The following is a 107060-nucleotide window of genomic DNA, read 5'->3' on the forward strand; positions in this document are numbered from 1 at the left end:
CATTCACACCAGCTAGGCGAGGTTTGTGTCTTCATCCCTGTTTTTCAGATGGAGAACCTGGGACTCTGAGATTAGTGACTTGCCTGGGGCCACACAGGACTCTGTGTCAAGCTGGTCTGGTTTCAGAGCTTTGCCCAACCCACCTGGCCCTCTTCCTGGAGGCTGCGGATGGACCATCCGGCTCCCACATCCAGACTGCTTCCAGAAAGGTTACAAGCACACTAAAAACAGACCATATCCAGTGGCTCTTTAACCCTCCGCTGTTCTAGGTAGAGACCCGGCTCCAAAAACACACGAACACTCCTGGGAGTGCTAGAAAACTTCTGAAGCCTGAGATCAGAGGTGAAGAGCCTGGTTGCAGGAGGGGCTGGGAAAGGCCATGTGAGGCTCGGACTAACACGGGAGGAGAGCCACACTGTCAGGGGCCTGTGTCCTGGCAGAGAGCTCCTCCCCACTGGTCCCCTGGGGCTGACCCGAGGCCCCTCCTTGACCACGGGAGATCCCCTGGTGGGCCTCCGGAGCAGGGAGCAGGTGGTCTGAGCAGGGTTGAGTGGCCCTCAAGATGCCTCCTGGGAGCCCCCACTTGGGGTCACCACATTGTCAGGCAAACAGTGGCCATTTGATTAGCTGCCTGATCATCTTCAGCTCGCCTTCTCTGCCCGTCTGGAAGTCTGCGGAAACCCAAATTGGAGATGAGGTGTCCTGCTCTAGACAACAGGAAGACATACTGCTTAGCCCCAGAAAAAAGAAGTGCCCCTTGTAATCAACTGTGCTGAGGATTCTGGGATCTGACAGGCACCTGTCCCCTGCTCTGTCCACCCCAGAGGGGCCGGAGGCTGGGGGCTGGAGTACGTGGATACTGGAGTCCGACCAGCATTCTCCACTTCTCCTCTTGTTTACTCTGAGCAGGTTCTTCAATCTCTCTGAGCCTCATCTGTAGAGTGAGCATAATAATAATAACACATACCCCCTTGGGTGGACAATTCAGTTAAAGCACTTAGTACAGTTCCTGGCTCGTTGGAGACACTCAAGTCGTTGTTAATAATTTATACAATAATTAATAATAATATAAAATGCCGTTGCCATTATCAATCTAATGGACCCACAAGCAAAACTCAGCCTAGACCCCCAAAGGCTCAGCCCACTCTTTTGTCAGAAACAGAAGCACCTGAGGCAGTGAGGAGCCCCCAAGCCCCCCAAATCCCTCCAAGATGAAACTTTGGGAGATACTGCCCCAAATCCAGTCCTGGGCTCAGTTAGCACCCTGTTTGCACTTACTGTGGCTTCTGGAGCCCAGGGGCAGGGCAGGCAGGTTGCAGAGGGGTCTGAGAACATCTTAGAGCCCCTAGTCACCGGTATCATTGGGATGGGAACCGTGGCCTCCCCAAGGACCCACCCCCCACCACAAAGGCAGCAGCTGTCCTAAAACAGTCATAAAGACAGCAGTGTCAATCTAAACCAATCCTTCTGCAAACATTTCCAGACCATTGGCCCCTGAGTCAGCCAATGCCCAGTCCGCCTCTCCCAGGGCAGCAGCTGAGCCAACCCCTCTTGGCAGCCGTTTCTGCTTGGAGAGAACTCGGGGCGCTCTCATCAGAGCCTTGGTTGACATGGGTAGGGTCAGAGGGCAGGGCTAACCTCAGAAGCTTGAGGCCAAGTGCCAGCCTCAGGAAGACAGACAGACAAGGACAGCGTGGGCAGAGGCAGAAGGAAGGACATCCCGGAAGGGACTTGCTCAGCAGTCCAAGTTATCCAGGAGATGTGGCTCACAGAGCCTCCATCAGGAACGAGGAAGACTGTCCCCGAGCTGGGAAAGCTACATGCAGGGGCAGCGGAAGGCCCTGGAGCGGGGAGAGTGGATGGGACCCGGGCAGGCATTCTGGCCTCGGAGGCTGAGCTACAGGCCTTCCCTCAGACCACACCTCCTCCTCCCTTTCCAGGCCCCTTCTCTGTCGATCCAGGCCCGTCCCAAGCCTCTGTGTCCCCCTCCACTCAAAAATACATGGAGCCACGCTCCAGGCTTGACAGGTATGTCCCCTGAAAGCTCTGATGGCCACGCTCCAGGCTTGACAGGTATGCCCCTTAAAGCTCTGATGTTGGCCTGCCCCCACCAGCTGCTTCAGCATCTGGACGGCTCACTGGTCCCGTCTGTGAGAGCTAGACAGCAGGTGGACCAGGGTGGGGGCACAGTGACAGCCTGCCGGGCCACGGCCGCCACAGACGGCTCGTCCCTCCTCCTCCAGGCCCCAGCCTCCAGGGGCACGCCTGCCCACGACAGGAGCAGAGAGGGGGAGACGCGTCACTCACCAAGTGAGCACCTAGAATCTCAGAGCCGGCAGGGACCCTGGCCATCTTTAGCCCCTTCAGGTGATCGATGAGGCTCAGGAAGACAACGCACTCAGCCTAGAACATTCAGTAAAACTAGTTGGAGGGCCCAGACTGCCTGCAAAGACCCAGACTCTTAGTCTAGTGGGCTTTTCATGACAACACACTGAGGGCTGGTTGAAAGTGTGAAAAGTGGCTCAAGGTCTACTATATAATTTTAAAATATTTTGCCAATCAATGATATATGAGGTGATCCATTTGCATAAAATAATACTAATAACCCATGTAATTATTTACATGAAATTAATAAACCCGGAGGCATGTAATTTAAATCTGCTAAGGTACATTCACTATCTATTTTAAAATTTCCTCTAATGTTCGGTTATCTTGACCAAGAGCCCACCTTACTCTCATAAACAGGGGAAACAATAAAGACGATCAGAGGCAGCCCTCCACCCCACTCGGCCCGCACCTCGTTTCTAATTTGCAGCCCTTCCTCTAAGGGCTGCATGGAGTTTGCTGCCATGGGTCTCAGGGCTTGAGGACTAAGCCACTCTTTCGTGCTTCCTCAGCGCACCCTCTCCAGCCCTTCAGCTCGGCGCTGGGCAGGGAGGGCGGGGGCAGAGGCCAGGCGGCGCAGGAGCTGAGCCGCCCGAGCCTCACGGAAGACGCGCCCGGCCCTTAAACACGGGAAGCAAATGAGGTGAAGCTGGGCGGCTGGAGAAGGGAGGGGCCGGGGCGCGTCTCCAGGCTGAGACCGAGCCAGCCAGTGAGCGGCGCCGACAAGAGGGAGGAGCACATCTCGGTGCAGAGATGCTGCAGTGAACCGGCGGCACACACGCGCACACACACGCACACGCGCACACGCGCGCCCTCGCCCGCCGCTGCACCAGGACGGCAGCGAGCGCTGGGGCTGAGGGAGCGGAGCGGAGGAGGGCGGCCCGGGGCCGGCAGACCGGCTGGCTCGGCTCCCCGGCGTGAGCGGCGTCCCCCTTCCCCCGCCAACACCCTCCTTACATCCCAGGTAGGTGCCAGCCGCTTTTGTCTCCTCCAGCCCAGGGGCTTCCCGGGGCACCGCTGTGGGCAGGGGCTGGGCGCTCAGTTCCTTTGCGGGGGGCAGGGCACAGAGGCAGAGCAGAAACCCCAGCCGGCTGGCAGGGGCCCGTCTGACTTCTCACCCCAGCCCCCCAGGGGCAGCCGGGACCGAGACCCCCTCCGCCCTGTCAACATAGGTGGCACCCCGCAGGGCCCTGGCAGGCCAGGCCTGGCCGGGAAGCTGAACCCCAAGAGTGTGTCCAGGAGCTCAAGCCACAGGCTGGCAGCAGTGACTGCCCCCAGAGTGGGCAGAGGCCACAGCCCTGCCCTGTGCCCCTGGCCCAGGGCTTGACTGTCTGTGAGTGAGGCCAGGCCCCCGTGCCCCAGCCTGCCGTGTCCCTGGATGGGAGCGAACCTGACTGGCCGGATGCGGCCTGCCCGTGCAGGGTGACCTCTTTATGAAGTCCTGCTTCTGTTAGACAGAGGGGGAGGCTGCGGGAGGTAAAGGGAGACTGGAGCACAAGTTTAGGCAAAGGCCCGTCCAGGGGCCCGGACTTAGGGAGGAGAACCTGGGTCAAGTCACATCCCTTCCGCCCTGCCCACCCTCCCCGTCTCCTCGGGGGCCCCCCATCCTCGCCGGTGGCAGTGAAGGAGGCACAGAAGTTTGACTTTCCCGCGGGGGAGGGGATGGGCCGGAAGGGGGAGGGGTGCCACCTCCGGGGTCTTGAAAGAGAAGGCAGTCCTGTCCCGCCATGGGGTTCCCCAAGCCAGAGGAGGGGGGCGCAGCCATCACCTCCTCCAGGAGGGGTCCCCACGTCTGGGGCGCGAGGAAGGAGGGGTAAGCTGAGACAGCGCCTGTGTGGAAGGAGAGCGTTCGCACGGGGACAAAGCCACAGACCGGTGGGGGCTGAGCCTGAGTCCTGGGGGAAAAGCTGTCAGTCAAGGTTGTTTAGAGGTTCTGGAGCTGGGAGTGCCCATGGCCCCTGCCCCGGAGAACCTGGACTTGCTCCCCCCCGGGTTTCCTGCTCCTAACTTCCCCCTGCTTTACATCCAGCCCGCAGCGGGTCAGACTCCTCTCACCCTTGCCTTCCGGCCTGACCCCCAAAGCCCCAGCCTCCTTCCCCAGCCCAGCTGGCATCCTGTCCTTCTGCCCGAAGGGAGGCGGGAGGAGGAAGACCCCGTGTTAGCCAGGGTGTCGCTGGTCTCATCAAATTCCCGGCGGCCGTCTGGGACTCCTCTCCCAGCCTCCACGTCCCTGCTTCCCAGGGGCCCTCAGAGAGACCCGATGGGACCGAGGGCAGCGAGGGTGGGCCGGAGGTGGGGCGGAGACGTGCCCGACCCTGGCCTTGGGAGCAGGGAGGTCCACGCCCCACCCGGGGCCCACCATCTAACCCTCTCCAGCCAGGCTGCAGGTCCCCTCGAGGACGGCTTTCACCCAAGGTCAGAGTTCTCTCTCCTTCCCCATGAGATCTACCAGGAGCCCCCAGCCATCAGGAGGGGGTTGAGGTGAGACAGACATGGAGGGGCCGCTGCGCCCACGGCAGCAAAGTCCCCGACGCCCCCTCTCCTTCTGGGCCCCCCCTGAGCGGCAGGGGACGCAGAAGCACACTGCCTGAGCAGAGGGGCCTCGCTTATTCCCCTCTTACTCCCCACCCAGTGTCTACACCCCCAAGCTCTCTCTGCAGGCTCCCTGCCGGTCAAATGCACCCCACACCGTCCCCCCCACCCAGGATTTCACTCCTTATGCAACTCCGCTCCAGCACCTTCTCTGCCAGCAGTTGTTTAAATAGACACGTGTGGGAAGGGCCTCTGAGGCAGTGCGCTCAGCAGGATGGTCTCTGACTGCTGACCAGACTCGCTCCTCAGGAGCAGTACTAAGAAAGAGGTGCCCCCAAAGTGTCCATCAGGGAAGCTGCACCCTTTGAGAAGGCACAGTGCCCACGACCCCCAGAGATGTCCTCAGCCAAATGTTTGTGAGAAAGCTTATCTCAGAAACCTAAGGTCAGAACCACAGGGTTGGATTCACAGGGAAAAAAAGAACTAGAGCAACAGATATGCCAATGAAGCAAGAGGGACTGAAGCTAGACTGCAGGAGCGACTTCCTCACCAGGATGATGAGCCATGAGGAGTTGGGGCAGCCTTCTTTCCCATGACTGTGTGAGGGGCGGGGACGTGGGGTCCGGGCCAAGCTGAGAGGCACTCTTGCCTGGAGTAGAAATTGGGCTGGATGACCCTGTAAATTTCTCCCAGTCTCAGGTCATCCTGCAATAAATACAGGCGGGAGTGACTCAGGAATCCATGGGCAGACAGGCATCCTTTTCTCTCCCTCTTCCATGCTGGCCACCTCTCACCCTTCTCGACCTCTCCAGCCTAGACCAAACCCCCTGGGGTTTTGCTAACTTGGAATATTCATGGAAGTTTTTGTGGGTTCCATGCCCTGATGGTAACCATCCTGGAGTGAAGAAGTCCTTCCATGGGTTTAATGAGTTCTCTTGCTATAAACTGAGCCCACGTTTCCTTGTTTACCCAAAGAGGGTGCAAACCACAGCTAAGGTGTGTGATGGTCTCACCCAAAACCGAGCACACTCCATCGCAGGACATGGGCCGACCCAAGGGCACCTCCGCTTCTTTATCTGATGACTCCCACCCCACACTCAGGGCACCCCACCTGGATGAAACCTGCTGGTCTCCTCCAGCCTGCATCCTCTCCATGTCTGCCCGCCTCTTAGACCAAAGGCTTCTCCACCCTGGGTCTGGCGGAAGGGTGGCCCTCGTGCAGCATAGCCCCACAGGTGTGATTAACCGGGGCCCTGGAGTGGACACTAGCCGAAGGGGAGGAGCAAGTTCAAACCCAGCCCGGCCAGGTTTGGTTCTGAACCAGCCTGTCCAGAAACGGGGAAATCTCTCAGCAGATCCTCTCAGAGAAGAGGGGACATGCAAAATTGCTCCACTGATTTATTCCTGATTTGGATCTTCCAAACCAAGTTGGAACAATTGCTCCCACTCCTGATGTCGCAGAAAGGGGCCCTCCTCCAAAGCCCTCTCCTCTTCTGCCCCCAGACCCCACGCTTAGCAGGCAGGCAGGCAGGAACCCTGGAGTCTGGGCGCTGCATGCCCCACCTCCAGGTCCCCTCAGAAGCCCGCAGAGCTTGCCCCTTCTGTCCACTCCCCACTTTGCAGGGTCTCTTCAGTGGAGAGGGTGGGCACGGGAGGGAAAGACTCCAGGCCTCAGATCAAGGGCCGACTCCCCCAGACCAGGGCCCAACGCTTAAGCAGATCCGCAAGCCTGGGAGTCTCAGCTCTCCCCAAAGGGCACGGTTGTGCCAGGGCAGGGCCTCAGGGCACCAGCTGCAAATACAAAGAGCCTGCAGAGACCAGTAGGGCCCAGGAGGGAGGGAGCACCGGGAGCAGGCCAGGGCAGGACCGCGGCCAGGCTGCCCTGTCCCCAAGCAGTCCCTGTTCCCATGGGGACTGAGGGGTTTCCCCTCCCACCCAACACACCCGGGGACCTGCTCCAGCTCAGGACACCAGCCGCCCACCACCGAGGCCTCTCAGGCACAGTCCTCTTCCTGCCAGCTCCCACCCCACCGGGCACGCAGCCCCACGAGGCCACTGCAGACCCCATCCTCCCAGGGGCATGGAGATGGTGTAGACCTTTCTGGAAGATGGTGGTCACATCCCAGGACCCTTTCATAGGCAATTCCTTTCGTAGCCAGAGTCCCCCTCCCATCTTAGACTCCACAGGCAGGAGGTGGGGCGGCTGATGAGAAGTACCTGCTCGGGGAAGCCCATGTGTGTGTCCGAGCCAGGTGCCCTCCTGCACGCACAGAGTCTGGGTGTGACCGTGTGCCCCTGTGTCCTCGTCTGCAACAGCATGCCTGTGGGGTGCTTGCTGAGGCCCCCCACACCCGCAGGGGTGAAGGGGGAAGGCACCCGTCCAGGGAGATGGGGAGGGGGGAGTCTATCAGTGTTCCCGATACATGTGAGTGTGGCCCAGATGTTGTGACCGTGTGGAAGCCAGGCTCACAGCCAGGCGCGGTGTCTGTGGGCACACTTGTGTGTCCCTCGGTGTGCTGGTGCCCGCGCTTGAGACTGGTGAGGGTTCTCAGTGACAAGCTCTGATGTTTCTCAAGCACTTACTATGGGCCAGGAATGCTGCTGACCTCACAGGAGTCCCGGGAGGTGGGTACATCCCCATTCTGCAGACAGAGACTGAGGCTCAGAGTTCAGTAACATACAGTAACTGGGGTTATATCGGTTGGTTATCCTAAGGTTACACTGGCTAGTAAGCATGAGACCTGTCAACACCAGACCCCCCCGCCACCGCCTTTAAGCAGTGTGCCGGGTGCGGGGAACCCAGGGTGCCCCTGTAATCCCTAGTGGCTTATAAGAAGTCACTGAGTCTCTGCCCTCAACTGGGCTCCTAACTCCTTCTTTTCCTACCCCCATTCATCCCAAACCTGCTCAGATCTCCGTTGTCAGGGGAAAGGAGAGACAGATTCCAGGGCTGGGAACTCAGTACCCTAGGGGAAGCACTTGGTGGAGGGCATCTTTCATCTGCTGATTGGCCCTGAGCAGGGGTCCTCAGCCCGCAGACCCTGGGAGAGTCCAGCTCCCAGCCTCCCAATCCCCAGTGGTCTTCCAGATCCTTTGTCCCCCAGGCCCAGCAACTCAGCCAGCTCCCCTGAACCTCGAGCAGCTATAAACTCCTACGTTCTCTCAGGACGGGTCCCAAATAGTGGCAGCCTGTGCCCGCCTGTGCCAGCCTGTGCCTGCCCACCCCCGTGCCAGGGCAGCTGCCTGGGGCCAGCTCTGGGCCTGGCATAGCTCCACTCCAGCCCGAGCTCCATCCTGGGTGTTCTAGAGTGTGTCACAGGGCTGGTGTGGGAGATGACTGACCCTTGAGGCTTTCGAGCACATCCTCCGGTTGCATTCAGCTGGGCAGGGGCTCTGCAAGTGTGGTGGTGTTGTTCCTGCCCACCCCTCACGCTTAGCACAGTGCCTGGCACACAGTCTTAAATATACAGTGGGGACGGACGCAGGACAAGGCTGCATGCCAGTGCCTCCTATCTCTGACCCAGGCTCTGTAGGGGGAGCGGGCGGAGGGAGGGTGTGTGTGTGGCGGCGGGGGGGGGGGGGTGTTCACACAAGGCCTTGGCTCAGTGCACATCTGGTTGAGTTGACCAGTCGCCAGTGATCCCAGAGGACAACCCTAGACACGCCCGGTCCCAGCCCTTCCACACCCACGTCTCCTCTGGGACCACAGGTCTCAGTCCCCAGGGATGCCCAGGGTGCTTGAACCTAGAGGTGACAGATTGAAGCCCAGATTAAATTGAAGGATGAGTAGAAGGATCGTGTTATTCATGATGTGTGATAATCACTTACAGTAAGAGAGATAACCAGGGCTTCCCTGGTGGCTCAGCGGTAAAGAATCCGCCTGCCAGTGCAAGAGATGCAGGTTCAATCCCTGGGTGAGGAAGATCTCCTGGAGAAGGAAATGGCAACCCACTCCAGTATTCTTGGAAAGTCCCATGGACAGAGGAGTTTGGCGGGCTATAGTCCTTGGGGTCTCAAAGAGTCAGACATGACTTAGCAACTGAAAGAACAGCAAGCAAAAGAGATGGCAGATACTTCTGACCACTGTCATGTGGAGGGGAATGATCCAGGGTGCAGATCACAGAGAAGCAAGGCAGGGCTGGGTCCTCACACCGTGTGCTGGGCGGAGACGTAAGACACACACACTCACACACACGCGGAGGCATATACACAAAGAACAGATACTCCCCCCATACACAGACACACAGATACATGCATACACACAGAGACAGAAGACCAGACCACACACATACACAGGGACATACGGAACACACAGATGCACACAGACATCACATGCATGCATACACACGCACACCCACCCACTCTCTCCAGCACTGCTGGTGGGCACAGCAGCCCCCTGCCCAAGTCTGCAGACCGGCCTCCGGTCCCTGTCCATCCATCTCTGCGCCGCTCGGGCAGCTCAGGATAAGGGAACGTCTCCCCGAGCCTGCACCCTCCCCCTTGTGAGCTCTCAGGACTGGCAGACGGAGGGCAGGCGGCGAACGATGACTGAGCACCTTCTCTGGGCCAGACTCCGGATGGGGCACACTGCCAAAGAGACGTTTTCAAACCGTTCGGAACCGCGGGTCTCTTTGTGTAGAGGGAACCTGGGAGGAAAGTCCAGTGGATACAGCAAATGTAAGGGAGCTGCTCTGGCTGAAGTGGGAAGGGGTCTGCTGCCCCGTCCTCTCTCCGTGCCCCCGCCCCCACCGTCAGCCAAGGCAAGTCCAAACAGCCCGAGGACTGCGCCTGCGGGACGCTCCATACCTCACTGACCACTCCCAACCGCTCTGGGAAGGAAGTGCTATGGTCTCCACTTGGCAGATGAGGACACTGAGGTCCACCAGGGAGGAAGACTCGGCCAAGCTCACAACACTGTTAGGAGACGAAGCCAAGGTCACCGACTCCTGTCCGTGATTCCAAAGCCTGAGGTGGTTTCCAGTGCCCACTGGCTCCCTGTCATGAGAACAGCTTCCTGCATTTGTGACGCTCCAGGGTCCTGCTTCTAGATTCTTCCATGACTGAGCACCCTGCTGACCCTAGCAACCTGAGAGCCTGTGTGAGACTGTGTGTGTGTGAGGTAGTGTGTGTGAGAATAGGAGGGTGCGTGTGTGTCTGTCTGCCCTGGGGTAACTCTTAAGCAGGACTGAAGCCTGGTCAGCCCACTGTGTGAGTGTGAGTGTGAGCGTCTGACACGACAGCTGTTCTCAGGCAGGTGAGCCTGTTCTGCACCAAGGGCCCTGGGGGAGTGTCCGACCCGCTGGAAGCGCCGAAACCTTGGGTCGAGGTCTGGAGCGGAAAGGGACAAGGATGGGGAGGGGCAAGCGGTGAGGTGGGTCTGGGCCTACCTGACGTGGGGAGAGGCACGATGCTGGAGTTGGGGCAGGGGAGGGGGTGCACCAGTGTAAACCCACCCCCCACAGAACACCCAGCTCCTCAGCCCACATCGTCCCTGAGCCCTGCGGCCGCTTCTGCCCCCAACCTTCCCAGCTGCTGGGAGGCTGCTGGGGAGGCAGGAAAAGGGTGGTGCTGGCCCATGCTGAGGCTGAAAGAGGTTTGGGAGCCCCTTCTTTGCGGGGAGTGGAGCCCACAGTGAGGCAGAGAGACCCTGAGCTTGCCTGGTCTGCAGGTCCTGCACGGGCCCCAGGCCTCCACTGCCCACCCCGATCCAAGCCAGCATTCCCAGGCCCTCGGTCACCCTGCACTCAGGGGCACTGCTGTCTCAGAGCTGGAGGACACACCAGAGCACCCGCTTTCCACAGGAGGACGCTGAAGCACAGCACGTGGGTTTTGGAGCAAGCTAGCAGCGGAGTCCCCAGCCAGGCTGTCTCCCTCAACCTTTGACCCTCGCCTTCTGCTCTTAGCTTCCTGCAAAGCAGGTGGCGGGGCTGAGAGGTGGGACCTGCAGCCGTGAGACCTCTCCCTGCAGCCTGGGGGCCCCGCAACCCAGGCTCACTCTGACCACCGGAAGGAGGCCCCTGAGACACCACACTCCCCCAAACTGCACGTTTGCCTGGAGACGGGAGTAGGCGGCCCCGCTCCTGCTCCAGGTTGAGGCCCCCGCCTCTCAGACTGAGGGAAAGAGGCTCTGATTGCTATTGGTGTCCCCAGGGAGCACGTTTTCCAGGTCTTCAGGATTTAACCAAGTCTCTGTTCATCCCGACTTCCCTGGGTAGCTCGGGCGGTAAGAATCTGCCTGTAAGGCAGGAGAACCATGTTCGATCCCTGGGTTAATCGAACCTGGTTGTATTGATACCAGGTTGTATCCCTGGATCGATCCATCTCTGGGTCATGAGGATACCCTGGAGAAGGGCAACTCGTCTTGGCAGGCAGGAAGTTTGTCTAGGAGCTGCGTTATCTCTTGCCCAGAGGCCTGTCGGGACCGCTAGTCCATCTGGTTGGGAGCCTTGCTAAGGGGGCCACAGTTATGGCTCCATCATGCACTGCACATAAGGGCGAGAGGGGAGGGATGAACCGGTGAAACTCCTCCCCACTGCTAGAAAATAAGGCTGGTTCCTGGAGACTAGAGGCAGCTCACAGAGGCCCTCATTACCCTCCAACCCAGCCACTTGGGGAGCGGGACCGGGGAGAGTGGGCCTGAGAAGATGGAGCTGGTTCCCCACACCCGGGCTCAGGCCCCGGCCCCTCCAGCCCTCCAGGAGAGCTGTTCCTGGTGAACAGGCATCGCCTTCTTGCCTCCCGATTAGTCACTGCCTTCACTTCCCGAGCAGCACCACCCAGCGGGCGGCAGGAGGAGGGGAGGGGGCCCGGGGCAGGGCCAGACCCTCAGGGGGCCAGCAGGAGGCACTCAGCCCGGGAAGAGCTGCTGGGCAATAGCCAGGCTCTTCCCCGGGGCCCTGGGGAGGGTGGGAGCGACTCCAGCCTCTTCTCGGGCTGATTGCAGAAGCGTTGCCGGCTGGTGTGCTGCTCAGCTCCGAGGCCTCCCCATCCCTCTGTCCCCCCAGGTCCCTCTCAGCCTCCAGCCGGATGCTCCCTGTGCTGGGCTGAGGCTCGTCTCCGCTGCCCACCCCAACCTGGAGCGCCCACCATGGGGACGCCCCTCGGGAGGAAAGCACACCTGCTGATGCTGGTAGCTGTGGCCCTAGTCTCCACGCCAGGTAAGAGGGCTTGTCCGGGCTCCGGAGGCAGCAGCGATGTGTCGGGATGTTAGGGATGACTAGAGAGAGAACTGGCTCTGCACTGCTGTAGCACTTCAGCGTGAGGCCATTTCCTTGAGGAATTTTCGCGTCTGTGGATTTTACTTTTCCTGAGATTAGGAGGAGAGGGGACGAGTCTTTGTCTCATTGTAGATGAAAGAAACATGATCCAGAGAGGGTGAGTGGCTTGCCCTGGGTCACACAGCAAGACTACGGCACAGCCAGAGCTCCACATTAGTGCAGGGTTGTAGCCCTTAAGGCTGCAAGATGAAATTAAAAATTAGCTGCTTAACTGTCCTAGCCACACTTCAAGGCCTCATGGTCGTATTGGACGGCACAGATTATAGAATATTTCCATCCTCACATAATGCTCTGTTGGATAGGACCGCTCTAGCGTCCCCTGACCACAAAACTCTGGGAGGGAGGGCTCCTCAGGGCAATGCTGAGCCCTGGCAAATGGACCAAATGTGGAACAGGGTCTGCGCAGAGATGAGGCAGAGCAGAGGGTGCCCAGGAAGCAGGCAGGAGAGGCCCAAGGCAAGGTTCTCGAGCCGGGGATCCCAGGTGGCGGGGCAGGCAGAAGGGGAAGGGGTGGGGCGGAGCAAGCCGTAGGCTCCGAGGCCGGGGTGGCAGAGCCAGAGCGTCTCCAGCAGCCTCTGCCACTCAAGTGCCTGCTGGGACCGCTGCTCGGTCTCTCCTCCCTGACCCCCAGCCTAGACCCACAGACATGTCCTTTCCCTTTAAAGATCGCCACGGGAGAAAGCGTGCCCATCGTCTGATGTCCTTCTGGAGCCCTAACCGCTTCGGACTCCACCTCCCCGCCCCGCGGTCCCCTGCAGGGCTGCACACCTTAAATTCCTCGTCTGGGCAGGGAGGGACCCCACTGGTATACTGTCAGATGTCCTCATTATGTTCTGACCGCCTCCCAGCCCTGCACCCAGGTCAGTGAGGCTGCTAGGAAGTAAGAGAGCCTCCCAGGTGCCCAGCCCAGGCCTAGCTCCTGGTGCCGGGGCTCCCAGGCCTGGAGGTGCTGCTGGGCTAGGTAGCCCAGGCTTCAGGGAGCAGGAGACATCTAGCTCAGAGAAAGCAGAGGAGGGGTGCCTGGGCTCCTCCACATTCCAGACCCTCAGGGGCAGCTCAGTCCTGGGCAAACAGCGTGGGCAGCCTCCGGAGTCCTTAGACCCTGAGAGGCAGGAAGGCCCGGGGAGGTGGGACCTGGTCGGCCCCCTGGCGGAGCGGCAGAGGGAAGAGTGGAGTGTCCCACAGCTGTTCGTCCCGGAAGGGGCCTCGGCTCTTAGCTGTCTCTGTGCACCCACCGTGGGGACACAGTGTTGGACTCCTGCACCCCAGTGCAAAGCCGCGCGGTGCGGCTTCCCCTGCACGCTCCCAGCTCCCTCTCTGCTTCCTCCGCGAGGCCCCGAAGCCTGTGCATTGAGGAGCAGGGTTGTCAGGACAGGGAATCAGGAGAGAATCAGAGAGGTTGTCAAACAAGGAGAGCATGGAGGAGGCGGATTTGCCCGGGAGTCTGTGTGTGTGTGTGTATGTGTGTGTGTGTGTGTGCATGCGGACGTGGGTGGATGTGTGTGGAGCCTCATAGGGAGGCATGGGGTGAGTGAGTGTGTGCCTGTGGATGTTTGGGAGGGTGGAGATGTGAGTGGGTTATTGCATGGAGGACATACTGCATTTGAGGGGATGACAAATGTGTATAGAAGTCCTTACACACGGTGCAGTGGCTCGCAACTCTAACTGCCCTTCAGAACGCCCATGCAGCCCCTTTAAAATCTAGATTCTTTGGCCTCCCTCCTAGAGATGCTGATTCAGTACCTTCAGGATGGATCAGCACCTCTGACTCTGCTGTTGGGAAACAGGTCAAGGATCCTGAGCCCTGTGGCTGAGGACGTGGCTCTGGGGGAGGCTGGCCAGGGGCCACACCCCAGATCTGCTCCTTCTCGCTGTGTGATTTGGGGCCAGTTTTTTAACCTCTAAGTCTCAGTTTTCAGATTAGCCAAACAATAAAATGGGGGTACCTATCTTGTAAAGAGGTTACAAAAAAGAAATGTGGAGCATGATATTTGATAAAGAGTAAGCCCTCAAGAGATAGCATCTATTTTGTGATTATTAATGCCTGGATATTATGAACGCCCATTTTGTATATGTATACACATATACAAGTATATGTGGACATTTGTAGCCGTCTGTGCGTGGAAACTGATGTATATATAAACGTATATATCTGACTCCTGGAGTAGCTTAGAGAGTCATGTATGTATATAGTGGATGTCTGTGTACACGTGAGGAAGTGAGCGTACATGACAGGTGTGGAAAGTGTGCATGTGTGGATGTTGCGGTGAGGGTGTGTATATGGCCTAGTGCAGGGGGTCAAGCTTGGGATCAAGTGCAGAAGGAAGCCAGTCTTGAAGCATCAGCGTGCCCCGGGCCCACTCAGCCACCCACCCTCACCGTGCAGACAGACTTCCTGGAAGCTGCGATTATGCAGGGCTGTTCCCAGCAGCCTGGCTGCCTCCCCCGCCCCTCTGCACAGTCCCAGCTGGGGCAGGGGTGCCTCCCCTCCACCACCATCATTAACTCGGGATTAAGCTGGGCCATCTCTGAGGCCCGGGGCAGCCATGAGGGAGAGAGACGGCTGGGGGTGGGGGGAGGCAGGGTGCCGTTTCAGGAAGCCCTGCCTCCCCCTCTATTCTGAGAGCTGCTTAGCAGCTGCCATCATTCCCGGGGGTCTGGAACCGGGCCTCAGCTGTGGCACGGGGTCCACCCCCGCCCCTGGACTAAGGCTGACAGCTGGATGAACCAGGAGAGTAGGCGCTAATTAGTTAATGGGGACCCCACCCCACGACCCTCCAAGGAGGCTAAAATCAGCTTCACTGAGGGACAGGAGCCAACTAGGGGTGGCCTGGCTCCTGCCTGACACCACAAAGGCAAGGCATGCCCGGCCACCCGGTCAGCACATCGAGGCGGGTGTGGGACCCTGCCCTTTGCCTCGCATCCCCCCACAGGGAGCCCGGACCCGCGCCTGGAAGAGCAAGGCATCTGCTCTGGGAGGGGCCAGGCAGAGAAACGCCCTTTGCATGCGGGATGCCCATCCGCTCAGCAAACCCAGGAACCCAAGGTCCAGACCTGTGTGTGCCCCAGGCTTGCCCTGTGACGATGGGCAAGCCGATCCCCTTTCTGGGCCTCTCTTTCTTGAATTGTCACACGGAAATTTTATAAAAATGCCCCAAAGCCACCTGTACAGCATCACCCGCCCCTGAGCCTTCCTTCCCCTAGTCCGCGCCCCGCGCCTCACTTGGGTCCAGGAGCAGGCACTGAGTGCCCAGCCTGTGCCGGGCTGGCCCTGCTGTGGGCCTCGGGAGGGGCGTTCATCTTTCCATTTCCCAGGTGAGGAAGCTGAGGCCGAGGGCCCTGTGACAGCCCACAGAGGCCCGAGCCCCAGCACATTCCCTGGGGACGCACCCCAGAAGGAGCACAGGCCCAGGGCCACGCGTCCTCTCCCTGCTGCTTGGCCTGTGGCTTCCAGGCGTCTCTCCAGGCCCCTCTCACACCCCACAGGCCAGCTCTCCCGTGAGTCCTCCAGCCACTTCCACTCCAAGGGTCCCTGCACGTGAACCTCAACCCCTTTCGCGGTCCTTGCCTCCTTGCACTGTCAGCTTTCTGCCTTCCTTCCTGGACCTCAGGCTCCGTGTGATGGAAGGAGTCACCGTGCTACTTAGTCCCTAGCCCAGCGCTAAGTATACCCCAGGTACTCAGTACCTGCGAGGGAAGGGTGATTGACTGAACTTGACGAGATGGAGTCTGCCTTGTGGTTTAGTCATTAAGTCATGTCCAACTCTTTGCAACTGCATGGACTGCAGCATGCCAGGCTTCCCTGTCCTCACCATCTCCTGGAGTTTGCTCAAACTCACGTCCATTGAGTTGGTGATGCCATCTCACCATCTCAATCTCTACTGCCTCCTTCTCTTGCCTTCAATCTTTCCCAGCATCAGGCTCTTTCCCAAAAAGTTGGCTCTTTGCATCAGATGGTCAAGTATTGGAGCTTCCAATGAATATTCAAGGTTGATTTCCTTTAGGATAAACTGGTTTGATCTTGCTGTCCAAAGGATTCTCAAGAGCCTTCTCCAGCTTCACAGTTTGAAAGCATCAATTCTTCGGCACTCAGCCATCTTTACGGTCCAACTCTCACATCCATACATGACTACTGGAAAAACCATAGCTTTGACTACATGGACCTTTGTCAGCAAAGTGACGTCTCTGCTTTTTAATACACTGTCTAGGTTTGTCATGACTTGTCTTCCAAGGAGCAAGCATCTTTTAATTTCATGGCTGCAGTCCCTGTCTGCAGTGATTTTGGAGCCCAAGAAAATAAAGTCTGTCACTGTTTCCATTGTTTCCCCATCTATTTGCCATGAAGCAATGGGACCGGATGCCATGATCTTAGTTTTTTGAAAGTTGAGGTTTTTTTTTAATTTAAATTTATTTATTTTAATTAGAGGCTAATTACTTTACAGTATTGTATTGGTTTTGCCATACATCAACATGAATCCGCCACGGGTGTACACGTATTCCCACATGAGTTTTAAGCCAGCTTTTTCACTCTCCTCTTTCACTCTCATCAAGAGGCTCTTTAGTTTCTCTTCACTTTCTGCCATGAGGGTGGTATCACCTGAATATCTGAAGTTGATATTTATTTCTCCTGCCAATCTTTATCCCAGCTTGTGATTCATCTGGTGTTTTGTATGATGTATTCTGCATATAAGTTAAATAAGCAGGGTGACAATATACAGCCTTGACGTTCCTTTCCCAATTTTGAACCAGTCCATTGTTCCATGTCCTGTTCTAACTGTTGCTTCTTGACCTGCATACAAGTTTCTCAGGAGACAGGAAAGGTGGTCTGATATTCCCATCTCTTTAAGAATTTTCCAGTTTATTGTGATTCACACAGTCAAAGGCTTTCTCATAGTCAATGAGGCAGATGTTTTTGGAATTCTCTTGCTTTTTCTATGATCCAACAGATGTTGGCATTTTGATCTCTGGTTCCTCTGCCTTTTCTAAATCCAGCTTTTACATCTGGAAGTTCTCAGTTCACGTACTGTTGAAACCTAGCTTGAAGAATTTTGAGCATTACTTTGCTAGCATATGAAATGAGTGCAATTGTATAGTAAGCTGAACATTCTTTGGCACTGTCTTTCTTTGGGATGTGAATGAAAAGTGACCTTTTCCAGTCTTGTGGCCACTGCTGAGTTTTCCAAATTTGCGGTCTGCCTAACCTATTGAAATTGAAATTTTAATTAATTATAATTAAATAAAATTAAAAATGTGGTTACTCAGCTGCACCAGCCGTATTTCAGGGGCACAGTGGCCAGTGCCTACTGTACTGGACAGTTCAAAAAATGGAACCTTCCCATCACTGCAGAAAGTTCTATCGGAGACCAGGCTCCAGCTGGCCCCGAGGCCCTGAGACCTTTGGTGATGTCCCCCACCTGCAGCTTGGAGCTCGGCTTGGGGATCCCCAGCTACCTTTGGGCCTGTCTTTGAAGAGCAGCCCCTTGGCCTGCTATTCCCAGAGGAGTCCACAGAGGAGAAGGTGACGCTGGCATGCCGCGCGCGGGCCAGCCCTCCGGCCACCTATAGGTGAGGCCCCGCAGTGGTGCCGGGAGGCCCTGGGTGCCGGCAGGCTGTCCTCACATCAGCCCCCCCACCCCCACTGCAGGTGGAAGATGAACGGCACTGAGATGAAGCTGGAGCCAGGCTCCCGCCAGCAGCTGGTTGGAGGCAACCTGGTCATCATGAATCCCAGCAAGGCCCAGGATGCTGGCGTCTACCAGTGCCTGGCCTCCAACCCCGTGGGCACTGTCGTCAGCAGAGAGGCTGTCCTCCGCTTCGGCTGTGAGCCCCACGGGGGGCTGAGATGCTGGAGGGGTGGCAAAGAGGGTGCTGGGAGGTGTCCAGAAAGGGCGAGTGACTCCTGCCCCACTGAGGCTGACGGGGCAGGGCCCACAGGCTTGAAGGCCAGCACCTGAGGGCCTGGTTTCCACCTCCAGTTCTGCAGGAATTCTCCAAGGAGGAGCGAGACCCAGTGAAGACCCACGAAGGCTGGGGGGTGATGCTGCCCTGTAACCCGCCCGCCCACTACCCAGGTGAGCCAGGCCCCGGGCGATGCGGGAGGGTACAGGAGGCGTCTGCCCACTCACAGAAGAGGGAGGAGTAAGCGGTGGTGAGGGGCCCTGGAGTGCTGATCCCTGGGTCCCCAGCTCCAGATGACTCTGTGCCCCCAGCACCCCAGACTGGGAGTGTCCCCCGACCACTGCAGGCTGTCTCCCCAGCAGACCGCACTCCCTGAGAGTGGGGCTAAAGACGCGACTTCCCTCTGGGTCTCCCCCCAGCCCCAGTTCCGGGCCCCGTGGCTCTCAGGACCAGGTCTACAGGCCCCCAGCACACAGTGGGGTCCCAGCAGAGCTGCTCCATTGACCAGCGGCCCAGGTCCCTCACATGCCCCCTTCACAGGCTTATCCTACCGCTGGCTCCTCAATGAGTTCCCCAACTTTATCCCGACGGACGGGCGGCACTTCGTGTCCCAGACCACAGGGAACCTGTACATCGCCCGGACCAACGCCTCAGACCTGGGCAACTACTCCTGCCTGGCCACCAGCCACATGGACTTCTCCACCAAGAGCGTCTTCAGCAAGTTTGCTCAGCTCAACCTGGCCGCAGAAGGTCAGGGTCGGTGCGCAGGGCCGGGGGGAGGGGGCTGAAGGCTCAAGGTCGGTGGGAATGCAGATTTTCCATCTAAAGCTGTAAAGAGCAGCTCAGAGGGCACAGGGTCCGGGCCTGGACCCCAGGGCCCTCCTGCGGCCCAGCCTCAGAGCCTTGCCCCAGACGCCAATGGGAAAGGAAATCAAGAAACACAGGCTCTGAGCTGCGCTAAGGTCACAGGCATAGGAGCCCTGACCTAGAACATTTGTCTGATGTGCACACTTACCCTCTCCGCAGACACCAGGCTTTTTGCTCCCAGCATCAAGGCCCGGTTCCCAGCAGAGACCTACGCGCTGGTGGGACAGCAGGTCACCCTGGAGTGCTTCGCCTTTGGGAAGTGAGTAGTGGGGAGGGAGGGCACAGCCCCTCCGAGCCCCCAGGGAGAGGGCAGGGCCAGCTCTCAGTCATCTTGGTGCCCCCGCAGGGTCTAGCAGAATGCTGGGCCCTCAGTGGGCACTGAGTCTGTAAGTGAGGCATCGTACATGCCAGGGCCCCGACACATGTCGGCTCACTTGGTCTTCCCAGCCCATGACCGGCTCCGGCAGCTTATGTAGCACCCCAGGCTGGAGGCAGGTAACGTGGTGTGTGGACCCAAGCTGGCCTGCCTTATTCAAACCCCAGCTCTGTCACTTGCTGACACGGAGACCTTGGGTAAATCACTTAACCTCTCTGAGCCTCAGTTTCCCTATTTGTTCAGTTCAGTCACTCAGTCATGTCCGACTCTTTGCGACCCCATGAACCGCAGCACGCCAGGCCTCCCTGTCCATCACCAACTCCCGGAGTCCACCCAAACCCATTTCCATTGAGTCAGTGATGCCATCTAGCCATCTCATCCTCTGTCATCCCCTTCTCCTCCTGCCCTCAATCTTTCCCAGCATCAGAGTCTTTTCTTTTCTTTTTTTTTTTCTATTTTTTACCAGCTCCCTCCTCCCCGCCCCGCCGAGCCGCCCTCCGCGGGTCCGGCCGCCTCGCCCCTCCCCCGCCGTCCCCCCGCCGCCGCTCTCGGGCGGAGGCCGCGCCGAGGCCGCGCGAACTCCCGGGCTGGGGAGGGGTGGCGCGCGGCGGGGAGGCGAGCCGTGCGGGGGAGGCGGGGGCGCCCGCGGCGGCAGCAATCTCAGAGTCTTTTCAAATGAGTCATCTCTTCACATCAGGTAGCCAAAGTATTCAAATTTCAGCTTTACCATCAGTCCTTCCAATGAACACCCAGGACTGATCTCCTTTAGAATGGACTGGTTGGATCTCCTTGCAGTCCAAGGGACTCTCAAGAGTCTTCTCCAACACCACAGTTCAAAAGCATCAATTCTTCGGCGCTCAGCTCTCTTTATAATCCAGCTCTCACATTCCCTACTTGTACCTAGCGTTAATAATAGTACCTACCTCCTGGGGTTGTTATGAGGTTTGCACGAACTAAGATACATACAGTGCTTAGAACAGTATCTGGCATTGAATAAGTATTCTATGGATGCTAACAGTTACCTTTTAAGATAGAAAGTTTATAACAGAAATCTTCCCCTCTGGGGAGAACTCACTGGACCAGTGCTAAGCTGCTAGCAGGTGCTGGATAAATGTCCACAGAATGAAAGAAAGAATGTGACTTGACCATTGGTCCCCTCCTCCCTCCTATATCTCCTGTATTACCCAGGATGCCCCCTGCTTTGTGGAAAGTGATTGGGCTTCCAGAAAACCCATATTTAAAGCACATAAGAGTCACTGATTCCTCAGTCAATTTAGTACACATATTACTAACAGCTAAATCCCCTTTGAAAAGTAGAGGCCAGGCCCCACTGGGGAGAAGGGAGAGGGACCGGTAGAGACTCTGGTCTCAGGCCGCCGCTGAGGAGGTGGGGCCCAGGAGAGGCCGCTGCGGGGTCGGAGGAGGGCAAGCCAGCTTCGGGGTGCAGACCCCCGGCGCTCTGAGCCCCCGGGAGTAGCTTCTCCCTGCCGGTCTCTCCGTCTCTCCTAGACCCCCCTTCCCTTCCCTACCTGCCCAGCGTCCCAGGAGGGCCGGGTCAGGGTGAGGGGCCGGAGGCCCCGGGCGTCTGCCCAGCCCCATCCAGCCCTCTGGCTCTGTCTCCCCGCAGCCCCGTCCCCAGGATCAAATGGCGCAAAGTGGACGGCTCCCTGTCCCCGCAGTGGGCCACGGCCGAGCCCACCCTGCAGATCCCCAGTGTGGGCTTCGAGGACGAGGGCACCTACGAGTGTGAGGCGGAGAACACCAAGGGCCGCGACACCGTCCAGGGTCGCATCATCGTGCAGGGTACGGCCGGCCGGCGCCCGCGGCCCCGCCTTCCCAGTCGGTCCCGAGAGGCAGCCCTTGAGCTGCAGAGCGCACGGAACGCGCTACGAAGATTTAAGTCACTAAAAGTTACTGGCAGAGGCGCCAAGTGCCAGTTTTCGTGAACTGCTTCTCCCCACCGCCCGCCACCCCCACCCCCCTCCCGGAACCCTCTGCCCTCTGCCGTCCGACGGTCCGGGGACTTAGCCCCGAGGCCCTGCCCGGCTCCGCTGCAGACGCTCCCTTTGGTCTCCATAGCTCAGCCCGAGTGGCTCCGCGTGATCTCAGACCGGGAGGCTGACATCGGTTCCGATCTCCACTGGGCGTGCGCGGCCGCCGGCAAGCCCCGGCCGGCAGTGCGCTGGCTGCGGAACGGGGAGCCTCTGACCTCCCAGGTAAGGGACCTGGGCCGTCTGTCCCCCTGCCACCCAGCGCACTGCGCTCTGCTCCCTGGTCCCCTCCCCCACACCCCCGGGGGCCCTCTGGGCCAGTTAGGGTGCCGGAGGGTAGTTCTAGGTGCTCCCAGAGCCACGTCCTCCTGGTCAGCCGGAGAGAATCCTGACTGGAGGGTCCCGGGACTTGGGTCCAGGCACACCTCAGCCACAAACGCACCGGTGGTCCTAAGTGGGTCCCTCAGCCCCCTGGCTTCCATGTGCCCACCTGCATGAGGGCTGGGGAACCTCTGCAGCCTGGGATCCAGGCGGCCCTGGAGAGGACCGCACATGGGGGCTTTGTCCAGGCAGCGCCCTCTCCACTGAGCCCCCCGAGAGCGCCCACGCGGGCACTGCAGGGGTCCTGATGCCCCTCCCCTGCCCGGGGCGGGCGTTTCTGCACAGGCCCGGGTAGAAGTGCTGGCGGGGGACTTGCGGTTCTCCAAGCTGAGCCTGGAGGACTCTGGCATGTACCAGTGCGTGGCGGAGAACAAGCACGGTACCATCTATGCCAGCGCCGAGCTGGCGGTGCAAGGTAAAGGGCCCAGGGAGAGAGGATGTCCCCAGGGACACCCGGGGGGGCGGGTATCCGGGGTCAGGAATTCTGAGCAGCAGCATGTCTACATTCACACACTCACCTGGCAGTTTTCCAACAGCTTCTAAGTAGAACTCAGAGATTGAAGACAGGAGCTGAGGCACTAGACAGAGAGCTCCCAGAGGACAGGGTCTCCGGCTTGACCCACATCTGAAAGTAAATGTCTACTGCTGTAAAAAAAAAAAGTGGCAAAAGTCACTGGAAACCAAATCAACTAGACTTGGGTTTAATGCAGCCCCTTTGCTTATGTGACCTTTGGCAAGTTATTAACCTCTTTGTGGCTCAGTTTCTTGATTAATAAAATCAAGAAATCATCGTCCAGCCCTCATACAGGCTGTGGGGTTAAAGGAGATGATAGAGCTAAAGCACAGAGAACCTGCCCATCACATAACAGGTGCCTACAAATGTCAGCTGGTCCAGCAGCCTTAGTTGTGTGACTTGAGCTTGCCGTCCGTGTCCTCATCTGTAAATTGGACAGAATGGTACCTATCTCATCAAGTTGTAGTGAGGCTTAACTAAGACTCACTCATTCATTCAACCAGTATTTCTTCAACACCTCCTAAGAAGTCAGTATGAAAGATAAGGTCTCTGCCTTCAAGTATCTTACAGTCCAGTGGAGACGGACAAATAAACAGAAAATCAAATAATTTAAAAGGATAATTTCAGATAGTCATAAAAAATACAGTATAAAGTTTTCTTTTTCCCTGAATGGTGGGGGTAAGGTGGGCCAGTTAGAGGGAATGGTCAGGGAAGACCTCTCTAAGGAAGTCACATTTGGGATGTGAATCAATCATGTGAGATCTGGGCATTTTGAAGCAAAATCCATGGTAAGTGCAAAGGTCCTGAGGCAGGAAAAACCATGGCATCTTCACGGGACAGAAAAGAAAAAGGAAAAATGGCCCAGGTGATTGGAGCACAGTGAGTGCAGGAAGGAGCAAAATGCAATCAGAGTGGAGATGGCTGTGTGAGCCCTTGGGAGGTGTTGGGCTTCATTCTAAGTGTCTGACTTGTGTGTTTAAAAAGATGTTCCTGGCAGCTGTGTGGAGAAGAGTGTAGAAAGAAAATGCAAAAACAGGAAGACCAAATAAGGGGCTCTCGGTAGTCCAGCGGAGATTTGGTGGTAGTTGAGGTTGTGGGGGGTGAGGAGAAGGGGCTGGGTCCTGGCTGTTTTACAAGTGGTGCTGCTGGGAGTCACTCAAGGATTGGCTGTAGAGGGCCCATCAGATGTTTAGCGTGTAGCCAGGTGACGTCTTAATCAAGCGCAAAGGGGCACTCTTTTGACTCCCCGGGTGACTGCGGGGCTCTCCCCTTCTTCCAGCGCTTGCCCCCGACTTCAGGCTGAACCCTGTAAGGCGTCTGATCCCTGCAGCCCGAGGAGGAGAGGTTGTGATCCCCTGTCAGCCCCGGGCCGCTCCCAAGGCCGTGGTGCTCTGGAGCAAAGGCACTGAGATTTTGGTCAACAGCAGCAGGTACGAGCCCAGCCCCCTCCGCCCCCAGCGATTCCAGCTCCACTCCCTCTCCTTGGATTCCCACCCCCGTTGCAGGACCACAGGGTGTTCCTGGGTCAGCCAGCTGTGCTCCATCCTTGCTGCAGAGTGACTGTGACTCCGGATGGCACCTTGATCATAAGAAACGTCAGTCGGTCCGATGAAGGCAAATACACCTGCTTTGCTGAGAACTTCATGGGGAAAGCCAACAGCACCGGCACCCTGTCTGTGCGAGGTGAGGGCTGTGGTTTGGCTGCGGTCGGGGGCTCGGGCTCCGCAGGGCGCCCTCCCTCCCCACCATCTGGCTCTCGCGTTCCTGTGTTCCTCCCAGCTTCGTTTTTTTTTTTAATTAACTTATTTTAATTAGAGGCTAATTACTTTACAATATTGTAGTGGCTTTCGAATCAGCCTCGGGTGATGGGATGGGGAGGGAGGGAGGTGGGAGGGGTTTCGGGATGGGGGACACGTGTTCACCAGTTCCATTTCGAGGCTACCCCGGGGTTTGGTCTCAGTGGGGACCACCATCCACGATATGCGCCTCCATCCCTCCCACACATTCAGGGGGCTGCTGGCAGGTCAGGGTACTGTTCTCACGCGGCCTGTTCTCTTTTTTCTGGGGTTCAAGGCAAACTCTCTCTCCCTGGCCTGCTGCCCCACCGCAGCCTGCCTCCTCCTGCTGCACTCAGGGGCCCTTTGTCTTGGCAGATGCAACCAAAATCACGCTAGCCCCCTCCAGCGCCGACATCAACTTAGGTGACAACCTGACCCTGCAGTGCCACGCCTCCCACGACCCCACCATGGACCTCACCTTCGTCTGGACCCTGGACGACTTCCCCATTGACTTTGACAAGCCTGGGGGTCATTACCAAAGGGCCAGCGTGGTAAGGCCTGAGGCCAGAGAACTCAGGGCTTCTCCCTCCTTGGTAGACAGGGGACCCAAGATGTCCTTAATCATCACCACCCCAAAGCCTTTCCCCTTCCCCCAGGAATGCTGGCAAGCCCATCCCTGGGTCCATAAACACCCTCCCTTAGACAGGCAGCTCCCTGGGTTCCACCCAAAGTCTGTGCACGCAGGAAAAAGTTAGGGGCAAGCCTGGATTCCCAGCATCCAGCAAGAATGAATTCCCACTGCTATCCTGCTGCCTTTCCCCCAAGGCAGATGATATCATTAACCTGAACCAACATTGACTGTCTTCTCTAAAAACAACAAGAACAAAAAAAAAAAAAACTGCTGTTTAATCCCCAGTGGTACCAAGTAGAAAGCAGCTGATTCCTCCCATGAAGCAGAGAGGAACAGCGAGGTGACGAGGTCTGTGGGCATATCGGAGCAGAGGACCGTGAGCCGCACCTCCTGTCCCCTGGCTCACTGCAGAGGAGGGCCCTCTGACCTCCCCCGCGCCCTGTCCCTCGTGTGCAGAAGGAGACGGTTGGGGATCTGACCATCCTGAATGCCCAGCTGCGCCACGGCGGGAAGTACACATGCACGGCCCAGACAGTGGTGGACAGCGCGTCTAAGGAGGCCACGGTGCTGGTCCGAGGTAAGGCCAGGCGGTGGTGGACGGTGCATCTAGGGAGGTACAGGGTTCCCACCCCACCCCCACTATGATGGGCGTCTAACAAGTCTGTTGAGCTGAACTCATCCCGAAGGCCTTTGCAGGTACTGAATGAATAGAATACCCTTCCTCCAAAGCCAAAATTATAAAAATCTACTTCTAAACACATTCCAAGCCTGGAGAAATGTCCTGAGGCTGGAGAACGGGATGGCAATCCACTCCAGTATTCTTACCTGGGGAATTCCATGGACAGAGGAGCCTGGCGGGCGCATTAGGAGGCCATAAGTTCGCAGAGTCGGACACGACTGAGTGACTGACACTTTCACTGGAGTGTCAGAGGCTCATGCTGGGAAATCTGTTCACGCTTCTGTGACTCCTCCAGCCTGGGACACGTCCTTCCTCCGGGAGAGCCCCCGTCACTCAGCCCGTTCCTTGCCCTCCCACCAAGCGTGTGTTTGCTGCGCCCTCTGCTGCTCCCCCCTGGTACTGCAGCGGCCCACGCAGGCCTGAAGGAGATTGGCTCCCATTGGAAGCTTTGCAATTCTGACCCACTTTGCTCTGACGTCTTGGTGTAGGTCCGCCAGGTGCCCCAGGAGGGGTGGTGGTGAGAGACATCAGCGACACCTCTGTCCAGCTCAGCTGGAGCCGTGGCTTTGACAACCACAGCCCCATTGCCAAGTACACCTTGCAAGCTCGCACTCTGCCTTCAGGGAAGTGGAAGCAGGTTCGGACTAGTAAGTGTGAGGTCCTACCTAGGTCAGTACTGGTTAGCCTGGTGGTTCAGATGGTAAAGAATCCACCTGCAGTGTGGGACATCTGGGTTCGATCCTGGGTTGGGAAGATCCCCCGAAGGAAGTCATGACAGCCCACTCCAGTACTCTTGCCTAGAGAATCCCATGGACAGAGTAGCCTGGTGGGCTACGGTCCATGGGGTTGCAAAGAGTTGAATATGACTGAGCAACCAGCACGCATGCAGGAGTGCTGGAGGGGGTGGGGTTTAGGGGCCAAGGCTGAGCCTGGAGCTTCCAAGGGGGACAGGTGTAGGCCCCTCTGCCTGGAGGAGCTCCCAGGCCATTAGGGAAGAGGGCCACACAGGGAGCAGGAGAACAGGGCGAGAGTTGGAGGAGGAGGCTCAGTCTGCACCCTTGAAGCCCTGGCAGGACCGTTACTGGTGCGATGAAAGCATTCCTGGGGTACAGAGTGCTCACAACATCTTACAAAGGTTCCAAGGTGGGGAGGTCTGCCTCCTGCTTCCCAGTCACTGATAGAAGAGGCAGTGACTTTTCGTAAACAGCAGGCACCAGTGTGAGAGCTGGGTATAAGCACGTGATGCGCACCCAGTCCCTGCCCTTTGCATCCAGACCCGTGAGACACTGACTCCCTGTGCCTTGCAGATCCCACCAACATCGAGGGGAACGCCGAGACTGCCCAGGTGCTGGGCCTTACACCCTGGATGGACTACGAGTTCCGGGTCTTAGCCAGCAACATCCTGGGCACTGGGGAGCCCAGTGGACCCTCCAGCAAAATCCAGACCAAGGAAGCAGGTCAGAGCCCTGGGTGAGAAGTAGTGTCAGGGCACAGACACCAGCTCTCCTTAAAGGGTGCTCCAAGCCAACAGCAGTTACATGGAGCTCAACCTGCTCACCAGACTTCGGACTCTAACAGAACAAATGCGGAAGGAACCTAAGTCAGGGCAAGGCGGCTACGCTGCACAACGCACTGTGCCTTGGTCCACAGGTAGTCGGGGCTGGAAGCCCTCCAGTCCAAACTGTTAACCCAAAGAAACAGGCCAACCTTACCATTGCATGTGAATCTACAATTATCTAAAAGTTTAATTTTTATTTTATTTTTAAAAAATATTTATTTGGCTGCACAGTGTCTTAGTTGTGGGATGTGGGATCTACTTTCCCAACCGGGCATCAAACCCAGGACCCCAGCATTGAGAGGTCAAGAGTCTTAGCCACTGGACCGCCACGGGAGCTCCTAAAAGTTTAATTTTTTTTAAAAAATGGAAAAACCAAAGCTGAAGGAAGGAAGGGTCACACTGTCAGAACAGGGACTCGAACCCAGGACCATGGGGTAATGGGCAGCTCTCTTCCTTGGACAGACACGAGCTGCAGGAATCAGGTAGTGAGGAACGTGTGTGCTGTGCGGGGCACTAGGTGAGCAGCCAGCGTCTCTAAGTCCTTCTTTAGATGGTTTCTTTGGCAGCTGAAGGGATGGACAACCTGCCCACACCCCTCCCTTACAGGCAGGTGGGGAAGGAAGAGGTGAAGGTGAAGCCCAGGACCACAGCCCTGGGCTCTCAAGGCCAGCAGCGCGGAGTTGGGACCTGCCTCCCCTTCCCCACCCACCCAGGGCCGCCCCACCGGCTGTGGGACAAAGGTCTGCCTTTTTGTGTCCCTGAAACATGGTTTCCTATGTACCCCAGGCTGACTCTCCAGGCTCCTTATGGAATCAGTCAACATTTTTAACTGGTACTTCTCCTGAGTAAGAATTCCAGAAGGAGCATTTTCTTTGACTGAACTTGGAGAGTCAAAGGTTGAGAAGTGGTCTCCTCCACCGTAGTATCCAGGAGTTGAGCACAAAGCCATGATGCAGAAGAGAGATGGTGAGCTTTCCAATCAGAAGACCTGAGTTCAAATTCACACTGTGACATTTATTAGCTGTGTGACTTTAAGCAAGTCACTTAACTGCTCTGGGCCTCAACCTTTCCACTCCGAAAAGGGTAATAGGTGTTTAAGTACCCTTTGCAAATGAGAAGGCCCTCAACTCTCATCAGAACCAAGTGATAAGTCTCCATTTGCTGTGTCATCTGCAGAAACATTTTGACCTTCAGCCAAGTTACTCCCTGCCAAGCTTCACAATCTAATTAAATATATTGTTTTAATAGCAGCCTTTTTGAATACTAGAGAAAATTAGGAAATTAAATCTGCCACACACACACACCAAAAAACACCCTGTAACCCAGAAGAAATGTTTTTTGGATTAACTGCACTTCTGGATTATTTATTCCCCTTAAAGAAAACTGGAGTTGGTCTGTTGTTATTGAGTTTACACCAACTAGAGGAATGAGGCTAACGCTCATTTAAAGAGTGTATGCTCTATGTATATGCCAGCCACTGTCTTGTTTAACTCTGTTTTTCTTACAGCCTTTGAGAGAAACGTTATTATCCTTATCTTATGGAGAGGGGAATCAGAGGCTCGGAGAGGTTAAATAACTTGTCCAGAGAAACACAGCTAGTAAGTGGCAGGGGTGCAATTTGATCTCAGATCTACCTGACTCCTGAGCCCACATCCAGAGGGACCCGGCAGACAAAACCAGGGCTCATTGGAATAGTTTCAGAAGAACAGATGTAAACTCTAATTGTTTGGTAGAATTTACCTGTGAAGCCATCTGATCCTGGACGTCTGTTTCTTGGGAGTTTCAAATTACTGATTCCATGTCAGTACTGGTAATTGGTCTGTTCCTATTTCCTTTTTCTTCCTGGTTCTGGTTTGGTCTCGGGAGACTACACATTTCTAAGAGTTTGTCCATTCCTTCCAGGTGGTCCATTCTGTGGGCGTGTAGCCAGGGCCCACTGGAACGAATCCTGACCCTGCGATGCTTCTCAGCGCAGCCGCAGGCCCGTCTCCACTAACTGTCTGTCCCTTGGCCCTGACAGCCCCCTCGGTAGCCCCGTCGGGTCTCAGCGGAGGTGGTGGAGCGCCGGGAGAGCTCACCGTGACCTGGACGGTAAGCAGCGAGGACAGAGGCAGGAACATGCCTGCGCTGCTCTGGGAGGGCGGTTCTCCCCGACCTGCGGCCCACCCCGCCCCTGGGACTCATCTCCGGAGGGGCGCAGCGTGCAGAGAGGGCCCGACAGGGCCACTGCGGGGTCCTGACTCCGGAGCGAACGCGGGGCCGTGCCCCCTTGCAGGGGGAAGCCGCAGTCCGGGGGCACCCAGTCCCGGGGAAGCCGGGGGCGGAGAACGGGCAGGGCAGGCGGCCGCCGCCCCTCGCCCACGCGCTCTCTCGCCCGCAGCCCATGTCCCGGGAGTACCAGCACGGAGGCGGCTTCGGCTACCTGGTGTCCTTCCGCAGGCAGGGCGGCACCAGCTGGCAGACCGCGAGGGTGCCTGGCGCCGACGCCCAGTACTTCGTCTACAGCAACGACAGCATCCGGCCCTACACGCCCTTTGAAGTCAAGATCCGCAGCTACAACCGCCGCGGGGACGGGCCCGAGAGCCTTGTGGCCGTCGTGTACTCGGCCGAGGAAGGTGGGCCGCCGGGGCCACCAGGCGCCCCCACCCCTGCGGCTTGTCTGCGGGGTGTAGGGTGGGGGAGGGACCCCTCACCCCGGCTGGGCTCCACAGGCGGGGCAGGGGAGACCCCTGGCTGCCTTTCCAGCCCTGGCAGCCTCCGCCCCGCTCAGGCCTGTAGGAGGAAGGCCCTCTGGGAGAGAAGTGGGCCCCCGGGGGTGGGGGGTGCTCTGGGAACCCCCACCAGGCCCCTACCCTACACCTCGGTCTTTTTAAAATCCTGCGCAAGGGCAGTCCCAGTTGGCGGCCGCTCTGCAGGACACAGGGAGGCCCTGGGAATCCACACCCATTCCGTGTTGGTCTCTAGAGCCCAGGGTAGCCCCTCCCAAGGTCTGGGCCAAAGCGGTCTCTTCCTCGGAGATGAACGTGAGCTGGGAACCCGTGCAGCAAGACATGAACGGTATTCTCCTGGGGTACGAGGTGAGTGCCGGCAGGGACTGGGAGAGGAAGGGAGCTTGGGATCAGGCGCAGGGCCACCTCGCAGTTCAGCAGTCTTCCTCCCAGAAGCTCTGCTGCCCTCACCGGGCACACCACATGCAGTCTCTGCAGCACCGCGTTCGCAGCCTCAGCTCAGCCCTCTGGCTGGTGCCTGTGGACAGCCTTGACGTTACTGCCCGGCTGGCCACCTGGACACTGTGGGAGCCCGGAGGAGGAGATCCAGAAGGGGCATGGCCTGCCATGCCAGAGCCCAGCTGTCCTGGGCATGCTCATGGTGGCAGAGAACAGTACAGCCTCCTCTGTGTACCAGCCGATCATCCTGTTCCGGAGGAACTCTGGCCTAGCGGTTTCTGACCCAAGCCTTGAGCCCACTGGGGTCCATGTGGGGGTTCATGGAGAGTGAGACGGAGCAAGAGGAAGGGAAAGAAGGACCAGCAGAAAATGTTGTTGTCTGAGGGGGAACCATCATACTAGTGATGCTGTAAATCCTAACCCAGTAGAGTCGGCTCTGGGCTTCAGCAAATACGCTCGGTGAGACCACTGGGGAGAGAGCTTCAAACCCTGCCCTGATTCGGAAGAATATCTAGAAGGTCTTGATGTCATGAGGACTATGCCGATGGGTTTGCATTTACTGGGGAGCCATCATAAGCTTGCTGGCGTGGGGGCTGGGGTACTGCTTTGCAAATATGCGTTCCGTGGCCTTGAAGAGTCCCCACAGGACTCCCGAGTTCATTGATTGGGGCTGGGTTTCGGCAGGCCATCTCTCAGTGGAGTATGTACCCACCCATCTGCTCCCGCATCCAGCCCAGGTACTAAGCTCTCTCCTTGGACTGGCCCTCCACTGGGGATCAGGAAGGGAGCAGCAAATCACACCGGCTTGTCTCTTTCGTGGGCCTCATGGTCGAGTGTCTAGGCTCCGAGCCTGAGATGGAGGGGCCAGGCAGAGCCGGGGCGGCACAGCGCTGAGACCCGGGGCGTGTCCACTGACCCCCGGCTACGCCCGCTCCCTTCAGATCCGCTACTGGAAGGCCGGCGCCAAAGCAGCGGCCGCTGAGCGAGTGAGGACGGCAGGGCTGGACACCAGCGCCCTGGTCACGGGCCTGCACGCCAGCACCAAGTACCACGTGACCGTGCGGGCCTACAACCGGGCCGGCACCGGGCCTGCCAGCCCCTCTGCCAACGCCACGACCATGAAGCCGCGTGAGTCTGGCAGCCTGGGTGCGGGAGGGGCGGGGGGCTCTTGGATCACCTTCCTGGACTGACAGGGCTCCAGCCCCCAAGGCCGCTCGTCTAACGGTAAGAAGGGAGCGGGGCTCACAGCCTCCGCGGCGCCACTCTTGTGCAGTCTCTGTTGGAGTTTGTTTCTCAGGCAGCGGTAACAGAACGTTCTGGGCACAGATGTGACGGGCAGATTATCTAGAAGTGGCCGGCTGAAAGCAAGGGGGCGCGTGGTGGGGAAACATCAGGAAGACTCCTCCTGACTCTCTCCTCGCTCTGGCAGCTCCACGGCGACCCCCTGGCAACATCTCCTGGACTTTCTCGAGCTCCAGCCTGAGTATCAAGTGGGACCCTGTAGTCCCGCTGGGTAATGAGTCTGCAGTCACCGGCTACAAGGTAAGGAGGGGTGAGCAGGCACTGAACGCTGAGGGACGGCGCATCTGTGTGCCCCGTAAACAAAAGGAGCTTCAGTTCCTATGTCTGAGTCAGATGTAAGCAGAGCGTCTGGGACCGTGAGAGGCATGACTACGGGAGGGATTCTCCGGGGAGCGTGCAGTAGAGACTGCACGGAGGAAAGAGGTGTGACTGCGGAAACGCAGGGTTCACGAGGGCGGTGCCAGACTGGGTGATGTTTGGGGCTCTTCTGGTCTGAGGAGCCTACAAGATCAGTTCAGCTGCTGGGAACAGGAAAGTGGCTCCAGGGAGGAGCTTATTCAAGAGGCTGGTCCTGGTCAACGGGCAACGGGAGGGGTGAGGGGGCAGGACCTCAAGGTCACAGAGCCACGTGGGCTCCTCCCGTTCTGGGGCCAGGGAAGGGAAGGATCAGCCGTGCTGTCGGGAAACCCCGCTGGCCAACCCCTTCCCACAGATGCTGTACCAGAACGACCTACACCCGACTCCCACGCTGCACCTCACCAGCAAGAACTGGATAGAAATCACAGTTCCCGAGGACATCGGCCACGCCCTGGTGCAGATTCGGACCACAGGGCCAGGAGGCGACGGGGTCCCGGCAGAGGTTCACATCGTGCGGAACGGAGGTGCTGTATCCCCCGGCTCCCCCAGGAAGATCAGGGTCCATCCAGATGCAGGGATCATCCCAGCCCAAGCCAGTCCCCAGGGAGACAAAAGGTGGCGTCGGGAACCTCGTTCAGAGTAGCCCTGGACCCACCCTTGCCTCCTCCCTCCTCCCCAAACATCCCTGAGGGCTGAGTACGCCCCTTGCGAGGGAATAAGAGCAAAGGTCCTCCAAAACCCTGCCCGAGAAGGGCTCAGAGCGCCTCCCCGTCCTGAAGCAGTGCTCTGTGAGTCTCCTTAGGGAAGGTCTGGACTCTGTCCTGGGGGCGGGGCAGGGATGAGCCCCTCCAGCCCATCCGCCTATTGGTTTCAGGCACCAGCATGATGGTGGAGAACTCTGCGGTCTGTCCAGCCCCACATCCAGACGCTGCCCTCACCCACTCCGTGGCAGCGCTGATCCTCTTAGGCTACCTGCAGCTCTGATCTTGGCGCCCTGCCTCCCCGCCACAGCTGGGCACCCACCTTGATGGACAGCCAGCTGGCCCCAGTCCCTTCCCGATGCCAAGGTGGCCCAGCGCTGTGCCTGAGAACGGCTGGTTTCAAACACTGACTGTATTACAGAGCCCTTTTCGTAGGAGGTAGGATATGTCATATTCTGCCACAGGATAGAACCCATGCAAGGATTTTTTTTTAATCGAGAGGCACCAGGCAGTAACTTCCATGATGATACTGAACCCTAGGCCTGGGCCCTCTAGGGTGCCTGCATGGAAGGCAGGAAGAAGGGGCTTAAACGTGTATCTGTGTATCAGCGGAGTTGGCACTCTGGGATCGCATATGGACTCTGGCCCAGATGGCAGAATCCTAAGCCCGGGAACACTGGACAGGAACGGGCTGAAGTGGGACAAAGCGTCAACCGGAGCGTCGCTGTCTAAGGAGCGTCCCAACCTGAAGACCGGGACTCTTCCTTCTCCTCTGACAGGGCAGCGCGGCTGGATCCTGACATTGTCCCTGAGGACTCCCTGGAGGCCCCCGCCACCCGCCTGGACGGCTGAGAACCAGTGTCCTGGTGTCAGCCCGGCAGCCTGAGCCCCACAGCTCTGGGTGGCCGTGCTCCCAGCTGCTGGGTGGGAGCTCTGAAGGGCTGAGAGGCTGGGCCTCCTGCTGGAAAGCTGCACCAGACTTGGCCTGAGGCGCAGTCACACCTTAGGTGTCGTCACCCTCTTAGCCGACACTGCCAACCCGACCCTGTCACCCCGAGTGACAGAAGCCACAACAGGTGGCTGGTGACTAAAGGGCTCGTCTTGGGGAGGTCCCCTACCACACCAAGACCCATCCTGCACGGTCCCGCCAGGGTCTGGGCAGGAGGTGGGACAGCCGTCGTGACCCACCGGCTTCGTCCCACAGAACGAGAGCAGGCATCCTGTGTCTGCAGCCAGGCACCTTCTGAGAAGCCCAGAGGATAAATGCGGCCCTGCCCGCTCCCAGGAACGCTCCGGGCCCCCACGCGGCCTCGGGTGCTGCTCTGCATTTCCCCTGAAGACGAGGGGGCGAGTAAATGGGGCCCCCTGGCCTGCTCTTGGGCTGTGGTGCCAGTCCTGGCACATCGGAGCTGGAAGAGGCTTAGACCTCAGTGTGCCCAGGCCCCTCAGCTTGCCCAGGCCGCTGCTGTACCGGGAGGAAGCAGAGGTTGGGAAGAGCAGGGCCTGCCTCCGGTCACATAGCCCGCCAGGGATGGGGCGCAAATGGCCCTCTTCTCCCACCGGTCCCAGGCCCATCGTCTGCCGAGGAAGGGGGCCATGCTGAACGGCCATGACCTGGTTAAGGTGGTCAAGAAGGGCAGAGGGGGCTGTGAAGATCCTGCTCAGGAGGCTCCGGTGGGTGACGGTGGGGTGATCGGCAGGGCTGGCTTCCGCCCACGGTATGTGCAGAGTGCCAGAGGTCCCGTCTTCCTTTGCCTCCTGAGCTGGCTTCTGCTGGGCCCTCAACACGCAGTGCTAGCTTGGAGCCCCCTGCGCCCCTTACTTACCCTTGCTTCAAGAAGAGAGGCCAAAGCAAGGACAGGGATTCCCCAAATCCAGGCAGCAGTGGAGGCATAACCAGGAGATTCCCAAGCCTATGTTGTGACAGGTGGCCCTTCAAGTACGGGAGCAGCAGGACAGGCATCGTGCGGGGGACGGGCCCCCTGAGCCTGGTTTCTGTAGTTTACAGTCAGAGCTCTATTTTGTTATGGTTTTTAAAATTTTTAAGTCCTGCTCTATTGTACTGGGCAGGTTTATGTTGATGTTTACCCACTACAGTTTTTTAACAATGTAAGCTCACATGCCTTCTCTGTGCCACCACAGTACCCACCGCCCTGTCCCTGGCCCGGGGGAATGCCCCCCTGGGCCATCCGATCAAACCCTCCTCACCTGCCCCTGTCCTTCATCCCCATGCGGTGCTGGGGGCTCAGCTCCGTGACCGCTCTGCCACTGCAGAGACCCAAACCCGCCTAGCGCCCAGCCTGGTCCTGCATCGCTGTGAGGTGGCCTGTACCCTGCTCTTGGAAAGGGGAATCTGAAAGGAGGAAACCTCTTTCCAAGGTCTCGTTCTTTCTTCGTTGCCTTAGCTGCGGCAGAAGCAGGACAGGTGTCCAGATGCCGGCCAAGAGGGCTGAGCTGCTTTGGCGCAGGACCTGTGTGGCTGCAGCCACGGCCCTAGGCTTGCTTGAAGCCAGAGACACAACCAAGAGTCTTAGTTCTGAGGGGGGCAGACCAACCCTCTTGGAAACCCAGGAAGGATTTTTTATTAGTAACTAGGAAAACTCAGCCTCAGGAACACCTGAGCCCTGTGTAGGGAGGACTCAGAACTAGACAAAAACAGATGTTCCTGCAGGCTGAGACTTCAGGCTGAGAGCTGATTCAGACCGAATGAGACAGGTGACCTGAGGGCACGCAGGCGTGTAAAACAGAACAGCCTCTTGGGGCGGTGGCTGCACAGGAGCTTGCGTGGAGGCGGAAGGCGAGATAAGGAACTTCTGAGTCCCTCCCTGCCCGAGGCCGGCCTGCCACCACCTCTGCTTGGATGGGCCGAGGCTCCCTCCTGCCGTGGTCATGCCGAGCCCCGGGCCGGCAACCAAGGGGGAACAGCCACAAGCCAGCGCTTCCCTCTGCAGCTCAGTGGCCAGTGAGTGCCTGAGGACTGAGGGCAGAGCGTGCCTCACGGCCTGGGAGAACCTCTGCTCTGCACACGCCGGGCTCGGCCTGGGGCCCCTGCCCTGGTCCTGGCCCCGCCGTGCTGTTTGCCGCACAGCCCCGACGTGCGCCTCAGCCGGGAGCGCTCTCTCCAGACGCAGCCTCAGGGCCCAGCAGTGTCAGTACCCCGCTGGGCCTCAGATGGCACAGGCGGTGCCAGAGAACAGGAGGGCTGTGGACCAGGGGCTCTTTTCGATAAAATGACAACAGACGCCAGAGAAGACGTCTGCAAGACCTTTCCTAGGGGGCTCTGAGGAATTCTGACGGCTGTGTCTTGGGGTCTAGGTGAGGTGATGACTGGAGGGGACGCTCTAAGTGTCCCTCAGGACTGGCATTCTTGGAATCAGAATCAGTGCGGGGGCCCCTGCACTGCAGGGGAGTGACTGCAGTCATTTGTGGGGGAGGCGCACCCCAGGCATTCTCTGCCCAGCGCACGCCACTGCCTCTTGGCAGTCCTGGGAGTGGTCTGGTCTACTCTGGGCAAGAGCCCGGGCTGACTCCAGAGTGCCTCACCCCCTCGCGTCTTTCCCGCTGGAGGACTCTGCTCATCCTGGTCTCAGAGTGTGACTGCCTGCTGGCTCCTCTCTATGGAAGGGCAGCAGGGTGCTCACGCCTGGGTCTGCAGCACAGGGTTGGCGCCCTCTTTCCCTGGCTCAGGTCAGACCAGGCTTCATCCTGGAGACAAGCGAGGTGGCCGGAGAGGCCCCTGGAGTGGCACAAGGGGTAAGATGGGCACTTAAGGAGCTTCACGGAGAGCTCCACAGAAAGAGGTGCCCGGGAGCCAGCTGTATGTATAGGCTTTGGGAAGGCAGGACAATAAAGGAAAATGAAGAGGGAGAAGAGATGGGTCAGATAGCTTCCCCCAGTCCTAGGAAGCCTCATGCCTTCAGATGGGGTCCACCGTGCTCTGAGCCCCCGACTCCCACCGACACACCCCCTCCGGGGTCTGCACAGCTTAGAAAAGCTTGCACGGGCAAGGGCTGGGGCTTCATCGGACCAGTCAACTCGGCTTTTGTTAAAATGGACCCGCTCCCACTGATCTGTCATTACCTGCCTCTCTCACACTTCTTGTAATGGTAGTTATTTATTGACTCTGGTAGCGGGCAGTTCTTAAATAAAGATGGTTTCTCAACCTGGTGAGGCAGCTGCCACCAGCCGTGGGCGTTTTTATCCTCAGACTAAAGCGTATCTCCTTGTCGTGTTCTCTAACGCCAGGCAACCTTCCGCATAGCCAGCTCTAAGGAGGCGGCCCGTGGTGCATGCGGCTGCACCCCGTGCTGCGAGGGGAGAAAAATCAGGCCAAGCAGCCTTAAGACAGGCTCCACAGAGCAGAGCAGAGCTCCCCGTCAGGCTGGCTCTCCCTGCCAGGCGGGCAGGAAACCGTGTTCGTGTAACGATGCTGTTCTCCGCTCCCCTGCTTTTTAAGGCATGTGAGGTACAACCTCTCCTGCTGCTCAAACATCAAGTGTTCCTATGAACTCTTAAGCTGAAATGGTGTAAAGCAAAGCAATTACTTTTTTTTTTTTTTTTAAGGGAAAACCCTCTTCAGATATCTTTCAGTTAGTGAGAACAGGTACTAATGTAGGTTTCTCATAACTCCAAAGTGGTGGAAAGTGACCTTTCAAAAAGCGGGAGATACCTGTATCAACTCAACAGTACCAAAGTCGTCTCCCTGCAGAGACAGAGTGACCCCCTTCTGGGAAGTGGGTGCCTCCAGCCTTGGCTCGCAGCAGCCTAAAGGATTTGAATTTCTAGCCAACATTTTCCAACTACAACACTATTCTGCATTCAGCATTCTCCACAACAACTATTACACTTCAGACGCAGGACACACGCAGGTGGCTGTGTAAGTGTTCACTCTTTCAGCGCGAAGCAGGTAGGGCCCTGTGCTGATTGCGCCTGACAGCTTCCATCAGGGAAAACAAGGTGAGCGGAGGCCTGCCCCTGGCCTGCCGGGCACAGGGAAGCCGAGGCTGACAGTGAGCCCCCAAAGGGCCACACAGCTTCATTCCTGCTACTTTGCACCCAAAGGGATGCTGGAAGCACTGGCCACTCCGGAGCCCAAATCTGAGTCAGGCAGCATCTCCTTGATCCTTTAGAGACAGACCACATGCACAGAATTCAAAGAACTAAGTTGGGTTTGAGGCTGCACTAATGCATTTAATTGGGTTTTGTTCTCTTCCCAATTCAGTACCCTCACATCCTCAAACTAATGCAGAATGCTCTAAAGCTAGAGCTGTAAGATATTCCATCTCATGTTTGACTACTGGCTTACAATAGAAAGCTGGAGAAGTTATTTAGCTCTTCTTAGGTCTGTCTTTCCATCTGTAAAATGGGAACGCACTGCACCCCTCAACCCTCCTCATCAATGTAATATTTATGTTTTACGGTCCTCTTTCAAAGCAGAGCAAGCTCTCTCCTGAATGCTTCAGCAAAGTGTCCAGGACTGAGGTGACGGGCTTCATTAGTGACATTCCCCAACTCTGTGCGTGTCTGAGCTTCACAGCTTAGAGCAGTTTGACTCACAGGATCTCACCTGATCCTCACAGTCATGTGCTTCAAGGATGAGGACTGCGAAGGGTGAGTTAGCTTGCTCCGTTACACAGAAAGAGGACCAACCCAGGTCTTCTGAGTAACATCCCATCTGAGGTATAGAATGGGAGAAAGGGTGTGTGGAAAGTTTAAGGTCTTTTCAAAATAAGAGCAATAGTTAAAGACTCCCTATGCATTCGTGTAGGCCAGTGGTTCTCAACCTTTGCTATATACCAGAATTACCTAGAAAACTGAAAAACAAAAATGCTTTTGAACACATGATTTATATGTACATAGGACACACAAACGGCCTAGAAGCAGTGACCTTCCGGTGGCCATAAGCACATCTGGCACCCACGCCGTGGTTTCTAAACACTGCTTCCCACACTAAAAGGAACCAGAGCCCCTTGGAAATTCAGGTTTAGAGTGCCTCTGAGGCATCTGGCTGTTGCAAGGACATGCTCAAAGTCAAATGGGGCACACCAAAAGGACAAAAGAGCTGGCTTGAAGGGACTCCTGGCCAAAAGTGGGAATAATTTGAACATCAAAAATATGACAACAGTAATGGGTTATATATTAATTCACTGAATAAAAAGGAGAATCCACTGAAATCTCAAAAGAATAAAAACAGCGCTTAAGAGAAAAAATGCAGTGCAATAGATAGAAAAACAAATTAAAAAATCCATCATTTTTCAATCCCTAACATGTAATAAGGCAAAGATCATGGATTCCAAAACACCTGTGAATGTTTTTTAGAACCCAGATAATCACAAGGCGTCACCCCACAGATTACAAAAGGAAAACATATACAGGTACACCGCTGCAGAGATCTGGCAGTCACCGCCTTAACCGAACGATCACGCTCACAGTCAACAGCGGTCACCCCGACACTGGGCCTCCCGAGCTCATGCGATAAGTACATACCATTTTTGCCGGGCTCTTGTCAGAAATGTTTAAGATTCATTCCTCAGGAATCGAATCATGAGGAATTAACTGTGGGACATGTATACAAGACCAATACCTCTGCAATATGAATGTCATGAAAAAAATGTAGGGGATCTGTTGTAAAATAAGACTTAGGAGAAATAATCAAATGTAATACATGAACCTTCACTTGACCCTGGATCAAACTTTAAAAGCTCCAAGAGTTTATAAGTTGGGAGAAATGAGGTATCAACTACACATAAGATTAGGGAGTTGTTCGTGTGATACAGTCGCTGTAGTTAGATGAATGTCCTTATTGAGAGACATAACTGATTAAGGGTGAAAGGTCACTGTCCGTGACTCACTTTCAAGTGTTTTATGTAGAATCAGTATGTATTTAGAGAGGAAGAGAATTGGAGCAAAGTGTTTGCAATCGGTGAATCCAGTTAAAGCGTCTATGGGTGCCATGCAAACTTTCAACTGTTTTATGGGCTTGAGGTTTTTATTTAAAACAGAAGAAATAACAGATCCATTGGTCACAATTTACACTGAGTTAGCATCCTCAGGTTGGGACTCAGGAATCTTATTTTTCAAAAGCTTATCTGGGTGACTCGGACATACGGACAGAGAAGATAACCACTGGTCCCAGTCTTATTTCTGCTACTTCTTCTGTACTGACAGCAAAGGGAAGGGAAGAAATGCTAATTCTCTCAAACAGAATCAGCTCAGTTGGTGGCCCAAGAGCCATTTCCCTGAGGGTTCCACAAGCCAAGCCAATTACGTCAGACACAGCCTGAATGACCTCTTGAGACTGGATTTCCTGTTGAGGAAGGGAGGTACTAGTCCTCCCTCGGGGGGCCCTGACTGCTCTAAGAAACCAACCTGACCTCTCCAGCAACATAAGCTTCAGGACACTGAAGTTGCTAGAAGGATAGGATCAGGGAGCAAGCCAAGAAACCGTTCAGGGGAAATCTACAAGCAGAAAAATCCAATGTTTCGCCAGGATTTCAATTTGGCCCTGAGCACGGAGGCTTGGCCTGGGAGGTCTGAGGGTGGCCAATGACTTACTAGCCTTCAGTGACCCTCTCTTACGCACTCCAGTCTGCAGCCGTCATCACCCTTGGCTCTGCCACAAATGGGCTATGTCGCGAACAAAGCAGTTCGTTCAATGTCTGTTCTAAAAACTCCGGTGTGAGTTTAACCCAAAACCAGACTGATTATGGTCGGACAATTTAAACGACTGACAAGAAATTTTACACTAAAGAGCAGAAAAGGTTAGGTCTCCGTATAGTTATTGTGAATTATTTTAATGAAGAGGAAAAAACTGCTTTCACTAGAAAAGCTGTCATATCCTTCTACATGATTATACTGCTCAGAAGGGAGGTCACGGTAGGAGGCATACGAGCTGTAAAGTGCAGAAAATTAATGCAAACGTGGAAGACACAACTCGTCCCAGGAGTAGGGAGATGCCTGCAGTCGGGGTTCCCGGGTACCTGGTGGGCAGGGAAGAGCTGGAAGGGGTCCACCCAGGACACAGTTAAGAGACTTGCCCACAGCTACCATCGTGCTGCCTGTCCCACACACTCCGCTCAGTTCTTTGGTAACGGAAGTCTCCCTCTTAGCCAGCCCACAAGCAGCCAGCCAGAACACCCCCCTGAAAACCTAGTCTGGCTTCCTGAGCATCCCGCCCTTTGGCAGCAAGGCCTGTAACGTCTCAAGGCTGGCACTGCTGTGGATCACGCTCAGCCTGCCGCACAGCACGATGCTCACCAGCACACCACCAGTCACGCCACTGGCAACTCCTATTCCCACAGCTATGGCCACCTTCTTTTTCCACGGTGGGTGCTGAGGCCTGGAATAGTTGTCCAAATTCACTTCCAGGCCTTCGTCCACTAACTTCTGATCCTCAGTAAGGGACTGATGGAAGTTCAGGTTCACCAAATTAGGAGGAAGGACCCTCAGCCCAAAATAGAGCCTCTTGACAAGTCTCAAGTTTTTTAACAGCTGCACATCACACCGGTAGGTCCCAGAGTCATACTCTTGAATGGACTGAAACTTTATAAAGTAGGAACTGGCTCGGAAGGGTTTGAAGACTTCATCATCAGTTGAGATGATTCCCCGAGCAAGTCTCCAGGTGAATCGGAAAGCTTCTTGCCCGATCTCCAGGATGTCTGGACTCAGACAGCTCAGCTTAAACTCCTTCCCTATGAGAAGGGTGAAATGGAGCATCCCACAGAGCCAGTTGGTCAGACACTCCAGGCGCTGAGACTTACACTTCCTTCTCACTCCATCGGGGCCCACCTCACAGACAGTCTCTTCCTTAAAGCCAAGGCCACAGGTGACAGTACAGGTTGTGGCGTTGACAGTAACTTTGCCCACACCTTCCTGCAGTTTCTCAGGGATGGCCAGTGTTTTAGGTGAAGTCGCCACCACAGGTAGACAGAAGGCCAACACCAGGCTCCCAGGGATGAAACTAGTGGCCGAAGTCTTCATGTCTTAGCAGGCATTTCACTACCCTCAGCCAATACCTGAGGTGTTCCAGCTATATCCACCACCACGTCATAACTCAACTCCTTTGACGTAAGATAGCCTTCAAAGTCAAAAGATATGATGCATGCATCGTCAATAAAAAACTACAATTAAAGTCTAGTCCTTATTAACAGGTGAGGCCGCAGGCAGACAAAAGGCACAATACTGCTGCTTTACCGTCTGTTTGCTAACGACCACCTTCCCAAAGTCTTCACTCTTTTCACATCTTTTTAATGAATTTAAATCCGCCTCTTGGGAAGACAGATGAAAAGGCTTCAGAAGCTGAAGTGAATTTCCAAATAACCTCAATGCCCACTGAGGCTCTACTGTTCCTCACCCTTCCCAAATTGTGGGGATCTGAATTCAAACGTTCCAAAGTCCCCCGTTAAATCTGACCAAATAAGAAATCAAGTACTAACTCTAAAAAGAGAGGATTAATTTGAATTAAGCTATCATCACCTTTAAATGCTCCTAAACCTTCTATTAAAAGGATTAAGGACTCTGGACTAAGATGCAAGTGACTTCCTCTTCCTAAATTTGTTTTCTCCTTTGTAAATTAACAACTCCTTGCCTATTTCAGGAAGGTCACTTTGAGCATCGTATGATAAACTGTACATGAGAACACTTTGTAAAGTGTGAAACACTCTTCATGTGTAAGGAATTTTAAAGAGAAATGAAAATTCATGAAGGCAAGGGCCACGAGGTCTTCTAGAATCAATGCTTACTTAGCAAGATAGGCAATATTAAATACAGTTCCTCACTTTTAGGCACTCTTCCTTCCCAAGGTAACAAAAGATATATTCTGGGGGAGGGAATACCTAAATCTCCCTGCCTCTCAGTCTAGTCCCTCCACCCCACGAAACACGGAAGGAGCTCATAATCCGCTTGGGTCAAGGTTGCTAGGAAACAGCTGTGATGTCAGAAAGATTCTCAGTCACATAACAGGGAAGATTCGTAAATAGACACTCAGATTTAGAGACGATTAAAATCAAAGACTTGAATATTCTTATTCTTTAGAGACAGTTAAGTAGTCAGTGGATTTCAAAGCCATTTAATTTAGGCAGAAAAAGTGCTCATGAAGAGGAATTTATCTGTAGTTACACTTTAAGAAAGACCCCTGGGAGGCAGGAGGCTCCTCACAAGTGTTTCTGTAAGCTCTGGGATGTCTCCTAGCGCTGAGGCCTCTGCAGTGTAGTCACACACTTACTGAGCAAAAGAATTTGGAGAGAGGTCACTCCTAAATGATCTAACACAAATTTGCTTTGTTTATTTAATATAATATTTTCCAGAGGCAGATATCTAGACTACCAGGCCACCTCTCAGCCCTTCCAGCTCTGTATTTCGATATAGAGAAGATCTATTAATAACATTAACCAAGTAAGCTGTATTTTCTGTTGCACAGAGTGAAGAGGCTGGTGACTTGCAGAAGTGATCAGTTGTCTACAAGCAAACACCTACACCTGTTCTTTAATAAACATCCGATTTTATTTACAAAGCATTAAAGCTTCAGCAAGAAGTACCCGAGGCTAAGTCTCCTCTCATACAAAACTACAGGACATTAAAAAACGCCGAGGGGAGGGGAGGGTGACAGAAGGGAAAAAAGAATATGCATATATTGTACAAATCGAGAGAATCAAACTGAAACGGACACAAGGTTTCAGGAGCTGCAAACAATTCCAGAAGCATAAATAATTATTAGGAGCTGCTACCAGACACCCTGGCAGGGCTGACGTTGATTTTCTCAGGAGCCAGTTTAGGAGGCGGACAGAGGCTGAACACCCAAATGCTCAGGCAGAGGACACCCGGCTACTTTGCAGAAATAAGGCAGAGGCCGCCTGTATCACACAGTTTGCATACTGCTGCAGTGTACAGTAGAGAGAGAAATGAAATGGAAATAATGTCCGCAAAACAAAAACATGCCTAGTGACCCACCTACCAATCTCAACCGCTGGTCTGATATGAAATAGGAAATGAAATTCACAAAAGGAGCATCTGAGGAAAAGACAGTGGCATCTAAAAATATAGACATTTGGCCACTGGTTCAGGGAGAGCTCTTCAACTACTGAACATTTTGGTTCTAGAGACGGAATGGAAGAGACTCTTGCTGATGTGTTCTACTTTGATTTCTATGCTAAAATCCAAAAAGCAATCAACTTGTTTGGCTACCTATTGAAGCAACCACCAACCAACAGAGATTTCCCAATAAGCACAGTGTTTAACTCTCCTTTGAAAATACCATGAAAATGATGATCCAGACTGAGCACTTCCAGTTAGCTCAAGCTCTACTCAGAGGGGCTAGAGAGCCTTCTGCACACCTCGTTTCTTCACTCTGGATTTTCAGAGAATTTCAAACACCTGGGGGATACAGCCATCCAATCTGCTAGTTTTTATACAAAGAACAGCAAAAGCAAAAATTAAAAAATTGTAAAAGCTAAGCAACCTTTCACAGAAAGGAAGTGACTGGAAACACGTAGGAAGGAAAAGGAGCGTGGGGAAACACGATGACTGATGGGAAGGACCGATGTCCACAAGCAATGATAAAAAAAAAAGGTTCCTTGATTTTTTATTTGAATTGTGTTGTTGCTGCTTTGATTATGGACGGTTTTATTTAGTCCTTGCATAGATTCCCCCACCCCAGTATAAAATAAGCTTGTTCAGAGACACCCCGGTTTGTTTTTGTCTCTGGAAGCCCGTACAGGTAAAGCAATATAAACTACTAATGATTCTTTGCTGGAGACCAAATGAAACTAGCTATCTTCATAAACCATGATTGAATGAACCGATACTGGAGAGAAACATGCAATGAGAAGAAAACCAAGAAAAACCCTGACCGTCTTACAGCCCAGCTTGAGCAAAATGTTACAGAATGTTAAAAAGAGGGGGCCTTTCCTATCTCTCTCTCAGAAAATCTGAAATCTTCCAAGCACTTTCTTTTCTGCCCATCCTTTGTAACAGACTATGGAAATATAGGAGGCATCTGGTGAGTAGGTAACTTTAAAATGGAAGAAAGAATGTGCAAACCGAAGTTTTTTCTAGGATACAGGCAGCAAAATTTCAGGTAAAAGTAAGTCACTCAAGGACATGCAGTGAGGAGCGAAGGCAAGTAGGAGATAGGAAGTGAGAAGCCGAAACGGTGCTGGGTACAGGGAAGACAGACGAGCAGACCAGCAATCTCCTCCAGCAACATAACGAGCATTTTTAAAGAGTCAAAACTCCTGTTTGATGTCTTCACAAATCCTCATTCCTGAGAGTCTATTTGGACTTATGCTTGAAAGGGAAGGGACATATACTCTTCTTCCATAATTCACTTCTTCATTCAAACATAAAATTCACTCCTTCCACCTCCTGGGTGGAAGACAGAGGCCTTTGTTTTAAATTAAAGTCAATCTCAGATGACTGACCACAGTGTCCAGAGGCCACATGATGGCAAAGTAGGGAAGAATGAAGAACTTCAAGGGTCTTCATAACAGTTCTGAGATTGCTCCTCCTGCTAAAGAGATTAGAAATAAAAAGATTTATTTAGTATCAACTTAGACCAGTTACTTTCAAGAACAGAAATACTGAAAGATGCTAAAAGAGGCATTCTAAGCAAACATGAGCTAAGAACTCCCCACCCCTCCACTTTAAGTTGAAACCAACTCCAACTCCCAAGTACCCTTTACCGAAGCAACAAATAATTCAAATCCCAAACCATGCCCCCAGGACTTTTCTCAGTGTTGCCCCCAAAGGGAGAAAAAGGGCAAAATGATCAGACTTCTACACATTTCCAGCTGCTAACTATTCTCCCAGGTGTGAATAATGCTTCATATTTCAAAAAGAGAAGCAAGCAAAGGATAGGAAATTCTAGGGTACTGCATCTTTCAATCTTTCATACATTAGACTAATTCACCACTAAATGATTAACGATGAGCAAAACACCCTTGTTCAAACACCCCTGTTCCTTAAGTGATACCCTCAACTCCTCAGAATGCAGAATATGGTGAAATGTGAATGAAAACCACTGCTGGCATTTCTGTGCCCCAGCAACTGATTAATAAATAAAATCCTAAATAGTGACATGAACACTTCCCTGGTCACTCCACAGAAGCTGTTCAATCTCTGAAGGACATCCTGAAATGGGCTGCTGTGAAACACTAACTAAGAAGTGGAAAAAGAGAACAAGGTGAAGAAAGGTCCTCCCAGTGTTATCTGGAATGGAGAAGAACATGCTACTTGAAGGGAAAAATGGTTTAAAATAATTGCCCAAGCTATTAAAAAAAAAAAAAAAAAGAGTGCCCACTTATAATTTCCTTTTAACCCGATTCTTAAAGTGCAAGCACATATGAAAACTGGCAATAAAAATAAATTCCAATTTGCCTGAGAACAGACTGAAACTCTCCTGGGTGCTACATGTTAAAAATATTTCCAGGCAGGAATACTGGAGTAGGTCGCCATTTCCTTCTCCAAGGGATCTTTCCACATCTGGGATCGAACCCATGTCTTCTGCATTGGCAAGTTGATTGTTAGCATTGAGCCACCTGGGAAGCCCCAGAAGTGTACTTAAGCTTTTCAGATATTTCAACATAAAATGTAATGATTAACCTCTTGATTTGTAAAATAATCTGAGATAAAAGAATCTACTCTACAGGACTTTAAATACTTTAAGGTAGCTTTCATGATCATTCCCACAAGGACTCTGACCAATCTAAGTTTAAAAACAAGACACAACACTGACATTTTAAGCCTAAATCATGAGAGGAAAAGTGGTGTGCATTTTATAACGGCACTCAAGATGATTAATAAGCTACATTATACGGCTCATCTGAGGTCAGTTAGTGTTTTTTCTTATTGCCCTCTTCCTGTGAACAGACCAGAAACAAAGCTTGTTGAGGCGGCAGGCAACAAACCAGCACCAGAGCAGCACATCTTCGAGGAGGACAAGACACACAGAGCAGCGAAAAGCAGATCTCCAGGCGAGTTAAAATCTGCCCCGAGTGTTATTCAGCTGCAACATAATAACAGAAACCTCCAGCGATAGAAAATTAAGAAAAATTCAGCTCATAGTGAACAGCTGCTATTGTTACCTCTCCAAAGCAGCTAAGCCAGGGTAGCCTAGAAAACACTGGATATTAATTTTCAAGCATTACCTTAGTCAGATAGTAAGACCACACAGAATGACAATACCCAACTAGCCATCTAAAAACCTGATCTTAGCAGGAATTCATAGATTAGTCTTTGAGAGATTGATCATGTTTTTAAAGGAAAGGGGCTGGGGGAAAGCCCCTACCAATCATTTAAAACCATCAGACTCACTAAATGAACAGGAAATGGTTCAGAGGCCCAAGGTGCGGGGCCAGAACCAGGAGCGCGGTGGCGCAGGGGAGCCTGAGAGGGCCTGTGGGCCTGAGGTGACAACTCCACTCAGCCTGGCCTCTGCCGCCCTTGAGAAGGAGCACCATCCCACGCCCTTCAGGCCCACCGTCCCACAAGGCCTTTAGACCCCATACGTGACAGACCACAGCTTGTTACCCTTCCTACTGACAGTGCTCACTGTCAAGGAGCCCTACTTCTTGGGCAATCCTTGAGTGGTCACGGGGCAACAGGGACTCTGGTGGTTCTGCTCACATCTGTTTTGATCCTGAAGACTGTCCTCTGGAAAGTGTAAGGTAACTAGGGGGAATCTGACAGATGGAGCAATGCTGATACAGACTTTCGGAGCAGTCCCCAGTTCAGAGTTTCCCCCAAGCTTCACTGACGGGCCCTACCACAGAAAGTGCGTCGTCATGGATGTGGGCCCACTGGTCCTATCCAATACTGATGAGCTGTTTGACAGGGAAGAATTTTCGAGCCCCAGATTCCAGATGGCTAGATTACTTTTATTGGTGCTCTATTAGTCTTCCAAGTGTCCCCTGAAATGCATAATCTCCTGTTGCAACATGCAACAGACTATAGCAGCTTTGTCAGGACTAATTGGCGCTTACTGAACAGTTTCTTCAGTTAACTGATCAATTATACATAGTAACAAACAGCTGGCATTTATCAACTTGAGCAGTAGCCTACACCTATAATCCTGCCTTCAAACAATTTGGCTCTAGTGCAAAACTAGGGCATTTGTGGGGAAGGAAAGTCCACAAAGCACTGAACATGCAAATACTGTACACCCGTCAGACTGATCTTTGAGGATGGTTCCTCCTCAGCCACTGAGGATCAAGCTTCATTTCTTAATATCTGGTGGAAAACCCACAATGACAGCAGCTGCTGCTTCACTGAAAACCTCCAAGATGTGGAAGAATGTGAGACATGAGTGTTTATTACCTCAAAGGCCCTGGGGAGCCAAGCGAAAATCAACAGCATGTGTTAGCTAGCCTCTGGGCCCTCCAAAATGGTACTGGATGAAGCCCCACCCAAAGAAATCCACACAAAAGACACGATAGGTTGTCTCGAAATGGAGACCTCTGACGGCCCACTACGATACTCAGTGTCAGCACTCTCCCCAAGAGTCACAGTTTTCACGAAGATCCCACACGGCAGCTAGCGGCTAAGGCCCTCTAAGGAAGGGCTGGCACTCAACCACATCACCCCTTTGGGGCTTTTTGACAATCCTGCTCCTCAGCACACTTTGGGGTTTCATCTGGCTATTTCGGAGATCCATATAGGAAAAGGGCAAGGAACCAAGGCAAGAGAACAAGATGGGAAGAAGGAAGTACAGATTATACAGGCAAATATGCAATGTACACAACCATGTCGTTCTTCAGTTGCTTAGTCCTGTCCGACTCTTTACAACCCCACGGACTGCAGCACGCCAGGCTTCCTGTCCTTCACTATCTCCCAGAGTTTGCTCTTGTCCATTGAGTCAATGATGCCATCCTACCATCGCATCCTGTCGTCCCCTTTTTCTCTCGCCCTCAACTGTTCGCGCATCCAGTTCTTTTCCAATGAGTTGGCTCTTCACACCAGGTGGCGAAAGTACTGGAGCTTCAGCTTCAGTCCTTCCAATGAATATTCAGGACTGATTTCCTTCAGCATTGACTGGTTTGATCTCCTTGCCATCCAAGGGACTCTCGAGAGTCTTCTCCAGTACCACAGTTTGAAAGCATCAATTCTTCGGCATGCAGCCTTCTTTATGGTTCAAATCTATATATGATTACTGGAAAAACCATAGCTTTGACTATACACACCTTTGTCTGCAAAGTGATGTCTCTGCTTTTTAATACACTGCCTAGGTTTGTCACAGTTTTTCTTCCAAGGACCAAGTGTCTTAATTTCATGGCTGCATTCACTGTCTGCAGTGATTCTGGAGCCAAAAAATATAAAGTCTGGCACTGTTTCCATTGTTTCCCATCTGTTTGCTGTGAAGTGACGGCACCAGATGCCATGATCTTAGTTTTTTGAATGCTGAGTTTTAAAAGCCAGTTTTTTCACTCTCAAGTGCCCACCAGAGCAAGAAGCACAGTTTCCCCCCCAGTCAGTCCCTCCCATCAGGTTTCCTGCACAAGTCTCTTAACCTCATTCATCAGAGGGCAGACAGAACAAACAAGAACTTTAATACCATGGCCCACAGAGAACCACCATCACAGAAAACTAACCAAAATGATCACATGGACCACAGCCTTGTGTAACTCAGTGAAGCTATGAGCCATGCCGTGCAGGGCCACCCAAGACAGGTGGGTCAGGGTGGAGAGTTCTGACAAAACCTGGTCCACTGGAGAAGGGAATGGCAAACCACTTCAGCATTCTTCCCTTGCGAACCCCAAACAGTATGATCATGAAAAGCTGGTAAAATGTTTGCAGTAATTTAGGCAGTTCTTTTGTCTGTGTTATAAGAAAGCACGTCCTCACTCTGGCCTTGTTATGTACAAGTCTCCCCTAGTCCTTTTAAAGGATGAAGTCATTAAAATAACTGCCTCTATTTAAGGCTGACCAACTGAAGTGCCTAATAACAATAATGTAGAAAATAAAAATCCAGTCTGAAGCACCCTGCTATTTCAAGACACAAGTTTTAGCCTTTAAAGAGGTTTTAACCCTCTTTTAACCTTGTCAGCTGAGTGAGTGGGAATAAACTCCTAACAGGCCTTGATAATGATAACCACTCTGCTAGAAGGAGCTCTGAAATGCTGCATGTACAAACACCATGTATTTTACACCTGCCTCAACATTTCAATGCAGTATTTTGAGAACTTAAGGGAATAAAAGAACCTGTTCATTTAGGGCTAAGTAAACTTTGCAACATTCTGATTTTCAGTGTTATTTAGATGTTTTTGAAGCATAGCTAAAAAACACCACTGCTCTTATACACTGAGCCATAAAACATAGAGTACTTCATGGGACCTTTGACAAAAGCCCAATTTGGAAAGTGCCAAAAATATTTAGTTACTATTAATGGCCATAAGAAAAATCTGGTTTTTAAAAACTTTAAATGGTTTATTTACCATATACTTAGTATTAAAAGAGCAAATGGTTAATTACATAGATTCTGAAGATGCTGGGAAACTGTGTCAGAGTACTTAAATTAATTCAACATGTTTGCCAACATTTTAAATCATCCTGAAGCAATTTAGCATTTGAGGTCAGGGAAATTGGTTTGAAATTTAAATAGTTTCTTCTGTAGTGGCATCAGCTTATGCAAGAAATGGGTTATGGAAGGATCATTTTTTATTTACATTAGTCAATTACTGACCTGAAGTCTTTGTTAGCAATACCCATATAACTTGTTCTAGGGCATTTTTAAAAATATATAGACATGGCCCTAAATGAAATGAATGCGGAGGTGATAAATCAGCGGAGTAACATAAATACTGTTATTGGGGAAAAAATGCTAGTGCCCTAGTGGTACGGTTTAAGACTGTGAAAATCCAGTGAATTTGAGGGGGAATACTCAGAACGATGAGTCACTGAGCCCGCTCCAGCTTCTTGTAGGAGAGAACTGATGTTCACAATGTGAACTGGCTTAAGGAGCTCTGGTTTGCATTCTAGTGCATATCCTCACATTTGGATGAACACAATTAAAATTTTTAATATGGTGGAAAAATCCCCTCAAATATAACCACTGATACATTGTTAGTCCTGCCTCCAAATTTATAGACCTGGCCACAGAAAACTGAGACTACTATGCTAACTAAAGCAGTGCCTGAAAGAAAAGTTTCCAAAACCCAACAATGTTTCAGTAGAATTAAATGCTAAATTGATACTGTTTTCCAAACAAAAGACCCTTTAGCCTAGATTCACAAGTATTTGATAGGAAACTGAAACTGTTCTCCATCCTCCAATAAAAATCCCTCAAACCTAGAAAACTGCGAAAACTCACTAAGTATCAAGAAGCTTAGGTATTAAGAAGCTACAAAGTTTGTCTTTTGGATAATCTCTTGTGTTGTTTTAAAAAAATAAAATAAAATAAACCTCATCTTCTTCCTTAACATGACAGTACTACTAACAACTCCATCATTGTTTCTAGAATAGTGAGAGAGAGAAAAACACCACCTCTGGGATTTGAACAATTTGAAGAGAGAGAAAAAAGATGATACAGTTAAACAGTCAGGAGCTGTATAAAGAAGCTCATATTTTTGGTTATCTGCCTGGATCTTTGAGACAAAACAAAAAACACAGAGGCAAATATAGATGAAAATATTAATTAAACGAGGGGTTCTTACCCTTTTTGGGGTCATGGATTCTTAAAGGAATCCTGTGAAATGTATAAGCATCTCCCCCACAAAAATATTCACACAAAGTTTTGCACATAAGATCAAGGGAATGGAGAGCCCCTGAAATATAGTTGCAGACCCAAGGTTAAGAGCCACTGAATTAAGCCAAATCTGGTTGGGAAGTAGTTAGGCACAGTAGGACTTTGGGATTAAGAGAGAGCTAGACCAGGCATCAACATTTAGAAATTATTCAAGTGTAGCAGGTAGTTAATGCTGTTAAAAAGAATTTTTGAGGGGGAAAAAAAAAGACCAAGGGAATGCAGATCCCTGAAACCTAGTTATGGACCCAAGGTTAACAGCCACTGAATGAAGCCAAATCTGGTTGAGCTGCCCTTGGGAGCAGCTTAAAACTCAGAGAATTATCTGCCACTGGGGAAAAGGAGGGAAGGAAGGAAAAAAATGTTGCAGTTAAACGGAGTCAGGGGCTGTACAAAGCAAGGCCACGAAGAAAGCCAGACAGTGCTCCCAATGTGTCCTTACCTGTCAAGGGCTGGCTGAGCTCCGCCTGCACTTTACCCTTCGCTGATCCTTCCAGAGGTAAACCTCTGTCCCCTTTGTAGAGTTTCGGTTTAAATGGAGAATCTTTCTCTTTACCTTTTGATCCTTTAGGCCGGCCTGCTTGCTTCTTCTTGGATTTGCCATCCCCCTTCACACCCAGTAGTGGATGGACTTCTGTAAAAGGACAGATAGGCTTGGAAAGGAATCCACACGTCACCCCAAGCAAGCACATGCATGCCGCCTACCCATGAGCAAAGAGTTTTGCCTGTGTCCCAAGTCCACTAACAGAAGAAGAAAAGTTTGTTTTTGTTTATTAATTATAATACTACAAAAGAGCAGCCATTACATGAGAAATAGTTGCTTGGGCAAAAGGCACACATAGCCTATATGGTTCACACCAAGCTATAGCAGCTCTCTTAAAGCTCAACATTCAGAAAACTAAGATCATGGCATCCGGTCCCATCATTTCATGGGAAATAGATGGGGAAACAGTGTCAGACTTTATTTTTTGGGGCTCCAAAATCACTGCAGATGGTGACTGCAGCCATGAAATTAAAAGATGCTTACTCCTTGGAAAAAAGTTATGACCAGCCTAGATAGCATATTGAAAACCAGAGACATTACTTTGCCAACAAAGGTCCATCTAGTCAAGGATATGGTTTTTCCAGTGGTCATGTATGGATGTGAGAGTTAGACTGTGAAGAAAGCTGAGTGCTGCTTTTGAACTGTGGTGTTGCAGAAGACTCTTGAGAGTCCCTTGGACTGTAAGGAGATCCAACCAGTCCATTCTGAAGGAGATCAGTCCTGGGTGTTCATTGGAAGGAATGATGCTAAAGCTGAAACTCCAATACTTTGGCCACCTCATGCAAAGAGTTGACTCATTGGAAAAGACTCTGATGCTGGGAGGGATTGGGGGCAGGAGGAGAAGGGGACGACAGAGGATGAGATGGCCGGATGGCATCGCCGACTCAATGCACATGAGTTTGGGTGAACTCCGGGAGTTGGTGATGGACAGGGAGGCCTGGCATGCTGTGATTCATGGGGTCACAAAGAGTCGGACACGACTGAGCGATTGAACTGACTGACAGCAGCTCTAAATAGAAAAGGGAGATCAAAGACCCACTGATACTTTATCGCACAAGTCAGAACAGGAGTGCACATGCGCACACTGGCACGTGAAAGCAGAAAGTGAATGGGCTCTGGAACTCAGAAGACCAGGGTAAGAATCCAGGCTCTACCATGTGACTAACAAGGCTTCTAGAATTAAGACTGTCCAGATCTGACCAGTATTATACTTTATCACCTAATGAGAATGTGGGAGGAGAGGTAGAGGAAGCCTGGTACTTAAACAAACTGATCCAGACGTCAGAAGACTTAAAGCGTGTTATCGTAGGAAAAGTACTGAGGGCAGAATCTCCCCCATTTTAAAAGAGAAGTGAAAGCAGATAAAATTGTTACAAAGCTGTAAAACACTACAAAAAAGACTCATGGAAAACTTCCTTTAAGGGAATATCAGCCAGAAAGGATATTACAGGTTGTGCTGGAGAGTGGGTCTATCAGGTGAGAGAGAGGAAATGCGGCCCTTACCATCATTTGGTACTCCTTGCAGTTCAATATTGGTTGTTTTGGGTTTCTTCTTAGGTGGCTGGGACCCGTCTGCTGAAGACTGCCTCTTCTTCTCTGAGCTAGCCCCTTCGTCCATCAGGGAGGTTTGGACTGCATCCGGTGGGGGGCCATAAGGATTTTCTTCTGGGTCTTCTACCTCAGGGGCAATGGGTAAATATAATAGAGCCTTTGAATCTTCCAGTTCTTCATCACTATTTGGAACAGGATCAGAAAAGGGATAGGAAAAAAGAGGAGAAAGTTGCTTAAACCATGAACCCTTCCTCTAGGGCAGAATCATCTAACCATAAGCAACAGGTACGGACCTAAAATTTCACAAAAGCCAAGATGGATAAAAGAAAATCAGACAATATGATAAAATGAGTAGTAAAAATAAATGGCATAAAGTTAATTACTTCACTTCCTTAAGATTTTCTATCAAGGGAGAATGGAAGGGACCTCTTGCACATCACAGGAGTTAACTCTTTGAGCCTAAAGGCAGACGGGACTGAGGAACAGTGGGGACTGAGCAGCACACCCAGAGACTGAAGAGGAGGCGCACCCTGAGGCCTGGCCTCCAGCTCACCTGCTACAGAAGGCTGCGATAGGGTCCACGCTGGTGACATCTACTTCCTCGTCCTCTGCGGCATCAGCCCCTGCAGGGCAGAAACACAGTAGGGCTGTGAGAAGAAGTGGAAGACTGCTGCTTACATGCAGCTTAGGATGTTCATAAACTGAAATCCAGGAGAAACAAAGGAGGAAAATCAGGCACACATTTAACTTAGTCGTCTGGCAAATTCGTGCTGAACTTCCACCATATGCTAGACACTGGGGATACAGCACTGCCCCAGAAAGTTGGGAACAGTTTTTTTGTAAAAGCCCCAGTAGTCTAACTGGGGAGACATAGAAACGGATAATTTCAGTTCCACAACGTGAGTGCTACAATAAAGGCACGTGCAATGTGCCAAGGAGATGGGAAGAAGAAACAACTTATGCACAAGTTTGAGAAGCTTTCCATGCAACACAATCCAATAACACCAATACAATCCAAAATATCCTATAGTCCCGACAGTCTTCCTAAGATTCCTGAAGCATACAAGATATCTTATGTCACAGAAGTGAGGACCAGCACCTTCAGGATGGAGAGAACTAACCTCAACGCCAATTCCTTGATTCTTGGCACCATCAAGAAGCCCAGCAGTCAGTGACAGTGCCAGCAGGGCACATTACGCATTCATACACACAAACCCCGCCAGACGCAAAGCCCTGTGCCCTGTGCTTATACACTAGGGGGCTATAAAGTGAGGTATTTATTCTCAAGGTGTTTCCTATTTAGAAGTTCAGAAGCCAAGAGATGGAAATAACAACGATCATGATCTATTAGAAGAGAACATCTGAATGCTCATTATAACCTAGCCACTATTGTGAGCCCTCTACACGAACTGTTTCATTTATTTCCCACAACCCTAAAAGGCAGAGTTTTTACAGATAAGGAAGTTCAGGTTTAAAGAATAAGTATTCTGGCTAAGGCAGTCTGACTCCAGTCCATGCTATTTACCTCCTGTTACTGACAAAGGAATGACAATACCCAACAGCAGCTCAGCACCCAGCATGTGTGGGTGGCTTTGCTAGGTGCTGTACGCAAATCCTCATTAGAGAGCTGCTCAAGCCCTAGTAATGCCCATATAAGCTCTGAGTCAATGCCTTACAAATAAAGATTCTATTAAAAGTGCAAGCTTAGAGGACAAAAATTAGACTAAGTGCTGAAATGAATTTTCAGCACAAATTAACAATGAGTACTGAGTTAAAACAATCATTTTTCCTTTGGGAAATACTATCTGCAATTGAGAAAGAAATATTACCTGTCTGTTCAGGCTCACTCTTATCTTCATCTTCAATATCAAACTCTGATTCCCTTTCTTCATATTCTACATTTTCATCCAATTCTTTGAAGTCTGGCGCAAATGCACTCCAGTTTTCCTATGCCACAAACAAAATACAGTACTTAACCATAGGAGAAAGCAACAGTCTGTAATCTAGACATTAATGACATAAATGAAAGGCTTGGGCATAAGAGACTCAAAATTCTGAGACCAAATTTTGCAGATAATAAAAATTAGATATCTATAGGTTTTACTATCTTAAGACATTTCCTATCTTAAACATGCCATATTATTAACTGCAATTCTTTCATGAACAATTGTCTTCTTTAAAACATTTTAAGGATTTAAAAAATGATTTTACTTCTTTATTTGGCTGTGCTGGATCCTCACTGCAGCACATGGGCTTTCTCTAGTTGTGGCAAGTGGGGCTACTCTTCACCGCTGTGCATGGCCTTCTCAACGTACTGGCTTCTCCTGTTGCGGAGCACTGGCTCTAGAGCTCGGGCTCAGAGTTGTGGCACAGGGGCTTAGCTGTCCCACAGCGTGGGGGATCTTCCTGGACCAGGGATCGAACCAGTGGCCCCTGCACTAGCAGGTGGATTCTTAATCACTGGACCACCAGGCACATCCTTAATCTTTTTAAGATGTAATTCTGAGGTAAAATGTTAAGTTTTCTTATGACTACATGGATTAAAAATATAATTAAAATTTTCAAAATAAAACCAAATGCAAAACAGAATCTAACTGAGCTGAAAATAGGAAAAGCACAAGAAAGCTCTATCTCAATAAGCAACAGAAAAATATACCAGGAAGTACCCTAGACCTTCCCCCTGAAAGCAGAGCTAGTAAACTGGCTTTGGACCAAGACCCTCCTCGTAAAGCAAAACTAGATGCAGAGAACCACGTGATCAGGTTAGAAGAATCTGCGGAAAAGAAAGTCAATAAAGGAACTTCTGTCTTACTACTTGCAAGGGTCACTGATACAGAAAGAGTATCTAGTTTCAAAGCATAACTAGAAAAGTACTTACTACTTGATTTTGTGCCCAGATAGATACCACTCCACTAGAAATGGACGCTATGATGGGTCGAACAGGATGCCACTAAATTTTAAAGAAGCAAAGAAAAGTCGGTTCTAAGAGTGAATCCAGTTTTCTGTGTTACGTAAGTAACAGCAGCAACCTCTCATCCTACTTACAGCTACATCCAGGAGGAGCTCTCCTCTGGTCCCATGGAGAATCTTTACCAGGTTGCCAATGCTCTTCTCCCAGATGTACAGGGCATGCTGCCGGGCTGACCCTGCCACTATGTACTCCCCATCCCCAGAGAAACAGCATTTCTTCCACGGGGTCCTAAGGACAAAGAAAGTACCCAAGGAGAACCAGAACCGGACCCCAGGTAATGAATGAGCACACATTCATCCGGGTTATGGCACGTACCTATTCACCAAGTCCTGCAATTTCTGCATGGGTTCAGGCTCTCCATCTCTTCCACAGGTTAAGATTTCTCTACCGTCATAAACTCGGATTATTCGATCTGCTGTGTTAATTAGAAAGCAACTACAGAAACGATAAAAATACCAGCACCAGAGGTCAGCAATCTGTTCCTGCTAACACTCTCCATGACTGCCAGTTACTACGGATACCACAAGGCAACTAACAAATAAGGAAGAGAATGAGTAAAAATCTAAAATGATGGACCAGACTACTTATATATCTGCTTGTCACCTTTCAAGCTAAAATACAATGTGAAGTGAGAAAATGCTTTATATCAGTACTTCCTGTGTAATCCCTGAACCCTATATGTACCAGTATTTGACTAAAATCCAAAACCTATATATTGAAACCAGCTTCCCAAATTTACAAGCTTACAGTCACATATATATAAACACTTCATTCCTCTGGCTTATTTTAGTTACAGTACAATACATTCTTCTTAATGAGTTAATATATCATTTGGATTGCCCAAATTTTTAACATTGGAAGTGTTGGAAATCTGTCTAAAATACAACTTATTTTACCACTTTCTTACAGACTTCACTAACTTTTTCTGAATTCAAGAGAAATTGAACATGAATGTCTTCTAAGTGTGAACAGTGATTTCTATACAAACTAAAGTGACCATCACTTCTCGTACTGACAATTTCTCTTATTGACAACCTATTTTCTTCTTGTTTCTGTTGATATCTACTTCTAGTTGGGTAACCAAACTTATTAGAAAAACATCTGAAAGTAAGAGGATAAATAAGTTTCACGTAAGTAAACTGCATATTCAACTACTATGTGAATTCTGTGGTATCAATTCTGATTACAATATAATAAATAGTTCATCTCTGCCCAGTGCTTACCATGTGCCAGGCATTTTGGTTCTAAGCACAGACCACTCAGACATCTTTTCTGTAAAGCAACTGCCTGTGAAACTCCGGTAAGATGTGTCTGCTGGCTCAATGCAGTAAATTTTACAAACTTAAGAACCAGACAGTAACCGTTTCTACAAATATTTTTTAAATAAACTCTTAAAAAGTTTAAGTATAATACACACAAAAACTATGACTCTCAATGTATTTTGCGTTCTGCTCACTTTTAAGACTGTCTCTAAAGAGACAGGCCGCATTCACCTCCCCTTCCGGGTACTCACCTCCCCTTCCGGGCAAACTCTATTGACTTAATGGCTGTGGTATTGCTTGTTCCAGTTGTTACTCTGAAGGAAGCAACAAGATCCTGAGAATCGGTTTTTAGGACCAAAATCTAAAGTTTAACAGAGAAAAAAAGTAAGTAAATATTCTGATAATTTACAGTAATTAGATACGGGTTCTGTTTTTAAAACTGGGCAAAGACTGGGTGAAAACCTAAGTGTCTCTATTCAACTTGCTTTTACCCCTTCAATTAAAGACAATGTCTTAACCTATGTTTAAAAGACAGTGTTTAACATTATCCACAAGAGACAGAAAGTGGAAGCAACCCAAGTATCCATCAACAGATAAACAGAATGTGACATATACATACAATGGAATATTACTTGGATATGAAAAGGAAAGAAATTTTGAAGACATGTGCTACAACATGAATGAATCTTTAAGGACATTATGCTAAGTGAAATAAGCCAGTCACACACAAAAAATACTGGATGAGTTCCAACTTCATAGAAACAGAAAGGAGAATGATGGTTTCCAGGGGCTGAAAGGGAGTAAGGAACAGCAAGTCATTTAATAAGTACAAGGTAAGTGTGAGATGAAAAGAGCTCTGGAGATAAATGACGGTGATGACTGCACAATATCGATGTACTTTATACTACTGAGCTGCACGCTTAAGAATGGTTAAGACAGTACACTGTAAGTGCATTTTACCACAAAAATACCCACAACACTGCCACTCTCTTAAGTAGCCATACTAACTGATATGACCCAGTCAAAAAGGAAAAAAAAAAAATGCAATGGAACTCAAACTCTAAAAAGTTTGAAAAGGATCCTAAAACTTACTTAACCTCTTTTTTTAACCTAACTTCTTACTACACAAAACAGATTAAAGTGGCCTAAATTATACAATATTTTCAGACCAAGATATCAGACATCTTGTTAGCAATATTCCATTGATGATTTTTAAATTTTATAATTTAGTAATGGCCCTTTATTGCTAGCACCCAGTAAAGGCCCTCCATCCTCTTCTAGATCGAATACTCTCTGACCACTCTAAATCCAAAGAATAGAAATTATTAAGGCATGTCAGAACAGGCTGTATTTGCCACAGGCAGGAAGCACACTCAGTCCAGGGACAGAAGAAATTTCAAAGAAAAGAGAACAAGTAAACACGAAATGAGCCAACATGCAGGATGACTGATGCTTACTTATTTCACCAGCTCCTAAGCTTCCAGGCTTACCTTGCCTTTTGCATTTCCTGTATAGATATATTCTCCTCGCCTATCAAAAGATGCAACCACGTTCAAATCGGAGTCATCGTCTACGGGCAGAACGACATGTTTGGAATCTGAAAGGGTCAACATGACAGGAGCAGATTTCATGGGACACACGAGAACCTTGTTCCTGTTTAAAAATATGAATAGCACATTGGCAGTTGCTATGGTATCAGAAAGCTGACTCTCTGCCCTTTTTCCCTAATTCCTATCCACTACCCTCATCAACCTATCCAGCCCAAGGATATTTAAAATAGTTGAAAAAGACTAAACTCTAAATTTCTAATAATAGGGAAATGACTGAGTAAAGTTATGGGATCCTACCTTGACAAAACAAAATGTAATCATTAAAAATAAATATGAAGATGTAGCAAACTGGTAAAATATGCATGAAAATGAAAAAGTGAAACATCAGTTAAAACTATGTAAAAATACATATTTGTGTACAGCTAACACAGACAAATGCTTTGTGAGCTAGTAAGTGCTTTGTGAGCTATGAAGCACTATATAATAAGCTTTAAACTTAATGAGAACTTAACTAAAAGAGAACCTAGAGAAATGAAAATAGCTGTATCTCAGTAACTGAATGGTGGGTAACTCTATATAAACAGGAGAAGGCGATGGCACCCCACTCCAGTACTCTTGCCTGGAAAATCCCACGGACAGAGGGGCCTGGTAGGCTTCAGTCCATGGGGTCGCGAAGAGTCGGACACAAGTGAGTGACTTCACTTTCATGCACTGGAGAAGGCAATGGCAACCCACTCCAGTGTTCTTGCCTGGAGAATCCCAGGGATGGCAGAGCCTGGTAGGCTGCTGTCTATGGGGTTGCACAGAGTCGGACACAACTAAAGCGACTTAGCAGCAGCAGCAGCAGCTACATAAATATAATTTTTAAAAATATTTTATTTATTTGGCTGTGCTAGGTCTTAGCTGCTGCATGTGGGATCCAGCTTCCCGAACCCAGGACCCCTGGCATTGGGAGGGACACAGTACTAGCCACTGGATTTCCAGGGAAGTTCCTTAAATGTAGTTTTCATAATGAACTATTTCCGGTACCAAAGAAATTCAAATAATTGGGGGAAAACCCCAGGTCAAGAACAGTTATTATACTTATTTCTATCTTTGCCCATTTCAAAGTTTTAATTATTATAGGCCAGTTTTTAATTGTAAACTACCACAACAGTATCTTTGAAATCTATTCAGAACCAACCAAGACAGAGAAATTCATTCATGTAGAAGAGGTTTCAAGAGATGTGTGCTTTTGCCTCCTAACACCTTAAACTGAAATTACCATGAGCTTAGAGATAATTTAGACAGAATCAGACCCACCCCAGGAAAGAATAGCTCAAATTAAACATACTGATCTCGCGGATGATACTGGACTTTTAAGATGGGTGAAGGGAATCGAAACCTCTGGTCGCAGTCGCCTGACAGGACATCCCACTGTGACACTATGTTATCAGTGGACGCGCTCACGAGCTTATGACCATCTCGACTCCAGCTGAGAAGGAAAAAACGGTAACTTAGCACATATTCTAAGTTAAAAATACCATATCACCTTACAGATAAAAATGCATGAGTCACACTTATCGCCCTAACTGTATGGGTCACCAATGTTTCTTCTTCTTCATTTTTTAAACATATACTCAAATCTATAAGCTTTCCTAACACTAAGCAATAAATGTTTTCATGACAAGATATCTTCACATCTAGCAACAGAAGCTCTTAACAGTTCAAGATAACAATTTAGATGGCTCAGTGAAAAAAGAGACTCAAACATTTTAGAAGAGTGTAAAAATCAGCAGGCCCTTAAGTGTTGATTTAACAAAAGCAAGTTTTCTTCCTCTTGAAGGCAGAAGAAGGAGTAGTTGAATTTTCGGAATTTGGCCCTACAGTAGCACCATCAAAGTATAAGCTAAACAATAGAGATAGGTATCTGTTATTTAAAAGAATTAAGAAAGAAATTAATTCCTCCTGCTAAGTATAGTTAAACATCCTGGACATTATACAGAAAACAAAGGTAAAGAAGAGCCAGACTGGCTGGGTACGGTAGGATCTGAGGAACAACACAGCCGTGAGATCCTTAGGTTTTCTCTTTGCCTCATATGTCGTGGGCCAGGTGATGGAGATGTCAGCAACCGAGCAGCGTCAATGGGCACACACACTGAGCACACGCCCTCCCAGAGAGTCAGAGGACAACCAACAGACACTGCCATAGAGATAACACAGGTATTCGAACCTAACAAACATTTCAATGCAGCCATCATTAAAATGCTTCATCACACAATTACAAACATGCTTGGAACAAATGGGGGACAAAAGAAATCTCAGCAAAGAAACAGAAGATGACCAAATGGGAATCTCAGAACTGAAAAATATAAAAACTGAAATTAAAAAAAAAAATTCAAAAGACGGGTTCAGCAGCCAGTGGAAAAGAGGAAAGAATCAGTAAACTGGAAGACAGAATATAAAATTCCCAATCTTAACAAAACAGAAAAAAATGCCATGAAAAAAATGAACTGAGCCTCTGGGACCTGTGGGACTATAACAAAAGATCTAATATCTAATATCCATGGCATCAGAGTTCTAAGGAGAAAATAAAGAGAGTAAGGCTTAAAAGTATTTGAAGAAATAATGACTGAAATTTTTTCAAATTTGACAGAAGATATAAAACATACAGATTCAAGAAGCTAAGCAAACCTCAAAGAAGATGAATTCAAAGAAATCCACTCCAAGACACAAATTTCTGAAAACTAATGGCAAAGCAAACAGACCTTGAAAGCAGCAAGAGGAATGACATCTTATTTGTGAGGAACAACAATTTACATGACAGCAAATTTTGCATCAGAAACCATGGAGACCCAAAGGCAGTGACATGTTGTCAAGTGCTAGAAGAAAAGACTTGCCGTCCCCGATTCTACATCCAGACAGCAACCTTCAGAAACCAAGAGGTAAATCAAGACCTCTGTCACGGCAGACCTACCCTAAAAGAATGCTCATGGAGGTTCTCTAAGCAAAGAAGAAATCTCACATCATCAGGAAAGAAGGAATCTTAGAACATCAGGAAGGAAGAATAATGAAAAGTGTTTAAAAAATTAAATACTTTTTCTCAAGGTCTGATGTTTGAAACAAATATCCTAACGCTGTCTTAGGTAGATATCAATATACATAGAGGAAATGTTTAAGACAATTATATTATAAACAAGGAAGGGAAAGAGAGGTAAAGTTTCTATGCTGCTCTTAAACTAGGGAAACGTCAACGTGAGTAGACTGTGATAAGTTATGTACATATTATGTAATATCTAGCAACCATTAAAAAGCTATACAAGCTAGACAAAGAAAGAAACTCAAAAATAATATAGATAAGTCAAGATGAAACTCTAAAAATAGGTCAGTAACCTACAAAAAGCCAAAAAAAAAAAAAAAAGAAAGAAAACAGAGAAACAAAGAACAAACAAACAGAAAAAGAAACCCTAAATGAGTCTTAATTCAAATTTTGCAATGAATAGGATTTGCTACTTAGGAACTTACAGGAGGTAACACAGTTCCATGGTTAAGAACACAGGCTCAAGTCAGATTTATACTCAAGCCTAGACATTATGACCTTCTAGCTGTGTGGTCTTGGGCAAGTTATATAATCTTTCTGAACTTCAACTTTCTCATTTATAACATGGAAATAATAACAGTATCTGCAGAGGAGAGAATTAAAATTAATGCACATAAAACTCTTAGCACTTACTGTGCTCAAAAACCATTATTTATATCAGAGACAAGATAAATGTATTCCCAGACTTGACACTCAACGCAGAGAAAGGCAGGCGTGAGCTGAGGAAGTGCGTGTGGCGGGACTGAGCTCACGTCTGCACACAAAGGACTCAGGCGCCTCTCCCACCACCTCTGGAACACTCCCAGTCCACAAGAGGACCTTTCTGGGAATGCCAACCGAAAAAGGAAGGTGCCTACAAACACTGTAACTTGAGGGTTGATAACAAAGAGGTCAATGGTCCACCCAATTTCAGTGGGTAAAGAGAGGGTAAGAGGGTGAGCCAAGACTCACATACACTGTAGTAAGAAGTCACGAGTAAGTTCTTGAAATTAAACTAACAAGAATATGCGTAAGTATTTTAGAAATATTAAGACAAATATCAAGAGAAACCAGCCAAAAGAACGGAAGTACTGGGAATGGGAGAAGCTGGGGAACTGGGAGGGAGAAACGAGGGCCTTCTGCAGCGCTCCTAGCACTGCAGGGCCTCTCACGGCACGGCAGAACGTAGCTGTGACTCCACTGTTCCTTTACACCCTCCGCACCTGAGTAACTTTTTGTTTTACAGCAGGCTTGTGTTTCTGTTATAGTAGAGGGAATTAACAATACATTCTTCAGTTCCAAATTCCGTAAGTTCAAGAACGAGGGATTCTTGTACATTCTCACATCTGATAATACTGTTTCTTTCCAAAAGACAGACAGGTCTTGGAGTCTTAAATATCATTTTTTCTACCTATCCCGTGGCCCCCATCCAGTGCTTGAATATCTTCTGCAGCAACTGTAAGAGACAGCAAGCCCAAGAAGGGCCCGTCCCACTGGTAAGTTCTTCCCTGGGCAGTCCACCCCATCCACAGGCACTCTGCTTGGGAGCTCTTCTCTATTCTAAGCTAACATTTGTTTCCCCATAAATTCCACTCACTATCTACGAGTCCTGCTGCTTCTCCTTAGGTCAATTTCTGTGTGGCATATGTCAGTTCTGTAATAGCTGAAGACAACTATTATACCTATCCGAAACTCCTCTTGGTGAAATGTTCTTAGTCCTTAATATGTACAAATATTATACAACAATTAATACATAAAGTCATACTCTAAGTGAGGCTGGATCAAAGAAAAATGCAAAATGTGTGTAATTACTGACCTTAACTCTCACGTATAAATATATTTAACAAAAATCAGGAACAGTTACGATGCACACATACCAAGTAATACTATACCTATGTACACACACACATATATATCAATACAGAAAAACATCTCCCATATATTAAGTGGAAGACGAAGCTATAAAACAATGTTTCCATTTAAAAAAAATACACATTTACCTGTGTATGTATATTTTTATATATGTGAGAGATACAGATAGATCTTACAGATAAAAGATATATTTCATTCTCTAATTTGGGCTTCCCTGGTGGCTCAGATGGCAAAGAATCTGCCTGCAATGCGGGAAACCTGGGTTCGATTCCTGGGTTGGGAAGATGCCCTGGAGGAGAGCATGGCGACCCACTCCAGTATTCTTGCCTGGGGATACCTCAAGGAGTAGACAAGGGGCTCTCATTTTTTACTCTATATACTCATAAATTGTTTGCATGTTTTAAAGTTCTTAATAATCAAGTTCTGTGACAAAAACTCTTCATTAAGATACCCCACTCACCAAACAAGTGCGCACGTGTCTACTGTACACCAGGTATAATGCTAGAAGCTGGGAACACGGCAGTAAAGTGGCAGCCAAGGTCCCGTGTCCACACCCTTACCATATGCCAGGGCAGACACTCACAAAACAGCTGCGTGCAACAACGCACAGCAGGAGACACACACTGCGATTCACTGCATCTCCCTCAGATCTTACATTAACATCTTCATCCAAGTGGGAGATCTAAGGGCCATCATCGCGACTTTTCTACTTCACTCACACCCCTTACCTCATCAGCGCCTATGCCCTCTAATTTCCACCGTCTCTCACATCTGCACCATCCAGCTGCCCTCCTATCGCATCCGTCCTCACCCTCTCTAACCCAGACCTCTGCACTCCTGTCCTCATTTGCCGTCCTCTTTCCCACACGCTGCTCTAGAGGCCTTCTAAAACGAAAGGCGAGCGTGTCACCTTTCTTCCCACAGAGCTTTAACGGCCGCACGGTACCACCCGGATGAGACTTCAGTGTACAGGGCAGCACCCACCGTGCTCCTCGGAGCGCGGTTTACCTCGGCTGCTGCCCTACCACATCATCCACAGCACAGTCCAGCGAATCTGAACCGCTGCGGTTCCTCCTGTTCCCATGCTTGTACCAAGCTGACCTGCTTTTGTCTCTGCAGAGCTGCCTGGGATACAACTGGGAAACACCCACTCATCTTACAAGTCTGAGGTTAGAAATCACCCTATCTTTGAAACTTTTTCTGACCGCTATTCTTCTCCAATACAGTTCATCATTTCCTCCTTTGCCTCCACTAAATTTCAAATGTAGTTCTTATGTAGGACCTACAAACCTTTAGTACTTGTTTTTGTCTCCCCCAAACCCTAACTTTTACCCTAAATGCTTAAAACAATATCTGGCACATAATTCATGTTCAATGTTTGCCGAAGAAATGATTGTATGAGAGAAAAACTTTTATATGCAAAGAGACTGACTAAACACTACATAGCAGAGAAACAAAAAATAATCAAGCAAATTATGGTTTATCTACCAGAAGATACATAGCCATTAAAAAAAGCTTTTAAAGGCTACACAAGCAGGAAAATGTCTGGTGTTAACGAGGAAAAAAGCAAAATATAAAACACGGCACACAAACTTTGCTTTTAAAAAATATATAGTAACAAATCAAAATATTTATAGTAGTTATATCTATGTGGTAAGACTATGGAAGATAGTCTTTCTCCTTTTTATTGCATTTGTATTTTCTTTAATTTTCTAAATATTATTATTTTATAATAAAAAATACGAATAATTTAAGTGGCAGCACTTCTAAAATTAGATTGTGATAATAGCTGCACAACTCTGAAAATATAAAAAAGTGAAATGTGCACTTTAGTTGGGTGGATGTTACAACATGTGAACTATACATATCTTAATAAAGCTGATAAAAATGTATGTATCTACTTAAATCTTTATTGCAAAAGCATAATAATAAAAAAGAAATAAAATGCAAAAGAACTAGAAAGGGCCTAAGAAATTATATAGGCCAGTTCTCTCATTTTACATTTTAGAGAAAAGTTCTGGCCAAAGCTGCTGGTTCATTAGTGGCCAATCCTAGACTGGGATTCAGGCCTCCTCGCAAACAAGTGCTTTATAATACCACAGCTGCTTATATTTAGGCCAAAGGAAGTATGTTAGCTTAATAAATCTAGACCGGATAAGGGGTTTTTGATCCCAAGCTCATTTAAAAGAAGTGTTGCCCCAAAATAAAATGTTCGGAAAGAAACAGTCCCGGAGAGTAAGAATAAAATCAAAGGGAATTTATTTAATATCAGATTTCAGGTCAATATTTTTGATAAAAAGCCTTAATAACTACAATTCAATGAAGGAACAGGCATGTTTGTGATCACTACAACTGCTGTAATTTAGGAACAGGACAAGGCTGGACACCTGAACTTTCAAGCTTCCCTCCTAACCAAGATTTCTTTATTCTAATGAAAAGGTCAGTATCACAAATAAGACCTGCAATCTGCTGCAATCTGCAAATGTCTCATTTCAGTACTGCGGGATTCTCAGACAGAGCCTGACACTGATCCATATTGCAATGAATTTCTCCCCACAAGTGCTCAACATCAGCATGAGCCAACCTTTCTACAAGCTATGAGAAATTATGTTACTAATGGCCAAAGACTCAGAACTTTAAATATTAAAATTTATCTAGTTAGACTGGCAATTATACAGTTACAATTCATCCCAATTTAATTCATATTTAATACATTAAACTTTAAAACGCCTTACCATAAAGAACAGACCGGATGAATGTGTGCACTAATTATTTTAGCAATGCCTCTCGTCAAGAAATCCCAGATGACGATTCGACCGTCATTGCAGCCGACTGCAAGCAGCGTGCCCCACCTGTTAAAGGTGCAAGTCAGGGCCATGCTGATACAATCCAAAGTTCCATCAGCTTCCTAAAAATTGAAATGAAGGTGAGAAACAGACAGTAATACCCAGAGATCCAAATCATTTCTTTAAAGTTTCTCTAACATCTATGATACTTCTTTTGAATTTAAACTATGATACACACCAAAATAATCTATGTGTGTTCTTTTATTAAACTAACCAAAATAGAGAAATATTTATAAAAACTAAAAGAGAATTTTTACAAACAGATGTGACCAATCCTTTATATTACTACTGCGACTTTATACAAATTCTCAACAAGGCAATTCGGCAAAATAAACCAGGATTCACTAAGAGTCATCTTATTGATCAAGTAATCATAGTTCTTGAAATTTATTCCAAGAAAGATAATCTATTAATAAAACAAAACCCCTAGGAAAATCAAATAAATTTATATTAATATCAAGCCATGTAAACGCTCCAAGTATTACAAAATATTTCTACATTTTAAAAAGTAAAGCACACTTACAGTATACATATTATTATGTAAAAACACTAATCAAAACTATAAAAATACACAAAAAAACACATTTTCATACAGGTGATAGTATGGTTTGTGAAAAATGCTTTAATCAAAGTCTTTTTAAATTTAAAGGGAAATGAACTATAAGATTTACAACATTGAGATTTCCAACCAATATGGACTGTCTACTTTCCACCCAGTTCAAAATTAAATTTTAGTTATTTTTATAGCAAAAGATCATCACACTTAATGCTTCTATTATCAAAGAAAAAAAGATGAAAATGTAGTTTTCACTCTACTCAAACATAAAAGCTAGCGAGTTATCATGTTTCTAAAATCACAATATTACACTCTTACCTCTGGATAATTCTGCCCAAAGGACTCTGCAACAAAACAAAGAAAGAGAGTTGATGGAACATGTGCAACATACCAAGAATCCTCCAGCGCACTGTGTACAGAGTGGCCTGCAAAGTGCGGGTGGGAACTGGGGCTTGTGCAGGGACTCCATGAGGTCACACTGACTTTCATTATCATACCAACATGGCACTTGACTTTACTCTCATTATCTCTTAAGTTTACAAATAAGTTCTACTGATGCTATTCAAGCTGTGAAACACTGTGAATACAGAATCCAGCCAACTTCTATTTGGGCAAACATTAAACAGGTTTGTAAAAATGCAAAACAATACCTCTCTTCTCACTGAATATTTTTTCTTTTGCAAATAGTTATTTTTCATTAAAATGTTTTTAATGTAAACATGTAGCGGTGTGTTTTACAGTTACTTTTACATAACAAACTTTAAAAGCTCAAATCAGTCAAGTTATCTTAAATCCCAACTACTCTCTTAAACCCTTCACTAACAGCAGTCAACCAACAGGATTCATCTCCAGTCCAAACAATAGCACTTAGGCTATAACACAATTTGGTAGTTGGTTAAACACATAATTCTCTATATTAATTTCTTCAGCAAATAACATTTTGATACACACATCTCTGAATGTCTTCTTTCCTATATTAAATTTGGCATTTACACATTAGTGTAAATTTTCTCTTAAAAATGTTTATTACTAATGTGTAAATGCCAAAATTACATTTGCTATGGTTTTTCCAGTAGTCATGAATGGATGTGAGAGTGGCACTATAAAGAAAGCTGAGTGTCAAAGAACTGATGCTTTTGAACTGTGCTTGTTGGAGAAGACTCTTCAGAGTCCCTTGGACTGAAATGAGATCAAACCAGTCAATCCTAAAGGAAATCAACCTTGAATATTCATTGGAAGGACTGATGCTGAAGCTGAAACTCCAATACTTTGGACACCTGATGCGAAGAACTGACTCATTGGAAAAGACCCTGATGCTGGGAAAGATTGAAGGTGGGAGGAGAAGGGGACAACAGAGGATGGTTGGGTGGCATCACAGACTCAATGGACTTAAGTCTGAGTAAACTCTGGGAGTTGGTGATGGACAGGGAGGCCTGGCGTGCTGCAGTCCATGGGGTCGCAAAGAGCCGGATGTGACTGAGCGACTGGACTGAACTGAATAAACATCTGAGCTACAGTATGGTGATACTGCCTGCTTGTCAGAAGTTTGTTTAATGCAGCAACAACTTTATCAATATTTACTTATGTTATTACCTAAATATTTTATTACAGTGATACTTAAACTATACTCTCAGAACTACAGCTCCAAGAAAGCTGTTTACATTTAGGATATCCAAATAAGATTCCATTTAAAAAAATAAGACTACTATTTTTAGTTTTTGACCATATGATCCAGCAATTTCACTCCTGAGTATATATTTGAAGAAAATGAAAACACTAACTCAAAAAGATTCATGCAACCTAATGTTCATAGCAGCATTATTTACAATAGCCAAGATAACAGAAGCAACCTAAGTGCCCATCAACAGATGAATGTGTAAAGAAGCTATGGGAAGTGTGCACATGTATATGTATGTGTGTGTATGTATATACATGTATATTTATATAAGAAATAATATATTTCTCAGTCATAAAAAAGAATAAAATGCTGCCATTTGTTACAGGTGGAGAGAGGGACAGAGGACAGGGAGAGAGGTACAAACTATTATGCATAAATAAACTCTAAGGAGATATTGTACAGCAGGGGAAAACAACCAATACTTCATAATAACTTTAAATGGAGAATAATCTATAAAAATATTGAATCACTATGTCGTATACCTGGAACTAACTAAAGTTGTAAATCAACTGTACTTCAATTTTTTCAAAAAGCTCATTTTTAAATATCTGAAAATAAATTTTATTACATTTTATCCTTTATAAAAATTAATAGAAATCTAAACAGTGAAAACATTAAAACTAGTCAAAACAAATCAGGCCTTAAAATTAAGAAAACTAAAAGACGAGTACAAAGCTGAACAACTGCCCCCCGCCAAGAAAGGCCATCATTTTGATTTATCTAACGTGTACCAAACTTTAGTGTGATTGCATTCAAATATTAAAGACAACAATGAAATGAAAAGCTGAAACCAGATCAAGATAGGCTTTTTTGAAAGAACTTTTTAAAAATTACTTAAGTAATACATATAAGTACTACAAATACATGTAATTAAAAAATGATGGTTTCCTCCCTGCAACCCCCCAATTCAATTCCTGGGTCAGGAAGATCGGCTGGAGAAGGGATAGGCTACCCACTCCAGTATTCTTGGGCTTCCCTTGTGGCTCAGCTGGTAAAGAATCCGCCTGCAATGAGGGAGACCTGGGTTCGATCTCTGGGTTGGGAAGATCCCCTGGAGAAGGGAACGGGTACCCACTCCAGTACTCTGGCCTGGAGAATTCCATGGACTGTATAGTCCATGGGGTCACAAAGAGTTGGACACGACTGAGCAACTTTCACTCCCACTCTTTATGCTTATAGAAACATTAACATATTTAAGGTTTGTTTCCTAAATAAAATACTATTAGGTTGGTGCAAAAGTAACTGCAGTTTAGAATTGCTGAACTTTGCATTCGATACTGGAATACATTCTTAAATATGGTTATGTTATACATCATTTTAATGCACATTTGTTTTGTTTGTTGCTAATGACTTATTACCTGCTGTTTATTTTATATTTTTTTAAACCTGGGAAATGATGCTAGACAAAAAGTAAATTCTAGCAATTTTCTCATTCAAGTTCATAAAGCAGTAAAGACAACTCATAACATCAACAGTCCATTTGGCCCAGGAACTACCAGTGGACATACAATGCCAGCGGTGGTACAAGAAGTTTTGCAAAGGAAGATGAGAGCCTTGAAGAAGAGGAGCACAGTGGCAGGCCATCGGAAGCTGACAAGCACCAATTTAGAGGATCATCGAAGCTGAAGTTTGCTAAACAGCTTGACAATGACAGCTGTCCAGCATTTGAAGCGAATAGGAAAGATAAAACAGCTTGACAAGCTTTTTGCAGCCTCATAAGAGGACTGCAAATAAAAAACAATTGTTTTGAACTGTCTTCTCTTACTCTACACAACAACAAACCATTTCTCGAAGTGTGACGTGCGATAAAAAGTGGATTTCATAGGACAACGGGCAATGATCAGCTCAGTGCAGTGACTGGACTGAGAAGAAGCTCCAAAGCACTTCCCAAAGCCAACTTGCACCTTTTAAAAAAGGTCATGGTCACTGTTTGGTTGTCTCCTGCCCATCTGATCCACTACAGCTTTCTGAATCCTGGTGAAACCATTACATCTGAGAAGTACGCTCAGCAAATCCACGAGATGCACCAAAAACTCCAAACCTGCAGCTGGCACTGGTCAACACAAAGGGCCCAATTCTTCTCCGTGACAACGCCTGATCGCACATCACACAACCAACGCTTCAAACGCTGAATGAACTGGGCTACAGAGCTTGGCCTCAACAGTCATATTCATCTTACCTCCCACCAACCCACTACCACCTCTTCAAGTATCTCAACGTTTTGCAGGGAAAACACTTCCACAACCAGCAGGAGGCAGAAACAGCTTCCCAAGAGTCCATCAAACACTAACGCGTGGGTTTTTACGCTACAGGAATAAACAAACTTACTTCTTTCTCATTGGCAAAACTGTGTGATTGCAATGGTTCCTATTTTGATTAATAAAGATGTATTTGAGCCTAGTTTTAATGATTTAAAATTCATGGTCTGAAATCGCAATTACATTTAGGTACCAACCTAACACACATAACATACGTATTGTATTAATATGCAGTATGAACAAGAGAAGACTCTACACATGGACATCACCAGATGGCCAACACTGAAATCAGACTGATAATATTCTTTGCAGCCAAAGATGGAGAAGCTCTATACATTCAGCAAAAAGAAGACCAGGAGCTGACTGTGGCTCAGATCATGAACTCCTTATTGCCAAATTCAGACTTAAATTGAAGAAAGTGGGGAAAACCACTAACCCATTCAGGTTTGACCTAAATCAAATCCCTTATGATTATACAGTGGAAGTGAAAAATAGATTTAAGGGACTAGATCTGACAGACAGAGTGCCTGATGAACTATGGACAGAGGTTCATGACATTGTACAGGAGACAGGGATCAAGGCCAACCCCAGGAAAAAGAAATGCAAAAAAGCAAAATGGCTGTCTTGAGAGGTCTTACAAATAGCTGTGAAAAGAAGAGAAGTGAAAAGCAAAGGAGAAAAGGAAAGATAATACCAATTTGAATGCAGAGTTCCAAAGAATAGCAAAGAGAGATAAGGAAGCCCTCCTCAGCGATCAATGCAAAGAAATAGAGGAAAACAATAGAATGGGAAAGACTAGAGATACCAAGGGAACATTTCACGCAAAGGTGGGCTCGATAAAGGCCAGAAATGGTATGGACCTGACAGAAGCAGAAGATATTAAGAAGTGGCAAGAATACACAGAAGAACTGTACAAAAAAGATCTTCACGACCCAGATAATCACGATGGTGTGATCACTCACCTAGAGCCAGACATCCTGGAATGTGAAGTTAAGTGGGCTTTAGGAAGCATCACTACGAACAAAGCTAGTGGAGGTGATGGAATTCCAGTTGAGCTATTTCAAATCCTAAAAGATGATGCTATGAAAGTGCTGCACTCAATATGCCAGCAAATTTGGAAAACTCAGCAGTGGCCACAGGACTGGAAAAAGTCAGTTTTCATTCCAATCCCAAAGAAAGGCAATGCCGAAGAATACTCAAACTACAGCACAATTGCACTCATCTCACACGCTAGTAAAGTAATGCTCAAAATTCTCCAACCCAGGTCTCAGCAATATGTGAACTGTGAACTTCCAGATGTTCAAGCTGGTTTTAGAAAAGGCAGAGGAACCAGAGAGCAAATTGCCAACATCCACTGGATCACTGAAAAAGCAGGAGAGTTCCAGAAAAACATCTATTTCTGCTTTATTGACTATGCCAAAGCCTTTGACTGCATGGATCACAATAAACCATGGAAAATTCTCAAAGAGAAGGGAATACCAGATCACCTGACCTGCCTCTTGAAAAACCTGTATACAGGTCAGGAAGCAACAGTTAGAACTAGACATGGAACAACAGACTGGTTCCAAATAGAAAAAGGAGTATGTCAAGGCTGTATATCGTCACCCTACTTATTTAACTTATATGCAGAGTACATCATGAGAAACGCTGGGCTGGAAGAAGCACAAGCTGGAATCAAGATTGCCGGGAGAAATATCAATAACCTCAGATACACAGATGACACCACCCTTATGGCAGAAAGTGAAGAGGAACTAAAGAGCCTCTTGATGAAAGTGAAAGAGGAGAGTGAAAAAGTTGGCTTAAAGTTCAACATTCAGAAAATGAAGATCATGGCATCTGGTCCCATCACTTCATGGCAAATAGATGGGGAAACAGGGGAAACAGTGACAGAGTTATGGGCTCCAAAATCACTGCAGATGGTGACTGCAGCCATGAAATTCAAAGACGCTTTACTCCTTGGAAGGAAAGTTATGACCAACCTAGACAGCATATTCAAAAGCAGAGACATTACTTTGCAGACAAAGGTCCGTCTAGTCAAGGCTATGGTTTTTCCAGTGGTCATGTACGGATGTGAGAGTTGGACTACAAAGAAAGCTGAGCACTGAAGAATTGATGCTTTTGAACTATGGTGTTGGAGAAGACTCTTGAGAGTCACTTGGACTGCAAGGAGATCCAACCAGTCCATCTTAAAGGAGATCAGTCCTGGGTGTTCATTGGAAGGTCTAATGTTGAAGCTGAAACTCCAATACTTTGGTCACCTGATGTTAAGAGGTGACTCACTGGAAAAGACCTTGATGCTGGGAAAGACTGAGGGCAGGAGGAGAAGGGGACGACAGAGGATGAGATGGTTGGATGGCAAAACCGACTCGATGCACATGAATTTGAACAAGCTCCGGGAGCTGGTGATGGATAGGGAGGCCTGGCATGCTGCAGCTCATGGAGTTGCAAAGAGTCTGACACAACTGAGCGACTGAACTGAACTGATGAACAAAATATCCTATATATCTTTCCAAAGCAATAATAGAGATCTATATTCACATGATTAAGAGAAAAAAGGAATATTCATTTAAAAATTAAAAACAAAACAAAAAAAACACAATCTTAAACTACAAAGTCCTCAGGAAGGAGCAGAGCATGACTTGCTGTGTTCAGAGAAAGGAAAGCCATATTTAAGATTCTGAAAGGACTTCGCTTGGGGCCCCAGTGATTCTGACCCAGCGCTTCCACTGCAGGGGGCATAGGTTCCATCCCCTGGTCCGGGAACTGACATCCTGAAAGCCATGCAGCATGGTCAAAAACAACAACAAAAAAGATTCTGAGGGAATCCAGAATCCTTGGGCCACTTTAATGTATGATTATGCTTCAACACAGACTACTCCTGATTTTGTACTTTTGTTTTATGCACTGGATGGGTTTTTTCCCCTTTTTTTGAAGGTCTGTGTGCTGTGCACTAAGTCACTTCAGTCACTTCCAACTCTCTGCAACCCTATGGACCGCAGCCCACGATGCTCTCTCGTCCATGGGATTCTCCAGGCAAGAAGACTGGATCCTTCTCCAGGGGATCTTCCCAGCCCAGGGATAAAACTGCATTGGCAGGCAAGTTCTTTATTATCTTTACTACTACCTGGGAAGCCTTTTTGAAGGTCATCCTAGTTAATAGGACGATAACAAGGAATCTAAAGGAACACAAAGAGAAAGTGATATAGGGTTATGGTAGCACAAAGCCACTTCCCCCAGAGGTTTAAGGCCGTTTTTACATCCTCCATCTCCCACCATCTAACATTTAACATTCTGTTACAATTAGATTCCTGGGCTTGGTTTTAAAGACCATGGAGTGGAGGAAAAAAGATCCCCAAATACAGCTGCCAAGGAGAAATAAACCCTAGTTGGATTTAACTTCACAATACACTTGATAATTCAAAAAACATGAATGACTCTTACAACAAAAGACGTATTTCCAAAACTGATTACAGAAGAAAAATTCTTGACTGGATCAAAGAGGAAAGAACACACCTAAATGTTGTTAAAGACCTGTCATTAAAATAAAAATGTTTTAATGTTTAATATTAAAAAAAGGACAGCAGGCCCATATGGTTTTATGAGCCATATGGTTTTTTTAATGGTTTATTCCTCCTAAATCTCAAGGCACAAATAATTATAATGTTACTCAAGCTATTTCTAAGCAGAAAAAATATAGTGTCTTATAAAACCAACACAACTAATAACAAAACCTGATACAGATGGGTGAAAAAGAAAACAAGTCTCTTTCACTTAAGAACATAAATGGTACAAGGTTTATGAATCACCTATAAATTCTACAGAAAAGTAGTTTCTAGCAACGTAAATAACTATAATCAAATTCTAAACACAAAAAATCTAGAGTTTATTACTCTACCATATAAGAAGGCATATAAGAAGGTATACAGCAAGGGGAGTGGGAGGGGAGGAACAAGCCCACTCCGAAATCGTTCCAAAGGACAATGCATTCGAATGTATATCCCTGGTCAAGAATGTTTAAGTCATACAATCCTATGAGTGGATACTGAAAAAAAATTTGCTAAAACTCAATAGCTCATTCTAATAATAGCCAATGGAATAAGAAAATGAAACAATTGGTTTAAACATTAATATAGGAAATAACACTATTTCTCTTTTCTGGTATCAATATCTAGAAAACAGAAGAAATGTTAATTTAAAAAACCACTACCAAATTAGTAAGAAAATAAGGTAAGGTGGTTTTATATCAGGAAAACATTCAAACATTAATAGCTTTTCTCTACATTGGCTATTAATATCCAGAAATGAAAATGAAGGGGAAAATTCCACTCACAGTAGTTACAAACATCAATATTTAAGGGAAAATGTAATAAGACATGCCAAGTATAGAGAAGAAAACTATAAAATCTTAGTTAAGACTGTAAAATATGAATAAGTGAAAAGGCAATCTACAATGCATTCCGGGATAGAAAAGCTTAATGGCTTTCTCCAAAAACTAATAAATTTTATGCAATTCCAGATGGATTAAAGACAAATGTAGAAGCAATTCTAAATGAACTACAAGGCTGCTGATATATGATAAAAATGACATTTCAATTTAGCAGAGAATTTATTTTATATGGATGGACAACTATCCATCTGAAAGAAAAAATAGCTCCGATTCCTCTCTCATATCACATATAAAAATAAATTTCAGGTAAATCAGTGATTTTTAAAGTCAAAAATCTTAGAAAAAAATTTGAGAGATTCCATGTATAATATAGGGTGGGGAAGACCTTAACAAAATTAGAAAACCAAAAGAAAGAGAGAAATACATCTGATTATATAAAAACTGGAACATTTTGCATGGCACAAGTTCCCATAAACAAAAGACTTACAAAAACTGGCAATGCAGACGACGGATGAGAGTTGGTATCTATACTATAAAGCAAGTCTATACAACAATAAGGAAAAACAATCAGAAAGAAAGGCTAAAGAATATGAATAAACAAGAAGAAATAAGATGGCCTCTAAACAAAGGAAAACATCAAATTCAGAGAAATGTAAATCAAATGAAAAATGAGATGCCACTCTCATCCATCAGACAGGAAAATTCAGACAGCGCACTTGCTGGGGGCGGAATGTGAATAAAGGAATATTTTCAGTCACTGTCTATAAAAATGGGAATTGTTATAGCAGTTTGGAAAAGGAATCTGACAGCATCTATTAGAAGCAAAAATATCCCTCATCTCAATAATCCTACAAGTGGAAACCTAAACACAACAATGTACGTAAGGACAAGGGTTTTTAAAGTATTGCTCTTGATTGCAAAAAAAACCCCCAAAAAACCAACTCCTGCCCGCCAACTGGAAACAAGGTAAACGCCTATTATTATTAGTGGAATGAATGAACTGCTGTACGCAAACACGGACTGTTGCCGTGTCGTCACTAAGTCGTGTCCAACTCTTTTGTGACCCGCCAGGCTCCTCGGTCCATGGGGCTTCCCAGGCAAATATGGATAAATTACACTAATTCTCTTGAAAATTTTTATTTGTGCTACTTAAGTGAAAAAAGACACAAAGTATGTATAACCCAATCTCATTTTTTTGTTAACATGTGTATATACACACATATGAATACGCAGAGAGAAAAATACAGAAGGAGATACATGGGATTATCAACAAAGAAAGGAGGCAGGGGGAAAAAAGATCACTTCAAACAACATTTATAGTGAATTCTCTGGTGGCTCAGCAGTTAGGACTCCACACTTCACGCAGAGGACACAAGCTCAGTCCCTGGTCGGGAACGAAGATCCCGCATGCCATGGCAAACAAAGACATAAGCAAACAAATAGGCACTTAGTTATGACTCTATAGCATGAGTGTGTACCTAACACGGGTGCATTAAGAGTCATTAGCTCTGTCACCTCCTGACGTGTAGAACAGGCCTCCCAGGCGGGCCAGTGTTACAGAGTCTCCTGCAAATGCAGGACACGTGCGTTTGATCCCTGGGCTGGCAAGATGCCCCAGAGAAGGAAATGGCAAGCCCTTCTAGTATTCTGGCCTGCAGAATTCCATGGACAGAGGAGCCTGGCGGGCTACAGTCCATGGGGTCGCAGAGGCAGACATGCTTTAGCAACGAAACACTTGCATTGTTTGCACTGTTGTGATAAATATTTATTGTATCTGTTAATTTGAAATGCATAAAGAAATTTAATGAGTTTCTAGACTTGAACTCATGCTGGCTTATTATTGCTTTCAAGTGCTCAAACTTGCATTTATCATGAGCAGCTACCCTTACTAAATGCTTGTGTGTCAAACTCTGTACTGAGATTTTCTGTGCGCTATCTCACTCAGTCCTCTCCATTCACTGTTAAGTGAGCACTATTGTAATCCATTTCACACTTAGATTAAAAGTCACTTCCCAAACTGACAGTGAAAAACTGGCAAAACTGGAACCTGGCCAAGCAACCGTACTTAACTATAAGTGCACTAAAGTCTATAAACTTGCCCAGGTTTGACCTCAAGGTTACTAGTCTATGATTTACAAAACTCACCTGTCCTTTACTAAAAAGTCAAAATTTTGCCCATCTCCTTTATTTCTGCATGTCTTTTCTCTCCCCCAAGACACAAAGATCCTCAACACTATTCCACATGCAAGTTCCTTCAAGCCCATGGAAAAGAATTCAACCAAGAGGAGTGAGCTAAGTGACCTACCTAAACTCTCCCTATGAAGGACTTTCCTTTGCAATGTCCAGTGACCACTTCATTTGCCCCACTGCCCGCCATCCTCCTTGCCTTCACACTCCACATAATGAAGCCGCCTCATTTCTACAGTATTGGCTTTCCTGAAACTTTTTTTTAAATTATTACCTACAATTCTTTTTCTTTTTTTGATGTGGACCATTGTTCCTACTTGGTTTTTGGGTGAGAGGCGTGTGGAATCTCAGCTCCCTGACCAGGGATTGAACCTGTAACCCCTGCACTGGAAGGTTAAGTCTTAACCACTGGATCACCAGGAAGTCCCTCCTGGCATGCTTCTTAAAAGTGGTGCCAAGCAACTATATACCAATAACTTAAAAATAAATAAAGCTGGTGCCACCCTCACACACTCACTTTCAGCAACACACCCTTCTCTTTTTGAGAATCTGACTTTAGACTGCTTTCAGTGTGAGCACACCAGTTCCTGCAGGGGCCTCCTGTCTTTTTTCTAGTTATAATCCTTTCTCCAAACTGCCGTTTTGCTTTCTGGGCCTTTAGAGACTTCCTCCTCCCAGTCTGATGACATGGAATAACACCTATTCCCTGAATTGCTGCACGCCTTCCTCTTTAAAAATCCTGGTATCAGGAACTCTAAAAGTTCATGGTCCTTTTCTCCCACTGCAAGTATTTTGGACTTGCCAACTAATTCTTCCCTACTGTAACAGTTAGGTCCAGAGTAGCAGTTTCCATTCCACTTCCTCAATCTAACAGGTGATGACAAGAGTCAGCACCATTTCTTTTTAGAGAAATGCAACTTGCAGGTGGCTAAATAACTGATCTTACCGCAACCTAATCTGACACCACGGCTGCTGCAATTACTACATTTCCCTGGCTCCAGTCTGGCCTCCATTATCAATCCTTAACAAAGCTGCTACCTTTACAAATCCTTAAGAAAGCTGCCTGTTTTCTAAGCCCCAAATCTCACCACATCACTTACCTGCTCAAAAATCTAAACAATTTATGATTGTTAGAATCAATCAAAAATAAACAATATACTAAAATCCTAAGCATAATTTTAGAAAGCAATAATCTGGCCCCTACCAGTATTACCATTTTACCTTTAACTCCCCATTAGCACCTGGGACAGAATCTGGCATAATCCACCCTAAGCACCAGCAGTAAGCTACCAGCATGTGAGTATTCATCACATGTCCATGCCTCAAGCTTGCCCCCACTGTTCTCTGCACTGGTAATCACCTTCATCATCTTTTCCCTTTGGAAAAATCCTACTCCATCTTTACTGTCTGACTTAAACAACGCTTCTGCTATAAAATCATCCCCAAATTCTACTGCGGCTGCAACAACGCAGAATTAACTGCTCTTTCAGCTGGATTCCCATAATGGATTCCTACCATTTATTTTGGTTCAATATCATACAGTCATTCGTTTACACCCCTCTCCTCCTGTGTGCGCGTCAGTCGCTCAGTCGTGTCCAACTGTTTCTGATCCCATGCCCTGTAGCCCACCAGGCTTCTCTGTCCATGGACTTCTCCAGGCAAGAATACTGAAGTGGACTGCCATTCCCTTCTCCATAGGATCTTCCTAACTCAGGGACTGAACCCTGGTCTCCTGCATCACAGGCTGATTCTTTACCATTTGAGCTACAAGGAAGTCCTCTCCTCCTAGTTCTGCGTATCTATCCAGGGCAGAAACTGTATCTTATTTCAGGGTTTATCAAACATTAGGACCCAATCCACCACAAATGGATAAACCATTCAGTGAGCCACACAAGTTCTTTAATAGATTAGAACAGAAGATACCAGAGGCCACTGAGCAAAACAACAATCAGTATCATTGTGGGAAACTTAGTTACATGTATATATAATGGGTTATGACAAAATATATTTCTTATTGTGAATTGACTTAAGTTTGAAAAACTCTTACTTAAATTTTATCTCTAGCGCATACTGCCTAATACACTGCAAGGCCTCAGTGGCTAAGACTCAGTGCGTCCAATGCAGGGGGCCTGGGTTTGAACCCTGGCCAGGGAACTAGATCCCACACGCTGCAACTAAGACCCAGCAGAGCCCAATAAATAAATACATTCCTTTTAAAGAAAGAAAGTGGTTGCAGAGGTAAAAGTATTTGAAAGTCCATATTAAGAACACATTATCATTCCTTTATCTGGCCAGATATGCTTTAGCATGCTCCCACAATCACTTCTGTTCCTTCCTCCTTTTTATCTGCAATAATTAACTTTCTCACTGTAAAAAATTCAGTCATTCCCATAGAGAATTATATCCTGAGTCCAGTCAGTCTTCTACACTGTCTAACCTTCCAATGCTACTGTTCCTTCCTAAGTTTTCCTGCATGAGACCTCTGTCCCATACATGAAACTCCGTCCTACGACTCTGCTCTTCAAGGTATGCGCCTACTACCTCTCCTCCATCCCCAAGTTTCTAAAAATAAGAATCAACTCTGCCTCCAGTCCATCTCCCACATCTTCCTAAATTGTAATTAGTTTCTGTTCAAGTTGCTAACGAGTCCCAAGTTGCCCAAAAAGTGAGCAGCCCTTTCTCAGCTCTGAGCCTCAACTGCTCCACAATTGCTTCTGTGGAAGCTGCCACACTAACCCCTATTCTCTTTTACCTTTAATGAATACATATATGCAAAGCACTTGAGATGAGGCCGAGCTCACAGTAAGCAGTACGTAACTGTTAGCAGATATATTATCATCTATTCCTCCTCTTCTCCTTGAGACATAGATTACCATCCAAGAATCTGTCCTCCGCAGTTTCCTTTTCTTCCCCTCCCACTTTCTCCCTGGGTCTTATCATCTACCCACAAGGTTTTGATTAGCTTACTCATAGGAGTATTATTGGAGAAGGCAATGGCAACCCTCTCCAGTACTCTTGCCTGGAAAATCCCATGGACAGAGGAGTCTGGTGGGCTGCAGTCCATGGGGTCGCTAGGAATCAGACACGACTGACTTCCCTTTCACTTTTCACTTTCATGCATTGGAGAAGGAAATGGCAACCCACTCCAGTGTTCTTCAGGCCCTGGAGAATCCCAGGGACGGGGGAGCCTATGGGGCCACACAGAGTCGGACACGACTGAAGCGACTTAGCAGCAGCAGCAGCAGGAGTATTATAAATCTCTCTCTTAAGTACAAACCTCTCTCCTAAATCCCACGTCAACACTTGACATACCCAATGTTAATTGTCTTTTCCAGATGTTCTTAAATGTTTAGAACAGCACCATTATCGATTCCCATTATTTTTCACTTCACTCTCTTCCTCACCACCAGCACCACCATCACCATGATATGCAATCAATTTTCAAACTGTCAGCTCTACTTTCTCTGTGTCTTTTCTTCCCATTTTCTAGTTCAGATCTTCTGTATCCCTCATCTACTCTAGCCCTCCAAGCTGGTTTCACAACTTCCAAGACTTCCACCCCACACTGCTGTCAGATAAATCTTTTTTTAAAGATAGGTCTGACTGAGTTACTTAGCAGGTCAAAACCCTTTAATGCATCTGCTCTACTTTCCTTAAAAAGCAACACTTCTCAGCTGGGCATTCAAGAGCCTCCAAAGACCAGAAAGCAACAACCCGGTCTCTTCACCTTCTCACGTTATTCACAGTATCCACAACCTGGCCAAGCAGGAAAATATCTTCGGGATTCATTTCACTGACACCTTAGCTCAAACATATTCCTAAGAAGCATTCCTCCCAATATTTTCAACATTTTGCCAGTCTTAAATATCCACTCAAAACTCCAAATCCTCCACAGGTTTTGTTTTTCTTTCTAGATTTCCTTTCTTGCTACTGCTAAGTCGCTTCAGTCATGTCCGACTCTGTGCGACCCCATAGACAGCAGCCCACCAGGTCCCCCCGTTCCTGGGATTCTCCAGGCAAGAACACTGGAGGGGGTTGCCATTTCCTTCTCCAATGCATGAAAGTGAAAAGTGAAAGTGAAGCCGCTCAGCCGTGTCCGACTCTTAGCGACCCCGTGGATTGCAGCGCACCAGGCTCCTCCGTCCATGGGACTTTCAGGCAAGAGTACTGGAGTGGGGTGCCATTGCCTTCTCTGACCTGTCTTGCTCTGCCCCAAAGATATTCACTCCCCTCTTTCAGATGTTCTTAGCCCTCTGCTGTTGTTGTTTAGTGGCCAGTCGTGTCTGACTCTTTCGTGATCCCATGGATTGGCACTTCCCAGGCAAGAATACTTAAGTGAGTTGCCATTTCCTTCTCCAGGGGATCTTCCCTACCCAGGGATCAAACCTGAGTCTTCTGCATTGCAGGCGGATTCTTTACCGCTCAGACACCAGGGAAGCCCTTAAAAGCAAAAACCATTCCTTAAAACGCTTTAGGACTGTCAGCGTATCTTCTGAATTTAATTTTTTTAAAAACAGAAACAAACATAGCAAGTCACTGAGAAGTTCTTGAAAACCTGACATCCTTGGGCTATGATGCTAAACGTTACCTGATGAAAACCCAGAAAGACCTAGTTTATAAACAGATTGAAGAAGAAATGAAATCAGAGAGAGTGACAAAAGAAAACGTCCTTCCAGCTCACTGCTCAGTGTTTTACACAACGTCCCTGGTAAGTAACATAAACAGAAAGTCAAGACAGCTGGACTCCAGTGCCAACTGTGCCACGTACTTGCTTAGCGCCTTCAGGTCAGCAGCCTCTGAGAGTTTTTCATTTACTCAGTGAGGCACTGCTACTAGAAGACACACAAGTTCCCCTCCTTAAGCACCCATGTTTCACCAAACCCTGACAAGTGCTCAGAGCCTGGCCTCCCTTCCTAGGTTCCCGCCCCAACGTAACTCTGGTCCTGCTCTGGGCACCTGCAGCACCTGGGATCCCTGTATTCGAAAGTAACTCGCAAACTACCTGTCCCTGTCTTTCCACAACTGAACTGCAAAGCGCGCTCGAGGAAAACGACGCACTCCGCTCGGGCAGAAGCCCGGCTTCCCGCTCCAGTCGCCGCTCCTGACCGAGGCGCCCACAGATCCGTCCAGAGCCGGGTCCCGGAGGCTGCAGGCGCGTCCCCTCCGCCTGGGCCCCTCCTTTCCAGGACCGAAGCTTCCCCAGGACCCAGCCACAGCCCTCCTCACCCAGCAACTCGAGGTTCATGCCTGAGGACTCCGGCCGCCCGGCCTCGGCTCAGCGACGACACCCGCGCCCGCGCCCGCCCGCGAAGCCCGCGTCCGAGTTGGGGGCGCCGCAGAGCGCCGGCGCAGGCCCCGGAGACTCCCTGCCTCAGAGGACCCCGCGGCTTCCGCCGCCTGCCCTCGCTTCCGCCTTCGTTTCCGGCGGGCTATCCACGAATATGCCTAACCAAAAAGAAGACGGACCGCCTTCGGAACCACTTGACTGTGGTATTTTTTTAAGGAACGAAAATGCTGTCGTCACTCGGCTTCTTCCACGTGCCAGACTTTTGGGCTGTCCCTCCGAGGCTCGAGGTAAGTGAGTTAGAGGGTTCAGGCACAAACTTAGACGACTCACCCGCCCTTGCTGTGTGCTCCGCGCGCCGTTCCGGCGGGGTGCCTCTGCCGCGGCTGAAAGGTTCCGGCTGGGCGCCGCTGAAGTAAAGGAGCCCGCGGGACAGGTCGGTCCCAGAGCTTGCGGTGGGTCTCACGGCGGTCAGGGCGGTACTCAGTCCCTGCGCGCGCTGCTTGTCGGGTACCTGTCTCAGTCTGGGAAAGTTATTTCACGTTTGTAAAGGTATGTCGTCGATCCCACAGAAACGTCCAATGGCATTTATCCAAGGATCTACAGTGTACCCAGCGTTCGCCAGGACGCCGAAAGTGAGGGGGAATGAGAGGTGACTGCGTTCCCTGGAGCTCAACCAGGCAAGGCTGTAATGAGATACCCGAAGCAACGACAGAAGAACGGTTGATGTAACTAGCGAACGGGCAAATTCTATATAAACGAACTTTGTGGATGTTGTGGGCAATCATAAAAAAAAAAGCAAAGATGGGCATAAGTTGGCAGCAAAAAAAAAAAAAAAAGGACTGAAGCTAGATCCTCTTAAGTAGATTTAAAACCAGTCATCTCAGCTTCACTCTTAGTCCTGACTTTACCCTTTGGGCAGTCTTTTGTCCTCTGTGCCTCAGTTTTGTTATATGTAAAATGGGGGTGGTGCTTACAGGGTTATTGTTAAGATTAAATGAGTTAACACATATGAAATACTTAGAACAGCAAATGCTTACTAAATGTTAACTATTACTACTTTCCCCTAAATTATCTCACTTCCTTGAGCCCGTTAAGGTAGCTAGTGGTCCCATTTGACCAAGTGCAGTAATTGAGGCAAGAAATTAGACATGTTAAAGAAAAAACCATGAACCCAAAACGGCGTCACTAGAGCTGCAGATAACCAAATCTAGATCTAATACCTGACCTGAGTGCTGTCTCTGCCTTCCCCATAAAGTCTTTATCGGCTTATCTGAAGTTTTCTGGTTAGCACCAACCAAGTTATTCTCTCCTGGGCCCTCTCCACTCCTGTCTCCACCCTAAACTCCCCCTGAAGGAGCAATCTGCATGATAAAACCCCTGCCACTTCCTTCCTCCCTGAAAGAAGGTTTCTTGGCCTAAAAATAATCTTTTCTTTTCTTCTGCTAATAGCTCCCTTACCCCACCCTTCTTCCTATACGAAGCTTCTGAAATGGCAACCCACTCCAGTACTCTTGTCTGGAAAATCTCAGTGATGGAGGAGCCTGATGGGCTACAGTCCATGGGGTTGCGAAGAGTAGGACACGACTGAGCGACTTCCCTTTCTTTCTGTTCTGTACTGTCTTCTGGAGTGCCCTTCTGTTTACTAGATGGGATGTTACCCATCTAGTTTAATAATGCCAATTAGATCTTCAAATTTAGTGGGTTGGATTTTGGTTTTTAACAGGCAGATTGCATTCCTTCACATATCCAAAACAAATGTCATCCAAAATATTTTACTATTAACAATGACTGTAGGAGTATTTCTGCACACCCTTGTGATCATTTGTTATTAACCTGTCCTCTGAAACTGCCAACTGGGGATAGGTGAAAAAATGTCATGGTTACATTTTTTCCTAATGAGGATGATCATCAGTTTTTCACATGTACAGATGTGTATTTTCCTCTTCTGTGAGGTGACCTGTGCATATCCTTCACCTATTTTTTGGATGGAGTATTCATTTTGTAGGATTTTTAGGCAAGGAATAATCTGATCAGATTGATGTTTAAGAAAGAAAATAAGGACAGTGTGGAGTAGGGATTGATTAGAGGGGTGGAGAGTAGTCAGGAGATTACTGTAGTAATTTTGTAGAAATGAGGAAGACTTAGAGTCACAGTGGAGGAAAGAGAAGGCAATGCATTCAAGAGCAAGGTACCAGACAGAACTGACCAAATGGGAAGGACATCTTGCATGTGGAAAGTAATAGGAGGTCAGTAGGCTGGTGTTGCTGTAGGAGATGGATGGGCTCCAGGTTAGGCATTTACAACTGGCCTCCTGCTTACATTTCATGGGGGCATGAAGAAGTAGGCTCCAGGCTGGATACTTAAAACTGTTAGCATTTCTTGGGCTGAAAGATAGGTGGGCTCCAGTTAAGGCATTTACAGTCAGCTTCCTGTTTACCCTCCGAAATGGAAGTAACAACAGAAGCAGGGTAAACAGCCAGTGTTTGAATCTTGTAAGTACCTAAGGTGATAGTCACGGCAAGGACCCAGGGGCGAAACCCTGTTAGAGTAAAGAATTAAGGGGTCTCCACTCCCCGCTCCTTTTGGACAAGGGAGACACTATACTTTTGCAGAAAGGCTCCTTGTGGGTCCAAAGTCAAGAGATTCTGCCAGGCCATAATGAACCTTGCTCCTCTCAGAAACCTGCACTTCGAGATCCATATTGGCTGAGGGGTACGTGTGTACCCAGGGGAGGGTCCCAGGTAGGTCAGGTGTGGGAAGAGAAACCAGATGATTGCCCAGAAGGAAGACAAAGACCCAACAGAACTGCCCTCTGTAAAGACTTAACCGCCTCTTTACCGTGCCCCTCCTCACTAGTGGAGATGCCCACACCCTTTCTCTCTGGGTGTGCGTCTCTGCTTTGCTTCTGTCTTAACTGTCATGGCCTGGGCTCGGGTTGGAAAAGAATTTCCAGACATGAGACAGAATGAGAGGGAAGTAAAGATTATTAGAGTGGGAGACGCTGTTAGAATAGCGGGCCAGCTCAAGGGAGAACCGACGTTGAACAGGGTCCTTAGTCCACTTTTATAGCCAGGGTACAGGGAGTGGGATAGGGGTCTTTCGGGGCATTAGGGGATGGGATGAGGCTTGTATACTGGGTGGGGGTCGAGTAGGGCAGATACCTCCTCCCTGTGGGGTGGCAGGTAGACAGGTTATACTGCTCAGGAGGACCTGAAATCCATTAATAGTCACAGCATGGGGGAGGGAAAGATGATAAGGGTCTGGTTTTTCCCATCCTGCATTCCAAGACCCTCCTCGGTTTCATCCGCTCCTTCATCCTTGGGTCACCACGTTAAAACATCTCTCTGAGTGCTGTCCCACTTGTGTTATGTCTTGAATGATAAATTTGTACCTGCATTTACAGTTTCGGCCTCCATAATAAATGCATTTTTCACTGGTGGCTAGGATTCCTGATCTAGCCTCATGCCCCGGCTCGGCGCTGCCTTGCCAAGATCAGTATGACTTACATGTTTCTAATTTGGTGGTTTGCTTTGCCAAAATAGAGAATGTAGGGAAAGGAATAGCTTTGGTAATGTAGGTGAAGAGTACCCCAGTGGGCCACGTTAGGCTTGAGGAGCCTGTGAGAAATTCAAATGACCCTATAGGCATGAATTTCAGAGAAGTCTAAGCTAAAGATCTGTATTTCACGAATTCTAATGTGTATACTTTCCCACATTTAAATATCTGAAATAGAGATGTTTCTTACATTAGATTGTATCTCATCCCTGGTGGCTCAGATGGTAAAGCGTCTGGCTACAATGCGGGAGACCTGGGTTCGATCCCTGGGTCGGGAAGATTCCCTGGAGAAGGAAATGGCAACCCACTCCAATACTCTTGTCTAGAAAATCCCATGGACAGAGGAGCCTGGTGCAGGCTACTGTCCATGGGGTCGCAAAGAGTCGGACACGACTGAGTGACTTCACTTTCACTTTCATAATTATTTAGCAGTGGGTTTGTTTCTTAACACTAAGAATAACTAAGATAGGATAATCAGGTGTATTATACTTGTAGTATCTTTGATTTGATGAAAGTGTTACTGATAGACTTTTGCTTTACAAAATCTTTTTTTTTCCCCCAGACAAGTTGTATAGCATTCGAAATCCTAATTCCTTAACCAGAAATCACACCTTTGCCCCCCTGCAGTGTAAGTGCAAAGTCCCAACCACTAGACTGCCAGGAAATTCCCTACAAAGTGGTATTAATACTACCAACTGCAAAGGAAGGTACCCAGATTTGTGTGTTGAAGGAGAGAGAGGGAAATTTAATATTCTTCCTTCTCACCCTGAAGCAACTTGTACCAGTCATTCAGATTGTATGTAAGAAAGAACTTTTTTTTAGCTAGGCCCTCATTAAAGGCTTTGACAGATCCTCCTGAAGTTAAGCCAGCAGGTGTTTAACTCTTTTCCAGGTAAAAATCAGGAAATCTCTGAGTGGAGCACCTCCTGATCAGCCAGAGTATGTTCTGCAGCTGGCTCAAATCACAGGGAGTATGGTGAGGGTCAGGAGAATATTGTAACATTTCAAGGATATAACCAGTGGTTCTCAACTTTAGCCACACACTGGAATTTCTTGGGCACTTCAAAATAATATAGGTGCCTGAGTCCCACTCCAGAGATCTTGCATTCATTACAGAACCTACCTAGAACACTCCTAGGCATGTTATATTAAAAAACTCCTAGGTGATTTTAATGTTCAGACAAAGTTGAGAACCACTACTGTAGTACAAGGCTCAGCCAAATTATTGGCTGAGACAAAGAGTGAAGACTTTCTCAGAAAGGCTCAGAAAGTACTCCTGTTCACAATCTATGCTTACTGTCAGAGATTACAGACTTCAAAGGCAGAGCTAAGAAAGAAAACATTTTATGGACAGTAACATTAGCACAGCGCCCAGTTCCTAAAGAAAGGAAGGATTGGAAGAGGAGAGTGATCTGTGACGATCCTCTGACAATGGAAAAATACACATACACATACTGTGTGTAATTGCAAAATATTGGAAACCACCCAAGTCTTCATGGGCTTCCCTGATAACTCAGGTGGCAAAGAATCCACCTGCAATACAGGAGACCTGGGTTCAATCCCCGGGTTGGGAAGATCCCCTGGAGAAGGGAATGGCAGCCCACTCCAGTATTCTTACCTGGAGAATCCCATGGACAGAGGAGCCTGGCGGGCTACAGTCCATAAGTTGCAAAGAACTGGACACGATTGAGTCACTAAGCACATAAGTGCTCCTACATTCGTGGCATACTATGCAATGGCATACTCAGCAGCTACTTTTAAAAATGAGGAAGGGGACTTCCTGGCGGTCCAGTGGCTAAGACTGCACTTCCAGGGGGCACAGTTTCAATCCTTGGTTGGGGAACTAAGATTCTACATACTTCATGGTGTGGATAAAATAAAAAAAATAAATGAGGCTCCCCTGGTGACTCAGTGGTGAAGAATCCGCCTGCCAATACTGGAGACACGGGTTCAATCCCTGATCCAGGAAGATCCCGCATGCCATGGAGCAGCTGACTGTGCCCCGCAGCTGCTGAGCCCACACGCACTACTGATGCCCCAGCGCCTGCAGAGGGTACTCAGCAACAAGAGGAGCCGGCACAGGGGAGCCCCCAGTTGCCAACCAGAGAAAAGCCCACGCAGCGGTGAAGACCCAGCACAGACAAAAACAAGTAGATAACACTTCAATTTTTAAAAATGAGAAAGAACTCTGTGAACTGATACAAAATAGTTGCCAAAACGGGCTACCCTGGTAGCTCAGCTGGTAAAGAATCTGCCTGCTATGCAGGAAACCTGGGTTCTATCCCTGGGCTGGGAAGATCCCCTGGAGGAGGGCATGGCTACCCACTCCAGTGTTCTTGCCTGGCGAATCCCCTTGGACAGAGGAGCCTGGCGAGCTACAGTCCATGCGGTCTCAAAGAGCCGGACACGACCGAGCAACTAACACACACACACACACACAACACAGTTGCCAAAACATACTGCTAAAAGAAAAACGCAAAGCACAAAAGGTTTATCTTTAGGATGCTGCCCTAAGAAAGAAAGGAATTCGAGAGAACATTCTACATTTGCCCATCTGTGTGTAAAAGAAATACAGAAAAGATAAATCAGAATCTAAGGGGACTGGTTACCTATGGGGAGCAGGTGTGAAGAGAATGGAAGAAGTTGGGGGGAGGTAAACGTGAATGAGTAACGCACGTGAGGAAGTAGTGATAGTGTATTTTTATATGACTCTGACCCTTAGAACCACAGTGGTATATCACATACCCCCAAATAAACTAAAGCCAACTAGGAGGTGGAGAGAACCCAAGTGGAGTAAAAGTACTAACAATGACCCTACCATAAAGGAGTAACAGCCACGCTAAAAAGGGTGGGAAGAAAAGAACTAACATGAATTCTGGGAAACAGCATCTTGATTGGATACCAGAAGCCTGAAGACAAAAAGAACTGTAGAACTTTCCTGGTGATCCAGTGGTTAAGAATCCACCTTAATGCAGGGGACATGGGTTCGATCCCTGGTCCTGGCCCGGGAAGGTTCCACGTGCCTGGGGGCAACTCAGCCCATGATGGAAACTACTGAGGGCCGGCTCCTCAACGAGAAAAGCCGCCCAAGTAAGAGGCCTGAGCACCACAGCTGGAGAGTGGCCCCTGCTCGCCACACCTAGGGAAAGCCCACGAAGCAACAAAGACCCAGTGCAGCCAATAAATAAATAACAGTCTTAAAAAGAAGTAAAGAAACTATCACCATTAGGTAGACACTGGTAGTTGGTGCAGACTAGTTCCTTTAATGAGTGATACGCGCAGAAGTTTGAGAAGAAACAGCATTTGCATCCTCTCAAAATGTCTACCTTAAGATGCTTATTAACAATGAAGGAGTGATTTTACAGTGAGAAGCTCAGTAGAAATCACCTTAAGTGATAAATGTTAACATCACCAGTAATAAGCTGCATAACATCAGGAACCTGTGATATAATTCACTGAGGGTGCCCATCATACCTGTAATATTCAGTCTACTTATGCTAAAACATCAAATTGAGGCGCCTTTGACAACAGAACTAACTAGTACTCTTCAAAAAAGTCAATGATGAGAAATCAGGAAAGACTAAGGAGCTTTTACGGACTGCACTAGACTGCACAGAGAGAAAGAAGCAAGTACAATGTGGGGTCCTGGACAGGATCCTAAAATAAGAAAAAGACATTAGGGATGGAGCATCATACCGAGTGAAGTGAGTCAGACAGAGAAGGAAAAATATATGACATCCTTTATATGTGGAACCTAAAAAGAAATGATACAAATGAACTTTCTTAACAAAACAGAAAAATACAGACTTAGAAAACAAACTCATGGCTGCAGGGTGTGTGTGGGGTAGGGATAGTTAAGGACTTGGGGAAGGTCATATACACACTGCTATATTTAAAATGGATAACCTACAGAAACCTATTGTATAGCACATCGAACTCTGCTGAAAGTTAGGTTCCAGCCTGGATGGGAGGCAGGGGTCTGGGGGAGAATGGATACAGTATATGTATGGCTGAGCGCCTTCACTGTTCACTGTCAGGTCTTCAGTTAGTAGTCTTGCAACAATGTTAATTTTGGGGGTTCTGATAATTGTCCTGGAGTTAAGGTACAGATGGTAACATTAGGGGAAAGTGGAAGGGGGATATATGGAAACTGGTAAGCCTATCTTTGCAACTTTTCTGTAAGTCTAAAATTAATCCAAGTTAAAAAGAAAAAGGACAGAGGCTCCCCTGGTGGTTCAGTGATCAAGAATCAGCCTTCCAGGGCAGGGGACATGGGTTCCATCCCTGGTCCAGGAACTAAGATCCCACATGCCATGGGGCAACTAAACCCAAGCGCCACAACTAGAGAGAAGCCCGTGCACCTTAAAGAAGATCCCATGTGCCACAATGAAAAATTGATGCAGCCAAAAATAAATACTGCGTGCTGCCACTGCAGGGGACCTGGGTTCCATCCCTGGGGGGGCAACTACAGTCCTGCATGGGGCTCGGTGCCACCAAAAGAGAAAGAGACGTTATCTTCAGCTCTTCTCATGAGAGTGGTTCATGCAAATCGATTTTGCCTAACAATAAAATGAAGGCACAAAACTTTTAAAAATAAATGGGTGGTCCAGTGATAATTAATGTAAATAATTCAAGCAATTCTTCATAAATTACTGGGTCTGATAAGAAAGTCCAATAATGGTGGAAAACATGTCAATCTAAAGTTATAAATTAAAAAAAAAAAAAAAAAAACAGGAAACACTGGTTCCAATTCCAACACACAGAATCTAGAAACTCCTTTTGGAAGCTCTTCATCCAGGTCCACAGAGTGAAGCAGCTTCAGGGCATGAGACCTGTGTGGTCACATAAGACCCCACACTTGGAAGGGCCACATGTTTGGTTTAATGTTCTGCTGTTGCATCTTGAAAGTCTTAATTTTTGAACAAGGAAGCCCTGCATTTTCATTTTGTACAGACAGTCAGTTCAGTCGCTCAGTCGTGTCTGACTCTTTGTGTCCCCATGAATCTCAGGACGCCAGGCCTCCCTGTCCATCACCAACTCCCGGAGTTCACCCAAACCCATGTGCATCGAGTCGGTGATGCCATCCAGCCATCTCATCCTCTGTCGTCCCCTTCTCCTCCTGCCCCCAATCCCTCCCAGCATCAGAGTCTTTTCCAATGAGTCAACTCTTTGCATGAGGTGGCCAAAGTATTGGAGTTTCAGCTTTAGCATCAGTCCTTCCAATGAACATCCAGGACTGATCTCCTTTAGAATGGACTGGTTGGATCTCCTTGCAGTCCAAGGGACTCTCAAGAGTCTTCTCCAACACCACAGTTCAAAAGCATCAATTCTTCAGTACTCAGCTTTCTTCACAGTCCAACTCTCACATCCATACATGACCAGTGGAAAAACCATAGCCTTGACTAGATGGACCTTTGTTGGCAAAGTAATGTCTCTGCTTTTGAATATGCTATCTAGGTTGGCCATAACTTTCCTTCCAAGGAGTAAGCGTCTTTTAATTTCATGGCTGCAGTCACCATCTGTAGTGATTTTGGAGCCCAAAAAAATAAAGTCTGACACTGTTTCCACTGTTTCCCCATCCATTTCCCATGAAGTGATGGGACCAGATGCCATGATCTTCGTTTTCTGAATGTTGAGTTTTAAGCCAACTTTTTCACTCTCCTCTTTCACTTTCATCAAGAGGCTTTTTAGTTCCTCTTCACTTTCTGCCATAAGGGTGGTGTCATGTGCATATCTGAGGTTATTGATATTTCTCCCGGCAATCTTGATTCCAGCTTGTGCTTCTTCCAGCGCAGCATTTCTCATGATGTACTCTGCATAGAAGTTAAATAAGCAGGATGACAATATACAGCCTTGACGTACTCCTTTTCCTATTTGGAACCAGTCTGTTGTTCCATGTCTAGTTCTAACTGTTGCTTCCTGACCTGCATATAGGTTTCTCAAGAGGCAGGTCAGGTGGTCTGGTATTCCCATCTCTTTCAGAATTTTGCACAGGGCCCTGCAAATTACATAGCTTGTCCAGTCTGTCTCCGTTTGTTAACCACAAGTGTGCAGAAAGAGGACCTCGGGCACATGGTGCACAGTATCCCCCGCCCCAGTTGACTGCTCTGTAGGTAGGACCCTAATTCAAACTGTACTCAAGGAGACTTCTTACCCCAGAATTTGAAGTAGGGACTAATTGGCCTCCAGGCTTCCCTGGTGGCTCAGTGGGTTAGTCTGCTTGCCACATGGGAGACCTGGGTTTGATCCTCAGGTGGGGAAGTTCCCCTGGAGAAGGAAATGGCAACCCACTCCAGGACTCCAGGAAAATTCCATGGATGGAGGAGTCTGGTAAGCTACAGTCTATGGGATTACAAAGAGTCGCACACAACTGAGCAACTTCACTTCTCACTTCTAATTGGCCTCCATAGTCTGACACATCTAGTGAAGAGAATAGACGTATTAGAGGGCCATTTGCTCCTAAACCATGATGGTTGGCCGCAGATTGAATAATAAAGAGCTTCAGAAACAAGTCAAAGATGATACTTTCTGCCCCCAATTTGTCTCCAAGAACATACTGTGTTAATTTCCTCTCATTCTGTTAGATATCCTTGGACCTTTGTAAAAGATAACCTTTTGGTGTTTTTTTTGGGGGGTGGGGGGGCGGGCGTGCCGCATGGCATTCAGGATCTTATTTCCCCAACCAGGCCCCCTGTATTTGGAAGGTATGAGTCTTAACCATTAAACTGCCAGAGAAGCCCCAAAGACAGCCTTTTGGTTTGCGCTATCCCAAAATATTTTTACTGATTACAAGAGTCCTAACTAATTCCACTCCTCAGCAATGGAGAGTGTTCAAACCCCCTGTTGTGTTGGAAAGGTTTTAAGGTAGGAAGTATCATTTCAAACTGCAGAGACTTACAAAACTATCTCTAAAACCAAACCCAGACATTCAAAAAATCACTTTACTAGAGAAAATCCACAGTTGCTCCTCTTGAAAGACAAGAAAACATTGCATAAAGGAAAAAGCAACACTTAAAACCTTGGTTAGTTCCTCCTCAGTTCTCTGACCCCCCAGTTCACTGTGATTATTTCCGTCATCTCTTGTGGACTGGATGCTAATATACTTGAAGTTCAAATTAAAGCCCTTCAAGAACATTAGACAAACCTGATGGGATTTCCAATGCAGTTTTCCCCCATATACCTTTGTACCCCTTACTCTAATAGGGCCTTTTTTTTTTCAAGGAAACTTATGTAACTTGTTATAGAAGTCAGAGTTCAAGCTATGCGTGCTCCAAAAAATAGAAAAATTGCTCTGTTTGGCAATAATCTTTATAGAAGGAAAAAGAAACTTATTTTCCAGTATCTTCACCCTCAATTCTCTGTAAATGGAATCTGAAGTCCACCTCATGCCAGAACCTAGTCTCTTTTTAAGTTAGAAGTGAATATCTTTATTAATTTTTAATACACTTTTTAAAAAGCAGTTTTAGGTTCACAGCAATATTGAACAAAAGGTACAGAAATTTCCCATATACCCCTTGCCTCCACGCATATATCGCCTCCCCCATTATCAGCATCCCTACCCGAGTGGTAATTTTTTTACAACTGGTACATCATTATCACTCAGAGTCCGTAGTTTGCCTAGGGTTCACTCCTCGATTATACATCCTGTGGGTTTTGACAAATCTATAATGTCATGTACCCGTCGTTATGGTATCAGAGTAGTTTCATTGCTTTAAAAACCCTCTGTGCTCCTTTCATCTTGCCTTCCCCATAACTCCGGGCAAACACTGATCTTTGAACTGTCTCCATAGTTGTGCCTCTTCCAGAATGTCATAAAGTTGGAGTTGTACAGTGTGTAGTCTTTTCATACTGGCTTCTTTTATTTAGTAATATGTGTTTAGGTTCCTTCCATGTCTTTTCATGGCTTGATCGCTGATTTCATTTTAGTGCTAAATAATGTTCCATTGTCTGAACATATCAGGCAGTGTTTATTTGTCCACTTACCTGCTGAAGGACACCTTGGTTGCTTTCATGTTTTGGCAATGAGTCGTCTATAAACATTTGTGTGCAGGTTTCTGTGTGAACATAAGTTCTCAGTTCCTTTGGATAAACACTAAGGGCATGTTACTGGTCTGTATGTAAGAATATGTTTAGTTTTGTAAGAAACCACCAAGCTGCTTTCCCAGTTGACTACCGTTTTCATTCCCGCCAGCAATGAATGAGTTCTTGTTGCTCCATAGCCTCATTAGCATTTAGCATCGTCTGGTGCGCAGCGGTATCTCATTGTTTTAATTTGCACTTCCCTGATGACATGTGATGTGGTGCATCATTTCATATGGTTATTTGCTATCTGTATATCTTCTTCGATGAGGTCTATTCAGAACTTTGCCCATTTTTAAAACAGATTGAGTTTTAAGAGTTCTTTTCCTTTTTCTTTTGGTATTATATCTAAAAGCCATCACCATACACAAAGTCATCTAAATTTTCTCCTGCCATTGTTTAGTCGCTAAGTCGTGTCTGACTCTTTGTGACCCCGTGGACTGAAGCGCTCCAGGCTTCCCTATCCTTCGCTATCCCCCGGAGTTTGTTCAGACACATGTCCATTGAGTCAGTGGTGCTGTACAACCATCTCATCCTCTGTCACCCCCTTCACCTTTGGCCTTTAATGTTTCCCAGCATCAAGGTCTTTTCCAATGAGTTGGCTCTTCACATCATATGGCCAAAGTACTAGAGTTTCAGCTTCAGCATCAGTCCTTCCAATGAATATTCAGAACAGATTTCCTTTAGGATGGACTGGTTGGGTCTCCTGGGTTGATTTCCTTTAGGATTGACTAGTTTGATCTCCTTCCTACCCAAGGAACTCTCAAGAATCTTACCCAGCACCTCAATTCAAAAACATCAATTCTTCAGTCCCAGCCTTCTTTATGGTCCAACTCTCACATCCATACATGACTACTGGAAAAACCATAGCTTTGACTATAACCTTTGTCAGCAAAGTGATGTCTTTGCTTTTTAATATTCTGTCTAGATTTATCATAGCTTTCCTTCCAAGTAGCAAGCGTCTTTTAATTTCATGGCTGCAGTCACTGTCCACAGTGGTTTTGGAGCCCAAGAAAATAAAGTCTCTCACTGTTTCCATTGTTTCCCCATCTATTTGCCATGAAGTGATGGGACCAGATACCATGATCTTCGTTTTTTGAATGTTGAGTTTTAAGCCAGCTTTTTCTCCTAGGAAATTGTTATATTCCAGGAATTTTATAATTTTGCATTTTATAGTTAGTTCCGTGATCCATTTTGAGTTAAATTTTAGGAAGGTATAATGTCTAAATCTAAGTTCATTTCTCTGCATGTGGATATCTAGCTGTTCCAGTACCATTTGTTGAAAAGACTATCTTTTCTCCATTGTATTGCCTTTACTCCTGTTCAAAGGTCAGGTGACTATATTCATATGGTTCTATTTATCTATTCTTTCACTAATATTGAAACGGAGCAGGGTCCTATGGTCCTTGCCCTGCTCTGTCTGTGGAAAACCTTTAGCCAAAGAATAAATTTAATCAGAGAAGTGAGAAAATGCAGAAACAAAGGAAAAGTCAAATGAGACCAAGTAATAATGATGTACACATTAAGCATAGTCAAGGACCTTCAGTTCCTTCCTAAGGGTTATAGATAATATTCCGAGCCATATCCTGTGAGTTGTCTCATAGATACTGAAACGCCCACCAGGTAGAAGTTAACTACTGATGACCAGACTGTACCCATGACTTAAGCTGCCACAATTCCGAGAATTGGCCTCAAAGCAATGGAAACAAACTGCCCCTGGAACTGAAGACTAACTGTATTTAAAGTAACCAAGATGACACTGGTCAGATCCCTGATGACCGATCTGAGGATGACTGTCAGAGCTGACTGTTTCTGCGTGTAGCCCTCTCCCTTTGTCTATAAAAGCTATTATCCCCTGATTGTCAGCAGGGGGAGTCGGCCTTTGACAGAAGTCCACTTCTATCCGTCTCCCTTGCCGACCCCCACCCCAACCCCTGGCATTGTTGGCATCCAAAATAATGCAAACTTTCCTTTCCATCAGCCTGGACTCTTTAATGACTTTGAGCAACGAGCAGCTGGACCCCGCTTTGGGTAACAGTATCACACTGTCTTGATTAGTGTACCCTTACAGTATGTCTTGAAATCAGTTAGTGTCAGTCCTCTGACTTGGTTCTTTTCCTTCAGTATTGTGTTGGCTGTTCTGGGCTTTTGCTTCTCCATATAAACTTTAGAATCAGTTGGTCCATATCTACAAAATAAGTTGCTGGGATTTTAATTGGAAATGCACTGACTTTGTAGAATTATGTTGGGAAGAACTGATACCTTGATAATATTGAGTCTTCCTACTGGGCTTCCCTGGTGGCTCAGACGGTAAAGAATCCACCTGCAAAGCAGGAGACCTGCGTTCGATCCCTGGGTTGGGAAGATCCCCTGGAGGAGGTCATGGCAACCCACTCCAGTATTCTTGCCTAGAGAATCCCTGTAGACAGAGAGGCCTGGTGGGCTACAGTCCATGGGGTCGCACAGAGTCTGACACAACTGAGTGACTAAGCACAGCACTGCACCCAACAATATGGAGTATCTTTCCATTTATTTAGTTCTGCTTTGATTTCTTTCATCAGAGTTTAGTAGTTTTTCTCATATAGAATTTATACATATTTTGTTGGATATATATATTTTATTTTCCACTTGTTCATTGCCATTGTTTAGGAAAGCATTTGATTTTTGTGTATTAACCTTGTAGCTTGCAACCTTGCTACAATCACTTACCAGTTCCAGGAGGTCTTTGGAAAGTTTTATTTCTTCCTTCCCATTCTTCTATTACTGCATTAGCTAGGACTTCCAGTATGATGTTGAAAAGGAATGGTGAGAGGGCACTTCTTTGCCTTGTTCCTGATCTTAATGAGAAAGCTTCTATTTTATCACCATTAAGGATGATGTTGAATGTAGGATTTTTGTAGATATTCTGTATCAAGTTGAGGAAGTTCCTCTCTATTTTCAGTCTCAGAGTTTTTATCAGAAATGGATGTTGGGTTTTGTCAAATGTTTTTCCTATATCTGTTGATATGATCATGTGATTTTTCTTCATTAGCCTGTTGATGTAATAGATTGCAGTTGACCCCTGAACAACCTGGGTTCAAACTGCCTGGGTCCACTTGTATGTGGATTTTTTTCAATAAGTATGTAGTTGGCCCTTGATATCTGTGGGTTCTGCATTTGAGGCAGATCAAAAACTTAATACAACCATGTGTGGTTGATGGATTTCACAGATGCGAACCCGTGGATACAGAGGGTTGATTATGGGATTTGAGCAACCAAGGGTTTTTGTGCCAGTGGAGGTCCTAGCACCAATACCCGATGGATTCCAAGGGATGACTGTACAGTAATTGATTTTTGAATGTTGAACCAGCCTTGAATATCTGGGATGTGCTGTGTGTTCAGTCGTGCCCAACTCTTTCCAATCCCACGGACTGTAGCCCACCAGTCTCCACTGTCCATGAAATTCTCCAAGGCGAGAATACTGGAGGAATATCTGGGATAAATCCCACTAAATCATGGTATAATTCTATAATTCTTCATAGACGTTGGTGCTAATATTTTATTGACAATTTTTTGCATCTTTGTTCATGAGAAATACTGATCTGTAGCCTTATATTCTTGTATTATCTTTGTCTGGTTTTAGTATCAGGGAAATGCCCTGGTAGAATGAGTTGAGAAGCACTCCGTCTGCTTCTGTCTCTTGGAAAAGATTGTAGAAAACTGATACAATATCTTCCTTAAATGTTTAGCAGAATTCATCAGGGAATGATGTAAATGGCATCATCACAGACCTAGTTACCTAAGCCAAAACCTGGGGATCCTTCTCAGTGCTCCCTTCCTCAGCAGATCCATATCCAAATTACAAGCAAACTGTGTGAGCTCAATCTCTGCAATCTAACCAGAATCCATTTACTCTGCTCCACCTCTGTTGTATCACTACCAACCTTCAGTACATCTCTCTGCTGCTTCTATGGCTCCTCTGTGACCCACTGTCTACCCAGCAGACACCGCTTCCGTGTTTCCTCGCTGCACTAACAATCTACAATCCTTAACCCTGGCCGTCACAGCAGATTGTAAATTAGTCCTGACTGCCTCTCCTACCTAACCCCAACCTCTCTCCCTTGCTTTCTGGGCTTCTCCCACCTTGATTGTCTTATTTCATAGACACACCAAGTTTGTTACCATTCAGAGCTTTTTCTGCTCCTACTGCCTAGGACATCCAATCTCCCTTGCCTTCCCTCTAGCCCTCCAACTTTGTATATAGCTTATAAATCTTTATTATTCATTTTTCTTCTCAAATGTCATTGAGTTATTCTTCATAGAGTTATTTCCTGACCACCTAAATTAAAATGCCACCTCCCATTTATTGTCTTCTATCTTGTTTTTCATGCACTTACCTCTTTCTGGCATTAAGTTATGCTCTTAGGTTTTTATATGTTATTTTATATCAAGTGCCATTGGAAAATCAGTTCCAAGGGAGACTTTCTTATTCACCATTGTATCCCCCAGCATCAAGAACAAGGCCTGACAGTAGCAGCAACTCACTAATATAGGAGAAAAGGAAGAAGGAAGGAAGGAAGGGAAGAAGAGAGGTGGGGTGGGATGGAGAGAGGGAGAGAAAGAGGGAGGGGAGGCAGAGAGTGGGAGGGAGCAGAGGAACGAACAGTAAGACTTCAACTGTGAAGATACCATAGAAACCTGGAAATCTGTTAATATGGTGATATGAAGAAAACAAAAGCCACAAGACATAAATAAAATAAATGAAAAAGAATCCAAATTACAAATGAGCCCAGGGTGGGCACAAATACTGAAAGTTGCCACAGATATCGGAGAAGGCAATGGCACCCCACTCCAGTACTCTTGCCTGGAAAATCCCATGGACGGAGGAGCCTGGTAGGTTGCAGTCCATGGGGTCACTAAGAGTCAGGCACGACTGAGTGACTTCACTTTCACTTTTCACTTTCATGCATTGGAGAAGGAAATGGCAACCCACTCCAGTGTTCTTGCCTGGAGAATCCCAGGGACGGGGGAGCCTGGTGGGCTGCCGTCTATGGGGTCGCACAGAGTCGGACATGACTGAGGCGACTTAGCAGAGCAGCAGCCACAGATATACTTTTTTTGGTACCTTCTTTCTTTTCCCGTGCTATATAGTTTTTGTTGTTCACTCACTAAGTCGTGTCCAACTCTTGTGGCCCCATGGACTGTAGCCTGCCAGGCTCCTCTGTCCATGGGATTTCCCAGGCAAGGACCCTGGAGTGGGCTGCCATTTCCTTCCTCAGGGACCCTTCCCCAGCCCGGGATCGATCCCACGCCTCCTGCACTGGCAGGAGGATTCTTTACCACTGGGCCCCCAGGGAAGCCTGTGCTATGCAGTACGTTCTCACTGGTCGTCTGTTATATGTGGTAGTGTATATGTATCAGTCCCAGTCTCCCAGTGTATCCCGCCCTGATGCCCTCTTGGTATCTTTACATTTGCCCTCTGCATCTGTGTCTCTATTTCTGCTTTGCAAAGAGGTTCATCAGCACCATTTTTCTAGACTCCATGTGTTAACACGCGATGTTTGTCTTTCTCTTTCTGACTCATCCTCACCATGTCTGACAGTTTCTAGGCCCATCCACGCCTCTGCAAATGCCACAGTGCTGAGTAGGAGTCCACTGTATGAACCGCATCTTCCTTATCCGTTCGCCTGTCGACGGACATCTAGGTTGCTTCCACGGCCTGGTTATTGTATGTACTGCTGCAATGAACACTGGGGTACATGTATTTTTTGGAGTAACGGTTTTCTCTTGGTATATGTCCAAGAGTAGGATTGCTGGATTATATAGTAGCTCTATTTTTAGTTTTTTAAGGAACCTCCATACTGTTCTCCAAAGTGGCTGTACCAATTTACATTCTCTCCAACAATGTAAGAGGGTTCTCTTTTTTCCATACCCTCTCTAGCGCTTATTATTTGTGGATTTTTTGATGGTGGCCATTCTGACTGGTGTGAGGTAGTACCTTATTGTAGTTTTGATTTGCATTTCTCTAATAATTAGTGATGTTGAGCATCTTTTCATGTGCCTCCTGGCCATCTGTATGTCTTCTTTGAAGAAATGTCTATTTAGATCTTCTGCCCACTTTTTGATTGGGTTGCTTTTTTTTTGAGCTACATGAACTGTTTGTATATTGTAGAGATTGCAGGTACAAAGCTTCTAGCCAACGGTGTTCCAACCCATGTCCAGCGCAGTATCCAGCCATTGTCTTTGAGTGGCAGCAGCTGCTGTAGCCTGCAGGCCTTTCCCAACAGTCCCTGCAGCCCTGACTCCTCTTCAGCTAGTAGGAAGATTTGCTCCAGGGCTGCACACAGGGCTGCCTGTTAACACCCCTCCTGTACTCACTGCTCTCAGCTCCCTCCTCCCATCTCTTCAGCTGCCCTCACTGGTTTCCTCCAGCCCTTCTCCCCATTTTCAGATGCTCATGGTCTCTGTGAAGCAAACTTCTGATGGGAGGAAGGCAAGCTGAGGAGGAGGTTCCTTTTCTCCCTCATGGGAACTTCTCTTTAGCCCAAAGAACTCACTGACGTCCCCAGCCTCAGGGTGAGGGACAGAGACCTCCCCAGGAAACCTGCCACCCCTCAACAGATATGGTCCTCAAATCTACCTGAATGGGGCCTGACAAAGATTCTTTGCTTTACCAAATAGTCAGGCTCCTGAACCTTTTCCTAGGCTCATCTGTGCACTTCCTTGTAAAATCTAGTTTTAACAAGAACCCTGCTGAGTTAGTTGAACCAGAATCCCCATTCTCGATACCTGATCACCCTTGATTTCTGATCAGGTTCATCACCCCCCAGGTGATGTCTGATCACCCTGGCCTTGTCTTTAGCAAGAACCCTGTTAGGTCAGTTTAGCCAGGATTCCTCTTACCTCCTCGTTTCCTGTCGGTAATTTTCCACCTACTGACGCCCTCTTTGTTCCCACTTGGCCATGCTGTATTTGGAGCTGAACCTGACCTCTCTCCCCTACTGTAAAGATTCCACTGCAGCGGTTCCTGGGCCTGTCACAGTGGTCCAGAATAAGATCTTTAACAAGTGTCACTGAATAGTTTTTTCTGTAACAGGCCCGCTTTCATCACAGTGGCTTCTGCTCCTTGGAGCCAACCCCTCCTTGACTATGTCATCAAAATGCAGCAGGTTGTCAGTCTAGATCACCTTTCCTTCTCCTGGTGATTTTTATTTTCCTACTTTGGCTTCTTGAAGGATCACTTGAAATAGAAGGAGAGAAGAGAAAAGAGTGAAGAAAGAAAAGATGAGGAGGGTAAAAAAGGTGAGCAGGGCCGGCTACAGGTTTGCTTAATCTCTCTCTGGCTTTTTCTCTATATATTTATATAAATATATTCCCTACACACACACACACTAAGCAACTCTTCATGTATTATATCACCAGTCCTCACAACTTTACAATAACTCTGCAAACATGATGAAAATAACTGACATCACTGTTTTCACATGAGCTGCTAAGGCTCTAAGAAGAGAAATGACCAGATACATGGACTGGCTAAGGGGCAGAGTCTGAATTTGGCGTGTCCAGCGCCAAGGACATGCTCTTCCTGTAAACTAGAGACTAACGGGCTGCAGCTGACTCCACTGTGCCCCCAGCACTGTGGCAATACTGGGCCTCTTTCAGCTGAATAGCACTTCACCCTGAGATGGGTGCGTGCGTGCATGCTAAGTCAATTCAGTTGTGTCCAACTCCATGCGGCCCTATGGACTGTAGCCTGCTAGGCTCCTCTGTCCATGGGATTTTCCAGGCAAGAATACTGGAGTGGGTTGCCATGCCCACCTCCAGGGGACCTTCCCAACACAGGGATCTGACCCATGTCTCTCATGTCTTCTGCATTGGCAGACAGGTTCTTTACCTCTAGTGCCACCTGGGAAGCCCCAAGGAGATGGGTGCCGCTGCTGCTAAGTCGCTTCAGTCGTGTCTGACTCTGTGCGACCCCACAGACGGCCTCCTACCAGGCTCCTCTGTCCCTGGGATTCTCCAGGCAAGAACACTGGAGTGGGTTGCCATATCCTTCTCCAATGCATGAAAGTGAAAAGTGAAAGTGAAGTCACTCAGTCGTGTCCGACTCTTAGCGACCCCATGGACTGCAGCCCACCAGGCTCCTCCGTCCATGGGATTTTCCAGGCAAGAGTACTGGAGTGGGGTGCCATTGCCTTCTCCGAGGAGATGGGTATGTCCTCCCAATCCTAGGATGTGGGCAGGCAGCTGGGGGCTCCTCACCAGGAAGTGCATGTTTTCTGGACAGTAAGGTACTCGAGGACACGCTGGGGCATGGGGCCACTCAGCCTGGACCCGTGGAGAGTGCAGTCCTCTTGCTCGAGTTCCTTGTTGTGTGCCCAGGGAGGGTGAGACACGGGGCTGAGCATCTCTCAGAAAGCCTGCACCTTACCGTCCCACTGAGCCTGCTGAGAGTGAGTGGCTTGAGCTCCCAGCCCATCTGCCCACCCCTGCCCTGCAGTGTCACAGCTCGGTCACCCATGCTCTCATTTTCCCATGGTGTTGGCGGTCTGCCCTTTCTGCCTACCAACTTCACAGTGTAGGGAAGGGAAAGAGGTAGTGACCGCTCAGACTTGCCGCTTAATTACAGCGCTACACCAGTCACCTCCCTCCTCCCACCTTGTCCTTGTGCATGAGGATCAGGATCCTGTTTTCAAAGGACATACTGGTAGGTTCCATGGTCAGGCCCTGCAAGTCTGGACATAGTACAGGTTCACGAGGGAGGGAAGGCAGTCACGGGCTTGACGGGTAGGTGCACAGCTATCCCAATCTCCTTCCCTCCAGGGTTCCAGCACCAAGGACAGCATCCACCTAGCCTCTGCCCACACTTTTCCTCTGTCCGGAAGCTGCCATGAAAATCTTTGTCCCTCTCATCCAGTGGCTTGGCCCACTGAACAGGTCTATGACTGACAGGTCCTTCTCCATTACTCAGAAACATCTGTTAGGACCACACACACCAAGACAGCACACAGAGCTCTCCTGAATATAATAAGCTCAAGAAGTCCAGGACCTGGAGCCAACAGCTGACAACTGAAAGCAACAAATGGCAAAAATCTTCCAGCTCCTTGGGTCAGCTTTACCTTCTGAGATGGTCTCCAACCTTGCTTAGCTCACCAGGCCCACCAAAGACAAATGGATACCTTCTGCAGCTGCCCTTCTTTGCTCTGCCAGGCCCTTCTCTTCCTGCTGTAGTTGGCTCTTCTGGATCTAGCTTGCCGTGCTGTCCAGCCAAAGATCCTCCTCCCCTGTCTGGGGAGGGGAGAAGTTACCTCTCAGGGAAACCCTGGCCCAGCTGGGGCCCCAGTCCCCAACCCCCAGTTCGTGAGTGCTTGATGACATCCTCAGGCTGCCTCCATCCTTACCTGCCCTGGCCTGCACCCTTCATCTCAGCATCTGGTTCAGCAAGCTCTTTTACTTAAGTTGTTCTCACATCCCAGCATCCCAGGCCCATGGGGTTGATGATATCATATACCACAGACACCTGCTTAGTACCAGGCATTGAATAGGGGTCCCATATGTGGGGTTATGCCAGACCGCATGGCTGGAAGAGATGAAGGAGCCCATCTCCCAGCCTCCTTTCAGCTCAGAGGGCCACTGGGAATAAGAAAGGAAAACTGGCCTGGGGGTCAGGGACATGGGTGTTAGTCTTGTACTGGTCTCTAACTAGCTGTGTGGCACCCTTTCCTCTTGGGATTGCAGCGTCCTCTGCTGTAAGAGAGGGGCTTAAATGGGGTGCTTTAGAAAGTCTTTCCAACTCCAAGTCTGTCTCTGAAAGTCTCCTGGGCTACTGCCCAGGGATCACCTCTCTTAGGAAAGAAAAGAGGAAACAGCAAAGATATTTTCCCCAGCTTCTCAGTACCCTTTCTAGGTCTTCATGATGCTAAATGATGAAGCATGACCAGATCTGGTTCTGGCACCAGAAGCTGAAGGAGAAAAAGGTGTAACTCTGTGCTGAGAACACAGGCCTCAAGGTCTACCAGCTCACAGCTCCAGCCTCTCCTGAGTGCTGTGACATTTAAAGTGGCAGAGGCTGCAGGCTCCTGCCCTGCACTCTCCAGGTAGACACTTCTGAAGTATTCTAAGGTCCACAGCTCCCATGGATAGGCTGGGGCTGCCTTTGCAGCTTCACTGAACTTGCATTCTCCTCTGCTTGCTCTTGCTTCCTTTGCGTCTTTAAGGTATTGATCCTAAGGGGTCTAGAGATCTCCCCAGTAGCTTCCTATAGATAAATATTGACCCCAGAGGTCTCAGGGAACTAGACCTATAGGAACATAACTCATGGCCTACAGGGTCCTTTGTGATCTGGTCTCTGCCAATTTTTCTAGTCTTATTTCCTTCCAGTGGCCCCCTTGCACTCTATTCTTCAGCCTCACTGAACTCTCAGTTCCCCAAAACCAAGTTCTTTCTCTCTTGCACTGTGCAAAGTTGTGCATGTTTTCACATAATTTATTCAACAAATATTAATTATGCTACTAATCAGTCATGATGCCGTCAGGAAAGAGATGGTATACTCAAAAGGGGGGACTGAAGTTTAATGAAGAGGCTATTTAAAATGTAAGCAGGATTTGGGGAAATTAGCAAAGCGTCCTAAGAGTAACAGCAGTGGGACGCTCCTAGCGGGATGGGGAAACGGGAAGCACGGCTAGCGGAAGGTGCACTGCCAGAGCTGCAGCTCCCGACGAGAGCCCTCACACAGGAGCTGTGACTTTCGGGAAGTGGACAGCCTTTGCCAACCTAGCCCAGCTGGAAGTGAGCTACGGTGAAAAATCCCCCAATCTCTGTCTCCTGCCACCCTCCAAACTCCCACTGGTACAGCTGAACCCAATGGGAAACCCCAGAGAAAAAGGTGTGGCCCACAGAGCTGGGTGGAGAGGTAAGAGTGGATGTGGAGGGGCGAGGAAGCACTCGGTGCAATCCCTGCCATGCACCCCACATGAGCGGCACAGAGCAGCGGTGCCCGCAGCTGCTCACAGGCTAGAGGGGAACGGCCTCCATCAGCGGGCCAATAAACAGCAACAGAAATACCGACTACTTTCGTGCTCACAACAAACACTTATTAAAAATTCACCATGAGCTAGTCATAGAGTAAGTTCCCACAACTTTTTTAAAACTGGCATCACATGGACCATGCTCTCTGCCCACAATGTAATTGCTATAAATCATTAACAAAGAAGGAATTTATCCTCATAGTCAGAAACTTAAAAACATGCCTCTGTAAAACTTGGGGCAAAGAAGAAATCACAATGGCAATTAGAAAACAGTTAAAACTGAATGATGACAAAAAATGTTACAGATTAAAATTTATGGGATACAGCAATAGTTTGTATTTAAAGGGAGATTCTGAACATAAATGCTTACATTAGAAAAGAAGAAAGGTTGAAAATTCATAAGCTAAGCATCCAACTTAAGAAGATGGGGGGATGGATAATAGAAAAACCCTAAAAAGGAGAACAAAAAAGACAATTAAGACGAGCAGAAATTAATGAAACAGAAAACAGAGATACAATGGGGAAACAACCAAACCAAAAGGCGGCTCTCTGAGAAAAAGCAAACGGCTCAGCTGCAGTACGTGTGCACGTCAGAAGGATGCACTGCAGTAAAGACGGATGTGCTACAGTGACAGCAGATTAGCTTGGGTGAAATCAGAGGCTTGCGAGTGAAAATAAAAAGCTACAGAAGGTTAAATACAGGTAACACCGTTTTTGTAAAGCTCAAGAACACGTAAAACCAAGTTATGTATTACTCAGGGTGTATCTGGGAAAAAATTTTTTTAAAGCAAGAGAATGATAAGCACAATCAGGACTGGCATCTGGGAAGAGCCCAGAGGGGCCTCAAGACCATGGGAATGTTCTGGTCCACAAATTTACAAGGATGCTTGTAAATATGATTTTTTGCAGGTATCTAATAATAATTTTTAAAAACTGTAAGCAAATCCTGGTCAGTAGAATGTCTCAGACTAACTCTGCATCGTTTCTCTACGTGTCAGTATGGAACCGTCTCATCCTCTGCTGCCCTCTTCTTTTGCCTTCAGTCTTTCCCAGCATCAGAGTCTTTTCCAATGAGATGGCTCTTTACCATCAGGGGCCAAAGTACTGGGGCTTCAGCTTCAGCAATAGTCCTTCCATCGAATATTCAGGGTTAATTTCCTTTAGGATTGACTGGTTGGATCTCCTTGCAGTCCAAGGGACTCTCATGAGTCTTCTCCAACACCACGGTTGAAAAGCATCAATTCTTTGATGCTAGGCCTTCTTTATGGTTCAACTTCCACATCTGTACA

General features: G+C 47.9%; 3 protein-coding genes across 6 annotated transcripts; 1 reads left to right on the forward strand and 2 right to left on the reverse strand.

Annotated features, from left to right (window-relative positions):
- The first annotated feature begins 3045 nt into the window (after positions 1 to 3045).
- Positions 3046 to 36561, forward strand: CNTN2 (contactin 2). Its single transcript, XM_061381984.1, has 23 exons — positions 3046 to 3349; positions 11922 to 12074; positions 17615 to 17759; positions 17839 to 18014; positions 18170 to 18265; positions 18633 to 18842; positions 19119 to 19218; positions 20963 to 21138; positions 21415 to 21551; positions 21993 to 22122; positions 23501 to 23651; positions 23777 to 23904; positions 24375 to 24550; positions 25087 to 25207; positions 25798 to 25956; positions 26617 to 26766; positions 28888 to 28958; positions 29248 to 29482; positions 29832 to 29944; positions 30976 to 31162; positions 31464 to 31576; positions 32049 to 32217; positions 32568 to 36561. The coding sequence occupies exons 2-23, from the start codon at positions 12005 to 12007 to the stop codon at positions 32675 to 32677; spliced, it is 3123 nt and encodes a 1040-aa protein (XP_061237968.1). The 5' UTR covers positions 3046 to 3349; positions 11922 to 12004; the 3' UTR covers positions 32678 to 36561.
- Positions 36562 to 40171: 3610 nt separating this feature from the next.
- Positions 40172 to 42779, reverse strand: TMEM81 (transmembrane protein 81). The gene has a single exon (XM_061381989.1). The coding sequence runs from the start codon at positions 41371 to 41373 to the stop codon at positions 40543 to 40545; it is 831 nt and encodes a 276-aa protein (XP_061237973.1). The 5' UTR covers positions 41374 to 42779; the 3' UTR covers positions 40172 to 40542.
- A 93-nt stretch (positions 42780 to 42872) lies between these two features.
- On the reverse strand, positions 42873 to 83160 carry RBBP5 (RB binding protein 5, histone lysine methyltransferase complex subunit). 4 transcript variants are annotated; one of them, XM_061381985.1, is made up of 14 exons: positions 83071 to 83160; positions 67653 to 67678; positions 66668 to 66840; positions 60336 to 60476; positions 58943 to 59105; positions 57704 to 57813; positions 56506 to 56625; positions 56265 to 56418; positions 56098 to 56169; positions 55049 to 55166; positions 53773 to 53842; positions 53172 to 53401; positions 51567 to 51758; positions 42873 to 44899 (listed from the first exon to the last, which is right to left on the reverse strand). In XM_061381985.1, exons 1-14 carry the CDS (start codon positions 83087 to 83089, stop codon positions 44871 to 44873), a joined length of 1617 nt encoding a protein of 538 aa, XP_061237969.1. In that variant the 5' UTR covers positions 83090 to 83160; the 3' UTR covers positions 42873 to 44870. The 4 variants fall into 4 exon arrangements, with proteins under 4 accessions (XP_061237969.1, XP_061237972.1, XP_061237971.1 ...); XM_061381988.1 differs by having other exon boundaries at positions 42873 to 44896; positions 51681 to 51758; positions 83071 to 83143; XM_061381987.1 differs by having other exon boundaries at positions 51681 to 51758; positions 83071 to 83143.
- Positions 83161 to 107060: the final 23900 nt, after the last annotated feature.

This window comes from Bos javanicus, chromosome 16, assembly GCF_032452875.1.
Source record: "Bos javanicus breed banteng chromosome 16, ARS-OSU_banteng_1.0, whole genome shotgun sequence".
NCBI lineage: Eukaryota > Metazoa > Chordata > Mammalia > Artiodactyla > Bovidae > Bos > Bos javanicus.

Bases quoted from the DNA above. Each gene is read 5' to 3' on its own strand.
- CNTN2 (XM_061381984.1), top strand. From the start codon at position 12,005: ATGGGGACGCCCCTCGGGAGGAAAGCACACCTGCTGATGCTGGTAGCT. The intron at 17,760-17,838 runs GTGAGGCCCCGC...CCCCCACTGCAG, and splicing joins AGCCCTCCGGCCACCTATAG to GTGGAAGATGAACGGCACTG. The intron at 18,266-18,632 runs GTGAGCCAGGCC...CCCCCTTCACAG, and splicing joins CCCGCCCGCCCACTACCCAG to GCTTATCCTACCGCTGGCTC.
- TMEM81 (XM_061381989.1), bottom strand. From the start codon at position 41,373: ATGAAGACTTCGGCCACTAGTTTCATCCCTGGGAGCCTGGTGTTGGCC.
- RBBP5 (XM_061381985.1), bottom strand. The intron at 55,167-56,097 runs GTAAGTACTTTT...TTTGTGGCATAG, and splicing joins TCTGGGCACAAAATCAAGTA to GAAAACTGGAGTGCATTTGC. The intron at 44,900-51,566 runs GTAAGGACACAT...TAATCTCTTTAG, and splicing joins GCTCAGCCAGCCCTTGACAG to CAGGAGGAGCAATCTCAGAA.